Here is a 144,179-nt window from a genome sequence, read left to right on the forward strand (position 1 = left end):
ACACAGACAAGGGAGAGGCATATAGGAGACATAAGGAAGTGGAACACAAAGATTTAACAGGAACAGGAGGGGGAAACTGCAGATCCTAACAGAATTTAACAATTAACAAGTTCCAAGCCACATATACAATCCTTTGTGGCAACTTTAATGAATATCCTGATGATAGGATGGACAGATACCCTCCAAGGCTAATCCAAGAATAGAGTAATAAACTTGTTTCATTTTTTCTGTGAAATATCCTGTTAATTCTGGACAGAGTCTCATTTTCTTAAGAGTACATGCTCTGTCAATTCTTTTAACCTTAAAGATACTGTGTGTTACTATGATAATCCAGATGACACCACCAGGGTTCTAAATTAACACCCGCCAACCCGCCAAATGCGGGTTAAAATTCATATTGGCGGGTGTAAATAAAAACTTACTAGCCAATTTGGCCGGTAATGCATTAGGCAATCATGTCAGTCAGAGCCGCTCTACAGTTCTCGGTCATTTGTCCCCCTGACAGTCCGTCCTACATTTCCCATGAACACTGTCGTAATGCTACGTGATGACATACAAGACGCCCATTGGCTGTGCGCAGGCACACTACAGTCTGTAGTGCAACCGGCGCGAGAAACCACGGAAACGCAAACACAAAGAAGAAGAAGAAGAATGAACGGCGGCGTATAAACTGTAAAAAAGGAGACTGAGCTAGCTAAAAGTAAAAAGTAAAGTTAAACTAAATGCGTGGTTGGGACAGACGTCTGGGGGCGAGAAGAGGAAGGAGGCAGGGGATGAGAATGTCGACAAAGCGTGCGAAACGAAGAAAAGAAAGTTTAACGCTAAATGGCTGACAGGTCGTGAATGGCTTGTGTTTGATCACGAAAATGCCGTCATGTTTTGTAAGGACTGCCGCATGTTCATGAAAGAAAAAAACAAGACGAATAATTTTGTGGTGGGGACTAATACTTTTAAAGTCGAGGCAGTAAAGGACCATGAGAGTGCCCGAAGTCATCAGGAGAGCCTAAGGAGTCTGCAATACTGACTGCTGCACTATTTGTGTTTTCTAGTTGTACATACATAATTCAATTTATTACCAATGCAATTTTTTGCAAGTGTTTAAGTCATGGCTGTTACTTATATATATTTCTTATTAAAGAAGGAAAGCAGAAACACTTTAAGTTGAAAGGAAAAATACATTTTATTAGGAATGTAATGATACTAAATACTTACTAGAAAAATGTCTTCTATAAAATAATTAATCTGACAGCATTTTTTGTTTGTATAAATTAAATGTTTGCACTTTCTGTGTATATTTTGTTTCATGTGTTGTACTTTCTGTGCATTTTTCATGCCAACAATGTAAATAAAATGATCAAATGTATTCAGTGGCACTCATAATCTCTTATTTTCACCGGGAAAAAATTTGGCTAGTGGACATTCTGATTGGCTGGTAACTTTAGAAGGTCACCAGCCACACTGGCTGGTGATCAAAAAAGTTAATTTAGAACCCTGCATGCAATATGAGTGTAAAGGGTGATCCTACCTTTGCAAGCCTTTTCCCTCAGTCTTTGTAACACATTGAAGCAGCAGTTATGGATTATGTAACCAGGGCTATTGAGCCATTAATTGAAACCAGTCTCTCCTTGTGTCTTGTAGGTACCTGGTGGGTGAATGAAATGCTTGGTTTTCATGAGTTAACACCACAATTAAATGTTACAATTTGAAGAGGTGACGACAATTATTGAATAGTTGCTGATGCAGTGATTAACTGATGTAAAAAGTTCATTTGACAATCCCAAAAATTCTAAAACTGGTCACATTTGATTGGTAAGCTGCTATTCATCTGGAAAGAACAATACTGTCAACTTACCTGTTGTCCTATTATCTGCTGCTAAATGTGCTCCCTGAGGTGTAACAGCCATCCCACATTATTGCATGTAAAGGAGCCCATACAATTGCTAATGTTACTTCTCTGCTGGAGTAGGCAACCAAGGGACCAAAAACACTGATTTAATACAGGTTGAAACGGGCTGTGTGATCTCAGCAATCAACCTGTGTGATGTTTGTGTGTTTGTCAAACTCTCCTAATGTTATCTCTAAGTCCTGGACATGAAAAAGAAGGGCACAGAGCAGAGATCAGCCCTGGTTCATCTCCATGTCGCAGGGGGGCATAGTTCCCTCACCCTAAGCGCCCAGCCTTAGCTCACCTGAGTTGGACTTATTTAATGAAAGTGTACATTTTATCATCCTGGAGGTTGAAGTGTGCAGTATTTTGTTTGTCTTGTTTAGTGTTGAGTTTGTTGCCAGTCTTATTTGGGTAAGTGATCTCTTTCAGTTATGGCTGAAGTTTCCTAATAATTTAATTCACTTGCTTTCAGATACACTGAATGTTGTGGACATTTCTGCAGTTGTGTTTTCTTGCTGAGTGAAAGAAAATTGTGTTTCTGTGACTGAATGCTGAAACTACAAATAGAAATTAAAGCATTTTTTTATACTCTCGCTCAGTTGCACTCTCACTCTTTCCTGCCTTGAATAAAATCAAGTGTCACAAAGATCAGTCTCAGGATTTGCATGTGAAACGTTTTGAAGAAGAAGAATCAGGGGGAGACATTCCCCTTTATTATCACACAACATGCACTGGACACTGCACACGAAGGTGAAATTTGTCTTCCGCATTTCTCCCATCCTGGTCGTCCTGATGCAACTGATGAACAGTTGCAGTGTTTAACACCCCCTAACAGTAACTGTGCAACTTTATCACATTAGAAACCAAACTTACTTAAACTGTAAACATAGTTAAACACTGGAAATCATGTCATGTGAGAGCCAACTGATAATTGGTACTATCATCTGATAACCTAAACAACAGATATGGATGACTAACATGTGATATGGACTTCTGCATGTAGTTATTTCAGTTAAAGTGTGTCTTAAAACATCACCAACATGCCCATATATAAACTGAAAGAGTTATTGATTTTTGTAATCATTCCTCCAGTCCTTACTAGCAAAGAGGAGATCCTTTTCTAAAGGGATTCAAATGTACGTGATGGGGATGGGCCAACATTTGCAGCCCAGTTCTATGAAAAAATACATTCTGAAACACAGCTGAGGTGGAAATGGAGCCTCAAATGGCTGAATTTGTCAAATTTGCCAGTGGGTGTTCTTAGTGTGGAATTTGTATTTCATCTGATAGTTCATGAGCTGTGACAAAGCCTTCACCCGAACTTTGAAACTGGTATTTACACAGAACAGAAAATTAAAACCAGCCCATTCCTTGTATGTCTACACATACTAGATGAATGATAAGTATGGGTTGGGGAAGGGATCTGTTCAGGCAGTACAGTCAGCAATGGTTACAGTCAACAGTAATGTTTTCATCATATCATGTGGACATTATGAGCATGGTTGTAAGGTGGACTTGAAAAAATGTGAACCAATCCTTTAATGTACTGAAACTTCTCAGGAAATATTAGACTTTGATAGATTTGTTTGTCTTTACGTTGCTGCCGCAGAGGAGTTTAATATTGTTTTGATTGTTGCTATGGAAATTAAGAAAATAAATAATAACCACGCTGAGCAGTGACGTCATTTGCGACGAACAATTCACATTTATGGAACGTAGAACATAGTGACGTTCAAAGGACTGGAACACTGGCTTTGATCGCTAGACCATAAAAGGGTTGTCTTCGAGGGTTTAACGGATTCACTTTTAGGTTATGGTGGATTCACGGGAACCGACCGACGCCGCAATTTCAGTCGACCGCCGGACGAGAGATAGGCGTCATCCGCACCCATGGAGGAGGAATTTAAAACAACGACGAAGTTAATTTATGGGATATGTTCCTGCCAATCATCCAAAATACTAAGCTACGAGAAACTACAAGATAAGTTAGGACAAACTTTGCCACAAAGGAGATCTGTGCTGAACTGATTTGGTCTGCTTGTTTTGATCAGCGATTGGGCGCAGACACTTTTATTTACGCTTTTTTTTTTTTTCTTTTTTTTTTTTTTTACGTTTTTTACGACGTCATGTATGGCAAGCCGTTCCTGCCAGAAATACGCCACATTCAGTCCCGTTTCAACTTCATTACGGCGTAAAAAACGGCGTTTTTTCAGGTTTTACGCCGTTTTTTTTTTACACCGTAATGCGCAAAAAGAACGCCGCTTTTTACGCCGTAATGAAGTCCTCCAAGAATTCTCAGTTACAATGGATTTCACCCTAAAAACTTCCCCCTTCGTCTTCTTTCCCTCATTGAATGCTCTTCTCACCTTAGTGATAAAAGGCCATAAAGACAATTTTTTACAATTTAGGCTGCTGTAATCGGCTGGCGACCGGTTCAGGTGTACCCCGCCTCTCGCCCATTGCTAGCTGGGATAGGCTCCAGCCCCCTTAGTGATAAAAGGCCATAAAGACAATTTAACAATTTTTTACAATTTAGGCTGCTGTAATCGGCTGGCGACCGGTTCAGGTGTACCCCGCCTCTCGCCCATTGCTAGCTGGGATAGGCTCCAGCCCCCTTAGTGATAAAAGGCCATAAAGACAATTTTACAATTTTTTACAATTTAGACTGCTGCAATCGGCTGGCGACTGGTTCAGGTGTACCCTGCCTCTCGCCCATTGCTAGCTGGGATAGGCTCCAGCCCCCTTAGTGATAAAAGGCCATAAAGACAATTTTACAATTTTTTACAATTTAGACTGCTGCAATCGGCTGGCGACCGGTTCAGGTGTACCCCGCCTCTCGCCCATTGCTAGCTGGAATAGGCTCCAGCCCCCCGCAACCCCGAAAGGGATATGCGGGTATAGAAGATGAATGAATGAATGAATCAAAGCTTCTCAGTTACAATGGATTGCACCCTAAAAACTTCCCCCTTCGTCCTGTTTCCCTCATTGAATGCTCTTCTCACCTTAGTGATAAAAGGCCATAAAGACAATTTTACAATTTTTTACAATTTAGGCTGCTGTAATCGGCTGGCGACCGGTTCAGGTGTACCCCGCCTCTCGCCCATTGCTAGCTGGGATAGGCTCCAGCCCCCTTAGTGATAAAAGGCCATAAAGACAATTTAACAATTTTTTACAATTTAGGCTGCTGTAATCGGCTGGCGACCGGTTCAGGTGTACCCCGCCTCTCGCCCATTGCTAGCTGGGATAGGCTCCAGCCCCCTTAGTGATAAAAGGCCATAAAGACAATTTAACAATTTTTTACAATTTAGGCTGCTGTAATCGGCTGGCGACCGGTTCAGGTGTACCCCGCCTCTCGCCCATTGCTAGCTGGGATAGGCTCCAGCCCCCTTAGTGATAAAAGGCCATAAAGACAATTTAACAATTTTTTACAATTTAGGCTGCTGTAATCGGCTGGCGACCGGTTCAGGTGTACCCCGCCTCTCGCCCATTGCTAGCTGGGATAGGCTCCAGCCCCCTTAGTGATAAAAGGCCATAAAGACAATTTAACAATTTTTTACAATTTAGGCTGCTGTAATCGGCTGGCGACCGGTTCAGGTGTACCCCGCCTCTCGCCCATTGCTAGCTGGGATAGGCTCCAGCCCCCTTAGTGATAAAAGGCCATAAAAACAATTTTACAATTTTTTACAATTTAGACTGCTGCAATCGGCTGGCGACCGGTTCAGGTGTACCCCGCCTCTCGCCCATTGCTAGCTGGGATAGGCTCCAGCCCCCCGCAACCCCGAAAGGGATATGCGGGTATAGAAGATGAATGAATGAAAGCTTCTCAGTTACAATGGATTGCACCCTAAAAACTTCCCCCTTCGTCCTGTTTCCCTCATTGAATGCTCTACTCACCTTAGTGATAAAAGGCCATAAAGACAATTTTACAATTTTTTACAATTTAGGCTGCTGTAATCGGCTGGCGACCGGTTCAGGTGTACCCCGCCTCTCGCCCATTGCTAGCTGGGATAGGCTCCAGCCCCCTTAGTGATAAAAGGCCATAAAGACAATTTAACAATTTTTTACAATTTAGGCTGCTGTAATCGGCTGGCGACCGGTTCAGGTGTACCCCGCCTCTCGCCCATTGCTAGCTGGGATAGGCTCCAGCCCCCTTAGTGATAAAAGGCCATAAAGACAATTTTACAATTTTTTACAATTTAGACTGCTGCAATCGGCTGGCGACCGGTTCAGGTGTACCCCGCCTCTCGCCCATTGCTAGCTGGGATAGGCTCCAGACCCCTGCAACCCCGAAAGGGATATGCGGGTATAGAAGATGAATGAATTTGACAGGCTGCACGGGTCCATTTTTTGACGGGCGGGGCAGGGCTGGTTTGACATTTGATGTAATCACGGGTAACGGGTCGGTTCACGGGTCTGATGATTGACGGGCGGGGCGGGCACGGGTTTTGAAAATTGGACCCGTGCAGGACTCTGGTCTGTAGTGCAACCGGCGCGAGAAACCACGGAAACGCAAACACAAAGAAGAAGAAGAAGAATGAACGGCGGCGTATAAACTGTAAAAAAGGAGACTGAGCTAGCTAAAAGTAAAAAGTAAAGTTAAACTAAATGCTGCGGTGGTTGGGACAGACGTCTGGGGGCGAGAAGAGGAAGGAGGCAGGGGATGAGAATGTCGACAAAGCGTGCGAAACGAAGAAAAGAAAGTTTAACGCTAAATGGCTGACAGGTCGTGAATGGCTTGTGTTTGATCACGAAAATGCCGTCATGTTTTGTAAGGATTGCCGCATGTACACGAAAGAAAAAAACAAGACGAATAATTTTGTGGTGGGGACTAATAATTTTAAAGTCGAGGCAGTAAAGGACCATGAGAGTGCCCGAAGTCATCAGGAAAGCCTAAGGAGTCTGCAGTACTGACTGCTGCAGTATTTGTGTTTTCTAGTTGTACATACATAATTCAATTTATTACCAATGCAATTTTTTGCAAGTGTTTAAGTCATGGCTGTTACTTATATATATTTCTTATTAAAGAAGGAAAGCAGAAACACTTTAAGTTGAAAGGAAAAATACATTTTATTAGGAATGTAATGATACTAAATACTTACTGGAAAAATGTCTTTTATAAAATAATAAATCTGACAGCATTTTTTGTTTGTATAAATTAAATGTTTGCACTTTCTGTGTATATTTTGTTTCATGTGTTGTACATTCTGTGCATTTTTCATGCCAACAATGTAAATAAAATGATCAAATGTATTCAGTGGCACTCCTAATCTCTTATTTTCACCGGGAAAAAATTTGGCTAGTGGAAATTCTGATTGGCTGGTAACTTTAGAGGGTCACCAGCCACATTGGCTGGTGATCAAAAAAGTTAATTTAGAACCCTGGACACCACCCTTGAATATGTAATTAACTTCATTATTCTGTATGCAAAATTCTTTATTTATAAATACATTTTGTAAAATACTTCCTAAATTTTCACCTTTTTTCAAGGAAACGAGATCTCTGTCCAAGTAATTTTGAATTTATTAAATATTAATTATATAATATTGAACACTACAATAAACTTTTTTATTAATTAAGAGATTTCCCCCCCCTATACCTCTGTTTGATTATATTGAATTAGGTGTGTGTGTGTGTGTGTGTGTGTGTGTGTGTATCTATGTATCTATAGATATAGATATACATAGATATAGATATATATATTTACTTCACCTCGTTTTATACCTGCTGATATTTTTCTGCACCTGACTTTTCCCGTATATTGTTGTTTGTTAATCGACAAAAGGGAAAAAAAAAAAGGGGGAATATGACCTGAACGGTGCTGGCACGACAACCAGATTTGCTACTTACACGGCTCTTTAATGACTTTTGACGATGTACAAAACGGAAAAAATGTTGGCTTTTTTTCACGAATATAATTGTGTGGAAAAATAGCGTGGTAGTGGAAATCGTGCGAAAATAGAGGTGATATTTGGCCATTTCGGCTCGCCATACAGGTCTGATTGTCTCGTCCCACTCTGTAATCCACTGCTTTTCACTGACAGTTAGGCAGACTGTAGTAGTTGCGTACCAGATGCAATCGGGAGTCTGATGTGGGACTTCCTGGTTAGACTGTGTTTTTCACAAGAATCAGAAAACGAAATTTGTTAGACTTCAGTCCGTTAAGCCAATACGTAATCTAACGTTAGTCGTCGATTTTCATCGTTATTTCGACCGTGTTATTTCGCAGGGAGGGGTTTCGCTGACTTTACTCGCCTTTAAAATTTAGCTGGTAACGTGAAGCTAACGTTAACGTTCTGATTCTGCTGTGCTCTAGCCATGTCCGCTTCGGCTGGATGCTCCCCGGCAGGCCACAGCTCGGGCCTTGGCCCTGGTATGTCTATGTTTCGTTGGCTGGAAGTGCTGGAGAAAGAGTTTGACAAGGCCTTCGTGGACGTGGATCTGCTGCTCGGAGAAATAGACCCAGATCAAGTTGATATTACGTATGAGGGTCGGCAGAAGATGACCAGCCTCAGTTCCTGTTTTGCTCAGCTCTGTCACAAAACCCAGACGGTTTTCCAACTTAACCATAAACTAGAGGTTAGTACCTGCTGTAAGATGCACGAAAAATGTTAAACATAAAAGTTTAATCGAAGTGAACGTAGTTATCATTAAAACCCTGCCGAGATCGAAAAGTGAACGGCTGCGTTTCAGCTGGTACATAACTTTGACACATAACGTTAGCACTCACCGACATGTCGATTTTTACTGCCATGTTTCTACTGATTATGATGTATCGTTACTGTGTGTGACTTGAATTTGTGTTATGCCTCTCTTGTTACTCAGGCAGATGCTGTTACTGTCCACCGGCATATACCGGTGGTGCACCACTGTCACTAAGGAATCATATGCCCATCCATTATGGCACTTTGACGAGTGCTACATTGTCACTTTGACGGACGTGAAAACGTTCTTATAGTTGTTGCACCGCCTCATGCCACTATCCACCTGCTCATTACGATTCTTTAGTGGCACGTCTGCTGGTATGTCCGTGCTATGCGCCACATACTGTGTAAACCGTGCCATCGACAGATGCTTGTTTCATCGGCAGATAGCTGTTAAACTAGTAACCGGCATAACATTATACTTGAAGGTAACGCCACACTTTTGGCAGCTGTCCTTGGTGTGGTAAACATATTTGACTACTCTAGCTAGCTGCTGTTGGACTAGCCTCTCATGAAGCCCTATAACGTTCCGAGTCACAGCTCCACTACAGAGCTGGTTTTTGTCCAATATTTGGAAAACCCAGACGGTTATTTAACAACACTTACTGCTATTCCGAAGGTATTTATAGAATCCTCAGAAACTCTTCTAACCATCTGGAAGGATGAAATATCTGTCACTTTGAAAATAAAGTTTCCACGAGAGAGAGACTTAGGCCAAAAAAATCACCACAAATGTGGCCCTGTTCAGGGCTGTACAGTGGGACATACACAGTATGTCAATATATCAACAATATATAGATAATATATGATGATATAAATGTACTGAGATTTGTACTGCTTGTTTGAAGCATAATATACAGATGTATAGCAAGAGGAGTTATGTCCCTGCAATTTACCCTTATTGGCCAATAAAATGTTTGAAGAAAATGTCTGAAAATGTTTTGGCAGTGCGTTGGTCAGGAGGTGGCCTAGCCATAGTGTGGATGCAGAACTGTGTTGTAAAAGTGTGCTTTGGATGCCAGGTTTTGTATGCAGTGTTAATGTTACATGTCTGTTTAAAGGTTTAAATTACTGTTAAATTGGTTTTGTGTGTAAGTGACCAATGTGGACACTCATTTTTGAAACTGGTGCCATATTGAATGAAAGCGCTGCAATGTAATCCCTCTGGATATTTGCCCAGTGTCCGTACTCCCAAATTGCTTGTTGATTAAAGTACAAGACTTCATTTACATAAAGAGTAATTTTAACATCATAAGTCACGCTTCATTCAAACTAGGGATGCCAGTTTCAGTTATTTTTTGTGTGAGTGAGAGCACTGTGGCAGAGAAAGGCTGCGATGTAATCCGTCTGTGCATTCACACACTGTCAGTGTATTCCTCTGAAAGTGTTTGTTTTTGCCTCTGACAGGCTCAGATTCTTATTCCAAAGATCTGACAACATTATGAAAAGGATCTGTACAGATATAGACTTTTTTTGTAACAGAGTAAACCTTTTTGTTTAAGTAGAAACAGCCACGGTATCCATTTACAGAAACAGTAATTTTATCATTGTAAAACACACTTCATTCAAACTCGACAGAAACAAAGTATTATCATCAGAGACATCAGAGAAGCAGTGTGGGAAAAAGGTGTTTAGAGCTACAATGTTTACAAATATAACTTGGCAGTTATTTTCACCTGACATCATGACTGGAGAGGCTTAAGTATGTTGAACTTCAACACATTTTCCTGTAAAAACGGTAATTAGATACCAGAACCCGGCTCCCAGTCAGCACTGATAAAGTGGCTTTTGTTTGTTAGAGCTGTCCAGCAGTCAGTGGTCAGAGCTAGCTTGACTTTTTGCTCATCCGTCTCCTCAAAGTGCTTTTCAGTACATTCAGCCACAGTAGCTCTCAATGGGAAAACATACACAGGCTCAAGGTACCGAACCAGCTCTTTGAATTGCTCAACCTCTACCACCATTGACTGGCAGCATATGGGTCTCAGTCATACGCCCTGGACCTGCGTGCATCACTCCGTGTGTGTTATTTACATCTTATTTACCTAATTCATGTGCACTTATTTAATTTCAGCTTAGTGTGAGAGTCTTTACTGTGTTTTGCTGTCATTTATGATTGCAGTAGTTTCCTTCTGCCCTTTTAGGAAGCTTGTCCTGGCCAGAACTCTAGCAGCTCTCCTACATCTGGAAGCTGGAGTGCCTGTAGATGTGTAGAGTTCTCACACAGGCACAGTGAGAACTCCACACAGAAAGACCCCCAGCCAACCTTGTTTAAACCCAGAACCCTCTTGCTGTGAGGCAACAGTGCTAACAGTACTAACAACTGCCCCTTGCCTCCGTACTCAGCTTTAATGCACAGCAGAAATCATGACAGGGAAGCTGCTGAACTGAATGTGCTGGCTGGAGGAATGCTCATTAGACAGCCGTTGAGAATCCCAGATCTGACCCCAAATCCACACACAATAATTACACATACTGTAGGTGTACAAGACACATGAAAGCAGCCTGTGAGCCATGATGAAAAAAAAATATGTATTTATTATAATCCAATTCAATTCAGATTTATTTGTATAGCGCCAAATCACAACAGGAGTTGTCTCAGGACACTTTCCATGTAGAGCTGGTTCAGACCAAACTCTTAATCTACACAGACCCAACAATTCCTTAATGAGCAAGCACTTGGCGACAGTGGCGAGGGAAAAACTTCCTTTTAACAGACCAGAACCAGGCTCTGGGATCATTCATTGCAGCATTACAAATACTAATGATCAGTTTTTCCATGTATGTGCAATATTGCAGTAGTGCAGATAATATTTAAAATATTGGGGTTCTGAGGTTGGTGGATTAACTGTTTAAGTTGCTGTTGTACAGTGAGATGGCTTGAGGCAGGAATGATTTCCTGAAGCAGTCCTTGTGACAGTGGAGCTGGAGCAGTCTATAGGAGAAGGAGCTCCGCTGTCTGTCCACGAGGTGGTGAAGAGGATGTCCAGGGTTATCCATGATGGATAACAGTCTGTACAGCAAAGAAGAGTGCAAAAATATGGTTGAAATTGATCATGCATACTTATTTGTCTCTTTGCCTCATTTCATCCACTCCAGGCTCAGCTGGTGGACCTGCGTTCTGAGCTGACGGAGGCGAAGGCTGAGCGGGCCGTGGTAGAAAGAGAGGTCCATGACCAGCTCCTGCAGCTTCATGCCCTCCAGCTGCAGCTTCATGCCAAGCAAGGCCAGGCTGAGGACTCTGACTCTATCAAAGACAGATTGGTAGGTAGGAGGAGAAGCTGCTCACAACCTTCAGTATAATTTAAAATTTTGCATTTGGAGAAACTATTTAGATTTATTTCATTTAATAGGATTTTGCTTTTATTTGATAGAGACAGTATAGATACAGAAAGAAAGTGCAGTCAGAGAGAGGGGGATGTGACATTATAGAAAGGTCAGTGCTATATAGTATGCATCTTAATCACATGTTTACTGGATGACCCAGGGCAAACTAAGTTAAACAACATATGAGCACAATATATTTGACTCAACAAGGTGTAATGTTGGAAAATGGGAAAAAGGTCTGCAATTTCAGGACATTTCTTTGGAGGTCCAATCTGGACCAACTAGACACCTCCTCGTCCCATCATGGTGCATTGTTCTATTCATAAACAGTAGAAATGTTCCCTTTTTAAGATATACTTTCTGGTGTATTTTACACCGTTTTCATGAAAAAAGAAAAAAAAAGCAAGACGTTTAATCTCATCCAGAGGATGAAGAAAACCTGCGCACTGAACAGTTTTTCGCACTGAATTTTGTGATACTATGGTGGGTGGATCTCAGACACATCTGAGACGAAAAAAGTCACACCCAAGAAGCATGATAAACAAAACGAGTTGAACATAATTCACAAATGATCAACACAAAATTGACCAGAGCATACATTTGTGCCATCAAACATAATAATCACTTGTCACTTAAATGCATGAAAATGAATTACATTTTACTTACCAGAAACAACAAAATGTATGCTGGAGCATGCATTATTAGATGGACTTAACACATACAATAACTTATTTACTTAAGCTGGTACTAATGCATTTAGTGGGATATTGCAGGGTGTCCATGGAAGATTATTGAAAATAATGTAAAGAGTTTATCTTTAGTCATTAAAATGAGAAATACACAAATATAATTCCTTTTATTTTTGAAATTGTCATTATTAGATTACAAAAGGCATTCAATGATAAAAACTGTTTGACCATTCTTAAAACCCTGCTCCGTTTACATGCACACAGTACATAGTAGCAAGTGTAGTAAAAGTACCGCTATGCACTTGAAGCGTTTTGGACAGCGCACACAGCCCAAAATACAGTCAATGAAGTAATACCCGGAAGTCAGAGGAAAATGCACTAAAAAACTGAAACTAACATGCATAACGTGGCCGTTTTGGCGCTTGTCTAGGCTTATCTTGCTTTGGTACTTCCTACTCTTGCTTTCCTATTGTTTCCACTGCTTTCAGTTACAACCCTGATTCCAAAAGTGCTGCGTCAAAAGTAAATAAAAACAGAATGCAATGATTTATAAATCCTGTTTGTCCCATGTTTAGTTGAATATGGGACATAGACATGTATCTGGTTTCTCTGATCTCTGAAAGAAGTTTGGTAAAATGTAAACACTGATGTAAAGTGTCTATAATGTAAACTCCAAACTACAGGCACCTTTACCTCCAAACTGTACTCACCTGAAGTGAGTGAGTGAGTTTACTGTGTCCTTTTGTATTTTAATGTGTCCTTAAGCCATTTTGCCACAGCTTTGAAAGTACATTTGGTGTCATTGTCCATTTGGGAGCCCCATTTGTAACCAAGATTTGACTTCCCGGCTCATGTTTTGAGATCTTGTTTCTTCTTCATGATGCCATCTATTTTCTGAAGTGCACCAGTCCCTTCTGCAGCAAAGCACCCCACAATATGATGCTGCCATGCCCATACTTCACAGCTGGGATGGTGTTCTTCGGCATACACCTCCCCTTTTTCCTCAAAGCGTAATTTTGTTCATACCTTTTTTTCTGAGGTCGTGGCATTTATTTTCCCATGATGTTGAGCAAAGAGGCACTGAATCTGAAGGTATGCCTTAAAATACATCCACAGCTACACCTCCAATTGACTCAAATGATGAGTTCCTGCTCATGGGTTATATGCACATCTGTGAAGGCACCATCAATGCTGAAAGGTACATGCAGGTTTTAGAGCAACATATGCTGCAATCCAGATGTTTTTCTCAGGGACATCCCTGCATATTCCACACCACATTCTGCAGGTGTTACAGCGGCATGGTTTTGTAGTAAGAGTGTGGGTACTAGAACAGCCTGCCTGCAGTCCAGACCTGTCTCCCATTGAAAATGAGTGGCACTTCATGAAGAACAAAATACGACAATGGAGAGTGTTGAGCAACTGAAGTTGTATGTCAAGCTTGAAGATTGTCACTTTCATAACTTCAACAATTAGTTTCAGCAGTTTCCAAACAAACTTAATGTTGTAAAAAAGAAAAGGTGACATAAAAGTGGTAAACATGTTCTTTTCCCAACTTTTTTCAATCTCTGCAACAGATTCATCACATTCAGAATGAGCACGTACTAAAAAAAAACAATAAAGTTAATCAGTTTGAACATTAAATATTTTGTCTTTGTACTGTGTTAATGTAGGTAGAAAAGGATTTGAAAGTCATTGCATTCTGCTTTTATTTACAGTTTACACAGCGTCCCAACTTTTTTTTGAATTGGAGATGTACCTTTTACAATGGGTGTTGTTTTTGAACATATCTACCATTTTGTATCAACTGGTTTACTCACTCATGACCTCTGTTGCCTGAAATTAGAATTTCTCTAATTTACTTCTTTCTGTTCTTCCTCTGCCCCTTTTCCCCTAAAGCCTGCACCAACATTTGAAGAGATGGTAAGTGTGTTTTGCAGAAAATAAGATTTTTAAAATCAATTGTTTGAATTGAATATAGATTGTGTAGCTATGGTGGACTACGGTGAACAACTAATGATTCAGTGATTAAGTTTAACTGAATACAGGACCAGAGAGCGGGAAAGGTTCAATGTCTTTTAATCTTCCTTACTGTCAACGATAGACTGAGGCAGTCAAGAGATTTCAGTGTTTGGGTTGACCTTGAGAAGGAGGAGGCTAGAAGGGTATTTATCCAGTTTCCTTCCAGGATGTGGACTGACAGGGCAAGGACGGGGACAGGTGAGGGCAAGGCACCTGAGCACATACAAAAAAGCAGAGTCGGGAAGGCAGGCAAGCTAGGAAACTGATCAAAAGGTACTGAGCAGATTCTGCTTTGTCTCTGTCGTTATGGCAGAGATGAACAGATGATTCGACGAATACTGAATGGAGAGCCAGGGCTTATACACTGTGACAGCAGGTGAGCCTTGATTGAGGGGATTGAGCCCGACCTGTCAGCCACACCCCTGCAGGGAGACACACGAACATTAGACACAAAGGAGAGACAGACAAGAGGGAGAGGGAGAGAGGAAACACAAGACACAACGGGAAAAAAGGGGGGAAACTGGGGCTGTTAACAGAGATGCTTAAAGGCAGGAGTAGACAGGACTGGGACATGAATTCTAGCTGTCTTCCTCCTCAACAAGTCCAAGAACTCAGTTGTCCATGGCCACCTGTTGTGTATGCCAGTACTCTTAAGTGTCTACGTATACAGTACCTTGCAAAAGCATTAATCCCCTTGGCATTTTTCAAGTTTTGTTGCCTCACAACCTGGAATTAAAATGGATTGTTTGAGGGTTTGCGTCATTTCATTTACAGAACATGCCTACAACTTCGAAGATGTGATTTTTTTTTTTACTGTGAAGCAAACGGCAAATAGGACAAAATAACAGGAATCTTCAGCGTGCATAATTATTCATCTCCCTAAAACCAATACTTTGTAGAGCCACCTTTTGCAGCAATTACAACTGCAAGTCACTTTGGATAAGTCTCTATGAGCTTGCCATATTGTGCCACTGGGATTTTGCCCATTCCTCAAGGCAAACTGCTCCAGCTCCCTCATGTTGGATGGTTTTCACCTGTGAACAGCAATTTTCAAGTCTGACCACAGATTCTCAATTGGTTTGAGGTCTTGATATTGACTAGGCCATCCCAACACATTTAAATGTGTCCCCTTAAACCACTTGAGTGTTGCTTTAGCAGTATGCTTCGGGTCATTGTCCTGCTGGAAGGTGAACCTCCGTCCCAGTCTCGAATCATAGGCAGACCGAAACCGGTTTTGCTCAAGAATATCTCTGTATTTAGCACCATCCATCTTTCCCTCCACTTGGACCAGTTTCCCAGTCCCTGCTGCTGAAGAACATCCCCACAGCATGATGTTGCCACCACCATGTTTCACTGTGGGGATGGTGTTCTTGGGGTGATGGGATGTGTTGGGTTTGCATCAGACAGCGTTTTCCTTGGTGGCTGAAAAGTTCAATTTTAGTCTCATCAGACAGAGCGCCTTCCTCCATACATTTGGGGAGTCGCCCACACACCTTTTGACAAACTCAAAATGTGCCTCCTTATTTGTAACACTAAGTAATGGCTTTTTTCTGGCCACTCTTCCATAAAGCCCAGCTCTATGGAGTGTACGGCTTATTGTGGTCCTATGGACAGATACTCCACTCTCTGCTGTGAAACTCTGCAACTTCTTCAGGGTTACCTTTGGTCTCTGTGTTGCCTCTCTGATTAATGCCCTCTTTGCCTGGTCTGTCAGTTTTGGTGGATGGCCCTCTCTTGGCAGGTTTGTTGTGGTACCATGTTCTTTCCATTTGAAGATGCCGGATTTGATGGTGCTCTGGGGGATCATCAAAGATGTGGATATGTTTTTATAACCCAACCCTGACTTGTACTTCTCAACAACTTTGTCCCTGACTTGTTTAGAGAGCTCCTTGGTCTTCATGGTGTGACGCCTCTTGCTTAGTGGTGCAGCCTCTGGGGCCTTTCAGAAAAGGTGTGTTTATACTGACAGATCATGTGGCACTTAGATTGCACACAGGTGGACTTTATTTCACTAATTAGGTGACTTCTGAAGGTAATTGGTTGCTCCAGAACTTTTTAGGGGCTTCATAGCATTAGGGCCTTTAAGAGCACACTGAGACACACTTGGTTAGTGAGGCCGCTAAGACCAAACACAAACAATGATGCCGGCTTGCCTTTCATCCAGATATTCCTTTTGCTGCCTCTGTTATTTTGCCATGCAGTTATAAAGCAAGATTAGAGTTATTTCATGCCATTAGGGTCTTCTGTATCAGAATCACATACATAGGGGGAGCCTGGTGTCATCTGCTTGGCATGCTACAGCCATGTGACAGCTACTTAGCTCTTTTCATTTAGAGCTGATTTACAATCACAAAGTTGTCAACTTTTTGTGGGTAGTCACAGATGCTGGCATTGAGCTGATCAACATCTCTAATTTAGTCAAGTGGGTATGAATTTTTTTTAAATTAAGAGTATCACGGAACACTGAGTCTGAGGGCACATACTGCTCCAGACTTTTTCTGCAGCAAAGGGACAGTCCACTCTCCCACATCATTCTGTTGAGCCAGCCAAGGCTAGTTTTGAATTTGGTTGTTGGAGTATTCAGCTGCTTGGCAATTTCTGATGCTTTCAGCTGAATAACAGTTCTGATAATAGACATTACAGTGTTCCCTCTAGGATGTTTTCAGCAGTGGGGGCAGGCTCTCCAGTGAGCCGTGTTGGTGTAAACAAATGACATTTGACTGCAGATTTTACTTTTACAACCTATTTATTGAGTGGGCAGTTGAAAATTTATTTTTAAAGGCTGAATTTAAAAATAAAAAATAAAAAATAAAAAATAAAAATAAAACAATAAAATTAAATAAATAAAAATAAAAACAATAAATAATAATTTCTTGATGGGGCTGTAGAATTAGTGGCAAAGTTTGCACCCAGGCTCAGAACAATTCATTTTTCTGGATTTTTTATAGAAGAGCTCTCAGGCTCAGAGGCTGCACCAATGCTGTCCTGCTCCTTCCTTCCTGCTCTTCCTCCTCGGCTCTCCCCTTGCTGTACTCTGCTCTCCTCTACTCCTCTTCCTAAAACATACACATATACACTTACAGATAAAATACACTGTGTTTTGGTGTTGTGGTGTGAGATGAACTTTATTCTGTGACTCCAGTTCTGTCATCTTGAAAACCTTCTCCCAAAACCATGTTGCATATATGGAAATCTTGGTGTCTTATTGGTCATGACTCTTTCGACAAGCTTCACATGTAGTGAAAAGTAGGCAGCCAGACAAGGTTGTGCAGTTGACGATGTGTGGAAGGTAAAGTGTGACCGCTAAGGCGTTTAATATTGTAACGGTTAATAAAAAACAGCTACTGAGTGCTCATCATCCTGGTATTCACTGGGAATTGTTGCCAAATGTATCCTTTCCCGGTAAAAATGTCTGGTACCCCAGGATTTGTGTGTCTGTGTGCCATGTGTGGTCATGTTTTGAAACCAATTGTATGAACTGAAGCAAAATCACATTCTCTAGCCCTTATTAACGCTACCAAACAACTTTTCAAGCCAAATTCTGACCTTGAAAATTCAGTTATTATTGGATCAGCTTTTCAGCTGCAGCTTTTTCTTCCCATTACTTTTCCTAGTTCAATCACTGGAAATCATTCAACCCTAAAGTGATTATGAATGATTAATCTTTTCATTTGATTTTCACTTATCCTGCTAGAACTAATAATTGATGAATTGAAATTTCTCAACGTAGATATTAGTAAGATTAAAATGCACACTTCTTTGCAATATACTATATATTCATAAAGTGGTACTGTATTTGGCTGCCACAGATTATTAAGAGTTTTGTTTATCGTGCTTATAGTGCTTGTTGTGTTGTTTGTTTGATGTTCACCTTTGATGTGTTTGTTCTAGGAACAGGAGCTTGAGGCCAGCAAGAAGGAGAAATTAGCAGAGTCAAGACTGGAGGCAGAAGTGAGACTATTTAAGAAAGAAAACGAGGCCCTTCGTAGGCACATGGCAGTACTGCAGGCCGAAGTATACGGAGCCAGACTTGCTGCCAAATACTTGGACAAGGAACTGGCTGGCAGGTAAGGAATTGGAGCTCACAACACCTTTTAGATTAAAGTTGAGGGTGTGCAAAGAAAACATTTTTATGTTGCAACTGATGATACTATTGGCAAGCAATATAGTAACCAGGGGTGGGATCATGTACACAAATGAAAGTGTACTCACTTTCAGAAAAAAAATCAAACATGTAAGTCAAGTTCAGTAAAGGGTTGGTAATAGCAGGCTTCCATTTCATGACAGTTTGTTGGAAAGTATAGTCCACCTGTCGAGTGCTAATTACCCCTTTCACAACCTAAACACAGTGCACACACAGATCAGGCCAGGCCGCTTTATCAGAGAGGATACAGTGTCGAGCATTGTACCTATTACCAGTAATAAACCTCAGGACTGAGTGGTAGAATGTAAGGGCCTTAGTGTGGATGCAGCAAGTCTATAAATTACTATAATGAAATAAATAAAATAAATTTGGAAAATTCATTCAGCAATTCTCTTCCTGCAAATCAAAAGAAAGATGGTTTTATTTCTGTGTAAAAAGCCAATATCTTGTCATAATTTGGTTGCTGGAGACAAATAAATTTGTCATCAAGCCAGATGCCAAGATTGTTGTTTTCCGTGACCTTTTCAATATTCAAACTATTAACAGTGGAACTATGCAGAAAACTGAGAAAACCAAGGATTTCGTTTTATTTTCATTACTTTGCATTAATGTTGCAATGCATGAAAGGAGAGTTGCAGTTTCTCAATGGCTAATTGGACAGAATCAGCAATACAGTACAAAATAGTATCATCCATTTGTGAGAGACAGGACAAGTTTGAAATTGGACGATATTAAGATTGTTGTTTAGATTGTTACTCTCAGCAGCTTTGTGCATAGGGACCACCTGGGTTTGTAAACACTGAGGACTATGCCTGATCAGATAGAAAGTTAGGATATATGTGTGATGTGTTCCTTAATAAGAGGTGCAGACAAAAAAGGGATCCAAGTTGTCCTCACTGACCAACTACTTCTTTTTTCTTTTGTTTTTTATACTTTATTGTGTCAGTAGTACAGTATACGACATTCCTACAATACACATCCTGTTATTTAAATAACTTGACACAATATTTAGTTTTTTGTTATCTTTCACCCATGTGGCACAGTCAAAGATAACCTTTCATAACTTAAAATACATATACACAAATACCCCGAAAGTAAGCAAAAAAAATAAATACAATAAAATAAAATAACATTACCCAACAAAAAATACACACGCAATTACAACAAATACAACAATAAAATAAATGCGCACATAAAAGGTAAGTAGTTTTTTCCTTTTTTTTGTTTTTTTTTTAGGCTTCATCTCTACTGTATACAGAGGATATATCTAGTTACTTTAATTTAAAACGAGCCTATTTTTTTTCCAACAACTTTTCTTTCTTATTAATTCTATGTTACCCTCTCCATCCTATAAATATTCTCTACAGTCTCTAGCCATTTATTTACTTTGGGGGCTTCCAACTTTTTCCAGTTTCTTGTTATTTGTTTGAGTGCTGGAATTCTCAGAATCCAAAATAAATATTCTTCATCCTTGCGAAGGCCATTAAAACCTATTCCCAACCATAAAGTGTGTTTATTAAATTGGCCCAATTTCCCAAACATCTGTTCTATTATGTGTATGATTTCTGACTAGGGATGGGTACCTTTCACATCTGAATCAATACGATACCGATACCCGGTACCTGCGAATCGATACCGGTATTTTTCGGTACCTGTTTTCGATACTTTTTTTGGGGGGGATATGTGTTTGGTAATTAAAGTTATTTTGTATATTTAAAAAATAGTCAAAACTTCGGAATTTTGAACATTTATTCTTCAATAACATCAAGTTAAATAACTCCAACATAGAACTTGAGAAAAATGTGTGTGGGGATAAAGTAAATAACTTAAAAATAAATAGATTCAAAATAAATAACTGTATAAAATTATGCTAATAGGCTCTGTGCACAAGCCTCGTGACGTACTTCCGATTCCGCCTGAAATCGGCAAACCAGTTTCCGGTTTACTTCCCTCTCCAGTCAAAACAGCGCTAAAATAAATACAAGGAATGAAAAATGAATCAACATCCACGAAAGAAGACGAATTATAATGTGAGAGGGACTTTTAAGTTCCAGAAGACGGTGGGTGGCTCTAATGAGCACTGTTGTGTGCCACTTTGTGCCAGCTCAAGTCGCTATAACAGCGAGCTTAGCTTCCACTGCTTCCCGAAGGACACCGAACTTCGTGCACAGTGGCTGCAGAAAATATGCAGGACGGGATTTTCGGTAACTCAGCATACGAAGGTATGCAGCCGACATTTCGAAAATGCCCAAATTCGAAATACCCCCAAAGGTAGACGGGTTTTAGCAGCAAACGCAGTGCCAACGCTGTTTGAATGGAACAGTTACACAGCAACCAAGACAAGAGCCGGTGTTTGGGATCGCCGCCCTCGACTGACATCAAGCCCAGAAACATCACCTGTGCCCTGATCTTTGTCTGACACTGAAATGGACATAAAGTCAACACAGTTAGCACAACAAGTAACAGTAAAGAACATACGAAGCAAACACAAAACTAAAAAATTAGCACGTTGCTAACATCACCAATAAATCACTTATCCTCGTACTGGTGAACGTAACTAGAGATGTAGAGACGAAACCCTTTTTCCCGTTTGCTCTTCGGAGCGGGGGAGTGGGCATCCACGATACGATGAACATCGTTGATAGATATCTTTGACAGATTTTGCAGGCATCTTGTGAAGTTCATTGTGTTAGTAACAGTAACAGTAAAGTAACAACAAGTAACAGTAAAGAACATACGTTGCTAACGTCAGCTAGTCATCACAATGAACTTCACAAGATGCCTGCAAAATCTGTCAAAGATATCTATCAACGATGTTCATCGTATCGTGGATGCCCACTCCCCTGCTCCGAAGAGCAAACGGGAAAAAGGGTTTCGTCTCTACATCTCTAGTTACGTTCACCAGTACGAGGATAAGTGATTTATTGGTGACGTTAGCAACGTGCTAATTTTTTAGTTTTGTGTTTGCTTCGTATGTTCTTTACTGTTACTTGTTGTGCTAACTGTGTTGACTTTATGTCCATTTCAGTGTCAGACAAAGATCAGGGCACAGGTGATGTTTCTGGGCTTGATGTCAGTCGAGGGCGGCGATCCCAAACACCGGCTCTTGTCTTGGTTGCTGTGTAACTGTTCCATTCAAACAGCGTTGGCACTGCGTTTGCTGCTAAAACCCGTCTACCTTTGGGGGTATTTCGAATTTGGGCATTTTCGAAATGTCGGCTGCATACCTTCGTATGCTGAGTTACCGAAAATCCCGTCCTGCATATTTTCTGCAGCCACTGTGCACGAAGTTCGGTGTCCTTCGGGAAGCAGTGGAAGCTAAGCTCGCTGTTATAGCGACTTGAGCTGGCACAAAGTGGCACACAACAGTGCTCATTAGAGCCACCCACCGTCTTCTGGAACTTAAAAGTCCCTCTCACATTATACTTCGTCTTCTTTCGTGGATGTTGATTCATTTTTCATTCCTTGTATTTATTTTAGCGCTGTTTTGACTGGAGAGGGAAGTAAACCGGAAACTGGTTTGCCGATTTCAGGCGGAATCGGAAGTACGTCACGAGGCTTGTGCACAGAGCCTATTGAAGCTGCGTCGTCGTCGTCATCGTCGTCGTCGTCTACCTTTTTAAAAGGGGCCGGTTGTTCTCCTTCCTCGAAGCTGGCTGCAAGTGTCGAGCCGCTGGCTGCAGCAGGCTTGCTGGCGGTAACGTTTAATGCTGGCGCCGGGCGAGTAGCTGTGGTAACGTTAGCCTGTGTTTTTAAACTGTCAAAAATCGTGCACTCCTCCGCCTTGAGGAATATTTGGTGTTTAACCAAGTGCTTCCTCAAGTTGGACGTGTTTCCCTTGCTGGCTTTGCACTTCGCATCACAAATGTTGCACCGCGCGTTGTCGGCATCCAGCTTGATAAAATGAAGCCAGACTATGGAGCGCTTGCGGTTCGCCTTTGAAGATAAAGCAACCACGGACGTAACCGCGTCACCGCGTCCTCCGCTCTCGCCGACGCATAACGTCAAGGTGCGTACAGGGTAAAAAAAAAAAAAAAAAAGTGCGTTCAGGTACCGAAATGTGGTACCGACGGATTTCCCGTGAATCGATACTCGCTACTTCAGCGGGAATTCGGTCGGTACCAAAAAAGTACCGAAATTCGGTACCCATCCCTATTTCTGACCAATAAATTTCTATTTTTTTACATGTAAAGAATATGTGAGTGTGGTCCGCTTTGTCTTCCCCGCATTCCCTCCAGCAACTAGAATTATTCTGTGTATATTTGCTTAACATCACTGGTGTTCTAAAATACCGTATATTTATCTTCCAAGCATATTCTTGCCAGAAGGGCGATTTTATGTTTGAGAAATTATCTTTAAGACTCTGATTCCACTCGTCATCTGATATAGATGTTTTCAGTTCTATCTGCCATTTATCCTTAATGTTATTTATGTCTTCGGTTCTGTAATCCTGAAATATTTGATACATTTGTCCAGTTATATTTTTCGAATTATGGTTTTGATTGGCTTTTATCATATATCTCAGAAGGGGGTGGAGATCTCCAAGAGATGCAATTTGGACTTTTTCCTTCAAATAGTTTCTCACTTGCAAATATCTGTAAAAGTGATTCTTGTTTAAACTACATCTATTTACTATATTTTCGAAAGAATCCATTGCTTCTTCCTTGTACATTTGATAAAATCTTGTGAGGCCCTTACTCTCCCATTTTTTAAAAACATTATCAATACTATTTGGAATAAAATCTGGATCCCAGGCTATCTCTCTTAAACAAGTGATTTCCTGTTCCTTAACTTTGGTTATTTTACATGTTCTTCTCCAGATTTTAAATGTGTTATGTACAGAGTAACTTTGTGTTTTAATCTGTGCTTTTTTAGAAACTGAGAAAATCAAAGTACTGAGTGATACAGCCAAATTAAACTCGTTGAGTTTCCATTTGGGTCTCATCTCATTATTCATCCATATTAAAATTGGTTTCACCTGTGCTAAGTAATAGTAGTTAATTAAATTTGGTAATGCAAGTCCCCCTCTTTCTTTTTTTGTTGCAAAATTTTAAGTTTCACTCTTGGCTTCTTTTCGTCCCATAAAAATTTTCTTAGCAGCCCATCCCAAACATTGTAGTTATGTAGGCAGATTCTGAAATCGAAACAAAAAGCGTGGCAAAACATTCATTTTAATGATATTTATCTTTTCAAATAATGTGAGAGGTAAGATTTTCCACCTATTCAGATCTTGCTTTACTAAATTCTCCAGATTCCCGAAATTACAATGATATATTAGGTCTAAATTATTGGATATGATAACGCCTAGATATCTCACTTTATTCTGGTCCCATTTAAAGTCAAACTGTTTTTTTAAGTTTCTCTCCAAATGGGTACCAATTTCCATAGCTTCAGTTTTATTTAAGTTAAACTTATAACCAGACAGTATTCCATAGTTTCCAACTTCATCTAGTAACACAGGCAATGAATTATGTATATCTGTGAGGTACACCATAATATCATCCGCGTACATTGCTAATTTCTGTTCATCTTCCTTAATTTTGAGACCCTTTATCTTCTCACTTGCCCGAATCCTCTCCACTAATGGTTCTATGTATAAAGCAAACAGTGGTGGGGATAATGGGTCTCCCTGTCTTGTTCCTCTTTTTAAATTAAAAGTCTTAGAAAGGATCCCTCTACTCTACTCTAACTCTTGCTTTTGGTTCTTTATACATATTCTTCATCAAATCAATTAAAGTTTGGTGGAAGCCAAACGTTTCGCACACTCCAAATAAAAAGGACCATGTCACCCGATCAAAGGCCTTTTCAGCGTCTAGCATCAATTCATTTGTTGTTTTGTTTTTATTGTATAGTCAATTACATTAAAAGTACGCCGAACATTGTCACTTAAAAGACGGTCTTTGACAAATCCTGTTTGGTCTAAATTAATAGTTTTAGGTAGTATGTATGAAAGTCTATTTGCTATAATTGATGTGAAAAGCGTTTGATCTACATTTAGGAGGGACACGGGTCTATAAGATGAACAGTGTTTTAAATCTTTTCCTTCTTTAGGTATTACAGTAATAATTGCTGAATTCCATGAGTCAGTTTCCTGTTTGTAGAATTTCATTAAAAACTCTGCATAGAATGCGAGAAAATAAGTACCCGAATTCCTTATAGAATTCACAAGTGAAACCGTCACTCCCAGGACTTTTTCCAGTTTTGCTTTTCTGAATTACCATTAGAATTTCTGTTTCTCCTATTGACTGTACTAAATCATCATTCAGTTTATCCGTCACTGTTGGGAGGTTTAAGAGTTCCAAGTTCTTTTTCATTTCCTGCTTGTCTTGTCTAGAGGTTTTGATAGTAATCCCTAAAACATGAAGCTATTTCTAACTTGCCCCTCTTGCTTATGAAGTTTTAATCTATAATGGTGGTTACTGTAGTTTTTTCTCTCCGTTTCTTTAATTTAGCCGCTACTATATTCAGTGCTTTTGGACTGTTATCATAGTATGTTTGTCTACAGAGCATGAGTTTCTTTTCAATTTCTTGTATTTCTATTGTTTCCGAAGCTTTTTTTTGCTACAATTAATTGTGTTTGTATATCTTTATTCATCCATTATTCATGCTCTTCTTGTAATTTCTTTACTTTATTTTCCAACGCCCTCTTTTCTTTTTCTCTTTGCCTCTTTTTCCAGCAAGAATACGCTATTATTTCTCCTCTTAATGTTGCTTTAGCAGCTTCCCACAGTATTATAGATGTTACTCCCCCATTATCATTTATCTCCAAATAGGACTTCATACTATTTTTTATTTTTTCCTTAAAACGTTCATCCCCAAGTAAGGAGTTATTTAACCTCCATACCGTTTCTCCTCGTTCCCTCTTCAAATTTAATTCCATTAAAACTGGTGCATGGTCAGCTATAGTTATAGGTAATATTTCGCATTTTGTGACATTTGAAATTTCATCTTTGAACATAAAAAATTAATCTAATCTAGAATAAACCTTATGTGCATCAGAGTAAAAGGTGAAGGCCTTTTCCTGTGGATGTAAACAACACCAGACGTCTAATAGCCCCAACTCTATTTGAGCTTTTCTCATTAAACTTGCTGCTTGTTGTGATTTATGTTTTATTCTACTTTGAGTGTCAACCTTCTGATTCATCAGTAGGTTGAAATCTCCCCCATTATAGTTATTCCCTTCACTTCAGTCATTAGCAAATTTAGAATCCTTTTCAGGAGGTCAACTTCTTTTCCAGGTCGATTGTATACATTAATAAGCATTATGTGTTGTTCTTCTATTTCCCCTATTACAAATACATAGCTTCCTTCCTTATCTCTGATACATTTTTCTTTTTTAAACATGAGATTATCTTTAATGAGAACTGCTACTCCTTGTTTAGCTGTTGTGTGACCAACTTCTTGATGTTGGTGGCCTGCAGTGCTTCCAAAGCAAGATCAAAGGGAAAAGCTGAACAGACAACTGGGACTCTGGGTTGGTAGTATCCACATAATCATTCATTGGAAGTGGTCCCAATATGTCTGTCTTCAAGTGAGTGAGCAGTGGCAGTAAAATGTTAATTAGCAGCTGAAAATACATGATTGGGTTCTGACACGAAGTTACCATGAAGTTTGAGACTTGAGGGAAGAGGAGTAATGGCTTCATTGTTTTTGACTTCCTTCCAGAATTTGGCCAGGTCCAAATAAGAATCTGTAATGAAGTCCATTGAGTATGTTGACTTGGCAGCATTAACTAAAGCTGTACACTTGTTTCTTAGGTGTCTAAATGATGTCCAATGGCTTGTCACTTGTGTGTCTGGCGGATGACCAGGATTCATTCCTTTTCTTAAAGACAGCTGATAAGTTAGGGGAATTCCAAGAATTTACTCTAATTTCATTCTTAGTTTTTAAAAGGTGCATGTTTCTTTACAATTAACTCGGAAGGACTTCCTGAGGAAATCTAGAGCTAGTTCGGCATCTGGAATGAGAGAGGTGTGGCAAATTTAACTATGAAATAAGTCACGTAAGTAGGATTGTTAAAAGCTTTAAAATGTCTTTTGGTGACACTCAAGACAAGGGTTCCTTTCAGTTTTATGTTTTTAACACAGGCTATCGGGCAATAATCACTGGTACCCAGGTCAAGTACACCAGAGGCAACAATTTTATCATCTCTATTCGAGAGGATTAAATCTATTAGGGTTGTTTTTGTGTGATCTTTCAGATTTGGCCTTAAGGATCAATTATTAATTAAGATTATTGCGCACATCTTTCAGTTGTTCAGACTCAGTAGTCAGCCAGTCTAAGTTGAGGTCACCCAAAATTAGCAGTTCTGAGCTACAGAATGAGAAATTAGTTGAGCCAGTTTATATATGTCAGAAGGATGTGTGGGTGGGGGGTCTATGCACACCCACTACAGTGATTGACTTGTTGGACCTTGTATTGTTTTTCAGAGCTAAGAATTCTAAACATTTTGGAACAGTAGTAGCATGTAATGCTATGACTGAGAACCAGAATTAGACATAAATCTCTACCCCACCTTCCCCTCTAGATTTGTCCATCCTGTACAAATTGAAACCATTCAGAGATACATCAGAGTCATTGATCGTTTTATGTAGCCAGGTTTCAGTTTACAGTGAAATATCAGAGTTGGCTTGTGAAACTAGTTTGTTCAGATGATCCAGTTTTTGTGGCTGGTGTATGCTTCTAATATTTGATGATGACGGAATGCCAAACCATTCCTGGGTTTAAGCAGTGGTGGTTAGTGGATGGACTATGGGTGTTTGCATGGATGAACTTATTAATGGACAGGGATGGTTTGTCTTCCAGGGTGCAACAGATCCAGTTACTGGGCCGTGACATGAAAGGACCAGCACATGACAAGCTGTGGAACCAGCTGGAGGCAGAGATTCACCTTCACCGCCATAAGACTGTCATCAGGGCATGTCGAGGTCGTAATGATTCTAAGAAGCCTCTTCCCTCTCCTGTGGGGCATGTGAGTGTAAAACTATAAAGCAGTTGAAACTGTTCATACCTTTTATTTGTGCTTCCAAAGTTCAATGTTTTAATGTTATTACAGGACCCAGATATGTTGAAGAAAACCCAGGGAGTGGGTCCTATCAGGAAGGTGGTACTAGTCAAAGATGATCATGAAGGGCTGGGAATCTCCATTACAGTAAGAAGTCACAGTTGTTTTTTGTTTTGTGTTGTTTTTTCCTGGCCTTTCTAAAAGTGGCTGTGAGAGCCTTTTTAAACTTTGTCCTGATCCAGTTAAAGCAGCCAACAAATCCATGTCCTTGAATGCAAACCTGCCTACTGCAAGTAAAAATATGGCAGCAGTAAACTAAGCCTCTGGCTTATCTTTGTACTGTGTTGCATATTTTGTGTGTAGGTCGCACGGAAGGCGTTCTAATAACTGGTTGTATAAGCTTTCATATGTAGTGCCGGCTAAACCTTAGTGACCTTTCTACTGTTTCAAGGTATGCTTGAAAATCTGTAAATTGAGAGAATTGACTCTTGTGATGCAGGGAAATACTTTAAAGTGCATATAGCATACAATTTCCACAAGACAAAGCATTAAAGATGCTTACAGACAGCAGTCCTTTGCCGCTGCTGCCTCCATTGTTTGTAATGTGCACATGGCAGCCACATGGAGAAGGAGGATGGATCCCACTCTTGTGAATGCACACGGCTCTTTGCTGCTTTCTGATACAGGAGTTAATTTTGTCTTTGTCTTTATCTTCATTTATCTCTGAAGATAAATCACTGAATTATGAATAATGAATAATGAAGAGAAATGATCTTAAATCAACATCAGTTTCAAAGTTTGATTATCTGATCTTGACCAATTAGAAAGCACTGATATTATTTGGCAACACTTGCTGTAATTGTGTCATATTGCGAATAATTTCCTCTATTTAGCTGCATAATGAGATTACAGGAGGTGGATAGCATCAGCCTGTCGTGTGGGGTCCAGGTCATTAGTGGGATTGGAGATAACTAGCTCGGCTAGCTGTGTTACTCTGCTGCTCACCACATAAGTCATCTCTTGTGTGTCTGTTCTCATCAGGGTGGGAAAGAGCACGGTGTCCCCATTCTAATTTCAGAGATCCATCCAAGTCAGCCTGCAGACAGATGTGGAGGTCTGCATGTTGGAGATGCCATCCTTGCCGTCAACAGCATCAATTTGCGAGATGCCAAACACAAGGAGGCTGTCACAATTTTGTCCCAACAGGTAACACAGACTTGCACATACACACACACACACACACACACACACGAGCACACCACACCGCACTGTTTCTCCAAAAGTGCTCATTCAAGGTGTCTGTGTCAGCGAGGACAGATAGAGTTTGAGGTGGTCTATGTGGCCCCAGAGGTGGACAGCGACGATGAGAATGTGGAGTATGAAGACGACAGCGGTCATCACTACAGACTCTACCTGGATGAACTGGATGACAGCAGCACAGCGCCACCAATCAACAGCTCGGCATCATTGCAAGGTGAGTTTTCCAAACTTGCTTTGACCGCTAACATAATGCTCAGAGATCCATAAAAGGTCATCCAGAATTAAATATGAAAAACAAATGTTCTTCTCTTTTTTGGAAAGCTTAAGAGAGCTTGTGTTGCTTCCAATATACATTGTTTTTTCAGAGTTTGTATTTGTCAAATCCTTACAACAGAGGTGGCAGCCACAAAGTTAGTATGACCTATAGTCAGAATGGCCTCATATGAGAAGAGGACCCAGGCTGAAAAATCCTGCAATCTTCCATAAAGACAGAAACTGCACAGTTCACTTTCTCCTTCTCACTGAATGTTTTGCACAGTTGTTTTTGTTGTTTCCTGCTGCTTTTCTTCCTTGTCTTCCTTTACGACTTGCTTCCATGCAAGTCACATATGGTAATTGTGCTGAACATATCCTACTCTACATGTAGGCAAAATTTTATTTACACCTGCTGTAATGTGTATCTGTGCTATAAAGTCAGGTTACATTCTCTTACCTCCTGCTTGTTGGAATTGTTACTTCACTCTTCATCTGGATAGTGTGAATTAGGAACTCCAAGTTAATGGTTTACTTTCAGTGAAAATTTGAGGGGACTTTTAGTAGTATGGACTTATTTGGTCAGTATTTGATGAGATTAACATGTCAGTTGCCTTTGAAATGAACCAATTAGTAAACATGAAATCATACAGACTGGCAGGATGAAAGGGCAGTTTTGGTGATTGTCATCCTATATCATGAGTGCTATGGAGCTATGTAAGAAAATCTAAATTCAGTGACTGTGCCTTAAAGGTACAGTACCAGCATTTATTATCATTCAGTGCCATGGACCCCCCCCCCCACACACACACACTTTTTGCTTGCTATAGAACAGCATATCACTTATTATGCATCTGAATCTGTGTCCCCTCTGCAGCACTTGAGAAGATGTCCCTGAGTAATGGACCAGAGAATGGAGGAGATACTGGGATCTCCAGTGAGACACCTTCAGATGAAAACCTTTCAAAGCCTCATGAGACTGACTGCTCCTAGAGGCTCAGCCAAACCATTGGTATTTGAAGAAATAACAGGAGGATTGGTGGGGAAATCCCTCTCAAAGAACTCAATCAAAGAATTCTATGATAAGCCTAGGGACAAGGGAAAATTAACAGAAACAGTCTGTTTTCCCTTTTTCCTCTTGTTGTTCTGGGGTGGTGGGATTCAGGGGTTTAGCCTGGGCATGTGGCAATTATTTGGGCTAAAAGTGCACACAGAGGAGGGAGTGATACTGAACAATGTGTAACTTTTTTGGGATATATTACTAAAATTGTAATGGGAATTGACAGCTGTATGTGAGAAAATAGCAAAAGGAAGTAGATGCTACCAAGCTGTCATGGAGGCACAGTGACGTGATGGAGGAAGAGGTTTCTCAGTTTTGAAAATGTCTGTCAGGGGCTGCTGTTGGAGGGAGTGTTTTGCTTCTGTTTGTATAGTTATTTTTCTGGTTTTGACAGCACTATAACAAGACTATATTGTCCTACAGGGACCCCTGGAGAGGCCAGGAAAATATCACAAAAAGGAAACGAATGAAAAAAATAAATAATTATTGTTTTACAAAAAGAGAACAAATTGGTTAACAACCTTCTCAGAAGTAAATGATCATTGTAGTGAGCAAGAGCAAGGCCATTCATACATTCATGTTCATGACAGTATCAAATTCAGAAACCCTTTGAAATAAACATCAAATGGAAAAATGCTGTTAAATCTTGCTTGTTGTCGTAATACACTTCAAACATTTCTGAAATGCATTTAAAAGCTAAAGAGGGCAGATAGGAACTGTGTATAATCAGTTGAATTATGTATCCAGGGTCTAAAGAGGAACAGCAGGCAACATTTCTTTGGAGATGTACTTGCTGAATAGTGTAAAAGTACTTGAAAAGTTGCCTTTGGGTCTGAAGATTAAACTTTTGAATCTGTCTCTGTAGTTACAGTATCCATAACATGTAGTGCATTTTGACACTTAATAAACCAACAGTCTTATTAGTATTGCAGTTTTCTGATATCCAGCATAGAAATGTGTAAAGAGGGCTTTCAGGTGATGTCATTTACCCTCTGGTGACTGCTCTTGCTCTTTGACAAGAGAAGCTGTGAAACAGATAACTATAGCTGCATCCCACTCCAGGGGTTTCCTTCTTTGAAGCCAGTCTTTCAAGGCAGCATAAAGGTTTGTCAAGTACTGTTCCAAAGGCACCTCCCAATCCCATCCAGAACTGCGGCCTTCTTTTCTCCAACTTTTTAGGGCATGAGCAGTGTCCTTTCACACCCTAGTAGTATCCCGAATCCCAGTTATTAATGGTATGGTCACGGTGTCCTTGTCGAGTCAACAATCAAACCATGATTATACCACATGTCCATTTTAGGCTGAAGGAAATACATTTTTCCTCCAGATATTTTTAAAGTGTAAATACTAAATGCATGTTATAACTTCTAATGACTAACATTGCAAATCCTTTCCCAAGTCTGTGAGGACATTTCCGTGACTTTACTTGTAATACCAGTGTATGACCTCAAAGCTCTGTCCTGATATCATATCCTATTTATAAGGTGGTGACTGTAGGGTAGATGTTCCATTGACCTGTTATCCTGCCATAGATTTTTAACCTTGTTCCATCACTAACATATTTTGGCATGCCACTGTATGTTTAAAATATACAGGGGTGGGCACAATAACACTTTTTTGATGTAATGTCATTGAATACAATCATTCATAATACTGGGGTCCTTCTTAACTCTGTATTGCTGTATACTGTATTTTGTCATTTTTTGTCACTCGTCATCACATTCTGCTGTGTCACATATTTTGTCAGGAACACCACTCAGTATAATGCAGTAAAATACAAAAGCCACAAACTACAAACTGGGTAGAGAGTTGAATAAACTGCTCCCTGACACAGGCCTCACCAATGTGCTGTTTGATGCAGAGATATTCAGGTGAATACATTATTGCGCCCAACTCTTGTATCTGTTGTCACCACTGCTACAGTACCTGCTAGTGTTCTGGCCTAAAGGAACACCAGTTAGGATAACCCTTATTACGCCATGACTCCATAACCTTGCAGTGTTCACATGGCAATTTCTTTACTTACTGTTTGTTATTCTTTTTCCTTGCCGCTTGTTTGTGTCTTTAAACTCTTTACACACAATATGATGTGCATCTTTATAGGTAATGTATTGAAGTTAAACAGTTTATTTAGCCTTTAAATAAAGATTGGTTCCAATTTGATTTATTTACAATACATTTTCAACACTTTTTCCTTTTTTAAATGTCTTCAGAGCCTTAGAACTCACCTCTTTTTAGGAAATAAATTCTAGCTTGACTTGCAATAAAGTATGGTAGAGGTGGGGTCTGAGCTCCCCCATGGAATTTGGATCTGAAGGCTAATTGACCCAAAGTGATCTATAAACTATCAGCATCACTGAAAGGGCTTTGACAGGGAGTTTAACCAACATTTGTACTAATGGGCAGAATTGGATGCCCTCAGAAATCCATCCAGGATGTGATCCAGCCAGGAAAAATATTTAATGAGCTCCTTATATCTACAAAGGGAGCGGTCCCTCTTCCACAGAGTCTGCCACGTTGCACCGCCATGGTCATTACAGTTTACTGTAATCCAGAATGGGTAAACCGAACACTGGCTCTATAGAGGGCCTTTTGTGTTTCCAGCAGCCACCATAGGTTCTTCTACACACTTGGAAGAAGAGTATGAGATGAGGTTTATTCAAGTGGTTGCAATCTGCAATCTCACCACTAGATGCCACAAAATCCTACACACTGGACCTTAAGATGAAGTTCATAATGAACACAGCTAATTCCAGATCCTCCTGGCAAGGCGCAAGACTCCCTCCTGCAAAATGTACACCTCCATGTGCGGTAGTCTTGAAGTGCCAACCCAGTAAGACTGCTTATTGCTTATTGTCACGGTGCTCATTCAGACATGAATGCAACATGTCAAATTGCTTTCAGATGAATGTAAGGGGTGCATGTCTGAAAGGGGCTATAATGACCACTTCCTGTCCATTTTAGAAGTGGCTGTGAAGGACAGACAGTAACAGAAGCTCTGTGCTGCTCCCTCTGTTTCGACAGGAGCTGGTGTCTGAGCTGGAGCAGAACCAGAGGGAGCAGCAGACTTCATACAGACTCATCCTGAAAAGCAAACTTAGCCTGATTAAGACTCAGAAACAGCACCACAGCTAGGTCGGGAGGCTGAACTGCAGTACACAATCCATGTTTCCTCTGCCCCTCTTTCTCTAAGGATAAGAGGAATTGACCATACAGTAGAGAAGCCCATTATCCTGGGAAAAGAAGATGTTTAACTCACCAAAAAAAAAAAAAAAAAAAGAGAAAAGGATCAAGATAACATTGGAATTCAGTTGTTAGTTTGCGAATACAGGCTTTAAAGCCCAACTGAAATTTAAATTATCCTTTCTTCTGTCATGAAATGTAAACTATAATGATAAAGCAGCTATACAGCCCTGGTTTTGGGACTTATATGGAAAAAGTGTTTAAGCCCTGAGCAGTGGTGTTGCTAGGGTCTCTTGGGGCTCCAAGTAGGAAATCCCTGGGGCCCTCACCCCACCCATGCATGCTGCAAAAAATTTGTTTTTTTTGCACGTGTAAATGCACAATTTCTGGGACATTTGAGATGAATACTGAAAAAATAGATTAGTGGTTCTCAAAGTGAGGTCCAGGAACCAACAGAGGTCCCTGAAAGCCCAGGTCTATCAGAAATCGTTGTTGTAAATAAGTGGCCGGGGCCCCCCTAGTGGCCGGAGGCTCCAAGCAACTGCCTGTCCGCAAGCCCCACCCCTGGCCCTGAGCCTCTGAGTGGGTGTCTCCCCTGACATTGGCTGAGTGGCAAGTGAGAATTGATGTTGAAGATGTTAAATGAAAATTCTATTATAAATATCTGATTAAAAAAAATCAGTTTGACTTATAAGTATGAGCACAGTTTGTAGTCTTGAGGTAAATGAGATAATAGTCCTATCACGTCTTCTCTGAGTGTCTGTACATTTGATGATAAGTCTTTCATGACTATGATATGGTGGGGCCACAGAGATTCATTTGGCCTGGTATTGAGATAAATTTCTATTCTGAAAAACCTGAAGCTTCAGGTGTTTCCTTGTGAGGTTAGAACATGACTTGCCCATTCGCAAGTGAGTTCTGTTGTTTTGTATTCACTTTTTTAAATTGTGAAAAGCAACCACAATTATGCTTTGTAAATTCTTACAAGTATGTATTGTCTTTATCACACCATTCTATTGTGTTTTATGAAAAGAAGAAAGGGCACTTTCAATGTGGGCAGTGTCATTTTAAATCAGTTTGGCTGTGAATAAATTCTGCTTCAGAGAAATTCTGAAGTCTTCAAACTACCCCAGCATATCAGAAGTGAACGAGTCATCACCAACAAGTCAGTCAGCAAGTTTCAGCCTCAGCAGACTGAAGAATTTAGTGTTGAATTTGGTGATAAAAGAGGCTGTCAGCTTTCAGAGCTTGTTTGTGCAAATATGAAAGCTTGTGGATTTGACAGACAAATCATCAGTACTAGGCACAGTGAAACCCTGCACTCTCACCAATATCTGCATATCAATTCAAACTTTGGAAAATAGTGATTTCATGTCTGTGTACCAATCAGGATTTAGCAACATGTCAATCAGAATGTGATAACAGGTGGAGGGTTGATGTTTTTTTCTATTTAAAATGGCTCTGGCATTGTGGATTTTGAGGAAGGCTTATGATCATTATTCTGTTGTAGAAGCCACCTTCTTTTTATCTTAAGCTGATGTTTGCCTCCAGAATTTGATGCTATTTAATGGAATCCATTCTTCCCTCTACCAGTGAGATGTTCCCTGACTGCAACACAAGCCCAAAGCATGATCAATCCACCCCTGTGCATGACAATTGGAGAGGTGTTCTGACCATGAAATTCTGCACTGTTTTCTCCAAATAAACCTTTGCTCATTTTGGACACAAAGTTCTATTGATGGGAAAGGTTTTCCTCTGATGACTCTTGAAGGTCATATTTGTGTAGGTGTTGCTGCACAGTGGAACAGTGCACCACCACTCCAAAGTCTGCTAACCTTCCTTTCGTAGTCAAACGGGGGTTTTGAGTTACCTTTCTATAAAGTTTTCTTGGTCTTCCAGACCTCAACTTGATGTCCGCTTTTCCTGCTAACTGACATTTCTAACTGACATTACAAACTGAGGAAACAACTACCTGAAAATACTGTGCTATGCCTTCCTCTGCTTTGTGGGCATCAGTTATTTTCATTTTCAAACAGTTAGACAGCTGCTCAGAGGAGCCCATGGCTGCTGATTGTTGGGACAACATATGAGGAGTCAGACTATTCATAAAGCTTTGAAATTTGTATCACTTGGCCTTTCCTAACAATGACTGTGAACAAGCCATAGCACTATCAAGCTAAAGAAGAGAATCTGAGTGCTCAAACTTTTGTGTGGTGCTCCTTTCCCATTTTCTCTAAATTTGAGCAAAACTGAATTAATGCCCTTATCTCACTTAAAATGTTGGAGAGGATGTTTCATCTTTAACTTTATGACTTTTGGAGATCAGTCCATCTTCTACTTACTTAACTATTCACAATAACCAAATTTTTGACCAGGGGTGCTCAAGCTTTTGCACTGTATTTAGAGTTAATATAAATTGTACAAAATATGCATCTGAATGCAGAGAAAGTCTGTGACAGAGTCGAACGGTATCTTTTTCGCTATATTTTAGCTGCTTGCTGTTTATCTTCTGCATCTTAACATCTCCTTTAGTTTTTGTATACAGTAATCAAACTCATTCTGATTGTATTACAATCATCAAAAACACATCTTAGTTAGGCTATACATTGACATGCCCTTGTAGATAAAATCATCATCTAAGTCCTCAGTTTACACTGGATGCAGCTACTCAGACCCTGCAACACCCACTCTATGTTATCAACAATTGGTAGCTCTAACAACCAGGACAAGGTCACAGTCAACTGTTAATCAAGCACGCTCAGATGACTTTCTTGCTACATTTTGAAATTCTAGGGTTAGGGTTAGCATCTTTAAAAACAGTGTCTGAAATAAGCTGAAAATGAAATAAGCAAGAGAAAGCAAGAGAACAAGAAGAGGGAGCCAGCAGGGTGTGGCAAAAAAAGAGAAAGAAAATAGGAAGGAAAAGGGAAATTACTGTGACATGAATATCACTTGCAATTACTTTTGAGTTACTACATGTTTTTCTTCCTCTTCCTCTTCATTTTACTTTAAATCCAGAGAAATGGACTCCAGGGTCTTCCCTGGTTTACTTCTGCTTCACATTCATGCAGGGAAAGTGGAATAACTTCTTGGTATGTTTGATTTTCTTCAGTGAATGTCAAATATTGTGCATTCTTGAACTGCAGGTAATCTGTATTTGTGGGCAAGCAAAAAAGCATTTAAAACTTTCTGGAGCCAGCGCTTTGCTGTTGACTGACATTATTTCACATTGCACACACAATATACTGCATTCTGACACCAGCCCATAAGAAATCATACCACTTCTTTACAAAAATAATTTTATTTACCATCTGAAGAAACGAGATCAAACCTTCATATGACAAAAAAAGACAGAAAACATTAGGAACATCACTGCATATAAACATATACCTTCAGCATTAATCATTAAGAATGTCAAACAAAGGATAATTTCTTATACAGAGGAACAAGCCATCCAGTGACTCTTTAAATCATCCACAGATGGACTGAACACACCAACTACAACAACCAAAACACATTTGGTTGTGGTTGTCATGGCTGGATTAGAGCACATAAAAGTTACAAATCCACTAAATCATGCAGACAAAAAAAAACAAAAAAAAAAAACGGTTTGATTGTTTGTTTGATAGATCATGTTTGATAATTCATGTATTCTCTAACCTGTCTGGTCTCACATGTGGTGGAGAATATTTCCCATAGTGCAGGTGAATACTGCATCAGGTGCAGTGTTAGTAAGGGAGGACCCAGGACAGACTCTGGGTCAGGAGTTAGACAGTGCTAGAAGTTCAAAAATTGGAGGTGGATGACAAGGGCAAAAACCCTGAGGTTACAAAATTTCGGATTATGGTTTGATGAGAAATCTATATGGAGGAATCAAGTTAAACAAAGTGAAAGAAAATGTAAAAGTGCTCAATTTCATGAGATTGGTTTGTGGTTATGAATGGGGAGCAGTTAACAGCCAAAGCTGGATATTTATAGGGCCTTAATCCGATCATATAGTGCTTAGCGGTGTATGGTATATGGAGCAGCAGCCAATGATTTATTTCAATACAACTGTTGGTTTATTGTGAAACATCTGTCTTGTCAGTAACAGGTCTAACCCTGTCTTAACAATTTCCAAAACTATATTCGAAGTTCTTGGGACAGTACTTCCTCGATCCCGCAGGTGGCACTGTCATTCTTTTCTCCATTCTCCCCTGATTGCCCTCACCACACACAGAAGACAATATCTACCAAAAAGTGCATGTGCTGTTTCAGTTCGCTCTTTCAGCGTCTTTGGCTGCAAGACTCACTTTACCCCAGTGTAAATGGAAACAATAAGCATTTTAAGTGACAAACTGATACTATCATGCCAAATACATTTTCTGCCTGTTCAAATAACCCTCTTAGAGCAGTTCCTGAATTGCTGCTCTTTTGTTTTGGTGTGACAAGCAGCTCTGTATCACCTGAAGGGTCATTACTGAATTATTTATCTGGCTATTAATTACCGAAGAGTCCTATAGTTGACACAGCACAAAGGGCCACTTGATATTGCTTATTAAGACATTTTCATTCATTTCTAACAGTTATCTGTTGTCTAGAAGTCTGATAGGCACGCTTTGGGTGATCTCTGGTGTAGTCCACAACAGATGTGAAGACCAATCACTCCATATGGGGATGGGCTGAACACCATGATTAGTCTACATGTTACACTGTCATCAATCATGTACAAAGCACAGCATGAAAATGACACAAAACACTTCTCTGGGTAAAGCCTGAACTGTTATGGACCTTTCAATTCCTGTTATAATTCTTTATATGGTTATCTATGAAGTATTAAAAAGAGTGAAAGGACACACTGGGTTAGAACAGTGCCTTTAGAGTTGGCCGGTGCTGAATGTTACTGGGAGACACAGCTGTCACCCACATACTGAGCATAGCGATCTGAGACGCTTTTCCTCAGCTCATCGACATCTCTCCTCAGCTGGCTGACCTCCAGAAGCTTGAACCTCAGTTCTTCTTCCACCACCACTCTGCAGTCACTCTCCTCCACTGAAACACTCAACGCTGGACAGAGACAGCAGAGGAGAAAAGTTAGCAGGAGGTCAGGGTTAATATATAGTAAGCCAAGCTATCACTACATACTGCACATTCAGGAAGGGTGAATCAAGCCCCTTACGTAAACATCGGTAAAGTTACTAGTTACTGACACACACCTGCGGTTATTTGTTTTCTTTCAAAGAGTAAGATGAGAATATTGATAGCACTGTGTGTTGTCCAGTGCTGCACTGGGGTCGGAATGTCGGTTTTAAAAAAAAGACATATGTAGATTATATCTGTAGTAAGGCGCAACAATACATTTCTTTTCTTGAGAGGCTGATGTCATTCAGAGCAAACAGACACAAATCCTGTTATTATTTATAACAACAAATAATAAAGATAACAGTAAAAGTGAGCAAGTCAATTGATGGCACTGCAGCTACCTATTTATGATGTCTGGTGAAATATATGTAGTATTTATTTTTGTTTGGTTATCTATTGTATTTTGTTTTTATGTGCAATAACTTACATCTTGGGACACAACACAAATTTAATCAAAACGATGAGATGTAACTTTAAGATGTAAGTGTTGCATAAAGACTGTAATGTGTGTAAGTGTGTGTTATCCACATACATTTCATGCCCAGAAGCAGAGACAGGTTGGGCTCCTTCCCCTGCGCTCTCTGAGCCAGGATGCTACAGAGAGCCTGGAGGTCCAGCAGACACAAGGACATCTCTTTCAGCAGCCGACCCACTTCTGGTATCTTTACGTGGGATAGAGGATGCACCAACAGCCCTTCATCCACCTGCCGCTGCTTCTCAGAGGGAAACAAAGGCACATATTTTAGTTTGCAGTGACTTGGCAAACAGCAAACTACAGCAAACATTACTCAAAGCAGTTTGTCCGATAGCTAAGCTGCTAATGAGGTTTGTGTGTCCGATGAGCAGAGTTAGGTGCAGCCGAGTGGTGGAGGGGTGTGTGGAGATGGAAGTGGGGACTACTTAGATCTGTGCAAACTACATAAAGGCAAAGGTATGGAGCTACATCTAAGCCAATGTAAGGCATGAAGGGATTTCATGGAAAAAACTTGTAAATTGTAACTTTGATGAAGAGACAAGAGTTTTTAGGGGTTTAATCAATGCCTGGACAGGAAATTTAAGAGCTTTATAAATGACTTTATGGCGGCACAACCCAAACATAAAGAGATTTTTTGAATGGCAATATGGTGGCAGCCTGTTGCAGTAGCTCCATCGTTTTCATTTGTTCTTGTTAATTTAGTGTGTTTTTTCCATTTCTTTTACTTCTCTTTCTTAACTACGTTTTTAGTAACTGTGTCGCAATGTTCGTGTGCAGTTTTACAACTTTTTTGGTGGCCTTTCTGTTACTTTTTACACTCATTGTAACGGAGGGCCGTACAGACGGGGGTGGGGGCATTGTCTACACACACGAGCATCTGATCGCGCTTTGTAAACCCACGCTGCTGCCCGGAGAGAGGATTGCAATCTCTGATGAGCTGAAGAGACGACGTCGGGGAGAGCCAGAGCCAAATGGAGGGTGAAGGCACGGAGATACAGACCATCCATTCCGATGATCATCACGGGGAACATGAGGTCCTTAACAAATTAGACGGACAAGCTCGTCGCGCTGGTCAGGACTGGGAATACTGACAGTGCAGCCTAACGACTTTCACAGAGTCGTGGTTGCATCCGGACGTCCCGGACCAGAGCGTTCAGGTACACGGTTTCAGCTGTGTGTGGGCGGACAGAGACGTGGCTCAGAGCGGTAAAAAGGAGGGAGGAGGGATTGCGCTGTTTGTGAATGAGAAGTGGTGTAATCCCGGACTGTACGCTGCTTTCCCAACAACAACCCCTGGACCAGAGAATTGAAAAGTCTCCTGAACAAGAAGAAACAAGCTTTCAGGTCAGAGGACAAAAAAGAATTGAGGAGTGTGCAACATGAGCTGATGGAGAAGCTGAGGCAGAACAGAGATGCCTACAGGAGGAAGCTGGAGGCCAAACTCCAGCAGAACAGAGTGAAGGATGTGTGGACAGGAATGAAGGAGATCACGGTGCTCAAGGCAAAAGAGAGACCAGCAGCCGGCAGCTTTGAGAAGGCCAATGAGCTAAACTGCTTTTCCAACAGATTTAGCTCACAGCCAAGAGTGGCCCTACATGCCCCTGCCCCTGCACACCTCCCCTCTATCCACAACCCCCATCTACCTAAGCTTTCTCCCTCCAACCCTCAACCCCCACCATCCTCCACAGCATCCCCTCCACTAGCACCATCCCCTACCTGACTACGGGCCAGGTAAGAAGACAGCTGGAGAAGCTGCACCTGGGCAAAGCTGCTTCCAGAGTATTGAGGACTTGTGCCAGCCAGCTGTCCATGATCCTGGGCCACCTCTTCAACCTGAGCCTGAGCCTGCAGAGAGTCCCAGTGCTGTGGAAGATGTCCTGCATGGTTCCTGTTCCAAAGAAGAAATCTCCATCTGGCCCCAACGACTATGACCCGTCACCCCTACGTTGCTCATGATGAAGGTGCTGGAGAGGCTGGTCCTGGCCCACCTCCGACCACAGATGAAATCATCACTGGATCCTCTACAGTTTGCCTACCAACCCCATCTGGGTGTGGACAACGCCATCATACACCTGCTGCAGCGTGCTCACGCCCACCTCGATTGTAGCGGCGGCACTGTGAGGATCACTTTCTTTGATTTCTCCAGTGCATTTAATACCATCCAGCCACTGCTCCTGGGTGAGAAGCTGCGAGTGATGGGAGTCGATGTGCCCACAATCTCCTGGATTACTGATTTCCTGACAGACAGACCACAGTTTGTCCGACTGGGCAATGTTCTGTCTGAGACTGTGGAAAGCAGTACACGAGCACCACAGGGGACTCTCCTGTCTCCTTTTCTCTTCACCTTGTACACCTCAGACTTTCAGTACAACTCTTCATCGTGCCACCTACAGAAGTTTTTGGATGACTCAACGGTGGTGGGGTGTATAAAGGACGGACGAGAGGAGGAGAGCAGTGGTGGATGATTTTGTGGAATGGTCTGGTAGAAATCACCTGCTACTTAAAGTGGCCAAGACCGAGGAGATGGTTATCGATTTCAAAAGGAACAGGACGACCACACAACTACTGTGTATTCTGGATTCCGGATTACAAATACCTCGGAGTGCACCTTGACAACAGACTGAACTGGAAAACTAACATCAACGCTGTTTACAAGAAGGGGATAAGCAGACTCTATTTCCTGAGGAGGCTCAGATCATTCAACGTATGCAGCAAGATGTTGGAAATCTTCTACCAGTCTGTTGTTGCCAGTGCACTCTTCTTTGCTGCAGTGTGCTCGGGGAACAGCATCGGAGCCGGCGACGCCAATAGACTGAACAAACTGATCAGGAAGGCCGGCTCCGTTACTTTCTGCAAACTAGACACTGTTAAGGAGGTGGTGGAGAGGAGGACACTGGACAGACTGTTATTCATTATGGAAAACCCTGAACATCCTCTTCACCACCTGGTGGACAGACAGTGGAGCCCCTTCTCCAATAGACTGCTCCAGCTCCGCTGTCACAAAGGCTGCTTCAGGAAATCATTCCTGCCACAAGCCATCACACTGTACAATAGCAACTTAAAAAGTTAATCCACCAACCTCACAACCCCAACACTTTACATTTTATCTGCACTATTGCAACACTGCACAACATTTATTTATATTTATTTATATTTACAGTATATTTACATTTAGATTTAGTTTTATGTTGTATTCATTGCTGCTTTTGCTGTATATATATATTTTTTATCACTTTTTTATTTACTTTTTTAAATTCTTGTATATACTCTATGGTCGTCTGTATGCTTTTTGTTCATTGCTACTGCAACAAAACATTTCCCAGATTGGGATCAATGAAGAAGCAGTCTAAAGTCTAAAGTCAGCATATCAATCCCTATCTCATAATGTGTTCTGCAGCAAGACATACAGAAAAGAGTGAAAGACACTGAAACTATCAACATTGATACCTGTGGGAAGGCTCTGCATAGGGTGGCTAAGCTTTCCTCCTTTTCCAGCAGATAAGACTGTTGTTGATGAGGAAGGCCTCTTGTCTTTTGCAGTTTTGAACTGGTGGCCTAACAAAGCACAGAATGTGACAGGTAAGCCAGAAATATTCTTTAGAGGAAGAATATACAGCAGATGTGTGAGGTCAGGGATGTTTATTTTCTCCATTTCAGTTAAAGAGGTTATTTACTTAGTGACACATATTTAATTCTTAAATAAAGCCAAGCACAATGTGGCTGGATGATGCGTTACAATGAATTAAATGAAAATCTGTCACTGAAGACGACAAGAAATTGTCTTGGATATTTTGTCACAGTTGATGAGGGGCCACAGAGTTCAGCATGAATCTCCAATTAGTCGCTATTTGTATGGCTCTCAAAAAAAGCTGCTGCATTCATGGCTCTCCTGACTGAATTAACATAATACTCCAACTGTCCAAGTGACTTTCTTTCACCAGCTATTCTCATACTTTGTCTGTTTCTTGTTGGTTATTTAAAAACAGTATTTTGGACAGAAGGACCTTTCAAGATACATCAGTTATAAAGTGGTACAGTGCTTTAATACAACCCATAACTGCATGATAATCCATCTTTGATAATCATCTCCAATCTTATCTTAACCAGTAAAGATGAACAGACTGTACAGTTAAATTTCACTTTTTTTTCAATGTCACTTTACATTTTCTAATTATCATTTTACATTTGAAATCTGCTTTTTCAATTTAAATTTTAATTATGACCAAAAATTACCTCCATGTGGTACAAGAAGTGTGAAAACCACTGATGTAAATTTACAAGGTAGTTGACCAGTGGTGTGATACAGTACAGTAAGTACAGTAAATCTACTTTTGGATGACACACCTTCAAGTTGGTTGTCAGGTGAATTTGAGTAAGGCACTTTCTGGCACAATTCTGTTTTCAATAACATGACTCCAAGGTTGAGAACCTCTGAGTGTGTGCATATGCTTAATACCCTACCTTTAGCTGTGATGTCAGTCTCTCAATCTGTTCTTTTTGACGTTCAATCAGCTGGTGGGGAATAAAGGTAACATGTTAATGGCTTTTTGACTTTGTGTATATGTGGATGCTTTAGTGCATTTGTATGTTTAGGATGCTACCCTGCTGCTGTGGTCTTGCTGCTCCAGAAGTTCAGTGTTTTCCACCTCAAGCTGCTTCAGGTCCTGCATTGGCAACCTCACCCCATCATCCAAACACTGCTGCACCTTCTTCTGCAGACTTCAATGCAATAAGATAAATTGCATTAAATAATAAAGAGACAGAGCGACACACAGACATGTACTTACACAGAGCAAGCAGCCGTTTCGTCATCTAATGTAGAAAGAGTTTGTTCAGACTCTGTCATGGTACAGTTTTTGTGTTCTCCCTCTGATATTGTTTTCTTTCCTCCCTCTCTGTCAGCAGGCAGTGCGTGAGAGAGAGGCGGGGGGCCGATCTCCTCAGGACCGAGCCTCACCTGACACCTGCTCGTCATCAGCAATCAGCCGGCTTCTTAAGCCACCTCCAGATTGATTCCTGTGCCAGACTATTTTCTATGCTCTAGCCATACGAGCCACGCTCTCCAAGACGATCTCCTGCCTCTCTCAGCACGCCCTTAGTGCTCATTGTTTTCTGAATTGTTCTCTAGTGAGTTTGCTCCTTGACACTTTGAGTTCTTCTCCTGCTCGAGTGAGTTTTTTGCCGTCGTGGTATTTTGTGTTTTGTCGTTTCCTTTGTCACTTTTCCCGCTACGGTGATTTTTTAGTTGGTTTTACTTTGAAGGAGTTTTTCCATGTTAAGGTGATTTTTCTGTTCAATAAACGTTTTTGTATTCGACTGCAACTGGGCCCTGGCTCTTCCTGTCCACATGCAACAGACTCAATTCAAGGCAGCTCAACTGCATGCATACATGTTTAATTAATTAATGTAAAGACACCAGCCACGCACTCTGGTGATGACCTTGTGTGTGGACTTTTCTTATTTCAAGGACTTCATAACTTCATAAATGTACAGAAATATGATGAAAAGGAGAGAAACCACAGATAAGTAACAAAGAACTGAAGTTCCTGCAAGTTTTGAGATCAGTCAGAGTCAAAGCTATCACACAAGAGCTGAGGTGCACACATAAACATGGCTGGTGTGTACTTTGCTAACTATCCAAAGGAAATATCTGGTTATACATTGGCTGTTTGAGCAGCGCTCCAGCAGTCAAATTAGTGTTAATAACACAAGGTGCAGATTTGCTTTGAATACACCTTAAAACAAGCTAACAGCAGCTATTCATCATGTGCGGCATTAGCTGATTATGTACCTGTGTACAGATGCAATCAACTCCTTCTCTCTCCTGGCCTGCATCTCGATCTTGATGTTTTTCTCCTTCAGCAGGGTATATCCTTCCTCTAGGCTCTTCTGTAACAGACTCAATGTTTTCTCCAGATCCTTGGCTTTCTGCTGTACCTCCTCCTGCTGAGTACACACAATCGTACACACAGTGGTCACTAGAATTATCAGTGTTTTGTTTAAATTGTTCAAAGTAACAACGTGTGACATACATAATTGATTTGTACATTTCAATGTGCAAGACTATTAACAAGGCAAGCATTACAAACAATATATATCCATATTGTTTTTTACATTTTAAACAATAGTAGTAGTAGTGGCCCAGTACAAAAGATAGAGAACAACCAATGAATTCAACATGACCATAAGATAAAGAAATATATGTTCACAGGCAGTTGGCTGTTTTTTTTTCCCAAAGTGACTTTAAAATTATTCCTTTAGCTCTGAACAGTAAAGACTTCATGAGCTTCTTTAATGATAAAATTCTTACTACTAGAGACGGAATGCATCACCTCCTGCCATCAACAGGTACTGTTTTGTCTTCAAACACAGAAACCGTAGAAACTGTTATTAAACCTGTCGCAGTTTTTCACCTGTCGACCTTCACCAACTAATTTCAATAATTTTGTCATCAAAATCATCAACCTGTATTCTAGACCTGTAGCAGGGCAGGACACAGAATAGGAAGTGACATCACACACAAAGAGGGGGAGGAGAGTTTACAAATTAGAGACACCTGAGAGGGAAGTTCGACCAAAGGAGAACAAAGGAGGCTGAAGGAGAATCAGTTTGAGAAGTGAGACAAGGAAAGGAAGGAAAAGAAACCGGAACTGGGATCCAAAACTAAACAATCTGAGTGATCTGGAGGTGGCACGATAAAGGATCGGTTAAAGGAGAGGAGGATTGAGCTCCCTGGAACAGGCCGACACCCTTAGGCCAGTTTGGAATCAGCAAAACCACACTCCAGCCGGGTCAAATGCCACACTCCCTCAGACAAGTCCCTTCCTCTCCCTCATTCTCCAGGCTTCTCCACCTGGCTGCCTATTCACCTGCTCTCTCTCTCCCTCTCTAAATTCTCCACGTACTCACCCCCAAACTCTCCCCCCTTGGACTCTACTGCATTCATTCACCCATATACACACACACACACACACACACACACACACCCTTATGAACTGAACTGAACTGGACTCTTCATACCAAACAATCCCAAACAACCTCACACACACCTCCATCAGGAGTGAAGGAACTAAACTGAACGGCCACCTGAACACACACACTCACCCACCCACACACACTGATCACTATAGGACTTACTGACTTGTTGTTTATGATTTTTTCTTGAAATCAACCTTTGTTTCTTCCTTTAGGGAAGGAACATTATCAGGAAGCACTCAATAAATATTCATTGCTGTGCAGATGATACCCAGCTATATTTATCAATGAAGCCAGAAGAAACCAGTCAGTTAACTAGACTACAAGCGTCTCTTCAGGACATAAAGACCCTGATGACCTGCAATTTTCTGATGCTGAACTCGGACAAAACTGAAGTTATAGTACTAGGCCCTAAACACCTTAGAAACTCACTTTCTGATGACATAGCAGTTATGGATGGCATTGCACTGACCTGAGCACCACCCATGTAAAACAAATTTCAAGAACTGCCTTTTTTCACCTACGTAACATTGCAAAAATCAGACGCAACTTGTCCATGCATTTGTAACTTCCAATTTGGATTAATGCAATTCCTTACTATCACGCTGCCCAAATTCGCTGCTGAATATTCTCCAGTTGCTCCAGAATGCTTCAGCACGTGTTCTGACAAAAACGAGGAAGAGAGATCATATTTCGCCGATATTAGCCACTCTGCACTGACTCCCTGTAAAGTTTAGAATAGAATTTAAAATCCTCCTCCTTACTTACAAAGCCATAAATGGTCAGGCACCATCTAATCTTAAAGAGCTCATAGTAGCTTATCACCCCACTAGAACACTGCATTCCCAGAATGCAGGCTTACTTGTGGTTCCTAAAGTCTCCAAAAGCAGAACAGGAGCCAGAGCATTTAGCTATCAAGCTCCTCTCCTGTGGAACCATCTTCCAGTCTTTGTCTGGGAGACAGACACTTTCCTTTTGATAAATCTTATAGTTAGGGCTGGCTTAGGCTTGCCATGGACCATGGAAGTTTTTCCTCATCACTGTCACCAAGTGCTTGCTCATGAGGGAATTGTTGGGTCTATGTAGATAAAAGAGCTAGGCCTGTACCAGCTCTACATGGACAGTGTCCTGAGACAACTTCTGTGTGATTTGGCTCTATACAAATAAAATTTAATTGCAAAACTTAAATTGAAAACAGCTGATTTCATAGACTTGTTTACTAAAAGAAAATAATAACTCATGACTAAGTCTAGGCACTGTGTGTCTGATATTGACGGTCTTCAAGTAAATCACCTTAAATGTATGTGCTAAAAGACTATGAATTTGGATGTATCTCCACATGATTAACACTGTATGTTCTTGACAAAGGTTCTCAGAGGACTTCGTTACTGCCATACACATCTCTCACCATCTTAATACCATATGCATGGAGAGTTGGATTTGACCAACTTGATGAGGTGTTGATGAGGCATTTTTAACAAGTTACAGTAAACAGGCTGGAGAAAAGAAGAATCGCCTGACAGTTACATCATGTGTTGCAGCTGTTTCAGCACTGCGTTTGAGAATTCACTTTATATGAATTGGGCTTGTTTTCAGAAAGTGGATCCAGAAAAGCAGACCTAAAGCTGAGAGGTTCAACATTTAAAAACTGCTGTGTTTAGTCCTTCCTTGGTGCTTTGTCAGGATGACACAGAGATAGCAACAAAAAGTGACAGGGCTGACAGTGTCAGGAAGTGACACAAGATTGGAATACTCCAATCATCCACCAATACCTCTGAACTACTGGAACCTTTCCAAACATATGCATAAATACCCTCAGACCTCTGACACTTGAAATAATTTACATTAACTGTGATCTTAAAGGAAAGTAATGGTTTGAGAATCTTTTCAAGTACTTTGTTTCATTACCCAATTCATGACAAATGAAAGAAAATTAATGAAAATTTGTTTCATGAAACTGCTTAATCCAGCTACAGCCCACCTCGGCTGCACTCAGCAGTCAGAATCCCATGTTTTTTCTTCAGCCTCACAGCAGGGGATACTTCACAGAGCCGTGTTGTTGTGGTCCTGCTCTGTAGCAGGGCTGACCAGGGCCAATCTGTGACCACCTCCTCCCTCTACCACAGCCATTTCTTGCAAAAACTGATCTAGAGTTCAGGTCTCAGTACTTTTGCATCTTCTAACTTAATCTCTGTGGTTTACTTTAACTTCTATGTTCTTGTCCCACCATGTTATGAGCCTCATTACTATTTCATGCGCTATAGTGAATTTGTCGGTTTGAGCACTTTGCAGTGTTTTGTTAGTGGTCTTTTACATGTAAATTCGGTCTACACGTCATGTGGACATATTCTGGACAATTTGGTCAGCAGATTACTTCTGCTACAAAGAGGACCGGATGACGAAGGAACAAGCCACAGTGAGCTGTTAGATGAAGATTTACAGGTGACAAATTCTTACTGTCATTTGATCAAACCTGTGAACCTCAAACAAACCTTGTCATGTTGTCCTGTAGAGTAACATTAGCATCATGGCATCACAGTATGAATGGTTGAATATCCCTGTTTCTATAGAAAAGCAACTCACTCAAGCCACAGTAAGTGCTGCTTTTCTAAACCTTTGTTATAAAACACCTCTTTGGCTGTACTGGCAGACAACATAGTTACCATCTATGTATGTCTGTGTTTCGTATATGTGTACCTGCTGGGACTGGGCCTGGACCTCGTCCAGCGTTGGCAGGTCAGAAAGGTATTTCTCTAGTGTCTCTATGCGTTGCTGTTTTTCCTGGTTCTGTTCGCTCTCTCTCTGACACTTCTTTTTCAGACTAGTGATGTAGCGATCCCTTGTCTTTATCTGTTGACAAAAAACAATTAATGCACCCATTTCATATAACAATGCTGAATGTAATTACCTTTTTTCAGTATATTACAAGCACATTCAAATATTATAAAATAAAACACAATGAATTTGTTCACATCGGTTGTTATGTTGTGTACACAAAATCATTTAAAAGCAATGAATGAAAGAAAGCCGATCCATTGTCATTCAAATGATACAAGTGGCCTATACTTTTGCTCCTCTGGTCATTTGTAGGATCAGATTCAACTGTCACTATTTTTCTTCCACTTTCTTTGTATTAATAACTTTGAATTCTGTCTGTAATTTGCTGTACCTTTTCCTCTAGTTTTCTGATGTCATCTGTATATTTCTGTGTGACTTGCTTGAAGAACTCATTCAGATGAAGTACTTCCAGTTCAGCCACTGCTAGCTTCCTACCAAGTTCTTCATCAGATGGCTGTTTGCTCGGTGTTCTCATCGTCAACTCCTTTTGGACAATCAGAAGTTGTGCTGTGACTTTTATTATGAAAATATTTAACATGATTATCAAATTATGAATTTGGATCCTCATTCATCACAGGAATGTGTCACCTTGGTTTTTAGAATGTGGGGGGTGTCAAACCATCCTCTCTGGCTCTGCAGGACCTGCTGTGCTCTGAGCTCATTCTCTCTGATCCGGGTATGGAGCTGCAAAATCTGCTGCTTTTGTCTGAAACACAGATTCCCTCCTGCTTAGAAATATTGACATCTGCAAATATGCAGTCGTTTAGACACAAAATTTTATGAAGCTCAACAATAGGTTAGTTTTTCCTAATTATTGTGAAATGATATCTATTTACATATTTGTTACCTGCATAATACACTCAGTTGCAACTTTATTAGCTACAGCAGCTAAAACTTGTACAGCCCAACATAACAGTCCTGCAATAAATCCTACCTTCGTTTAGGTTATAATTTCCAGTCTTTGTTAAAATTGGTTTAGAAAAGTGTTGATTCAACTCTGTGGGATGTAGTTGCACTATGGAAGTGTAATAACCAGATAAGAGATATCTGTTTTTTAACCTTCCATGAATAATATACACTATTAATGGGGTGGACATGCAACTAAAAAGGAGACACTTTGGTCTGCACAGAATTACGTGACAAAGACTACTGTTGGAGGAAGTGTCAGGGAAGCTAAAAGTGTCTGTGAGTGTGTCCTGTAGTACCTATCTATCTCTAGTTCTCTCTGTCGAAGCAGCCCCTCTTTAACCTTAACCAGAGTGTTGAGAGGAAGCGAGGTCCCCATCAGCATCTGGAAACAAGCAAAAACACAGATAATTGAACACATACAGTGCACAAATACATCAAGACGTGATGTAATGGCATCAGTAACATAATCTTCTGATTTTCATAATTCATAGTAGTCATGCTAATGATCACTAATTCAATAATGATTATTGTATAACATTAAAGTAATATTAAAATTCTATGTAGTCAGTGTTTTTGCACTTTGCTCTACAAAACTTTTTAAAACCACTTCCATGGGGTCTTTTCGTATCACAAAACAAACAAATTATGTGTTTGAATCATACAAATCACACACACAATTTGTGAGGTAAGGTGTGATCATTTCTACATGTCATTACAACTAGCAGTCTGCACACAGGGTGGACTAGAAGTGAGAATCTTTTTTAGACTCTAAATCCAGTTCACTGTGTGCATGACCCTTCACAGGGTTTGGACACTGAGATTACAAGAGTACAAATACCTGGGTGTTCACATCAACAGCAAGCTGGACTGGACAAACAACACAGATGTGCTGTACAAGAAGGACTTAAGTCATCTCCATCTGCTAAGAAGACTGAGGTCCTTTGCAGTATCTCGTTAAAAACATTTTTTAACTCTGCAATTTTCAACACAGCAGTCTGCTGGGGCTGTGGGAGCTCTGAGAGGGACAGAAAAAGACTGAACAAACTGGTCAGGACAGCTGGCTCTGTCCGGGACTGCCCTCTGCACACCATGGCTGTCAGACTATTGAACTGTAGCATTATTTAACATAGCACTGTGTTGATGTTTCCCAGTACAACATCACAAACCTACTGGTTTACACTACTGTTATTTATGCTAAAATATGACCATTTTTTGTTACTGTGTTGTACATCTTTTTCTACTGTGAAATAATGCAAACACTGTATTTATTATCCATATAGGACTCATGTGCAATTCAATATGGCAACTGTATTTTTCTCATGTGTAATTCAATATCGCAATGGTAATTTTCATGGCAACAGTATTCTTATAGGCTTGTGTATAATGTAAATATATATAGTTGATTTACATTTTTTATTCTTTATCCTTTTTTATTGTCTTTTTGATCTTTCTATGTCTATCATTTTATTCTTTGCTGGCTGTAACAATTCAATTTCCCCAACATGAGATTAATAAAGTTTTATCTTATCAGTCCTTACTTCATGGAAATGCAATACAAAACATAACTGGCATTTAAGGTACATAGTCTTGATGAAGGTCACTGTCTGACAAACAGACAAAAGTGTGTGAGAATATGCAGCTTTTCTATGTGAAAAACATACGCATGACTTTGTTGAACTCCAAATAATTACAATGTAGTGTATAATCGCTGCACTCTGTCTTTTTCTTCCATCAACAAAAAGTTAACTTGTGTTATTACAAAAACAGATTTTTGACATTTGTAATAGATTTAGAATAATAGAATATAAGAACTGCAATTCTCATGTGAATCAATTGTATGGATGGAGCATTGTCAATGCTGGTTGTTCAAGGATGGTAATGAGATTGGATACATCTACACTTAAGATAACCTTAACGGTAAATTCACTTTTTTAATTAGCAAAAAGACTCCAAAGGACACTTAATATGGCACTCAGTCATTATTCAGTCATATTAAAGTCTAGTGAACTGTGCATGTTAAAAATGGATATTTGAGGAAATACCTTATTCCTCCATCTGCCCTTTACCCCATTCTTACTGTCCAACCTTTGATCACTACTCCATCCCTTTGTTCTTTTTCCTATCTTTCTCTCTTTTCCTACTCCTTCCTCTACTTCCTCATTTCATTACTATAATACTCCTCTCACCTGGTTAAGTCCTGGTTCCTGTTGGTGTCCCTGTTGCCATGGCGACATCTGTGTGCCACAGGTCTCTGTTCCAGTTCCAGTGGTGATCTGACCAAGTTTACCTCCATGCTCTACTTTCGGCATGTATTCCATCTGCTCAGTGAGCCACATCTGGGTGCGAACTGCAGTCTGAATTGGGGAGCCTCTATCAGTTTGATGAACCAGTGGTGAGTCTGCTTGTTTGGGTAAACTGAGGCTATGAACCTGTCCACCTCCCTGAGCCAGTTTAGTTTCTGTTAAAGCACTGTATTTCATTTCCAAACTGTTGTGTTTTACTGGTGAAGACAGAGTTGAGGAAAGGGACAGGTCTGTTTCCAAACCAGTGGTTCTACTGCTGTGGTTGTACCGGTAGCAGGGGCCAGCACCTGGTGAACGCTGCAGCAAGCTGTGGCAGACCATGGAGGAAGATAATGGTAGATAAAGGTCCATGTTTGAACCAAGGGGTTCCTTTCTGTACCCACATAGCAGACCTCTGTCCAGCGAGCCTTGTGAACCTGGGTTGTATTGACTGCCTGATGTCCTTGTGGAGCTCTTATCAGCACCAGATGATAACTTGGTGAGAGAGGACCACCTCCTGATGGGCTGATGGTCCTTCATATCTAGACAACTTGGTGCACCCAGGGGAGACATGGCTGGTGTAAGCAGCTGGCAAGACCTGCTCCAGCGGCTTGTACTGCTGGGTGAGGCTGGCATTCTAAAACTGGTGTGGGGTGAGGAAGATGGGGATGACATGACATGGACAATGGGGATGCCATCATCATCCTGGCCCAAGTGGGGCTGGGTCAGCTGCTGGAAAGACAAAGGTGTGGTACTGGAATTGGAGTCATCTGTAGGAAGACATACAGGCAAAAGAGACTGTTAATGTACTGTTAAAGAATGTTAATTTGAAAGAAATCATGTCACACACCATCATCATTAGATTAGATTGCATTCAACTTTATTGTCATCGTGAGAGTGCAACACAACGAAATGCAGAATCATCATCATCATCATCATCAACAACAGCAACAACAACACCGGCATATATACCCTGTCAACCTTTAACAACTAATTTCAATCTAATTTCTTCACAAAAATTGTCAACCTGTATTTTAGACCCCATCCCGACGAAGCTACTTAAAGAAGTTTTACCCTTAATTGGCTCTTCTTTATCAGACATGATCAACCTGTCTTTATCAACAAGCTGCATACTGCAGTCCTTTAAAGTAGCTGTAATAAAACCTCTTCTTAAAAAGCCTTCTCTTGATCCAGGTGTTTTAGACAACTTTCGAACTACAGTACATTTAACCTCCCGTTTCTCTCTAGAATTCTTGAGAAAGCAGTTGCTAATCAGTTGTGTGACTTTCTACACAACAATAGTTTGTTTGAGGATTTAGAGTTTATTTGGGGATTTAGAGGGCATCATAGCACAGAGACAGCACTGGTTAAAGTTACAAATGACCTTCTAATTGCATCAGACAAATGACTTGTCTCTGTTCTAGTCGTGTTAGATCTTTGTGCTGCATTCAACACCATTTAGCATGGTATCCTACTGTAGAGACTGGAATACTTCATTGGCACTAAGGGCTGGTTCAAATCCTACTTTTCAGATTGATGTCAATTTGTACACATTAATGATGACACCTTTGTGTCACCTTTTGTGCTCGCTAAAGCCAGTCATGGAGTTCTGCAGGGTTCTGTGCTTGGACCAGTTCTATTCACCTTATATATGCTTCCTTTAGGGAACATTATCAGGAAGCACTCAATAAATTTTCATTGCTATGCAGATGATACCCAGTTATATCTATCAGTGAAGTCAGAGGAAACCAATCAGTTAACTAAATTCCAAGTCTGTCTTATGGACAGAAAGACCTGGATGACCTGCAATTTTTTGTTGCTAAATTTGGACAAAATTGTTGTAGTATTTAGGTCCTAAACACCCTAGAAATTCACCATATGTTGATATAGAAATTATGGATGGCATTGCGCTGGCCTCAGCCCAGCACCACTGTAAAGAAAAAGGGAGTTATTTTTGATCAGAAAATGTCCTTTCACTACCATGTAAAACAAATTTCAAGGACTGCCTTTTTTCCACCTATGTAACACTGCAAAAATCAGGCACATCCTGCCTCAAAATGATACATAAAAACTAGTCCGTGCATTTGCTACTTTTGGGCTGGATTATTGCAATTCCTTAATATCAGGCTGCCCAATTTTGTTGCTAAATACTCTCCAGCTGATCCAGAACGCTGCAGCACGTGTTGTGACAAAAACACGTACTATTTCTCCTATATTAGCCACTCTGCACTGGGTCCCTGTAAAATCCAGAATGGAATTTAAAATCCTCGGTCCGGCACCATCTTATCTTAAAGAGCGAGAGTACTTTATTACTCCACTAGAATGCTGCGTTTCCAAAATGCAGTTCCAGTCTTTGTCTGGGAGGCAGACACTGTCTCTATATTTAAGAGTAGGCTTAAAGCTTTCCCTTTTGATAAATCTTATCATTAAGACTGGATCAGACTTGCCTTAGACCAGCCCTTATACTGCTATAAGATTAGAGTCAGGGGACTTCCAATAATACAGAGCTCCTCTATCTTTCTCTCCCTCTCTACCTGCACGCTTTCATGTCCTAACAAGGCGTGTTACTAACTTAGCTTCTTCCCTGGAGTCTTTGTGCTTTGTCATCTCGCAGGTTCCCATGGATAGTAGCTGAACCTGGATTGTGGATTATAGCTACGTTTCCTGCCATGGCCCTGCCTGACATCTACTGCTGCTACTATTAGTCCATAGTGCTGTGTTAGGTACATATACTATCTTTTACTTATACATACATATATCACATACATATATCATGTATGCATATGCTATGCTATACATACTACATATGGTTTAGAGTCTATTACTAGAGCTGTCACTGTTACTGTGATTGCATTTCTGTCTCTGTCCCTCTCTCTCTCTCTCTCTCTCTCTCTCTCTCTCTCTCTCTCTCGCTCTCTTTAACCCAACTGGTCGAGGCAGATGGCTGCCCACCCAGAGCCTGGTCCTGCCTGAGGTTTCTGCCTGTTAAAAGGAAGTTTTTTCCTTGCCACTGTCACCAAGTGCTTGCTCATGAATGATTGTTGGGTCTCTGTGGATAAAGAGTATGGTCTGTACCAGCTCTATATGGAAGGTGTCCTGAGACAAGTTCTGTTGTGATTTGGTACTACATAAATAAAATGAATCAAACTGAATTGAATAACTTACATTACTGTTTAGTATCAAAATCAATGATTTTGTTAGTCCCCATAAAACTAGCAAAGTGGGAATGATTTTCATTTTATTCTAAATGCAGAAACTCAGTTTACTGAAGAACAAGAAACATGACAAGAATGCAACTGCCTGAAGGTGCATTAAGTGATTTCTAGACTGCTGAAGGGGGAGTCCACTGTCCAACACTCAGATCAGCTCTGCACTGACATAGTGGCTTTTCTTAGGGTGCAGCTGGAGATTCACCCAGATTTTCCAAAACCACAAAACCTCCCTTTATTAAAAATTATTATATATTCTTTTAAAAGGCACAGGAAACTCAACATCATGCACTTGTTTCTTTTAAGTATATGTAGTTCAACAGGACCCAAAAGCAGGACACTCGGGCAGGCAGGCTGACATAGCACAAAGTAAGGTTTTAATAACACAAAAGCTAATTCCAGAGACAGAAAGCAGGCAGCAACAAAAACTGCAGGACAGAAGCAGACAGGGTGACAACAAAGAGAAGGTTACTAAGGTTAACTAGGAGTAAAGCTGGAACACAGGAAGAAACACAGAGACCCTGGAAAAACACAGGATGAGGGGACAGATACAGACAATCTGTCAGGTGAAAAAGAGAAAACACACAGACTAAACACACAAGAAAGTGAAGACTAATGGGAGACAGGTGAAACTAATCCACAATCACAAGGATGGGAGAGAGACACAGGCAGGAAGTAAAACCAAACATGTCACATGGGGATTAACTCAGATCGACTTTAAACTTACTGCAAACATGGTTTAAGAGAGGCCTAAGGGAAGGTTTGTATCACTCCAATCTTTAGTATGCCAGAACATGGCGTTACAGAACCAGCTATGAGGGTGAGTCAACTTTTTCATGCGTCCAAAAATCAAACCTGAAAATAATCAAAGCCACGCAGTTTGGACAATGACTCATTTACATCTGTCAATTATTCACTCCACCAACAAAATGACAAAACAAATGACAAATGGTTTGTACAACACAACATAAAAATCTATATAATAAAAATGGCTGGTTATGGAACTTTTAGCATTTGACAGACATGAGGGGATTCTGGCTTTGAATAAGGTGTTAAAATATCACAAACTCTAACAGAGAAAATCTATTTAGGGGGGTAAGTTACAGAAAAGCTAAAATATTCCAGTCTATTGATTTCTGCTACTAGTATTGGAGACAAAATTTAGGATAAAATTTTGCGCAAATCAATGTCGAAAAAGTTTGATGTCCAAAATCTTGTTTGTAGGTGTGCACATGATTAATCTAATTGTGAATAAAAAAGAAAAAGTTTTTTATAACCAGTGACAGAAATCAGACAATTACACAAACCATTATAATTCTGCATTCCTCTGAAGCACCTCTGAGTGTGGGGCACCCCATAAAAGGTCAAAATACTAAACACCAGTCTCACCTGGGGGTCACATTGATATGCAGTCTGTGAACTGTTGAACAGTACAGGACTTTAAGAAGAGAAATGTACATCTGGCAGAATCTCTCACCATAAAACCCCCACGCAAGTAAGCAAGTAATTTCAAGTAACAAGAAAAAGGAGATTATGCAGTGCAAATTTTAGCAGGACTTGATACAAGAAACTAAGCTGGTAAAAAAAATAAATGCAACAGGTTATTTCATGGAATAAGGCAAAATGGGAGTTCTTGTCAAACTAACAGTGTGGTGGTAGCAATACTATATTTGTTAACCACACACATATGGCTATACTGTTACAGGTGTGGGCGAACATGAAACATTAAACAGCTTGTGGGCATCATTAATTTCACACATCCACTCACCCACTCTCTACCTCAAGTACATACACAGCAAAATGCAGAGTTCACTGTGCAATTTATGTCTTGGGTTTTTCTTGAGCATGTGATGCATAAGCTTCGTATGTCATGGGTACTGACTCTCCATCACTGTTCAGCAAAAGCTTTCAGTTTGTTTTTTTGCTGGGTTGAATGTGGTGAAGCTGCACTGTAGTGTTTTCAGTTCAAATAAGTTTACTTGAGGTGTTGTGTTGATTGGGATTGTTGAATGATGAACTGTAAAACACATGCCAAAAACAACTCCCAACACTGCACCACTTTTGACAGTTGATGCCACTACACTCTCATCTTTAAGTGATAAAACTTGCTGGTTGAACCTTTCTGAAAGAGGCATACAATGCAAATAGACAGGATACCCTACCTTCCACACTGTCAGAGCAGTAAGTGCCAATGCCAGTGTCACCACTGTCAGACACTGTGCTGTGTCGGCGTCCACTACAGATACTGTTGCCAGAGCCAGTAGGGTTGCTATGCCAAGCAGATTCTTGGCCAGGGACCCATCCTGGAGATCCACCAATATTGGAGCCTTAAAAAAAAACAAAGACGCGTTTTTCAGGTGGGCCAAGTAATAGTCACAGATAGCAAGAAACAGTTTATAGTAGTCTAGTGTCATGCAACACTGGAAACAATGTTGTAGCAACTAGGCCTAGCCTACTGGAAACAAAGAAGTAAAAGTTGCTGAGAGGCTGAGGTAGGACCTTGCTCTGTGGTTGTATGATACGCATCTAAAAGAAAGATTCACTGAGATCAAAGATACGTTTACAACTTTTATAAAAGAAAACAATACACTCAGAATAACATGCTGAAAATATACTCAAAATAATTCACGGAGATCGAAAGACCGTTCAACAAAAAATACGGCGACCCACTCACCCTCTCTCTCTCTCTCTCTCTCCCCCTCTAGCCGCCACACAGCTAAAGGTGCTTATCTAACTTTCCACATATCACCGCCAACATCCATGCGACCTCTCACGATCACCATAATCATTAAATAACAAATAAACAATCAAAAATAACCCAAATAGCAAATACACAAACCATAACAAAATTATCTATTTATACTACATCCATTCATGGCTCCTACAGATGTCATAAAAACCAACAGGCTCTTTAACACAAAACTATGAATGCAGGGTATTCTCAGTCAAAATGGATTTATTATGCAAGAGGAGGTATAAATCAGCACAGAACAACATAGGTGGGTAGGATGACATTAATTAAGGACTCGCTTCTCTAGTCTACTGACCATTCAAAGTGCTTTACAACACACACACACACACACACACACACACACACACACACAAACACACACCGACGGCACAGCATTGGGAGCAGGGCTGCTCTTAGTCCGTTCTGGGCCTTGGTCTTGATAGTGGCCACAGTCGATTGAGAATCGTGATTCACAAATGTATGTAGCTGTGAATGAGAGAAGGAACCACAGACCTCTCAATGGAGGCGAGGGCAATCCAGGCCAGGAGGCCCAGAAAGACGTTTTGGAAAGTCTCTGAGCGTTCAGCTCTCAGTGCTTTTGTGGCTTCAAACTGTTTGCTTTCTCTCCTGTGTCCCTGTTTGTACTTTCAGATATCTGCTTTACTTTACTGTTTCATGTTCGCCCTCAGCTGTATAGAAGTCATGACGTTAAAAACAAGCCTACTAATACTGCAGGGAGGAAGAGTACAAGCAGAAAGAGCTACAGTGGGATGTTTGATGAAGATCTGCAGACAACAGGCTTTTACTGTACCTCCGCAAACTGCTACAACTTCTTTTATCTGACATGTTGCGTGATACAAAAACATTCAAAACAAAAATAACAGCAGGCTTTTCTTGGGTAGAAATTATAGGAAATGAAATATGTTTATCCACTGTCATACAGTCATTCCTTTGACCACTCAGCCTGCTGCTTTTAAATATTATCAACTCAAGACACGCAAGTCTGCAGTTAAAGTAGGGCTGAGAGATGCAGCAAAAATATGATGGCAATAATTTTCTCCATATTGATCAATATCAATATCAATCAGAGGGCTACCACCATATTTCTTAACACTTATATTACATGTTCAGTACTGTGTGAGCATCACTTCCAAACAACAGAAGCCTTTTTGTGTCTGTGACTGGAAACCAGGGATCAAGAGGGAAACAAGATGGCAAAATCTGTGTCCTGCACTGACAGACTGAGAGAATTGCAGAGAGAGAGAATCAATCCCTGGCCCAGTGCACATGCCAAAGTATCCTTGGGCAAGACACTGAACCCCCAAACTGTCCCTGATGCTGTGCCATCGATGTGTGAATTCATATGTACGTTGCTTTGGATAAAAGCGTCTGCCAAATGACTAATTGTACTTGTAATATTCCTGTTACTATTGCTGCCGCCTGTAACACCCTAAGTTCACCTACAGGGGATTAATAAAGCTGTATCTTAGCTCATCTTATCTTGCTGTCTTAAATATTCTGAGCTGGGGAAAGTCTCACCTCACCCAAGAGGAGGAGTCGTCCTCAAACGTTCTTATTGAAAAAAGAGGCATGGATGTAAGTTATTTTCCTCTGTAGAATTTCACATGTCTTCATTCAGTGAGTCATAAAATGAATCATGTTGGCATTTTCTGATGCAGTATTCAGCTGAGCACTAACTGGTGTATATCTGAAAATCAAACGTGATTACAGTAATCCGTTACAATGTAGTACATTATTCCACCGTGAATCACTTCACAAAATTCTGTCCTCCAAATGAATGATACACGGCAGTGGAAAATAACAGTGTAATAACTATTTACATTATATATCAATTTGATTATTTTCTGGTTTTACATACATTTGCTGTACTGTGCTATATGTTTATTAAAATAATCAGAAACACTATTTTCTATTGATTTCAACCACACCACAGCCCTGGCTGATCATTAACTCGTTAATAAATCCGTTTCTTATCTGCGGTCATTTCAATTGTTTCATCTGCTCTGTTCAGTTTAACTGCATCGTGACAAACGTGCTGCATAACACCTCAGAACAAGGGAAACAGCTCATGAACTACACTTCTTCCTCATGTCGTCAGATTGTTGATACGTCGTATCATACGTCGTATCAACAATCTGACGATGATCTGTCTATCGTCTATCTATCGTATTAATGTAGACTTGTAGCACAGTATCACACAAGCATCATGTCCTCGTTGATCGTCTGTGCTAGCTGCGGTGCTGTAGCTGCTCCTGGCCTTTAACAACACAATCACGGGATGTTACTCGCATCTTTGCCCTCTTCTATTCCCACACCGTTAATTTAATCGGAGCGTCTCACCTGCTTTATTGGATTCGTATCCATCCTCAAAGTCACTTCTGTACCACATTCTCTATGATTGCGGACTTTATGTAACAGCAGGAATAGCAATCCGATCAGAGGACAAAAGAGAAAAAAACAAGGCCAAAGTCTGTAAACACGCGTGTTGTTTCATGTTACATGTTCATGACATTTTAGTAGAGAAAATCGCAAACTCTGCGTGGAAAGCCTTCGGTCTGAAAAACATTCTCTGTCCGGTAACGGTATCCTTCCTATAAATTAAAGCTGCACGTCCTGGGTCGAACGTCCTCTGGGTGGAAGTGATCGTAACAAACTCCTCCTCCGCAGCTCAGCCGCCGGACTGCCAGCACGGCACAGCATCACCCACGCAAGATGATCCACAGATGGACTGTTAACGTCGTTGGAGCAGTGGGAGTTGCTTCCCATTGCGAAATAAACGAGGCTCTATGAGATTGTTGCAGGAGTAGACGGCGTATACTCCTGCAATTACGGTACAGGCTTTGTGCGAATGAAGTTCCTCCAGAGGAAACCTCCAGGACTCAAACCAATAGGCCCCTGCTGCGGCACGCGGAATGGGGCGGGGACAGACATCTGTGTCCCAATGACACAAACTGCACCATCTGATGGACGTTTGCAAGAAGTACACGTGCAAATCTGGAAAATGGAAAAAAAGGAAGCTACAGAAATTTCTTTATTAAAAATGTATTCAGGCAACTTCTAATGTCAACTAAACAAGACATCCTCCAATTGAATATTTCAGCCTGGTGATGTAAAGAGGAGAACTGTGAGCACTTGTCTATACACAAAATTCAACCTCTCAATTCAACTGCACTCCTTAGAACAAGCACTGATTTTGAGGTTGTTTTTTTCTACATGCTCCCCAAAACACACAACATAAACAGATTGAAATGTGAATTTGAAAATAAGTGCTTCCACAGTGTCTTCCTAACCTTCTTGGTCCATTGTGTTGCTGGCTTTGCTGAGGTTCCGGACAGCTACTTCTCTGTCCCATGGGCTCTTGGAAAGAATCTGAGGTAAGACAGTTATCTCCGAGGCACCACCAAGAGGCTGCCATAGCACTGACAAAAAAGGGGTGCTTCTCCTACAGGACGAATAGAAGTAACTCATGTATTGCTACTAGACTGTGCACTGGTCTGGAGGAATATTTTATTATTGTTATCATGCTTCTTTAACAAGACACTTTGAATGTGTAATTATGACAAACTTTTCAATACAAAACACAGGTACACAAGTTTGCATATCACATACCAAATCCTGATTCATGTCGGGAGTAGAGGCAACAAACCATACGGCTTTGGAGTGCATCCTCTGAGATTCTGAGTAGTGTGTGAAATTCCATCTTACATATCCATCCTGAATCCTCCACGGCTTTACTTTTTTCCATGGGGGATCCTGCAATCTCAAATTCATGTAAGAGTAGTTGATCTTTGTGCATGAGAGGTACTTTATATTGAACCCAGTCAGGTACAGTTTGCTTTAGAAAGTGCAATATAGATGCTTTGGGTGCCCCAAAGTCTTCACTGTCTTTTAGTTGATCTGTTGCCTTACAATCTACCAGTAACAACAAGTGATATGAGAATTACTGGCAACTGGTTCATTTCAAATTTGCTCTAATAAGACATTAAAAAACAATTAAATTGAAGATACACGATGACATGCACAAAATTTGTCATGGTAAGAATACTTGCGGCATGGGGAAGTTGTCAACGAGAAGCGTGCACCATCTCCTTAAAGATTCAATGTGTTAATTCATGCTTGAAGTAATTTTTTTTAAATGTAAAACTGATGTTACGTTTTTGTACAGGAGCAAACAGACCCAAATGCTGAAACTCAGACATGGAGGTAGTGATATGTGAAGAAAGACAGAAGTTTAATTAACGGCTCAACAATGTTCAACAGCATGAAATGCTAAGTAGATTCATATCACCGACACATATTGTCCAGTACCCTGGGTGCCACACAGAAACTAGAATCCACTTGAAGTCTTGTTCATCCTTGTGAGAAATTGTCAAATTAATAGTCTATACCCAGTGATTCCTATGATTTCAGAAGATATGATATGCACAAGTAGTGGGAGGTGGTTTAGAGGATTTTTGACAAGGGTGAAACCCAACTGTGAGCAATGTAGCTGCTTGCCGAGAATACTTTGATGCCCTGTAAGATGTATGTTATTTGAGAAAAGATTATAAACAGCAGAGTATACATTTCCACTTCACCACCTGGTCATTGGCCAGCTTTTCTATGACTTTAAAACACAATGAAATTAGTTTTAACATCTATTATGTTGTTTTGTGCTATTTTCAATTAAATATGGGGTTTCAGAGTTATGCAAATCTTCACATCTTCACATTATGTTTGCAATGCTCTGAAAAATGTCACCCCAAAGACTCTTTCTTGAAAAACGTGGCAAGAGTGTCCTTTCTCTGTTTACCTATTCCGTTTTGTTGCACAGACTTTTTTGAAGAAATATTAAAATACATACCGATTTAGCCCAAATGTTTAAAACTACCTGACTAAACTTTAAAATACCTGGTACGTCGATCTACTTCAGCATTGACTATCAGCTGCCTTCAACCCAGCAGGGATCGAAGCAGGTCTGAAATACATGAGAACAATAAATGTGACACATATTCAAACCAGACAATATAAACACCTTAAACACAGAAAAGGCCTATCAGTTATTCCTGCACTCCAGTCTTCCCTGCATGCCAGTGTGGAATGAGGTGTTCACCTGCCTCACTCCACCGACCTGTACCAAGCATTGCAACCTGCATTCCTCCTGCAGGTAGCCCTATGTCTCACTAATTGGTGCACCTCCCCTTTTCCTACTCGGTGCCACCCACCACACAGACATCCCTGTTAATACAAAAATTGAGAAAAGACAGATTCAGCCTGATGATTGAAAAAAGTTAAAAATCAATTCAGGTTGTGGCTTAAAAGAGATCCATCATTGACTGGTTGTGCACTACTGTCCACAGCTGGAGAAATGGCCTGTCTTATGTAACTGTATCAACAGTTCATGTAAATACAAACACTGTTAAAACTGTAGACCAACTGTCACTTAACTGTCTGTGGAAAAATGGGACACAGTATATTAGGAAATCTGTAGCATCCAATTTATGCAAAAATGATGGTTTGGATTCCTTGGATTTTCCTACATTGACTAACACATTTAAGATGAATTGGATAAAACAGTTCTCAATTCATCTTATGGAACTTCAGTTCTAACTTGTTTTTGACCAATTTGGTGGACTCCCCTTCTTACTGATGTGTTATTACAAATATGGCAAAATTCCATTGGAATTATCAGGACGTCACAAACAAGCTTTATCATCATGGAAAATGACACACAGCACAGTTTCCCCCCTCAGTGTTATTATATTTGGAACAGTGGTGATATTTTATACAAAAACTGATCTAACTTTTCAAAGAACTGACTTGAAATGAGCATTGTTTGGATGGGTCAGCTGCTCAACTCACATTTTCATTGCATGATAGTTAATTTTTGGTAGGCGGTTCAGGAGCATCTCTTCCCACACCAGCAGGCACAGGAACAGCTTCTTCCCCAGAGCTGTTACCCTGCTGAACTCCGTCCCTCTGTGGGTCCTATTAATTCTGTCTCTATATAAAGCTTTTCCTTATCCTTCTGAAATCTCATTACATCACCCTGTTGATGTAATGACACACACTCTTGTGTGTTAAATATGTTTAGTACCATCTAAAAATAATGACAGAGCTGTAAGTTTGCTGTTTCAGCTGGAGTATTTCTATTCCTTATGTCACCAGCCATTGGAAAAAGTTTGAAGTGATATTCAATGGCAGAAGGTTTGGCTGTTGCCTGACAAATATCTCGTCACCAACAAGGTAAGGAGTTTAATTTAAGCTTATATGCAAATTCTATCCTGTAGATAATTTGCATTTTCTTAAAAAAAAAACAAAAAAAACCCAAAAGAATTATATTAATGCATCATGTTGACTGTGGCAAGAGGTTTCTAAGTTTTCTAATGTTGCATTTATGACTGTTATTATTATATTATTATGACTTAATTGCATAAATATGTTCTGTTTGGGTTCTTAAGTTGTAAGTGGAGAAAGCTTACATCATTAATTTTACATACTATTTTAGCTAAGGATTATATTCATAAATGTAATTTTGCAAACAACAAACCTATCTTCTTAGTTTTTCATAAAGAATGTCACCTATACTTACAAACCATTAAACAAATCCTGCATTGAGAGGGCCACATAAACTGTTAACAAGCTTATTTTATAGTCTTTAAGTAACATAGCACTATTACTTATTTTATTGAATTTACTTTTATCCTTACTCTAATTACATTTAAATTTCCTTTGTGTTTTTTATGTGTTGTTTGTGAGCCACTCTAACATTTTGTTCATGTGATTGTTTCTGCTTCTGTCTTATATTCAATAAAGTTCAACAAAAAAAAAAAAAAAAAAGGAAGAAAGAGGAACAATGTCTTGAGTGAGTTCAGGACAGTAATATGGAGAAACCCTACAGAGAGTTGAAAGTTTTTGTTTTCTGGGAGTGTTTATTGATCAGAGATTAACATGGAGAGAACACATTAGATATGTAGCTAATAAATGTAAAAAAGTAATAAATGTCATGAGAAGTCTGGCAGGATTGGAATGGGGAGCTAACTTTGCATCGCTGAAACACATATATGTAGCCCTAGTGCAATCACGATTAGATTACGGAAGCATTGTATATGGTTCAGCAGCAAAATCTGTATTGGCAGACCTGAATACCATACAAGCTTGGGCCTTAAGATCATGCATAGGAGCAGTTAGATCTTCACCAGTATGTGCAATTCAAGTTGAAGCAGGTGAGATGTCATTAGGGATACGTAGGAAGCAACTGATGGACAACTACTGGAAAATATAAGGGGACATGAAGACAGCCATCCTGCAAAAAGGGTGCTGCAGATTGAGAAGGATAGGCCATACAAAGAAAGTTTGGGCTGGATGGGAAATCAAGTTGCAAGAGATGGAGGAGTATACCATAAGAAGATTGAGGATACTGGTGTGTGGCAATTTAGACCTGTATGGATATTAGAAAACCCTTGTGTTGACCTAGAACTACTCAGAATTAAGTTCTGTAATAAGAATACTGATTTAATTAATAAATATTATAGTTATAAAGACTGGAAATATAAAGAATGGATTCAGATTTTTACAGATGCATCAAAGGATCCTCAAACAAATGCAACAGGGTCTGCAGTTGTAACCAGTTACAGTAGGATTCAACAAGAGAACATTGGACTATTTGAATATATATACAGTTGAGCTATATGCTATACTAATGGCATTAGAGTGGAGTGAGCAGATTAACTGCAGTCATTTATTAATGTGCAGCGATTCAGTGTCAACCCTTGTAAGCATTTCTTTAGGCCAGCCAGAAGTCACAAGAGTCTGCTCTACAAAGTCTTGAGCACCAACTCACGAATAGTAAGAAAAGGCATAAATGTAACATTCATGTGGGTTCCAGCATACTCAGGTGTCCCAGGGAACAAGAGAGCAGACAAACAATTCAAGTTCAAGTCAATATTAAATTGTCAAAACTAGAAGGGAAAGGCGTAGTATGGAGGAAGACAACACAACAGTGGCAACAGTTTTGGGACAATGCAGCAACAGGGAGACATCTACATGCAATACAAAATAGAATGGGTATTACGAGAAATAGGGGACACAAGAGGAAGCAACAAGTCACACTAAGCAGACTGAGAATTGCCAATAGCGACCTTAACAGCACACTCTTCATCATGGGAAAACATCCAACAGGCAATTGCAATCAGTGTCATGAGGCTGAGACTGTAGAGCATATTTTCATGTCATACAGGAAATGTACACACAGAGATGAGTTATAATGACACAGCTACAGAAAATAGGGCAGGTGGAGGACAACATTAAAAATATATTAGAGTACGGGGATAATGAGTAAGGGAGGAAATGGAATTTCCGTTTTCTAAGAACGACTGGACTGGACAGGGAGATGCTACAGTATCCCCTTAATGAAATAAGATGGAAAGTGATGAATAAGAATAAGATGAAAAGCAGTAATGCAATGTTGTGGATGCCAGCTGCTGTAAAACCTCAGAAAAGAAGAAGAAGAAGAAGAAGAAGAAGAAGAAGAAGAAGAAGAAAAAGAAAAAGAAAAAGTTCAGGACAGACCGGCTTTAGGACACTTCCTGGTTGAGCTGATTGTCGACTTTGGATATGGAGAGGCAGTTTGTTTGAAATCCAGTGATTTCTAAATTTTCATTAAATCACTATTTGCGATATATTGGCATAATCTGATTTGTGACTGGGTCTGGATTTTAGAATGGATTCTGATGAGGATGGGGAGGAGTGGAGTAGTATGGAATACAGCAATCCTGACCTTAGAAGTAGTCAGAGATTCTGTGGGCAAGGGTTCGGGAGAGGGAGAGGGAGAATAAGTAGTAATGATGATAATAAAAGAAATTTTGAAGAAGAGCCAGGTGTAGCAAACAGAGAGGTTCGTAGGAGAGTAGAGGAAGGGGCAGATTTAAAGGTGGTCATAAAATTCAAGGAAGGTAAAGACATTGCTACAGTCGGTTTGGTTGCATTGACGACAGGATTAAAGAAAGCGTTTGGGCATGTAGAAATGGCTAGGGTACTGCAGGATGGGAGATTGTTGGTAAAATGAAAAATGAAAAGCAAAGGGGTTAGGTTATGAAGGCTCAATCTGTGTGCAAGATATAAGCGAAGTTACAATGTTTGAAGAGCAGGGAGCAAGAGGAGTCATTTCTGGTGTTCCAATTAAAGAAAATCTGGAGGACATGAAAAAGAATATAAAAGGAGGTACAGTGATGAACATAAAAAGATTGATGACAACAAGAGAAGGGGAAAGGGTGGAGAGTACATCAGTGCTATTAGACTTTAAAGAGAAGGTCTTACCAGAGAAAGTAAAGATAGGGTATTTGAATCCCAGTCAGGTGTTACAAATGCCAAAGATATGGACACATAGCAAAAGTTTGTAGAGGAAGACAGAGGTGTGGGAAATGCGGAGGGGAGCATGAGTATGGAGAGTGTGAGGAGGAGGGGAGGAAATGTTGTAACTGTGGTGGAGATCATACAGCGGCATATGGCGGCTGCCCAGTTAGAAAGCAGGTGGTAATAGTACAGCAAGTATGAGCAAATAGGAATTTATCCTATGCTGAGGCGGTCCAAGTAGTGAATGAGGAGAGTAAACCTAGGTCTAAAAGAGTGGGAGCACAAGTGTTAAATAAAAGTCAGAGTGATGCACCTAGGGAGAACATAGTTGGTGTAGAAAATTTTGTATTATTTATTGCTTATGTAGTAAATTGTGCAGACCAAGTGAAAACGAAAACGGAGAAAATAAAAATGATTGTGAAAGCAGCAGTAAAATTTCTGAATATGGGGAATCTGTCTTGGGAAAAAATCCAGACAGATCTTATGCAGAGGGAGTCAGCTGAGCCTGTATCACCATCACCTTCACCATCGATAAATCATTCTTAACAATAGTGCAATGGAATGCTAGAAGCCTTATTGCTAATGGGCAAGAATTTAAAGGGTTTGTACAGGACTTGGAAAGCAAGCCAGATGTAATTTGTGTTCAGGAATCTTGGCTAAAGCAGTCTTTAGAATTTGTTATTAAAGGGTATTCAAGCCTTAGAAGGGACAGGGGAGAGGGAAATGGTGGAGGATGTGTTACATTTATTAAAAGAGGTTTGCAGTATAGGGAATTAAAGAGAGATAAAGAAATGGAATACATAGTTACAGAGGTGTGGACAAAAGAGGGAAGTGTGAGTGTCATCAGTTTTTACAATCCGTGTAAACCATTAGACCAGGGGCAATTAGATGAGATCTGGGAAAATTTAAGTGGGAAGGTAATTTGGTGTGGGGATTTTAATGCGAACAGTTCTCTTTGGGGAGATAAGGACGATGTCAATGGTGGTGTGATCGAAGAGTTTTTGGATGAACATGAATTAGTGTGCTTGAACGATGGAATGTACACAAGAATTGATGTGACAAAAGGTAGTGAATCTGCAATAGATATTACCATTGCCGCTAAAGAAATAGCTGATAGGTGTAGTTGGGAAGTATTAAGGGAAAGTAATAGGCAGTGATCACTATCCTGTAGTCACTCAAATAGAATTGGACCTGGTTAGAGAACATAATGTGAGGGATGGTAGGTGGATTCTGGGGAGGGCTGATTGGGAGACATTTTCAGAGATAAGTGAGAATGAGCTACTGAGGGTTAACAATAATCAAAGTATTGAGTTGTTGTGTAGAGACATTACTAATGGTATAGTTACTGCTGCAGATGCTGCCATTCCTAAGGCCGAGCCAAAAGAAAGGAGTAGAGTTGTTCCTTGGTGGTCTAAGGAATGTAGGGAAGTTATTAGAGACCGGAATAAGGCATTTAGAATTTTAAAAAATTTAATCAAATATAAGAGGTATATAAGAGGCCTATGATATGGTGTGGAGGGAGGGCCTTTTCATCAAACTTCAAATGCTAGGTATTAAAGGAAGGATGTGCCAATGGGTCAGGGATTTTTTTTTTTTTATCAGATAGGAAGATCATAACTAAGATCAATGGGTTTTATAGCAAAGAGTATTCAGTAGAGAATGGTACTCCTCAAGGCAGTATTATTAGTCCAGTATTATTTTTCTTAATGATTGATGATGTGTTTAAGAATATAGAGGGGTCTATTAAGGTGGCTTTATTTGCAGATGATGGTGCAATGTGGAAGAGAGGAAGGAATGTCAACCGTGTTGTAGGTAAGATAGGTAAGATGCAGCAAGCAGTAAATGCTATTCAAAAATGGGCTCTTGAGTGGGGATTCAGAATATCCATAGACAAGACTAAAGCTATATTCTTTACAAGGAAAAATATTAATCTAGAGGTAGTTCTAAAAATTTCAGGTAAAGCTCTAGAAAGAGTTGACAATTTCAAATATCTTGGTTTATGGTTTGATAAGAGGTTAACATGGTCTGTGCATATCCAAAAAATGATAGCCAAATGTAAAAAAGTGTTGAATGTTATGTGTTGAGGAGTGAGGAGCCATGCCATGAGAACTATATACATAGGGCTAATAAGATCAGTGTTTGACTATGGGTGTGTAGTGTATAGGTCTGCAGCCAATACTCTTAAAAAAATTGGATGTCATTCAGAGTCAAGCATTGAGATTGTGTTGTGGAGCTAGGAGGACGACCCCTGTAAATGCATTACAGGTTGAGATGGGGGAGATGCCTCTTTATATGAGAAGGGATCCGTTAAGGCCGGCAAGGAAGGCGAGGACCCAGGATGCAGAGAGGAAGCACGTACACAGTTTATTAAACGAAAAGTTCAACACAAATCTCCAGAACGGGAAAATGCAGCTCAGGCAGATAACAAATCAAAAACCAATGCTGGAGGGAGGAAACTCAACAGCCAAAACAAAAAACTCCACAGGGGGGATAATGCACTCAGGCAGACAGAACAAAAAACCCTAAACTGGAGGAAAACTCAGCTAGTGCTGGGGTTAGCTGGTGTGAGAACAAAAAATCACCATCTAGGGGAAAAAGGGCTCTCAGGCCGGCACAAAAATGAACTTACACAAGAATACAAAGGATGCAGCGAGACAACTAGCAACTGGAGAAGCGTGGCAGGGACGAGGAGATCTTGTCCGTGGCGAGACACTGGCGACAAGTGCTAGAATCATCTGGCACAGGAGTGTGGGAGAAGTCAGCTTAAAAAGGAGTTCTGATGAGCCCAGATTAGCGACAGATGTGTCCAGCCGCCGCTCACCTCAGAGGAGATCAGCCCCGCCCCCGCCACACTCCAGCCCTGGAGAGACACAGAGGCAGATTCAGAGCAGCCGGAACACAGCCATAACAGGATCAGTTAACATTAGTGTACTGGGCAAACCTAAAGGGGCATAAAGAAGATCATATATGCCAATCTGTCCTTCTTAAATGTCAGGAAAGAGACAAAAAACAGACCAGAAGCTTTGGATGGATCATATCTCAAAAAGTTGAAGAAATGCATCTACCTAACATTGAAGTGAGTCCTGCAGTCAACTTCCCAGCTGTCCCGTTGTGGATGATGGAAAGTCCTGTAGTTGATTTAGACCTTATAGAACTTAAAAACACAGGGGAAATCAACAGCTCTGTTGTAGAGCTGTATATCAAAGATAATTATGGTGATAGGGTAATAGTTTATACGGATGCATCAAAAGCAGAAAATAACAAAGTGGGTGCAGCATTTGTTATACCCAGGTATAAGATAAGCAGAAGGGAAAGGCTAAATGACGATCTAGCGGCATATACAGGAGAGTTAGTAGCAATTCTCACTGCACTTTCTTGGGTAGAGAATAATTGGCCTAAGACGGTAGTAGTTGCATCAAATTCCTCCTCTGCACTGCTAAGTATCCAGAATGGGTCCTCAAAGTCCAGACAAGACATTATAGTGGATATTTTGCAGTTGATGAATAGATTGCAATACTCTGGGGTTAATGTTGCCTTTTTTTGTGGGTGCCAGCGCATAGAGGAGTATCAGGAAATGAACTGGCAGACAAGAATGCTAAAGAAGCTACCACTTTGCCTGAGGTCAGTCTAAATATTACCTGTAGTAAATCAGAAATAAAAAGCATAGTTAAGTCCAAGCTGAAGGAAAACTGGCAATCAGAATGGGATAGAGCAAGCACAGGGAGAGACTATTAAAACATCCAAATGTAACCCTTCTAAAGGGAAAGGTGTTAGTAATGGTGATAGTAACTTAATTCTATGGCCAGATGGACAGAAGACCTAGATTCAGCTACGGAGCCCAGGGTAACCAAAGGATGTGCCGGAATGACACTCACACTGATCTTTTTTTTTTTTTTTGAGAAAACAACAGTGCTTCCCAATTTATTATAACGCTGGGAAGATGAATGAAGCATACAAAAAAAACACAAATAAACAATTTATTTCCTGGCCAGGTACTGAAAATAATAAACCAAATGAAAATAAAGAGAAAAGATGTCCTGCAGCTGCGTGTGTCTCTACTTCTCAGTTCACTTCACTTTACTTTGCACCGTTTAGGTGAAACCAGTCAAACCACACTGTAGTGCGGGTGTGTGTGTTTATGTAAAAGTGAAAAATGATTCAATTCCGCAGTATTGTTGGTTTCCTCCAGGGTCCGGCTCGCCATCAACGTCTCTCTGGCTCCGACATCCAGGCAGGTTCCGTTCAAATCCAAGGGTACATCAAAAACCTGACCAATGCAATTTCTCCACTCGAGCGAGTCCTCCAGCTGCACTCCTGCAGGCTCTGGCCGTCCGGGTGATTCCTCGGTGGTGTCCTTCCAAGTTTTTTTTTTATCAGTTTTTTTTCTTCACGTTCATAAGCTACCTCTGCTTCACCGTCCTGTCCAAGCGTGCTCGTTCTCTCTTTTTCTTCTTGAGGCTTCGGAGGAAGTGAACCTGTGCCGGTGGTGTCACAGGCTGTCTGCTCTTAACTCATCCCTTTCAAATTAAAGTTCCCGTGACTCTTTTTAACTGTATATTTTACTTGAACAGTAAAACATGAATTAATCTTTTTTTTTAATCACAAATTTCACATTCAAGTTTTTTAATTAAATAAAATTAACACATTTCCTGTCTTTTCGATCAATTGTCTGTCTTTTTAATACACCTTTTAAATACACATCTTTTTTTCTGGGTTACACAAAGGTATGTGGGCAATGCTAGAAGTACATATAGGACGACACAGGAGGAGGATATGATATCCAGAATGAGATTTGTAGTGATGTGTCGGTCCTTCCACAGAAGCACAGCAGCCACAGAGAAACTCAAATCTACCCAACAACAGATGGGCATACCTGAACTGAGGCTCAAACAGGACTGTATTACAAGGTGGAATTCAACCTTTCAGGTGTTAAAATGGATTCTGGAGTTCAAGGATGTAGTCATCTCTACCCTGGCTGTTATCAATGCACCAGCAAAATGCTGATCCTGTGCAAGGGTCTGCAGAGAGTGACGGCTGAGCACCAGACCAGAGTAACCACAGGGAAAGTGAGTTAGTGGCTGCTCTCCTTGCATCCATGGATAGAAAGTTCCACAGAATAGAACACAACAGTATTCTCTCAGAAACCACCATGCTTGAACCAAGATTCAAAAAGCTGGCCTTTAATGAAAACAGAGCGGCTGATGAAGCTCTTCAGATAATAACTGCAGCAGCACAAAATACAGCCAGCCAACTCCACTGCCAGGGGACCAAGGGGGAGAAGAGGCAACAGAGGATGAGCAAGAGGAGCCACAAGCATCTGCTATTTGGAGCTTCTTTGATGAAGGAGCAACTGGAGACACTACAAGAAGGAATCCTTCTGCAGATGCAATACTGGAAGTGAGATCTTATCTCGAGGAGCCTCTTTTTCAGAGAAGTGCAGACCCACTGAGCTGGTGGGGGACCAAGGCTTCAGTCTACCCACGTCTTACACACGAGATGGTACGGAGACTGTGCATTGTAGCAACATCAGTCCCCTCAGAGAGAATATTCTCCAAAACAGGGCAGATAATAACAGAGAGAAGAAACAGGATCAGCCCCTCAAAGCTGAGGCACTTGGTTTTTCTTAATGCCAATCTTCACTAAAGACTAGCTAAAACTCTTACCTGGATGCTGCTTTTTTCTTTTTGTTTAGCACATTTATGTTTATATTTTGTTGTGTGATTTTCTAAGGTTCTCTATGTTGTTCACTGTAAATAGTTAAAGGTTTATAAATGTTACATACAATTTGGATTGGATCTGTTGTTTTTGTACTTTAAAATTTATTTTTTTGTAACACTCCATGTTCCATGTTGAGTATAATAAGCCATATAAATAATAAACATTTGATATAAAGTAAATTTTGCACATTAGTAATTCATTTTACACATAATTTTGCGTTATGTTTAGTAATAAATTAATTTAAGCAACAAAAAATCTGAGGAGCCGCTTGGGATCTCTTTTAAGAGAGCCGATCCATAAGAACCGGCTCTCTTAAAAGAGCCAGAATTCCCATCACTAGAGAGTTGGTCACAGTGGTCTAAATAATACATTGGTTTTAATTAAAAAACATGATAATGGCTACTGTAGTGAGTGTAGACTTCAGACATTAGAGACCAAAGAGCATATGTTAGAATCATGTATTAAATATAATCAGGCAAGGCAACAATTAATACAGCAACTTCAAGGAGAGGCAGTTCCTTTGAGGACTAGAGAAATACTGCAGAAGAATTCTTGTGAATTATGTTTTAAGTTTTTATTTTTATTTTTTGGGAGAACTGGGTTAAGCAAGAGGCTGTGATGTAGGAGTGTCCAGACCCCTCATCCATTTCAGAAGGTGGCGGTAATGCACCAAACGTTGTTTGCCAAGCGCCAAATACATACAAGAAGAAGAAGAAGAAGAAGAAGAAGAAGAAGAAGAAGAAGAAGAAGAAGAAGAAGAAGAAGAAGAAGAAGAAGAAGAAGAAGAAGAAGAAGAAGAAGAAGAAGAAGAAGGCGGCGCAGTAGCAGCTGACCCGCCCACAATTCTACCCGCGAAACACGAGTCTGTTTACATCAACGAGCAAGGGAGGGTACACGACTGAAAAAGTTTCTGTCCTTATACGATACGGTACGTTAATCTGCTTTGTTTGTATTAGAACAGTGTTGCAGTTAGCTGAGTAAGGTGCCATTATGACCAAGAGTCTGTGTGGTTAAGGGCAGTCAACATTAAATTCTCCATTAGCTAATGTATCGGCGGGTGTCTTAATTGCAAAGGCGAAAACGCTGTTCAGTGTTCAAAGCGGTGTGGCATATCGTCTAATGTCTTTTCGTAAACAAGTTTCCTAGATGCAAAACGTCACTTAGTTAAAGAAAGATGTAAAGGAGAATTCATAAAGACTATGAAACCGCCGTGCAAAGAGAGTCGGACCGCACTTAACGTTACGCGAGGCGACATAATTATGCTACTGCGGATGTTAGTGACTTGTGTCTGCCGTGCTGAAACGGACTGACACATGGAGGGAACTAGGTGAGCTGCCGAAAGTGCATTCGCCCCGTGTGATTTTTTTCCCCCGTATTGTTCCATATAAACGTAATAGGAATTGAAAGGAAAGGGATTGAAATAACGCGATAATATGGACATGGGTGTGTACGCGATGAAACTTTATTTGACCATGAAGCCTAGCAATTGTGTATCTAACAGTGAGAGAAGCATGGATCTTCGTTTAGGCTTCACTCGTCTCGTCTATGAAATCCTCTGTATCCTCAACGCGCTGCGTTATCGTGAACTGTGGTCACATCTGCAGCCCGCGTCCAGGCGCTGTTTCCTCCTCATCTCCTTGCAGTTGTCATGAATTAGTTCCGTGTGATTAACTGCGTTGTTGCTGTTGCTTCGACATACAGTTTGTTGATATTCAGATTCACTGTCTGCTGTGGTAAAACGTTCTCAAATCGGTGTGATTATAAGAAAATAATTGTTTAGTATTATAATAATAGTGTTATTTTTATGCAAGATATGCACAAACAGGTTAGGCATAGAAATCGGCTGCTGTGGGTATCATAAGTCTTAAGTTTCAATCATGTTGAATTAAAAACGTCACGTGGCTTAAAATGTCTCACATAGCTTTTCCTTGAAAGACAGGCATCTGTGTTATGATTAGTATGCTAATTATGATCTGATTATAACCCTACACATAATAGCTTAAGAGCCACCACACAACTCAGTAAATACCTTGAGATGTTGTGATTGTGCTTTAGAGTTCTTATGGCTGATACAGGCTGTGGATGTGTAATGTGACTTGTTTTTCGTTTGTTTCCATGAATGGCCAAATGTTGCCTTGCTTTAATTGTTAAATTTTGTGGATAAATAATTAATTGACTTATAGAAAAAAAGAAAAAAAATCTGAAGATTGATGGATAGTCAAACTTTTGTCACATATCAACAAATAGGCTATGGAAGAGCAAATCCTGTCAAATGATTACAAATGATCTGTTTGATTTCAAGTGAGAATCCATAGCAATTAATGCAGATGGGAAATGGCTTACATTTGAGTGCACATGGACCTTAAATGGTTATTTAACTACAATTAACATGACACTTGTATGATCTCAGACTATGTAAATGTCAAACCCTGACCATTGCATTGTTCTTTTCTATTCATCCAGGGTTCCAGGTCACATCACTTCACTATGTTGATAAGTCCAGAGCAGGAAGCCCTGATTAGCAGAGTGTTTGAAACCTATCTGACAGAGCATCATCATGGGGACATTCTCCATCTTATTGCAGACACTAATGAAGAGACCCATCACCCTGTTGTTGTTAATGCCATGACGTTGTTTGAAGCCAATATGGAGGTAATGTCAACCCAATTCAAAACACAATCTACTGTATTCAAAACGAATAGAGGTAAATTGGTGGACTTGAGATTTGGATTTGAAAAGTGGGTGATGTGGTTAAAATTAGTCTAATGTTAATAGGGCTATTTTTCCTGGATGGATTAATCACAAAATGGCAAATGTAATGACATGTAAAATAATCAAAGCGGTGCTCAGTTCAATGAACTGTGTTCTGCTATCATACATCACATAAGAGAGAACTGTTACTTATTAAATTAAATTACATTTGATTTGTGCTGCTTACTTTGTTGATTTGGACAACTGAAAATACATAGTATTATAATATCACAATGACATGATACCACTATTCAATATTAGCAATAAATGCTGATATTGAATCAATCAACCTTACATTTGCAGTTGTCTGAATATAAAGGCTTGCTGCATTGTACCTCGATGTAGCTTAGCTGTTAAAGTAATGTGATCTTAGAGTGTTTTAATGTGCTGTTACAATGACATGGGCATGTTCAGGGTGCTTCAGCACAACAAACAGTGTTAATGTTTTAGTCACTATACTTTTTTTTTCTTAAAATTTCAAAGGAATATGCTAAAAACGCACCAAGGGAGTTTTTTTTTTTTTTTACTAACACCTGCTCATTAATTCAAACAATTCTGAAAACCAATCTCTTCTGCACAGTTACTCTGTACACTTACACAGCAGCTGGCCTGCACTAAACTCTAAACAGATTTCATGTGTTATACGCTTAACTCATTTAATCTGTATTTGCACTAATTGCATAGTATTTCTACTATCTGTGGCAGGTTGGTGACTATTTCAATGCCTATCCCAATGATGTCCTGGCTATATTTGATAAAGTGTTACATAGAAAAGCCATGGAGTTATCAGAGAATGCCTCTCCCATCCACTGTGGACGCCAAAGGACAAAGGAGCACAGAATGAGACACACTCCTCATGCCCGCATTACAGGTTAGACATGTTACCAGATCAAAACTTGTTTTGACATAAGAATTTTACTCTTTTTTTGGCCTGAAATATCAGTCATTTTTAGGTTAATGTACTGCAGTCTACTATGTTGCCTACTAAAGAAATGATTATCTGGTTTAGCTGTTTTTTTCCAAGGCAGAGGGTCACAGAGTGGACTGTAAAGTCTGGTGTTTGCACACCATAGCACAACACAAATACACAACATTTCTGTTTGGCAGCAATGTTTTAACCCAGGGGTTCTCAACTGGTCTGGCTTCGGGACCCACCATCACCCCTTAATGACAAGCCGCGACCCAAGTAGGCGACACGAAAAATCCTCTTCAAAATAAAAGCACAGGATTTTTTGTCTTAAGTTTTTTATTTTGCCCAAAGGCCTGCGACCCACTGAAATCGGGTCCGTGACCCACTTTCGGGTCGTGACCCACCAGTTGAGAATCACTGGTTTAAACAAAAGCTATTGTTTTTGTCACACTGAAATAGCATTTAGGGGAGTCTATTTGGATTCCAGGAGTCACATTGTTTTATGGAATGTGATGGAAAGTCGTACACAAGACTTACTCTACAAACCGTAGTAACAAAACTACCTGCACTATTGAGTGCTTTCCGTAGTGGAAACTCAAAGCAGATCTAGGGTTTAGTTAAGTGTATGTATGGGTCAGGTACAGGTTTCAAAGGTCCTATGCTGAAAGGGTGTGGTGGAAATGAGGGATTTGTTCTAGCATTTACTGTAGCTGTCCTCCTTCCAAAAGTCCTTCTTTTCATTCAGCAGGCCCTTGATGTCTTTGGTGATGCAGGGTTTGTTGTTGGGAAAACAGCACGCAGTCTCTGTTAGAACAACATTATCCACTCAGGAGTTGATGCACCATGTTCTACAAACAAATAGATTAAATTCATGTACTTTGCAGTTATTTATTGGCTCTCATATGTGTACCCAGGTCTGCCAGTGTGTCCAGAGCTGACTAGAGACACCATTCCCAGATCCAGAGATGTAGGGCACTTTTTGTCTGTCACTGGTACTGTTATACGCACCAGTGTTACCAAGGTAACAGCATGACACATGTTCAGTTTTCACTTGAGTGCTACTTGTCACACCATAGTGCTTCTGTGACATGAGCAGTACATGTGCCAGGGGTTGGAACACACGCATATGCACATACAGACATACTCACTAACACACAGACACACACATCACTTCACATAACTCATTTTTAATCCATCAGTTAATAATGAAGCAATCAGACATAATTTAAACAATTCGTTATTATTATATTTGTTTGATTTATTATGGTGATGAACAGTTGATTACATGTAAATGGCAACCGCTGGACAAAGTGCAGAGGTTATGAACTAAGTAGATATTTAGGATATGATAACTTAAATAATGCATGATAAAATAATGTTGGGTATGCCTTTAGATGTAATTACAACACAGCAAAATCACAAGTTATGGTATATATTTTTTAAAAGTGATATTAGAGGTGCTACAGTCAAGGCTGTGCTTTGAATCAGTGCCTTCTCCATCTCTCATAGGTTCTGGAATACGAACGGGATTACATGTGCACAAAGTGTCGTCATGTTTTCACAGTACGGGCTGATTTTGACCAGTTCTACACCTTTGTCAAACTGGTGGCCTGTCCTAATCCTGATGGCTGTAACTCCTACACATTCAACTGTCTGTCTGAAGGATCTGAGCCTGCTGCCTGCAAGGACTACCAGGAAATCAAGATACAAGAGCAAGTAGGACAATTATACACATGATTCAAATGTTTTAATTAATAAACAAATTAATTTCGCTTATGGTATTATTATTGTTTTCTTCAGATAAAAGAGGTAATTTGCAGAGTGTATGAAATATGGGTTGTATCTCTGGTCATTGTAAATCTTGGCCCCCCTCCTACAGGCACAGAGGCTGTCAGTGGGCAGTATTCCTCGTTCTATGGTTGTGATTCTGGAGGATGACCTGGTTGACCGTTGTAAATCTGGTAAGAACTGTGGATAGCAATAGTAGGCAAGATACACATACTACCAGCTCTGCCTAACAGTTAATGTTCATGCAACTCAATGTGCAAATGGTAGATGGGCTGCATTTACATAGTTTAGTCTAGTCTACCGAGTATTCAAAGCGCTTTACAACATATGCCAACATTCACACATACATTCATACACTGATGGCAGAAACTGCAGTGCAAGATGCCAAACTGCTCATCAAAAGCAAACAGAACTCTGTGTCATTATATTTACTGGCAGTGATGATGCTGTGGAAAGCCACAGTCACATCACCAACTGCCTTTTATACCTCATATTTCTGGTACAAAATACCAGCATAAAATACAAAATACCTTATTGGTCCTGTATACAGAGGCAGTGAGACAACACTGCTACAGCATGAGTGTTGAAATTAAAAACAACAGTCTTCATTTTCATCTAAAGGTGGCAATGTGCAATTGTCGTTGTGCTCATGCTCATCAGGAGATGATGTGACTGTATATGGGGTGGTGTGCCAACGCTGGAAACCCTTTTTTGATGGCAGTTGCTGTGACGTGGAGCTGGTCCTCAAAGCTAACAACATAGAAGTGAGCAACCAGCAGGCTGCTGCTGCTCTGGTCATGAAGGATGTTCAGAAAGAATTTGAGCAGTTCTGGATTAGCCACAGACATGATCCCATGGCTGGTATGTAAGAATTTGCAATTAAAACTCAACAAAATTTTTATTTCTTATTTTTCTTTTTCTTTTAAAATGTTCTCTTCCCCTCTCTCTGTAGGTCGTAACCAGATCTTGTTGAGCCTCTGCCCACAGGTGTTTGGCATGTATTTGGTTAAATTAGCGGTGGCCATGGTGCTAGCTGGCGGGGTGCAAAGGATTGATTGTTCTGGGACCAAAATCAGAGGTACCTTCTTTGTGTGTAAATTGAGCAACTGAAAAGGACATTTGTATCACAATGTTTTGCCATTTTGTAATGATTCAAAATGTCAATAACTTTACTTTTTAAAATAAATCTCAGCACATTTTTAATGACCTCCAAGCCAAAGAGTTTACATCTTCATTATGAAATATATTGCCACACCATGGGCAGTATAGGTAAAATTATTTATTTTTGGTCTGAGGGATTTAGTTGAGCTACTAACTGGCATACCAGAAAGCCTGGGTTTCCACTCAAGAAAATGCCATCTACCTGAATGTGCAGATAGACTGGCCCTGCTCATGTCCCCTTTTGGGTTAACTATTATGCACTAGGCTCTGAGTTAGGTTCAACTCATTCAGGGTAACAGATAGACACAGACAGAATCCAAACCTGAATACTTGGAATACATGGAATGCGGGTTGTGCCTTATTTCTGGAGTTTGCCCTCTGGCAGACTCATAAGGAAACACCCACACTCTTGAAACTGACTACAAATGGAAAAAAAAAAATGACATCTGTGACCATGACAATATGGAAACTGTGACAAGTGTTTCCTGTGTGTTGGTTTTTGTCATTGGAAAAAGTGGTCTGTGGAATGTTGTCTCACTGTGGTGTTGTCCTGTGTAGGTGAGTGTCATATGTTGCTGGTTGGTGACCCTGGCACAGGGAAGTCTCAGTTCCTGAAATATGCTGCTAAGATCATGCCTCGCTCTGTACTCACAGCTGGAATTGGATCAACAAGTGCAGGTATGCCTTGTTCACAGTCAACTCTCAGGTTAAAGGAGTTTGTTTTTACTGCCTCATATTAGCCATTTATCAGGAATTTGTCATTGAGAGATTGATGTTCTTAGATTGAGAATTATACATGCTATACATATGTACTATACACATACAAACATATCCAATCTGTTTTGTGTATTACTGCATTAAGTGTAATTTGTTCTGAAGGACTGACAGTGGCAGCGGTGAAAGACGGAGGTGATTGGCATCTGGAGGCAGGAGCCCTGGTCCTGTCAGATGGTGGTCTGTGCTGTATTGATGAATTCAACAGCATCAAGGAACATGACCGCATCAGCATCCATGAAGCTATGGAGCAACAATCTATTAGTGTGGCCAAAGCTGGGTGAGACAGAATTCTGCTTTAGGCAAAATACCACCATGCATGATAACAGGTCGACAGCATGTTCTGTTTTCACCGTATTCTGAGAATGTAATTGTTCAATCATTGAGTTTTATATTGTCTTACTTAATGGGAGACTCTTCAGCAACCAACATGGCAAGTGCTGTGTGACTGATGGAGGTTGCTTGGACTAGCAATTGGTTTGCATTTTACATGAAAAGTTATACACAACAAGGAGGTAAATAGGTTGTAAAAAATGACATGATTCCTAGAGCTGCCTCAGTTGGGAACCTGGGGATCATCATGCTTCATAGGTCAGTCTTGTGAGTGTCTTCTTATGTCAATTTTGGGTGTGAGTAATGGATTATTTGGTAACTAATCAGATATGTGCCAGGTGGATCCCTTGAGCATCTGTTAAAAAGATTACTGGAGTGCTGCCACCAGCTTGAGGCAAGAGGTGATTGTGGTAACCAGTTATGGTAGTGGTTAGATTCTTCATCCAGTCCCCCACAACATTATTCTATGAAATAATCTGCTAATAGTGAAAAACTGAGTATTGGCCAACTGTTTTCAAAATGGACCTCTGCAGGAACTTGATGCACACAGAATGTTCTAGTTGGTAAGCAAGGTTAAGGTGGTTGTTAACACAAGGATTTCCTTTTCTTTTTATTCTCGTTCTTTACATTCTCTCTTCTCTCTGCAGTATAGTGTGTAAGCTGAACACTCGAACCACCATCCTGGCAGCCACAAACCCTAAAGGACAGTACAATCCCAGCGAGCCACTGTCTGTGAATGTAGCTCTGGCCAGCCCTTTGCTCAGTCGTTTTGACCTTGTTCTAGTTCTCATGGACACCAGAAACACAGAGTGGGACCGCATCATCTCCTCTTTTATTCTGGAGGACAGAGGTAGTGGATGAGCTTTTAAGCTTGGAAATTAAATTATAAAAGCAAAACAATTAGAAAATTCATTTTGGCCGATATTAATATTTTAATGATTGTTTTTGTGATATTTATCGCAACATTGTCGTTAACATTATGTATGTCATTTATACATTGAAATGTTATCAACATCATTCAAGGTAGGCGGTATACACTGAAAATAGATCTTGAATACCTAAGAACATAGATTGAATGAAAATTGCACATGTGTTTTCATCAGAACATGGAGAAAAATCTACTCAATGATGTGGATTAATTAATATTGATTTGTAAAGGTATGATTTAAATACTTTTGTTGTGATTTACTATCATAACATCAGTGATGATGTAATGCTGTGGTAGTTATTGCAGTATTAATTTTGTCACACAGCCCTTGAGGACCTTCAGATGAAAGGGGTAAAATTTCAGTGCTCTTGTTTTTGTTTTCCTCTCAGGACTGTCTGTTGAGTCTTCCAGCCTGTGGTCGATGGAGAAAATGAAGGCTTATTTCAGTGTGATTAAACACTTGCAGCCGCAGGTGTCTGAGGAGGCTGGCAGCATCCTGACACGTTACTACCAGCTGCAGAGACAGAGTGATGGCCGCAACACTGCCCGCACCACCATTCGCATGTTGGAGAGTCTGAGTAGACTGGCTGAAGGTGAGGATGGAATTTTGATGTAATCTTCGTTTGGTCTCTTTGAAATCAATTTAAATCTTAAATTAATCGACCTCTTAAAAGCTCATTCATGGGTTGCGGTCAATTTTACTTTGTATAGGCTTCACCCTTTAAGGCTAACGTTAGTGGTTCATTAGTGCGTGCTTCACATATAAAAGACAGAATGGACATAAAAACTAATAAAAATGTATGTAAAATGAGATTTAAATAAGGATGAAATAAAAATAAAGACAATGTATAAAACCACACAATACAATATTAAAATCTAGGCAAAAAAAAAAGTAGAATGAGGATAAGAAGTCTTTTAGGACAAAGCTCTAAAAGAACTCTTCATCTGGTATCTCTCTCTCTGCTGTCTGTGGTTCTCAGACACAACAGATTCTTTTTACCTCTCTACAGATACTGATAACAACATGGACATAAAAACAGATGAATGTAAAATAAGATGAAATAAAGGCAAAAATAAATAAGGCAAAACACAGCATAAAATTATGGTAAAGGTAGGTTAAAATAAGTTACATAGAGTGCATAAAATCAAGTAAAATACAGCATTTTAAAAGAAATTCAGCAGTGTGTAAGCGTGAGGCAAAGCACAAAGGTTTCAAACCTGTATCAGGAAGTCATAGCGAGCTAGTGAAAGGCTAAAGTAAAGTGATACGTTTTTAAGCTTTCTTTTGAAAATATTCAGCAAGCTGGTTCCCTGATCTCTGTAGGTAGTGTGTTCCAGAGCTTTGGGGCGTAATAGACAAAGGCTGCATCCCCAATTTTCTTTCAATTTTTGCTGGAAACCTCCAATAATCCAGCAGCAGATAATTGCAGTGTTCTTGAAGACAAACAATAAATGAGGGAGTTAGCGATGTTGCTTGGTCCTAGTCCATTAAAAACTATGTATACTAGGAGGAGGACCTTAAAATCAATTCTGAATGTTAGAGGAAGCAAGTGCAGAGCAGCTAAACTGGACTAATGTGATCTCTCCTCTTGGTTCTGTTTAGGACTCGGCATGAATCAGTTTTTCAGCATCTTTTTGGTTTAGAAATGGTCGTACTTAGCTATGTGTCTAAGGTGAAAAAATAAAGTTTTACTTCCTTTGTTGATGTGGGACTTGAAGCTAAGATCTGAGTCTAGGACGAGACCAAAACTTGTAACCTGAGATGTAATCCAGCAAGTTAATTTTGTCATATTATTAAATACCATTTCTCTCTCTGTTTTAGAACTGACTCGTCGGACCAGTTTTGTCCTTGTTAAACTTAAAGAAACGCTCATCCATTTATTTAAAGAGACAGTTTGTAATGGAGTCTATAGCTGCAGCGTAATTTGGTTCAGCACAGATGTACAGTTGTGTGTTATCTACGTAACTATGGAAACATATAGTGTGCTCTCTGATGATGTCATCAAGTGGCAGCATGTACAGTGAGAACAGTAATGGACAGAGGCAGCTCCTTTATGCAATCCCAAAACAGATGTCATGTTTCTCAGACAATTGATCTCCAGACTGATGTAAAACATTCTTCCTTTGATGTTTCTTTTAAACCAGATTCAAGTACTTCATACTTTGTAGAGAACTGTGGATGGGTGCGGGCTGTGCTGAGCAGCTAGTCAATAGTAGAGAATAATATTCTGGAGTTCCCAGCATTCTCTGTAATAATCTTAAGAAAATAATCCTTTTTTGACAGATATATTGCTTTGTTATAGACAGTTATGGCTTCTTTGAATATATTACAGTGAACTGTGAGCCCAGTTTTCCTCAATTTTCTTTCAGCTGCTCGACAAATTCTCTTCCTCTACTGCTGTTGTTTTTTTTAACCTTAAGTGGAGCAACAGCATGAAACTGTTGAAGCTTGAAACAGATGACATGATATTGTTGAAATGTTCAACTGTGTCATTTAAAGAGCAGTCATAGCTGTGTGACTCAAATGATCTCATAACATTACAAAACCTGTCTTCAGCCTTGCCATCAAAGAATCATCTTTGAGCCAGAAAATTCCCCTTTAGTCTTTGTCAAGATTAATTTGGTATCAAAAAACACACAGTGATGGTCAGAAAGAGTCACTCTTTTTGTTGATGTGGATATTCAGGTATTTTGATTGAGGAAGGTGGCCGCCTACAGAAACCCCCACCAAATGAGATATACAGTGATCTGCCCTTGGTTCAGCTGGTCAAGCGCCATTCCGTGTTGCAGCGTTTCCTGGTTTTAAGGAAGTACCAGGAGGGTGCGGCGGGTGAACATCGGACTATTAGGCTCCTGTGTCGACATATGTTCCCATTACCAAGCAGGTGCTGGAATGTGTTTGCTAGGGCGACTGGTTCACTTCCTTAGATCTTAAGGATGCATATTCCCACATCCCCATCATACAGATACAAAGGAGGTTTGTGCGTTTCGTTTTTCAAGGGGTTCGGTGTCAGTACAACTGCCTGCTGTTTGGCTATTCTCTGGCTCCCCGCACGTTTTCCAGATGTGTGGAAACGGCTCTGGAACCATTCTAATTAGGCGATCTGCTGTTGCTGACTCTCTCCAGGGAGGAAACTGCCGTTGTGCTTAATAAAAGCTGGGTTTCACGATAAACTGGGAAAAGAGCTCTTTTCTCTCCCCTCAGTTTTTCATTTATTTGGAAGTGGAGTTGAATTCACTTAGCATAAAAGCACGGCTTTTACAGCAGAGAGTGGAAATGCCAGGGCGGAGTGTGCTAAACGCAGCTCTTGAACATAGCCAGAAATCTGCTGTGCTGGTCACACAAGCGCTTTCTGTCTTTCAGGGCATCTTACATACCCAGAGAGTTGAACATGGAGGCAGATATCATGTCAAGGGACCTCAATGCCTGTTTGGTCCACAAGCCATTGAGCTGTTGGAACAATCTCCACTCAAGTTTTTGTTAGGCAAAACATCTTTGCTCTTAGCTCTGACCTCTGCAGAAAGAGTTGGTGATTTAGCTTCTCTCTCTGAGTTGTAGTGACATCTTTCCGAAATCAAAGATCACAGCCAAAGATGACCAGCTGTCCTTTTAACAAAAATGGCCGTTTGGCTCCTGTAGGGATCACTAGCTCTAAACCTCATGGCTGACAGCTTCCAGTGATTTCAATGTAGAGGCAGCAGCTTTTCTATCCCAATAATCCAAAGCAGATAGAAATATGATTCAACATTTTTTTCTTTGAATAGGCAAACAATTCTTATTTCTTTTCTGTCAGTTAGAGCTGAGGAAGCCCCTTGGATGAGAAGATGAACATTTTCTAAGTTTCAGAGACAATGTCCTCAAAAAATATCTGTGATACTGCTCAGTTAAGAGATCTCAGTGAAGAGGTGCATCCTGCATGGAAGCCACTGCCCCCAGTGTATGAATGTGTGTGTGAATGGGTGAAAGCTGACTTGTGTTTTCGAAACACTAGTGGGTTACAGGTTAACACAGCCATTTCCCCAGCATCATGTGAAAGTTTGATGCCGAGGTATTTCATTCCATTGCTGACTCACTTGAAGTTGAACTTTTCTACCATAATTTGGTGACAAAATTTAGATAGGGACATTGCTTCAAATATATTCCAATTAGTAGTATAACTTGATAGTTTTGAAAATGATTGGATGGTGTCCATCAGATGTAGTAGGGATGCAAAGAAATCAGATATCACTGCTAGACTGTTGTTTAAAATGATAATTTATGTTCCCTCCCTTGACTCCACTAATGGCAACTGCCAGTATCTGTATCAGTACTGCCAGTAACACAAAATTATGCATGATAATGGACTTAACACGTGTAATTGTTGGGTCCCTGTAGATAAAAGAACTTGGCCTGTACCAGCTCTATATGGAAAGTGTCCTGAGACAACTTCTGTTGTGATTTTAAATTATACAAATAAAATGTAATTGAAAGTTAAATTAATAGCAAACTTTGTGGTGCAACCTTTTATTTTTCTACAACCTTGTATGCAAGCCTTTTTCTCTAGTTTGCAATCTTTTGGTTTGCAACCTAGTGGCTCATGATTATCATCCCATTCCCACATATGGAACTGGCTGAAGCCAGTCCTGACTCATTCATATTGCACAAATAGCCTTTTTGGCCTTGAATATTCATACTTGTGGATATTATAATTAATGTGTCTTCAAAGTTTCCCTTTGTCAATGGCAAATAATAGCAAACACTGCTTTTGCTTTGGGCAAAACAAAAATACAAACAAATTGCATTGTGTAGAAATATCTGAAACCAACAGTACCACTCACATAGAATTGTTTTTGACCTTACAGCCCATGCCAGGCTCATGTACAGAGAGACTGTGACCATAGAGGATGCTGTTGTGGCTGTCTCAGTCATGGAGTGCTCCATGCAGGTAGGGAGAAAACAAAAGAGATACTTTGCTCCACAAATAATCATCAGTAATATAATTTTCCCCTCATCTTTTTGTTTGTTTCTTATTTGAAACTGTTGCTTTTACACCTTGCAGTGTAAGTGATGTGTTTTGTCCATTATGGAACAAAAAAGTAAAAGTAAAGAAAAGTATTGAATAAAGCAGGTAACAAGATGGCAATGATTTGATGGCAACAGGGCTACTTACATTTAAGCATCAAATAGACTGGCGATGTATATTGTAAAGTTTGCTGAAAAGTGCTGGCTGTAAACATTTTGCACAGCAGGACTTATGATTTTCATGTTGTTTTTATTATTTAATATCATTTAAGTAGACTTTCCTGTTTAGCAGCCCATTTTTGACATTCTGAATCTACACCAAGTGCAATTAGAGAGAGAATCTTTATGTAATGTAATAGATTCTGATTATATGGCTGGTGACAACATGCTGTTTCCACATCCTGTACAGCAATGATGTAGAGTTATTTTTTAAGCTCAGCAGAAATATTGATTTATATTCAACTAATTATCATGATAATTTCCACATTGACATACTCGTGACCCTTAACATTGTCCGTAATTACTACACTCCTCTTTTAGGGTGATGCGCTGCTGGGAAATGTAAATGCATTACTCACCTCATTCCCTGCTGACCCCTGTCAGCAGTATCAAACTCAGTGTCAGATACTTCTAGAGGCACTCAACCTGCCACTACTCCTTCGGAAGGAGATGGACAGACTGGCCAGGTGAGTAACAGTGCTATTTCCCTTTTTGAGTCCTGTTTTATAGTGCGAGAGTTGGATTACCTCCCACTGTCATGTACATTTCAGTGCTTAAAGGATGTGGCTTTTGTGTTTTGTGTTTTTAGTACTGCCATTAGATCGCAAAGAGACCAAAACCACCAATTAACTTCATAACAGCTTCCTAATCCTACTATGTCTTGTCCATATAGCCTGATCCATGCCATCAAACTCCACTGTTGTACAAAAACTATTAAAACAAAATAAATAAAACATCCATACTGTTACACTGGGTGCCATGTTCCTTTACTACGATGAACATGGCAAGCATAGTTTCTGTCTCATCTTGTAGTTGTATTTAATTTAGTTGTAGTCTTAATACTTCCACAGTAAACTGAGAGAACTATTCATTGTCATGTTGAATAAGTAGTTAATGGATGACCATGGAGAGTTCTCTGGTACATAACTGTACATAGATCAGGGTTCTTATAGCTTTTCACATCATACCATGGTTAGGACTTAATCTGCATTTTCTTTGTTCACTAGGTTAAAGAACAACACCTCAGAGGCCTCCCCACCAACTGATGATCACCAGCATCAACTCAGAGACACAAACTTGATCAACGAAACACACCGCTTTGATATTACCAGTAACTGCAATCGTGATGGCTTGGACTGGTTCCACTCCATCACTCTGCCAGACGGTGTGGCCTCACCCACAATTACTTCAACTCAAGAAAACCTAAATAGAAAACCAAAGTCCTGTTGGTCAGAAATGTCTGCAGTAGCCAATCAGCCAAACTGTCAGATTGACTCGATCTTAAGCAGTGATGTTGTTTCAAGTCATTTTGGAACAATAACCTCTGCTTCAGAAGAAGAAAACCAAAAAAGTGAGATAAATGAAAACATTAAAGGAAAACGCTCTATAAACCAAGAAGAGATTATGCAAAATGACGGACCGAAAGAAAAAAATCACCCAGAGTCATTGGGATGTGTGTTTCAGAAAGTTTCTAAGAATCTGAGAGACAGAAGACTCAGTGAGCTGGAGCTTAATCATCAGCAGTGTGACAAAGAGGGAGGAGGTGGACATGAAGAGAGGGTGGTGTCCGGAAATAGTGCAAGTAAAAATGTGAATGTTTTTGATACTACTGCAGAATCCCACACTAGCAGCACAGTGTCATCCGGTAGGAGCTGCCTTTCAAATAACCTAGGTCAGGATGACCTCTTCTGTGGCAAAGAAAGTAGATTTGGAAAGGAAGACAAGATTGGGATTAAGAACATTAGTGCTGTACAAAGGGAAAAGATAACAGCTGAAGATGAAACAAGTAAAGAATTACATGCAAAGTTGTCAGGCTTTATGTTTAAACCACGGAAGATGAGACCTGTCCACAACCACAACCTTAATGCCAGCTCAGACGTCAGCACAGAGTTCCAAACTGAACGTAACCCAGGCAGCAGAGATCTTCACACCTACACAGAAAACAGAATAAGTAAACAGAAGCCAGTTTGTCATAATGGCTCAGCTGGACCACTTACAGACACACAGATGAAGAAAAGAATGGACCAGTACCAAAGTCTTTCTGACAGTGGAAGCAGGAGAAAACAGGTGAGCTGTGTCAGTGAGGTGGGAAACAGCCGATCTGAAGCTAGTATGTGTTTCACATCAAAAGAGCTTGATGAGGATGCTTTTTCCTTTGGGAAAGATGTGGCATGCAGAAAAACTGTAGGTATAATAAAGGGGAGAGACAGTACAGAAAATCTGTGTCAACAAAGAACCAGAGTCAATACTGGTGATGAGACTAAAGTAGATCACTTTACTTGTATCCCACCTTTAAAACCAAGCACTTCCATCGCTGATACAGCGCCATCCAAATCAGGCCACACCAACTCCACTGTGGCCTCCTCAGCCCTGGCTAAACTCTCAAGATTCGCATTCATCTGTACAACTGAGCCCACGAGCACACCTCCTACTGGAGTGGATAAAAGTTCACTTAAAAGAGATCGTGCGGCATGCCCAAGAGTGAATTCGAAAGACAAGAAATCTCCAAATTCCCCCGACCACAGTCTCTTAGGAAGGAAGTTCAAAACTGTCGTCACGGGCAAAGCAAAGGACATACTGCATCAGCCCTCAGCCACAGAGTTCAGACCAGGACAGAAACATGAACAAGGGACCGAGCCACCAACCAAAGCAGTGTCTGAGTGCACAGAAAATGTGATAAAGCCCACTTATTCTGAAAAGCACAACAGTGTTAAAACAGTGAACTTTGGTTCTGTCTATGAAAACTCTGTCAGTCTGAAGAAGAGAAAGTGTTTTGAGCTGGGCCCTCCAACAATTAATGCTGATTGTTCCAAGGGTCCATTTTCAGGACTGTCTCTGTTTGGCTCTGTTGACATTAGTAGTGATGTTCTTGACACTGACTGGGACCAAGAGGTTTCAAAGAAAGCTAAAATCTGAAATCATAGGCAACTATCACCATGTGTATGTGGATAAAGCACAGTGATATGATCAATTATTTTACATCACATCTTTCTGTGGAGCACAACAGTTGAATTCTTTGCCTGATTTATGATTTTGGCTATCTTCTATAGCCTGAGAATAAATACCTGATTAGACTGGTTCTCAGTTACAGCACTAGAGTTCAGACAAATTAATTAGCTGCATGATGCCGACATGATGAGCAACTTTGTGTTTTGGCGAGTTTTGGCTGTTTTAGTTGCAACGAATAAACCTAAACAAATGAAAATATCAGCTATTATATCTGGTATTTCCCCAAACATCAGTTGCGTTTATTTTTTTAACAGTTTTCATTGTATTTCTTCTGGATTAATAAAAAATGCTGAGGATTTGTGTGACAATTAAACCATTTGATTTCCAGCACATACCTCATTTTCCTTTCTATATGCAGTATACTGGTTTTGAATGCCTGGTATCTCTAGTGGGATGTTCTCAGTACTGTAGGTGTCCTGTCACACAATGTCTCTATGAGTTCTGAATGCACTACATGCATCATGTCCTGCTTCTGCTGAATTAATACTAAAGTTGAAAAATGTTTTTTAACCATAGCACTGTTTTTGCCAGGCTCTTTGAAGCCTGATATTTATATTTATTTATGTTGCTCAACAGCTAATACGAAATTTTGCTTGGCACCTACATGTTAACATTATATACAGTAGGACTTATAGTTTGACCTCTAGGACTTATAGTTTGACCTCTATACAGTATTGCTAAAGACACTACTCAGACAATGCACCCAATGTTAGGGAAATGAGAAAAACACACTTCTTTAAAGTATCAACTAACCGTTAGTATTAAAAAAACAAGACTTCCTACTCAGCCATTGAATTTTAATAGTTTTGAGTCATGCATGTAGTTGTGATTTTATTTTCCAAGTTTTTGAGATCTCTCGTAATACATCAGCCACTTCAAAACAGTCAAAACTAAAGGGGGGAAGTTCAAAGCATTTAAAAACAATAAAGTGATCCTTTTAACAAATAAATATCCTGTAATCTATGGTGAGTGCAGTTTAGTCATCTCAGTTTGTCAAAGCAAATATATAATGTAAATCTAAGAACCCAAACACCTCCATGACTGAATTACAGAGGAAACTACACACCCAATAGAGTGTGTGTCACAAGAAGCAAAAGCGTGGATCTTTTTTGTGTTTTAAATTAAGTTTGATATTAACAGCGACCTCCTTGATCTCCTTCAGAACCTCTTTTTCCATGTCGGGGTGAGTGCAGATCTCCTCCCATGTACCCACTATGCCTCTCTGTTTGGCCAGTTCTGTCAACTTTTTCTGGTTGGGAACCACAAAGCTGATCACGTAGTTCTGTTCACTGTTTGCATACACGCAGATGTTGTCTACAAGAGAGCAGTTTTTCAGCGCAGACTCAACCTTTCCCAGAGACACATACTCCCCGGCCTGCAGCTTCACCAAATCTTTCTTGCGGTCCACTATTTGCAGGCACAAATGTACAAGTGACATCAGTTTTTACTTTAACTCCAAAACGGATTGTTTGTTGAATCAATTTATAGTTGGTTTTAGTCTCTTCAGGGAAATGTTTAATGATGACAAAGCTGGCATTATTTTATCTCTATATTTTATTTTATTTTGCAAGTAAAGAAACAGGACAGCTTTTTTTAATTTACATGATTTTCGCACTGCTTTTCAAATTATTGTAAGCATTGACTTGAGAGGTGTCAAAGGTCATCAGCCAGGAGTCAGTGGAGACCGTTCACATCAGTCACCAGAGACAGACCTGTGATAATGTGACCAAAGTTGTATAGCTGAGACAAGTCCGCCCGTAAATTGACCTTGAGTTGACATAACAGTGTTGCACATTCTGATCCTGGAGATTAAGAATTAATTTCTATGATCAGGTAATTTTTATTTAAATGTATCTAGAAAATTGTATAAATACATGTGTTTTTAAGTATATCTGTATGAATCAAAGTGGTTAACTGTGCGTACTAACAACCTAAATTTGAGTTCACTTTTTGGGAGATGCATGGTTTCAGCATGATGGATGCTATTTAGCAGATCCATACTGTAAGAGAAGGAGTTGCCTGGACAACTTTTTTCACATTATCATGGAAATTAAACTCCTGTCACTTGGGCTAAAGGACAACAGTGAAATTTACCATCAGTGTGCAAAAAAATTTTAAACACTGAAATCCTCACTTTTGCATCAACACACCTCCACCGTAAAATATCTCAATAAAATGACAAAGCAAAGTAAAAACATTAATTAGCCATTAATTTAACCATAGGAAATAAAATCCATCATCACACTCTTGTTGAATACACACTACAAATACAAATAACAAAATACATTTAGGTAACTTCAAATGAAATTAACTGACAGACTTTGCTGAAAACATTCCCAGATTACAGCACACACTTCATCTGCACCGTAACACCTTACTTTAAATAGCCTGTGACTTTCAAATGATATTTGGTTCACTGACTTTCTTCCTTATTGACATTTTAAGATGTTCCAAGATAACAGAGTCCTCCTGATGTGCTTTGTATCTCTGTTACAAGACTTAAACCTGACAGCAGTTCTTCAGTCCAAAGAGTTATATTTTCTGTTCAGTGAATTTTAATAGTGCTAAAATCATCTGACTGGACTTCAGATTGAAGTGTATGGCACAAGGTGTGTCAAACTCATTAGGATTTCTTAAAAGGCTCATGGCCTCGGATACTTTTTCTCCATGTGATACCTGCCATTGAAAGTTGAACAATACAAAATTTGTTGCACTCTATTATGTGAAATATCCATTTGACAGTTTAATGTATATATAAGTCCTAATAAGGTTGAGGCCCTTCTCAACAAATCAGCCGTTGAAATGAGCCAAAGTGACTTAATGTGGTGTATGAATGAAGGTTTTATAATTAGCCCAGTCAAAGTGACCCTGAACTAGAGCCTCTGATTGGATACAATCTTTCCTGCTACTGACCAAAGAGCTGATTCATTTAAAGCTTGAAGTAAAAAGTAAAAGAGACAATGTATTGCTGTAGGTACATAAGATGGATGTCATGCTCAGACAATTCCAAACTCGATACAACTTTTGCAGATATGCACAGGATCAATATAAAGGGGGAAGATCTCTGTTCGCAGGCCTTCAACAAAGTGTAACTCTATCAGCTGAATTGTGGGTTGGTTTGTTGAGTCCATACGTCTCTGGAGGAATTGAGCCACTACTCCTCCTTTTCCTCGTCTTCATTTTTGAGATCATCAGGTGGAACATCTCCACGATGTTGAGGATCACAGAGAGAATGGCCATTGCCAACATAAAGCTAATAAAAATGCTTTTCTCTGTGGGACGACTTATGAAGCAGTCTACAGGTGCTGGACAGGGGTAGTCAGGGAATGAAATCTTTGTAGGCATAAGTATGAAGCCATATAGGTAGTACTGGCCTACAATGAATGCCACTTCAAACAGGATCTTGAACAGCAGCTGCATCATGTAGCTGACCAGCAGGACACCCTTGAGCTGCACTTTACCATGTTCATCTGAATACTTTGGAGCTTTAATCATCCCATTCACTCCAAGTTTGTACTCTACGCGTCTCCTCAGCTTGTTTTCTTTGCGAATCACCAGCAGGACGTGGCCCAGGTAGATGAGTGTCGGTGTGGAAACAAAGAGGATCTGGAGGACCCAGAAGCGTGTGTGAGACATGGGGAAGGATCGATCGTAACAGGCGTTCTTGCAGCCAGGGCTTTTGGTGTTACAGTTCATGTTTGCTTGTTCATCTCCCCATATTTTATCAACGCCAGAAGCCAGAATGAAGATCCTAAAGAGGAAAAGAACACTCATCCAGACTTTGCCCACTACAGTGGAGTGTGACTGCACCTTGTCCAACAAGGCAGCCAGGAAGGACCACTCCCCCATGATAGCAGCCTACAAGAGAGAAGACGAAGACAGCAATGATGAATACACCGATGATAGAATTTCAAGAAAATAATCTAAAGTGAACATAACATACATACTTAAGCATAGTTAAAGTATATTTAAATATTGCAAAGTATGTTTCCAGTACATTAATATATGTGTGTATTTCCTTTAAAGCTGCAGTCGGTAAGGTCGAGAAGAGAGCAGACTTAGCCTGAAAATTTGAACCAACACAAGTTCCATGTCACCCCCCCTCCCTCTCCACTGCACTCATGTCCTGCCTCCAAGCCCCTCCTCCCTGCGGCATCTGCGTGGCTGCCGTGACAACCAGTAACGTTAGCCTTAGTATCGGAAACAAGCTAACTCTGCCCAGCCGCTACATCACAGTCGCTAACATACCGTACGCGCTGCGAAGTGTTGCTGTAACAATCACCATATTAGCTTTCTGGTTATTTGTTGTCTTGTATATGCTGTTGTTGGCAGCGGCGGTATGGGCAGTTTCTCCTTTGCGGGTGGCTGTTGCTCCGCCATAGCTTTCAGTAGCCTCCTGACACTGCTCACAGAGATGTTTGACTGAGCAGCAGCCGGCAGCATGAGGGAGGGGGTGGTTCGCAGCGTGTGTGAGTAGTGATTTACAGATGTCAGACACTCCCTCAGACGCTCTTCTGGCTCTGATTGGTTGTTTTATGTCGGGCACAGTGGATTCTTGCAAATCGCAGTAGGAGCAGTAGGTGGGACCAATGGAGCGTTTTTTTTTTTTTTTTTTCACAGATTACATGTTTCATGTACTGCTGTCTGGGCATAGGGACAGTTTTAGCAAATATGACAAAAAAAATTACTTTTATACGAGTTACCTACTCCAACTTTAAATAGGTTGAAAGCATACTTTAAATAAATATACTTCAGTAAAAAATATTTTGAGTAAAATTTAAGTTCAATATTTAAAGTGCACTTTAAGATAATTAATGTAAAATACTGTGTAGTGTATTTTCAGTAAGTGTGTTAAAAAACTCGCATAATAGTGCACTTAAAATAAGTTTATACAGATTAAAATTCTATCAATTTTATGTTGTCATGACATACTCAAAAGTACATTTTTACTTGCTCAAATATCTATTTGCCATTCAGTGTAGCACATGCAGATGTGCAAAAGCAAATAAACTTATTTCATGCTTGAATTATTGCTTATATTATCATCATTTTAGGATCAAACATCCAGAATGCTGTATCATGTTGACAATGACAGGAAAAATAGGAATAGTGACCAATATTTTCCGAGGATCAAACAATAAGAGGTGTCAGATATTTCAAGGACAGCCATTAATGTGCGTTGAATGCGTAATATACCTGAGGACATATATGTTCAGTGCGTCCTGTTCATCTTTAGTTTTAAAGTATACTTAAAATGTATTGAAAATGCTCAAGAATTACGTAAAAAATACACTAGTCTAAATTTAGGATTATTAAGTAACACTTAAAGTGTGCTGAAAATGCTCAAGTAATATTTTTAAATACAGTAATGTAGACGTATTTGTAATCCATTAGTAATACTTGTCATGTACATTATAAGTACAATATATTGAAGCAAATTGGTAGTACACTTTATATCATCAATTATAATACATTTTTAGGAGTTTTTAATACACTTGAAGTGTATTGATAATGCTCGAGAAGTATGTAAAAATACACTGGTACCCCAGTGTAAATGCATTTCTGATCTATTAATGTTAGATTAAGTGCAAAGATTAGCACTGATACAATAACCAGTCCACATGTACCACCTCTGAGGAGGTAAATTTATGCAACAGAAGTTATAAATTCACATAATTGCTGTCATGCTACATTACTATTCCATCAGCAAAGATGTTTTAAATTGTGAGTGACACCACTTTCTTGCCGCTGGCCATATGGTAGAAACTGTACTGGCAAGGAAGCAATCATGCTAATTGATAAACTGAGTTTAAGGAACATTTGCAAGTAAGGCTTTGGAATATGCACGTGGCATTCAGAATTTAAAAAAAAAATACACTGCAGCTTAATGGTGCAGAGTGCAGTGGTGCATATTACCAAACAATTCATTGCAATTAATTGAATTACCACAAAGTAATTACCAGAGCCATATGCACAGTGAATCAGTGTTTCCATCAGCTGGCTGTGCCCATAATCAAGTTAAAGAAAAGTTACCTTTTCTAGTAAAGTGGGACGTTTGCAACATACTGACCTATGACCTATTGTTTCGGTATGAGGACCTGTTGCTGTAGATTGAATTTTAGGAGCAGCTGCAGAGCAGTGAGACTTCAGAGGTCCATAGAGTTCATATAAAAACATTAAACATAATGTAATTTAGACTGACTGGACAATAAATGCCAGGGATTAAAGAGCTTCAGTGTTACACTCAGCTCTTTAGTCTTACAGCTGCCATGCTTCTGAACAAACTGCATCTGTCTCAGAAAAATACTTTTACAGAATTCTGGCTGGCAAAATGAATAGAAACAAATCAGGACAAGTCAGATATGACAAGTCGGTTACAACAAACCACAAAAGGTTATACAGACTTTATATATGATTCATCATGTGCATTTTTTGCAGATGTATTTTTCCATAGTGCATATTGCCACTATATTTTTTTATTCTGTATTTTGAATATTGAATGATTGGCTGACACTGTTGCCAAGAGTATTAGATTGTAGCTGGCAGATGGATTAGACAGAGTTCAGATATATCTGAAATCACATTTGGACTATCTCAGGCCAGTCAACACAAATCATATTTGTCAGGTGTGTTATTAACATTTTACATTTTAAAGTCTCCATTATTGTTTTCACATTTTAATTGATTAATAATTAATATTGTATATGTACACATTAACTTAGAACTCTTATATTAACTCAATGGTGAGAATTACATACCTTAGTAATGACCACTGCCTTCTTCTGTGAGTCCCTCTACTGTGACTGGAATAATTTCACTTCCCTCTTATAATTCAGGCTAACATTGCAGAATCATCGGATTCCTTCCAGGCCTGATTGACCCACCCAAGCTCCCACACAACATGACTCTCTGTCATGCAGTACTGTTGAAACGGACAGATGTTGAGAAATGAACGCTTAGTTATTCACTGCTAACAATAGCTGACACCAGGCCAGCTGTTACAATATGTATGACTAAACCTCACTCCTTAAAAAGATCCCCATTAGCTACGTGCTGAAGCTTAAGATGCTATAAAAATTTGTGGGTGTGACTGGATTAATCTGTCAGATTAAGTTCCAAATAGCCGGGGGTCCTTTATTTTGGAATTTTTTTTGGGCATACATACAGTACCACTGAAACACACTGTCAGCTGGCCCTGTAAGTGGGTCTTGTGTCATTTCCTGATCTGGATGCCCTGTCTCAAGCATGGTCCTTTTCTTCAGGAATAGTGAGGTATAGTTCTACGACTAAATTAATTTTAATCAAATAACCACAAAGCAGACTTGGGGCCATGTAGCATCCCAGCATAGAAAAAACTGTATACACAGCATAGAAAGTGGGACTGTATCTCATTTTACCAGTTTCTTATATTAATCATTTATCTGGTTCATCTTATTGGCTTTGAGGCTTTGTAATTCAAGAGACACCTGGCCCAAAAAAGAAGACCGTATACATCTCTGAGTTTGTGGTGTGTATTTGTTAGGCATTTTCGACATTTTAAGTAGAGTTAACATCTTTTGGATTATTTATTATACTTAGTTATGAAGTAACCGCTTATCTCCAAGCAGTGACTGTAAACACAATCAAGGAGCTTTTTAACCTCAGAAGACCCTCTCCTCATAACTAATATTGTTTGATACAGTACCTTTCACATAACATAGTATGTGCTTTAATGGAGCCCATCTGTCCTTTTATAACCAAAATATTGGGCAGCATGTTGCCCAATATTATTGCTTCATAGACAAATACACATTTCTGCATGATATTTCACATAAACAGGGTGTGTCTAGTGTGTTGCATGTCTCACAAAATATGATTTACAGCATGAATAAGTGATAGGAAAATGTGTATTAAGGGTTACAAAGTCTTCCTTTACTTCCTTTAACTGAGTCTGACGAAACCTTTTCATCAGACTCATCAAAATTATCACGAGTTTGAGTGAAACAAGAAGCTGTGACAGGGCGGCTGAAGTGTACATGCCTGAGTCAGTAAGACCAAACCCACTGGCCTCAACAGTATTTAAGTATCATTGGTGTATCATGTCTTTTGTTGCCTGCACTCTGGCTCTTCTGCGATGGGCTCATGGCAAAGAATTCCTAATGTCTGAGGCCTGACAGGTGAGTGTGTTATATGTTTCTGCAATCTTGAATTAAAATGTTCATTCATTGACATGTTATTGTGTCACAGCAGGTTTCTGTGATACAAATCGTGATAATTCCAAGTTACCACCTCAACATATCTATGACGTTTTTTGCGGTGGAAACTACAAGACATGTTCTTAATCTTGGCACTGATTTTATGTTGCAGTATCTTTCCACTAGATTCATTCAGACAAATTAATTAGCCTTTAATTAACAGAATTAAAGGCATGAATGAGTTTTTCATCATCTTTTTCATTTATAAATAGTCGTTTTTGTGTAAGATGTAGGTTTTTATAGAAAATGGTGGAAAAATCACATTTCATCACGTTGTTGATGTGAGACTAAATTTAGACATGCAACATGTAACCTCATATTTATCCAGGGAGGTAATTTCCCCAGATTATTAAACAACACTTCTCTCTTTGTTTTAGGGCTGACGAGTAAGATTTAAATTTGTCCTCTAACAGGTGACAGCATTCTCTAAATTTTAGAAATTCATTCACTGAGATGACTTTTCAGAAAATTCATAGTGCTCTTAAAGGTTTGATAAGTAAGACTCAATACAGGTAAATAAGGAAGTGTAAGTGAATAAGTAAAAAAGGTTTAAGTTCAGATTTCTGAATGTTAGAATTTCTAATACCTGTTGCATTTCTGGCCTTTCACACAGAACTGACTTTTATATAACTGGATTTTTTAAAGACTATAATCGTTATAATTGTCATTTACATTTCTTTTCTGCAGACAAATAATATTTCATTTCTTCTGGCTTTAATACGGTTTTGTCTTTGTATGACTTGCAGACACCCTGATTAGTAAAAGAAATAGAGTAGAATAATGTTTTATCTTTGTACTTGTCTCATTTACAGTATTTTTCAACCTACAACTGGAGGTTTGATGTATGTGTGTTTCTCCTCTACTTCAGACATTAGTTTCCAGCCATGGGTGACTGGTCTTACCTGTCCTCACTACTAGACAAAGTCCAGTCTCACTCCACTGTAGTGGGGAAGATCTGGATGAGTGTCCTCTTCCTGTTCAGGATCTTTGTCCTTGGTGCTGCTGCAGACAAAGTCTGGGGAGATGAAGTGTCAGAGTTCTCTTGTGACACTAAGGAACCAGGATGTGAACATGCCTGCTACAACTGGTTGTTCCCAATATCCTACATTCATTACTGGGTCCTGCAGATCACCTTTGTGTCCACACCAACCCTGGTCTACCTGGGCCATGCTGTCCACATTATCCACAAAGAGAAGAGGATGATGGAGCAACTACAGGGCAGCACTAATGGAAATGTACGGAAGAAGCCCAAGTACATAGACAACAGAGGGAAAGTGAAGATAAAAGGCACCCTGCTGTGCACTTACATGACTCAGCTGGTCTTCAAGATCTTCCTGGAGGTGGGATTCTGTGTGGGCCAATTCTACATCTTTGGTTCTGTTTTCATGGTCCCCTATTTCCACTGTACAATGTCTCCACCTTGTGCCCGTTTCAGCGGTGCCCAGTGTTATATTTCTCGTCCCACAGAGAAGACGATCTTCATTATCTTCATGCTTGTAGTTTCAGGCATTTCAGTGATCCTCAGTATCATGGAGATAATCTACCTGCTCTGTATCAGGAGGAGAGACATCAGAAAACAGCTTCTAGCTCAGCAGCATGTGCTCAGTTCACAGCAGTGCCCATCAAATCCAGCCTGGAGGGCCGTGAGCAGCCAGTATGGAGACTTCCCACTGTCACCTCTGCCAGTCCAGGGTCTGACCGGTCTCTGCAATGATGACAAACACAGTGACTCCATCAGTAAAGAAAAGAACTCTTAATACGTGAATTATACATGTCAGTTTTGGATATTAGTTAGTTTAGTACTCTTGAATAACTGCAGTTCTTTTAATATGGATTGTGTTTTTGTGATTTTTGATTGAATTATCAAATATGCTGTGCCTCGGAATAGTAATATGGATACTGAATAATCAAATAGCATTTACTGTGGTTTTCTTTAAAAGCTCAATTACATGAAAAAAAAAAAAAAAAAAATCAATATGCTGAACTCCATAACATCAGCTCCACTGTGTCAGACATGCTAAGTGGAGGCTTCACAGTTCCAGTGATGGATTTGGCTTGGAAGAATTTCAGTCATTCTTCACTGAAGGAAGTTAATCTATTATTTTGTGTCCCATATTTGTAATAATTGTATATTTGTCGTTTTATTGAAAGTATGATTCACATTGTGCTGCAATAAATGTTTATACAACTGATTATAAGCCATGATAAGCCATAAGAAATAATTATTTACAATGTACATAATTAATAATACATTTCTTAATTATTAGCACCCATACCCAGCAATTACACTGTTGGAAGTCATTTATAAACCAGCAGGTCTGATGTGAACCCTCATGTAAATTAATGGCAGTAGCCATTCTCAGCAGTGATCGAGGTTTCCAGTCATAATAAATATAAAACCTGCCATAATCTTGCATTTATCAGTCTTACAACTGAAAATAGCCCAAATTCATTAAAAATTCATTGTTTCAATCTAACTGTACACAGTTTATATTGATGATGCAATATTTAGTAGATTTTAGTGTTAAATGACAAATCCCCATATTGTTTTCTTTTTCCATCAGTCTAAAAACAATCAAATGGTTTTACTTGAATATATTTCTTAAGCTGTGGGTTGGCTATTCTATTTTTAAGTGGATTGACTTGATTGATGACTTGATTTTGATTGCGTAACCCATTTTATCTTGTCCTTATTGTGAAGATTACATTTTGATCAACTGAATTTCTGATGATGCTGATGTTCTCATCTTAAATCATTATTAGTTCCTCAAAGGGAAGGAGTCACTAAAAATGAAAATGACTTCATGTTTGTTATTCCCCTTAAAGACAGTGGTCGCTGTAAAAGAGTTTCCTTTCACCAGATCTGGGCTTGAGGATTTTTTGCTCTGAAAAAAGCTTCAGATAGAGGGACGAGAACTGCAAATTAGTTTTAGATCCTTTAGATGCCGTACACTGTAAATTATCTTTGTTTCATCTATGTTGTCTGTATCGTCCCTGTGACACACACTTGACTTGGTTGATCCCCAGAGGACAATTTGCATTATATCAGCACAAGAAACTATCTAAAAATGAACTAAATGAGAAATGGAGACATTCCATTCAAAAAGTATACATTATATACATTACAATGCTATGGTCAAACATAGTGAGCTTAGCAGTGCAATGCTGGATGCTGTATTGAGGAAGAATAGTAACATATTAAGAGTCAAATTGAAGGATACAGTACATGTAATATACATAATAAAATATAAATATGGTAATAGGTATAATAGTGAATACAAACTACAGCTGGCTTTTGCTGTCATCACAGATCCTGTTGTCCTGTGTCTTGAACTTGACAAAGCCTTGAAGAACAGAAAAATCCAGGCTGTTGTGAAGTCATAGACAATCAAATCAAGTTTCTCAGTTTTCCTTATATGAGGAACGTGGCCCAGTATTGTTTAATCAACTGTATACAGATTTCTTTTTAATTAGTATTTATGATCACATTGTTTCAAAGTAGCCTAGTCTTCATTACAGGAAAATCTCTTCTCCCTGGCTGGCACTCACACCGGTCTGTCAGTAAAAACACCAGGGGTAAAATTCAGCTTTAATCCAGGCAATCAGATTCACACAGTCTTCTGGTCACAGCATGAGTTGCACGCAGTCCCACAATATCCTGCAAATGTGCGTTGTTATCAGTACGTTTACAAGTATACTAAGGAATAAAATTGCATGTTAATTACCTAAAGTAAACACATTGCTCTGCTCCCATTACAAAAAAATTATATAAACAAGCAGTAAATTATAGTCCACAGTATTTGTGAATTCCCAGGCTGTTGCCAAAAAGGATTACAAGATGGTGCATGCAGTGCCTCACTAGGTGCCAGCAGCTACATAATACACATATTAAAAGATAGGCTCACAATTTTTGCAAGATTGTCTTAAAACAATTTTCACCTGTCCACGTATGCACATTAAAATTGTTTTTGCTCTCTCTAATCATCCCTCCTGTCCACATTAGCTGTGGAAAAAAAAAAACTTTTCTAATGTGATTCAATCTAAGTGATGGGGGACAAAATTCACAGTCCTTGTTGTGTGTGAAAATACATACCAAAGTTCTACCAGAGCTAATATAAGGCATACTTAGACAAAGCAAGTGGGTACCATCCAAAGTTACAGTCATTTTGGTACCAAATTGCCACTGTGTGTTACCTCGGCTGTGGCTCAGCAAGGAAACACTGTGAAAGCCCAGAGTGAATTTCATACTAAAAATCTTGTAACTTTGGATGATACTCACATTGTTTGTCTACTCTGAAGTGCTGAAGCCTCACATCATTTTCAGTTGAACTTTTAAATGCATTTTTACACAGAACAAGGACTGTGGATTTGTCGCCCCCCTATTTGCAATGAAACTGCTTGAGGAGTGGGAACTCATTGCTATTATTAAACCACACTCCATGCATCAATTGCACTGTAACAACATCCATAGGTTTAGTCATCATAATTGGTAGAATCAAGGTATATGAAGTTTATTATTGAATGCTACTGTCACATTCTACCAGTTTAATTTAATTAAGAGAACATGAACTGAAATCCTACTCTATAGATAGATATGAACAAGCATAACTGAAATTGACTTAGATGGTATTATTAAACGCACATAGGGAATCTGGGGAACTTCACACACAAAACAGCACTTACTAATCAGGCACAAACAGTCTGTCCCTCACTGCTTACTGTCTTAATGAGGTGCAGGCCTTGATCAAGTGGAGTTAACTATGCTGTCCAGTAACTCTAGCCACTCATTTGCTTTGTCTTCCTAACACTTTGTGTGTGAGAGAGGCCAGTGACTTGTGTTCTTATTCCCCTTGTTAAGCCAATGGCCCTGTTAAACCCTAATATATATATATATATATATATATTCTGTTTCATATCATGTAGTACAACATGCACATAGCAGTGTGTTTCCATACATACACTTGCATTACAATATTTCCATCACTAGGTGGTGCTGTGCACCAGAGAACTGCAATATAGGCAAGCCAAGCAGTTTAATAGAAAGTTACAAAATACAAAAGAACGGTTCAGTATTAACAGGTTTGAGTGTATTTGAAGTCACAATAATAATCATACCATTTCACTTTTTTTTTTTTATCATTATAAAGATGAGATGGCCTTTTAATATTTCAGAACCACTCTAGGCTTTTTTTTTTTTTTTGCCCTAAGACAAGGCAAACAAAAACTGGAAGGCGGAATATTGTGATATGAGACAATGAAGTAGTAAAAGCACATTAAAATTACATTGTGGGTGCATTGTTAATATAAACAGTGTATTGTAATGTATGTAATGCTTCAACACTGCAGAAACATCTGTCTTAATAAGTAACTTTCTTATATGCAGCCCTTAACACTTATTTTTCTTGAAACTGGTGATAAATGTTTTGTTCCAGGTTTTTTGTCACGAAACAAGAAAAAACAAGGCTGCTCACTGCACTGAAATCAAAAGGGTGACACAAAAGTCTTGACATCCTTCGAGGGGAAAAATTCATCATCAACTCTTTTGTCTTATTTCAAGAAAAAAAGTCTCAATGTAATTACATAAATATCTGCCAATTCATTACAATCACTGGTTGGCAAAGTATCCAGTTATTTTACTTCAGTCAGAGTACCAATACCTTTTTTGTAAAAAATACTTCATTACAAGCATTGTCCTGCATTTGAAATTTTACTAAGGCAAATGCGCACAGCTATCATGATGTGCAAACAGTGTACATCAGGAAAAGTAAACATTATGCAGAAAAACATATCTCAGAAGGTTTTGAATGCTTGTGTATTATAACTGATGACTTCATGTGTAAGCTGCACCTTAATGTTTCAGTATTTCTGTCAATGTATCATATTTAAATGTTGTACATAAAAATGAATCTGAACAGTAATGAGTAACTGCAGATGTCAGAAAAATGCAGTGGGAAAACAAAGCAGCGTGAAATACAAATACTCAAGTCAAATTAAAGTACCTCAACTTCTGTGCTTTACTTGAGGAAATATACACACATCCCCCCTCCTGTCACAAACCACTTGATACTTAATACCAGCCTTATTCAAAAAAGGTTGGGCAGCTGTGTAAAACATAAATAAAAGAGTGGGATAATTTGCTGATCCTTTCTGACACATACTCAACTGTCAAACAGTGCAAAGATAATATATTCAACGCTAAACCTCGTCAGCTTCATTGATTTTTGTAAATATGTGGTTATTTTGTATTTGATGCAGTAACGCATTTCAAACAAGTTGGGACAGGAGGAACTAAAGACTGGAAAAGTTCTGCAATGTTCCAAAAACACCTGTTTGCAACATTCCATAGGTAAACAGATTCATTGGTAACAGCTGGTAGTATCAAGGTTGGGTATGAAAGGAGCGAGGATGGAGCGAGGGTCACCACTTTGTGAATACATGATTTTATTAAGGACAGTACTACATGTTCTCAGGAACACTGTTCGTTTGGAAATGGTTTCATTCTGTTTTTATTTGCGTTTTACGCAGCGTACCAACTTTGTCAGAGTCGGGTTTGTACATCTCGTGTGAAGTTAATCGTAGTTTCCGTCTGAATCTCTGTAGTTTTCAGAAAGACACAAATCTCTCTTTTAATTCGCACACTTCGACTTGCTGTCTCATCACAGAGGATCTGTTCTATGTGAAACAATAAAGCTCAAAGTGAACACCTTGGCCGTTTCAGTAGGAGGCTTTTTCTCTTGATGTGCCCTCCCAGCGGACAGGGCTTCGGTCTTGACGTAGAGATCAGGTGACTGCAGCTCCTTTAACGGGACTGCTATAAGAGGGGTTTGACAAGTTTGACTCAGTTTCCCTCCTGATCCCAAACTTGGATTTCGTCCTCGTCAGAGAGTGACTTTAACAAGCGGCGGAGAAAGTCCCCCTGGGCCCTCTTCTTTCTCACTGTAACTTTCCAGGTAAGTTCAAGCCCTAGTCTCTTGAACTTTAAACGGACTGGTGGGAAAAAACTTTCCCCCTGTCAGTACCCCCTGTGGAAAGAGCTGGAAAAGCTCCGGTGCGCTCAAAACTTCAGCAATGCAACTTAGAAAGTTTTAGAGTTGTCCTCCTCAGTTCGTTTGCTTTATTCGTACTTCAGTAATGAGACAGAAAACTCGAGGCTCCCATCTACATGTGATAAATGATATACTGAAAGAGTTTTTTCATTTATTGGATGTATTTTTTGCTTTATTTATTCTATGAGGCGCGTTGAAGTCCTGTACGCATTAAGTTTGTTCTTTTTCCATCCAAACTTCCTGTTCTGTTGTGCTGGCTTTAACTTATGCTTCAGAGCCACTGATCCGTCCTCTGAACTGGATGAAAGTTCTGTTTTGTATTTTAAGTTTCCTACTTCTCCCATAACCCAGTGACTACTTTCTTCAAAAAGAAAAAAAAAAAAAGCCATTTCATTTCCTGAAGTTTCCTGTTGTCAACCCCGTGACAACAGGAAACTTCAAATCTGGAATGCTCAATAATTTAGACGGTTTTCACTGAAAACTACTTCACAGAGTTTTCAGCAAGATTTTCGGGGCCTGCTCAAGGAGTCATTGTGTTGGAGTCTATTGTTCTGCTATTGTTTCTTTGTCATTTCACCAGACAAACTCAATCATGTAGAAAGTGGCGGGATATTCTCTGTCTAATAACAACAAGATTTTTACTAAGTCCCTTTTTTTCTGTTTGACACTGGAGATTGACATTCTGAAGGCGATTTCTTCAGAATGATGGTGTGGTCTGTGTTTTTTCCAGGTCATAGGATACAGTGTATGTGGTATATTATAAGTGACAGCACATGTTTGGCACCATTTGGACAACACTTGAGGTTCCTATTTATCCTCATTAAATTTCTTCTGAAGGCATGGTCAAGATTCTCCCCGCTCTCTTAGTAAGATGTCTTTTTTTTCTGTTGGGGGCTTTTCTTCTTCACCTCATAAGATCTGCTGTAACCTTTTAACAACTCATCTTGATTTTTTTACATGTCAGAAAGGGGAAAGAGATCCACTTCGGAGTGTACAAACCTCCATCAGAATCTTGATAAGGTTATACATTTCATATGAAATGGCTGAGCTGTGAAGGTGATAGTGAAACCTGGATTAATCTACAGTTTATCAATTAAATTATGATAAAAATCCCACTGTGCAATGTCATTGTTGCTGAGGAATCCACTGGTGAACACTTAAAAACTCCCAGAAAGTCCCAAAAGACACCTAGTGCCCCTTTGAGGACTTCTTCTTTGATATTTGTCCTGAATATAACCAGTTTATTTAACTGAGGATTAGTTGTACGATGTGTTTTGCTAATTCACAATAATAACCACCTGGCCCTAGTAGATCAGCAGTAATTCTCTATTGTTCTGCAATTTTGAGACTCTCCTTTACACTGCTTCTACAGTAGACATGGTTGATTTTGACCAAGGGGGGCGCTAGTTTCCAGCGGATGAATTCAGACAAGCCTAGTGCTGTAGTGTAAGCTAGTCAGTGTTTTCCATCTTCTAACTGACTCTACTTTAACCATAGTGAGTTTTTTCAGCACAACAGCCTGGAAAGCTAGTGTGTTGAAGCTTTGGACTGAACTGTGTCACAATGGTCAGGAGTAAACTGTCAACTAGCTAATACCATACTTTTATAATGGGCAAATATCCCCACAGGAAGTGTCCTGTGTGTCTGCAGGACTTCACTGTAAGCACTGACGAGAGAAGCTCACCGCAGGCCTTACTGAGAAGATTTAGCCACAGCGTCAGTTCTGCTACACACATTTATCAGCAGCATAGTGGCTTTTTTCCAGCAACCTCATTCTGAACAGCTTGGCTTAGACATCAGCATTCAGATTTTCTGCTGTTTTCTGAATCCTTTTTGCATTTCTGTCCAGAACACTAGCTCAGTCTGCAGATGATCCAGCTTTCTGCGTTATAGTTTTCATTTATTCTGTCCTCCTCACTCTGTGGTGGTTTGGTTTGGGTGGTTGAGGTACCGTAGATTTTTTGATACCACACAATAAGAGTAGGAGAGTTAAAGACTAATTCAAGTCTTTCACATATATAACCTTTGTTTATAGTTTTTAAAACTGTACTGAAAGTTGTATAAGTCAATAGATAACAGGTGTTCTAACTCAACATAGTTTGAAGACCTGAGAAAGAAGAGCAGTAGGTAGAATCCTCTCATGTGACTGAAATATGGGTTTTTCCAGGAGCATTGGCCAGGTTGATGTGCTTGAGACTAAGAGAAGTCTGTTTTTCCCCAGCTAAGCTTATTATGTTATTTTAAGATGTTTAGTGTTGCACAAGGTAGTTAAATATCCACACCAGCCGCATTTGACTGTTAATCTCTCCCCCACATCTTTATTGTCCCAATCGTTCTTTATGGGATGGGTTAACAAGGAATTGGGTCAATGATTAGATTAATTTGATGGGTGTTAGGATTTCTTAAACTTGCTTAATCAATTTCATTTAAAGCACTTTTACATTTGATGAATACTTAAAGTTTGCGAAGCTTTTCTTTACTTAATAAGTCAAATTTTCTTTCATATTTTCACATCCTTTCCTTGAATTAAGGGGCAGTGTGGTATAAACCAAAACGTGCCTTCTGCCTCTGCTTCCAGTAATTAGATTAGCTTGTGTTTTACATCATGAAACATCTAGTTTTGTATTGTTCAATAACGATGCTGTTTAATCACATAAGTCTGCCAAAACGCTGAATGTCAAGACTGCTGAGGACATTAGAAACAACACTACTGTTTGGAGCATGCATATGTTACACTCTATGTGTGTAAGCCTGAACTGATGCTGTTTGTATTTTATTGCCAGTTCAACATTACCCTTTCTTTTCACCAGCTACCGCTCCCTGAAAATGGGTGACTGGAGTGCTTTGGGTCGTCTGCTGGACAAGGTTCAGGCCTACTCTACTGCTGGGGGGAAGGTCTGGCTGTCCGTCCTCTTCATATTCAGGATCCTGGTCCTGGGTACTGCAGTGGAATCAGCCTGGGGAGATGAGCAGTCTGCCTTCAAATGTAACACCCAGCAGCCTGGTTGTGAGAATGTCTGCTATGACAAATCTTTCCCCATTTCCCATGTTCGTTTCTGGGTCCTCCAGATCATCTTTGTGTCAACACCCACACTCCTCTACCTGGCTCATGTCTTCTATCTGAACAGGAAGGAACAGAAATTCAACAGGAAGGAGGAGGAGCTTAAAGCAGTGCAAAATGATGGAGGTGATGTTGACATTCCACTGAAGAAAATTGAGATGAAAAAGTTAAAGTATGGGATTGAGGAACATGGCAAAGTGAAGATGAAGGGAGCCCTGCTCAGAACTTATATAGTCAGCATTTTCTTCAAGTCTATGTTTGAGGTGGGGTTCCTGGTTATTCAGTGGTACATGTATGGCTTCAGCCTGTCTGCAGTTTACACCTGTGAGAGGTCCCCATGCCCACACAGGGTAGACTGTTTCCTGTCCCGTCCCACAGAGAAGACCGTCTTCATCATCTTCATGCTGGTGGTCTCACTGGTGTCCCTGCTGCTCAACGTTATTGAACTTTTCTATGTGTTTTTTAAGAGGATCAAAGATCGTGTCAAGGGCAAACAGCAGCCCACACTCTACCCTAGTGGAGGCACCTTGGGCCCCACCCCAAAAGAACTGTCCACAGCCAAGTATGCCTACTATAATGGCTGCTCCTCCCCGACGGCCCCGCTCTCACCCATGTCCCCCCCAGGCTACAAGCTAGCCACAGGGGAGCGGGGAACTGGCTCGTGTCGTAATTATAATAAGCAGGCCAATGAACAGAACTGGGCCAACTACTCCACAGAGCAGAACCGGCTCGGTCAGAATGGTGGAGGAAGCACTATTTCAAACTCCCATGCACAAGCCTTCGACTTCCCTGATGATACCCACGAGCACAAGAAACTGTCCTCATCAGCAGGACATGAGCTGCAGCCACTGGCACTGATGGACGCCAGGCCCTGTAGCCGGGCCAGCAGCCGGATGAGCAGCCGAGCCAGGCCAGACGACCTGGATGTGTAAGCCCTGTTTCCTCCTCCCACCTCTGCCTGACTGACGGGATGTGTGGCTGCAGCCAGAGAATCAGGAAACACTCAATCATATAGATTCATATAAGAGGTGGGGCTAACTTTGATCACTGTCTTCAACATAGAGATCTTAGTCAATCAAAGAGACATTAAAACCTGTTATGTAACACTGTCAAAGGTACAAGTTGCAAATATTTTTTCAATGGCGTTTACCATAACTTTTTAGTGGAGCTAATCCAGCTTTAAGACAACAGAACAGCCACAGGAATGATGCAAGAGTCGCTCCTTAGAACCAGTCACTGAGGATGACACTGGTCCAAGTGACTGATTTGGTTTTAATTTGCCCAGCTTACATTAAATGAAAATTCATTTTTTTTTTTTATTATTATTTTCATAGTTTTTACTCGTCTTCCAATTGGTGACAGCATTTTACTTGCCACAGTCATAGCTGAAATCTGAAGGTATGATGACAGCTTTCGAATAGGTTTACTTCTTAGCTGCATCTTTTTGACATCTGACCAGATAAAAAAAAAAGATTTCTAGGCTATCTGTGGTTCATTGGCAGTGCTTTTTTCATTAATCAGCTAGCATTGTCCCTGTCAGATAAACTAAAAAAATAAAAGTAGAGTCCAGTAGGACAATAAATAATCTCCATACTTACATATCCCAGATGCTTAATTTAGCAAGATGATGTAAACCATAGAATTTGTAATTGAAAGAGTTGAGGGTGAACACATCCAGATAATTCAGACTGTAGGCAATAATTATAACTGCAACCATGCATAGTATGGTATAAAAAGCCCACACAAACAACACAGTTCCCTGTGATTAAAGTAACTAAAACTATTAGGTTTTAAGATTAAGGTTAAGGTCTCCTAAGGTCTCCTAAAGATCTCCTTTATGGTTAAAAAACCAACACTGAATTTCTCAGTAGGATGTAAATTCTATTCTGTTGAAGTCACTCACTTTCTTCATCCCTAAGAGGCATTACTGCAGAATGATGACACATTACTTCCACCTTAGCAGCTGAGAGAGGACACAGTCATATATGTACAGTCCTGCTCACCATTATTGGCACCCTTTCATTTTTTGCATAACCTCTACAATATCTTCAGAAATAAATGGAAATGTACCAAATTTATATCATCAGGATCTTTTAATTGGAGTTCCAACGTAATTTAACAAAGAAAATTGTTTTTTCAAATTACATGTTGTAATTTCAAAGAAGAAACAGAATAAAACAGCATGTGCAGTAATAATGGCACCCCTCTTTAATATTTGGTTGCACACCCTTTGGCAGTGATGACAGCCTCCAAACATTTCTTGCAGCCATCTATAAGCCTCTTGCACTTCTCAGCTGGTATTTTCTCCCACTCTTTCTTTGCAAATTGTTCAAGCTCTTGAACGTTTGCAGGTGTCTTTTTCCCAATGGCAGATTTCAGCTCATACCAAAGATTTTCCATCGGATTGAGATCAGGACTCATTGCTGGCCATTTTGAAACAGTCCATTTTTTCTTTGGGTCTTTGTCTTGCTGGAGGACCCATGATCTTCGACTCAAACCAAGTTTTCTTACACTAGGTAGGACATTTCGCTCTAAAATGTCTTGATAATTCTCTGATTTCATGATTCCTGTGATACGGTCAAGGCCTCCAGTTACAGATGCAGCAAAGCAGCCCCACAGCATTATGGATCCTCCACCATGCTTAACTGTTGGTATGGTGTTCTTTTCCTTGTGGGCTTCATTGCACCGTCTGTAAACAAATTGTTGGTGTGCATTGCCAAAAAGCTCCATTTTCATTTCATGTGTTCACAGAACATTTTCCCAGAAGGATTGTGGTTTGTCCAGGTACTCTTTGGCAAAGATTAGTCGTTCCTTTTTATGTCTTTGCCTCAGCAATGGTGTCTTCCTTGGCCTTTGCCCATAAAGCCCTGTTTGGTTTAGTGTGCGGCGTATGGTACTTGTTGAAACCATGACCCCAGACTGTTCCAGGTTGGCCTTAAGGTCTTTGTTTTTTCCACCATTCGCACCAACCTTCGAAGACTTCTCTTATCAATTTTCCCTTCCCCCCACGTCCAGGGAGGTTCTTGACAGCTCCATGCTTGTGAAACTTCTTAATAACATTACGCTCTGTTGAAACAGGGATACCAAGGTCTTTGGAGATGGCCTTATACCTTTTGGAGGTCTTGTGTTTACTAATTTTCACACTTCTGATGTCCTCAGACAGCTCCTTTGTCTTCACCATTGTGACAAAGGAACAGGGGATAACAGATGGCTTTATAAAACATGGAAGTCATCATTCATTGGCTAATTCATGTCACATGGGCACAGAGAATTTATCACAGGTGATTCTCATTTGTGATTTACCAAAGGTGAGTTACAATGTGTTTCCATAGTGATTTACAGCAAAGGGTGCCAATACCAGTGACACAGCAAGCTTAAAGTTTTTCTATTTTTTCCTCCCATTGTTTATTGTTTTAAATTGTTGTTTATCATTTGCTCTTTTGTATCAAACATGAGTTCTCTGTAGAAAACAAATGTTTCACTTGATTCATTTTTTTCAGAAGATATTCCACATTATGTACTTAAGCTTCATGGGTGCCAATAATGGTGAGCAGGACTGTGTGACTGGAACAGATCTCTTGTTGGGAGCACATAAACGCAGGTCATATTAGTGGTTTGAACAACCAATACTGTTGTTTGAGGACAGTCCCTTGCTTTAATACTGTATAAACCTGTGTGATATCTTGCGTGCGGACTCGATGCACTCTGTTATACAACTGTGTGTATCAATGCACCTGGTGAATAAGACGTCATCATAACCAACAGGAATGATGGCCAAAAGTATGAAAAAGGAAAATCAAAACCAGGCCATATTAAAACAGAATTTTTCTTCATTGAGACAGGTGAGGTCACTGACACACACACACACACACACACACACACACACACACACTGCCCTTGAGTTAGTCAGACATGTTTGTATTGAAAGATAATGGACTCATAGCCACACTTGAATCGAGTTTCTCATATAGTTTGCTTGTGTAATAAAGCTTAATATACGTGTGAATCAATATTATTATTGTTTTCACCTACATCATTAATATCTTATCCCAGTTTCAATAAAAATCTCATTTTTGTCTCTCAGCCACAACAGACAGGAGATATTGTCCAGTGCCTTCGCATAGACAGAGAACAACTACATGTAGCATATCAACCACTTGCCTCATCCTTTACATGTGAGTCACAGTAAGGGTTTTGGGGAGAGTGGTTGATATCAGTTGTAGTGAATATTTATTGCTTTATATCTGCAGAACACTTACCACAAAAAGGAAAAATTGACTACTAAACACTATCTCTTAACGTAAACATTAACTCCCACAAACTGCATATTTATTGACAGTAAAAACATTTGTTTTTCTTAAATAACATTGTCAGTCAGTGTGGACTGTTGTTTCCTGATAAACTTTGAATTTATGTGGTGTTATGTTTCATTTTGTGGTTTTATTTGTCTTTTTTGGGGTGTCTGTGAGAATGGCAGGGCTGAGGGTTCAGGCTGCTGTGACAGCAAACTCTGATCTGCTTTTTTGGGGGGTTCCTTGAAGAAAGGCTTTATCACTGTCATTGATTCGACAAGTGTGTTCTTTTGTTCAGCTTTTGTGGGCGGTAGAGAAATATAGTAGAATGATTATCTGTGTTTTACATATTTGAGTGAAAGATTTTTTCGTTCTGTAGGTATTGTTTTGTTTTTCAGACTTGATGTAACTTGTTGCTGCTTGAGAAATAGATGTTTAGTACTGTAAATCAAGCGATGTCAAAAAAAAAATATGTGAGTTTTTAGAAGACTGCTTATAGATCTGGACTAATATTTAGTCAGTTATATTAAAATGTATGCCATTGTAGCTCCACAACTATCAAACACTAGAATAAATCTCAATTTGGGCTTTTTTTCTTATTATTGTAATTTTTTAAATTGCCATTTGTGCGTCATTTAGTCGGTACTTACATGTGTCATGGATCTTTCAGCTTCAATAGTGTTTGCACTGAGATCTTGGTGATAGAGATATGATGCACACAGTAAGTGGTAAAAGTTTTCACACATGTTACTAATTTATTTTATAACACAAAAATCACTACAGTGCATAATATCAGACATCTGACCACTGATTTCATTGACTGGTTCTGTGAGAAATATCTTTTATTGACAGAACAGGAGCAATAGTCCTTCATTGCAGTAATTTAGACAATGCTAATCCATGGGGATCCACTGTTGTACAGTTTAAGTGCATGATAGCAAAACAAAAACTCATTAATTGTATCTGTGAAAAGCTATTTTAACCAATAAATATTTTTTCTGTCTTAAACACTGCTTTATTGGTTTTATTTCAGGCCATTTTCTTTGTCATCTCTGTGGTTTGAATGGAACACCGTCAAGAAAGTGTTAATTTTTCTTTTCAGTGTTAATATTGGCACCTCATGATTTAGATTGAGTCTAAAAAAAAAAAAAAAAAAAGCTTCAGCTTCAGCTCATTTGCCATTTCAGTTCACGTTATGCATTTTAAATTTTTATGTCTTCTAATCATTCAGGTTACTGATGTTTGTTTCTGTCCATTGTCTGGGTTTAACTTGAGCAACTGAAGCACCACATAGCATTAATACTGTATTCCTTTAGTAAACATTTACCAGAAGACTTAGATGGTTTACAGCAATATAAAATTGGCAAAATATTGGCATGCTGGCCTCTATGTTTTCATGGGTCAAAATTCATATTTACTTCATGAATCTGTTAATTTTTCTCCAAGAATAAGTAATGTTAGCTAAAAGCTAAAAAGGAAACCTTCTATTTCTTTCAGTCTCATTTTCATTGTGGAAAAAGGTAATCAATGAATCTTTTTTGTTATAGTTTTTGTTGATTAAAACTGCAGTAAAAATTGGCAACTATGGCTTCATCTTTTTTGACATCACATGAATAATTAAAAGAAAATGTGTAACTAAGCATTATTCTGGTCTTTTGCACATTATATTGTGTTCCAGTGTCTCATAAAATACTAACAAAGAATTTCTGATCAGGAAAGAGAAAGCAGAACAACCCGTTTGCAGTATTACAAGTGAGAAAGGAGAAAACCCCCTTTCACTTTCGATGCCTAAATGTATAATGTACAGTCTGATCCAGCTCATATTCAGTTGAGCAGTGCTGTAGTGTAATTCTCACTCAAGTGAATAAAATATGTTAGTTTTGGCAGGACACTGAGGTCAGCTGATCTAAACTATCTCCAACCACATTTGACTTCTCAATGTTTGACGTTGTTTTTAGGCTGTGAGCACCACATTCTAGGCGTGTTAGCTGCCATACGCCACTGCTGACTGCTGTGCTGGTTACCTGCCACACACTGCTGAAGAACACTCTAACCTCTTATAATGCCATTTCAAGACCTGTTGATTCCAGTAATGCATTTTCCTCAAACTTAAAACAAGACTGAAGCTGGACATATGAGGTTCACAGCCGTCAGCATGACATTGTTTACTCTAACTGCCACATGTTGCTGTTACAAGTTGTGTTAGCTTCTCCGTCCATCCTGTTAGCCTTCTCTTACTTTGGTTTTTATAATTAATCAAATCTGGCGTGCTATGCATTTTCCATTCAAATATGGAAAAAGGGCCTATTATATACATAACATCCTTTGTGCTGAGGCCTTACTGTGTGCTTGGATACATACTGTATGTAGAGCACCCTGCAGAGCTACACCTCTACTGCCAAATATAACCATATTGGCATTCATTCATAATCTTTTAACTTAATGATCACAGTTTTTCTGACTTAACTATTGTAACATTTTTAGCGGATTGCATCATGTGCTTAAAACAGAGGAAAACTCTGGGCCCTCTGAACACCACATAAACCAAGTCATGATCCAGATAAAGGAGGATAATTGTGCTCAGGAGGTTCTCTGTCCTAAAGTGTACTGTAGCTTTGATAAAACCTTCCGAGATATGCAATTAAATTTCAGCATATGAAAAGACACAGCTCTTTTTCGCTTCTCTGGGTTCCCTATTTAATCTTTCCACAGCACTAAATCAAACCACATGTGTGCACAGAACAGAGCTGCAGCTTGAAGACCACATGTGGCTCAGAGTTAGAGAAGGAGAGGAGCAAGGGGGAATGTCAAACTTTCATTTATGACTTATTCATTATAATTTCAGTAAGCTGATGGTATAGTTTACAGACCAGCACTAGCATTGTCAAATAATTGCTTTGTTGTAGATCGAAAAGCTCTCTTTAATTCCATTGTGATGGTGAAAGTGCGGACAAGGGACAGTAGTGAATGTGTTTGGTTTGGCTTGGTTTATTGATAATATTCAAATACATTTCTAAAATACATTTCTGACTTTGTCAGGAATAGAACAATGAAGTCCGAGATGTATTTCCATCATTGTCCCTGGTACTTCCACAGTCCATAATCCTTTATCAGACTGAAGACAGAAATTCTAATTTTAACCAGACATATTCTAAACTTAAAATACTACAAATTGGGAAGCAGAATCATATATATATTATTTTTCAAATAACAAAAAACAGAGTCACATGACATTGTACAAGAAACAAACATTAATGAGAATAAACATGAAACAGTGTATTAAGGTATCAACATTCTATCGCGAATATTATCTAGGAGCCTTTGCCTTGAAGGTAGGGTTCGACACTTCCCTAAAAGAATAGTTTGATATCTTGCAAAATACGTTTACTTGCTTTTTTTTTTGCAGTTAGATGATACTCTCACATCTATACAGTATATATGTAATTGAACCAGTAACTTTAGCTTTGCCAGCTTGCATGGCTCTGGTAAAAAAAAAAAAAATGTCTTGTTCAGTTAATTGTCATCACTCGGAGGTTAAAACAACATTGTGCCATTTTTATTGTTCTGCAGACCAGAACACGTCACTGCAACTCTGATGTCCTTGGACCTGGTTTCATATCCAGCTTTCAGCTGGTGATGGCATGATATACAGTTTTGAATAGTTACTGTATTAAGATGCTAGATTTTGAAGATAATACAACATCTTGCACAGGCCATTTGCAGCCCAAAACTTTAGGTTTACGTGACCAGTTAGTGATTTTAAAATTAAACAATTAATTGATTCTCTGAAATTAAACGTTTTCTTAATGGAAAAACTCAAAGCCATGATGAACTGAGCTACCCTGAGTGGTTGTCAGTCCTTGTTTTTCGTTGATCTCACTGGCTGCTTGAACATGTTGTACAAAAACTTGAAAAGAAAAGATGGGTGTCGCAAATGTATGAACACATGAAATCATTTCTTGTGGAATGTTTGACTTTTTGACAAGCAAATCAGTTGCAGCAATGTAGCACACACCCAACTCTGCTGGAAATTATCTGCAATTTCCCAACATTACCAACATATGGGACAATAGGGAAATATGTGACTGATCATTGATTCCAAAATCTAGCCAGCACTTTAAAAATTTCACTGCCACTGAGAAGGACATTAACTTGTTCTCAAATACTTTCTCTGTTGATGTGGAATAAGTACAGGCGGATGTTCAGTTGGCGTTGTGATTATACTCGGATGTCGCCACCAGCAGCTCCAACTATCAGAGTTCTACACAGGTTTAGAAAAGTCCATATTTCCCTAAATGAGACACTGTGTCTAAAGGCTGCTCAGGTTATTATATATATAGTATATATACTATATATACACATATAGTATGTGATCAAACATTGCCTCTTTATGACAAGGAACAGGAGCAAACTGAGGTCCAACATGACTGACAATCACTTTTGTGATCTACTTTCTGATCTGCGTTTGACCTGACAGCAATTCTTCAGTCCAAGGCCCAGCAACACTGTTCACATGAGAAGATTCTGGTAAGTGAGAATTTAGAGTGAGAACTTACTATACTTACTTACTTATACTACTGATTCTGATATACTACTGATATACTACTGATTCAAGTGTCTAGCACTTGATTGCTTGTGCTTAAAACTCACTCATTAAGCTTAAATTAAAAAGCTAATGCCCAAGGACCATATATTTTTTTCTCCATGTGGCTTGTGGCATGAAAAATCTGCATACCCTGCAGTACATATACATATGTTACATAGTAACATATATATATACATAACATAAGTTTCTTTGGCTGTCCACTCCTAGCTGATGATCCCTGACCCCTTCTCAGTTGATGCTGTGAATGGTTTTGGTCTTGGGTCTTCTAGAAATTGCATATAAATTCTTCGTGACTGTGTTGCCAGTTATGTTGTAATGGGAAATGTAATTACATGGATTATGTTCACAGAGTGTTTCTTCAAGGGTGAACATTCATGCACAGAACATAACTCCATAGTATACAGGATGCCCAAGTTTCATAGTCGCATATGTTAAAAAGTCAAAGGAGCCAGACAAATTTTTCCAAGGACATGTTATGATATTATACACTGACCATGTATGCTCTTGTGATTCAGCTTATTTTAGCGTGTAAATGAACATTAATGGTGGCAGTGGTTGTACTGCAGCTGGTTTGCTGCTCTCAGGCATCCAAAGATGTCACAGAGTGACTTATAACCACACACCACAGAGCTGGTGTGGAAACTTTGGCTTACTTGGCCAAAATGCATAGATAGTATGTGTTTTTGAGTGTGCTCTCCAAAAATGGCCCTTCAACTAGCTGTTTAATTGTAATGTCATGTTTAAAACAGAACCAGCTGGCAGCAAGGACAGGCCACATGCCTTTGATGTCATATAATATGCTGAGTAAAGGAAGTAATTCATCTGAGACATATTTCAGGCCAAGTTTTCCTTTAAAAGAAAAAAAGTTAGTGATGAAACCGCTTCACCTCAGCTCTATGAAGAACCGGCCTTCCCGCTACTGCTTACTTTCTGCTTCACTATGTTTCCCAGAATGCCATTCAACAACTACCAGAGGGGGAGTGCCATGGATGGTGGAGCCATGGATAAAATCACAACAGCTACTGAGCTCTCATAACAGCAGATCCATCTCCAAGACATGAATGTGCAAACTGCATATGCTCATAAAAGACCATGTGATATGACTGAAAAGCTAGTAAAGAGACCATGATGTGTAGATCCAAACAGGGTGTGTAGAGGTGAGTCATCATCTATTCAATTCAGGACACTACTGCTGTTTAGATACTAAGAATGAATATCCATTGTCAGACAAACACATTACAATTTTACTAAAGCATGTGCAGAAGCAAATATCAGGACAGGCTACTGACAGGATGCAGTGTTTTCAGTGCAGTACAAGCATGTTTCCACATAAAGCCAATGCCATTGTATGAGTGTGTGTGTATGTCTGTCCTAAAGTGATGAACTACAGTATGTTTTTTTTCTTCCTTTTCCCCTAAATTGCCCTAAATTAGATATGGGGCATTTTTCTTTTTCTTGTTCAGCTGCAAGCTCTTGTATAATTCTACAGTTTACCAGTTATGTGCATCAATGTACAGTCCTAACTAGGAATTAACCAATGCCAGCAGTCTGGTATGAATGGGTCAAACACAGGTTGAACAGTGTAATCCTGTGTGAGAACTTTGTATCACAGTCTTTGTTATAGTCTCACAGTGCTACATATCAGTGTGTATCACCGGTCATTGTAGCTTGAAGAATGAATAGGGACTGATTACCTGGCTGTCAGCTTAAGCTCCTTATCATGTTCACCTGGTCAGCCACTGAAGGGTTGCATTTCTGCATGTCTGACAAACACACAACCACAATAGTCACTGCATGTAACATTTTTATATGCAAAGACCATACACTGACCATGTTGTGTGCAGTTGTGCACGTAAAATAATGAACACGACTATATTAGCATTGCTCATAAGTGACCATCATTGCAGCACCTTTCAGCCAATGTAGTAATTTCTCTCCGTGGAAGTTTGCAAGAAAAGAATGCAAATTGTTTCTGATCAGTGGGGGAACATTGAGAAAGCACAGCACCAACCTCAGTGCTGGAAACATCCACTTCCACAATGAACTGGAGTTAGGACTTGTGCTTAGGTATAGCAGTGCTTGAGCTCTAGAAATGCTGATTCCGCCTTGGGGGTTTAGGGAGGGATGAGGAGGATGGGGAGGTGGGTGGCTTCAGTTGCAGATGAAATGCCTGTAAAAATGAGCAAACCCAATAAAGGTCTGTAGTTGCTTCAGGATGGGAGCTTCTGGCCACTCAGTTACTGCTAAGACCCCCCGCAAAGGACACAGATGAAGCATGAAATTCATATTTTTCTGCTTTGACAAACAGCATATTCTCTAACATCCATTAGAGAGCTTGACGCACATTGTATGTTCCTAGTGCACCTCAGGGTCCTTGGAGAAGATAAAGATATTATCCAAATAGACGACAAATAGACACATAACATCTAGTCATATCCCTGAAGAAATCATTCATTTTATTTTGGTTTTGGACAACAGCAGGGTCATTAGTAGGACCAAATGACATTACCAGATACTAAAAAGTGGCCTAATGGTGTGTTCTATGCTGTTTATCACTCGTCCACATCAGAGAGGGGGACAAGATGATAGGTGTTCCAAAGGTCTGGTTTAGTGAAGATTGTGGCTCCATAGACAGAGACAAAAGTAGACCTGATGAGTGGAAAGGGATATTAATTTTTCACCTTTGTGTTATTGGGTCCATTGAAATCAATGTATGGTCTCAAAGTTCCATCTCTCTTCACAACAAAGGGAAAAAGTTCATTCACTGGAGAAGAAGGTTTTATGATACCTACAGCCAGAGTCCTGAATGTACTTGAGAGATTTCACAACCTGTTGTGAGCTTAGCTTACAAGCCATTGGGTTTTGCTTTGTGTTGTATTAGTTTTCTGCCACTACAGCAAAATCAAAATAAAGCTGCTCTCTCTCTCTCTCTCTCTCTCTCTCTCTCTCTCTCTCTCTCTCTCTCTCTCTCTCACACACACACACACACACACACACACACACACACACACACACACACGTGCATTCACATGTGCAACATGCTTGCTTGTTGCCTTAATGCTCATAAGTGTAGTTGCTTGTCTTATAGCTGCTTGTGTTGTAGTTGTAGTTGGACAATAAGATGTTTGTTAATTGAAAGGATTATGGATTGTTCACCTGTATTGCTAAAGTTAAATAAATACTATTGTTCAGTTAAAAAAAAAGTTGTTTGTGATTACTTGTGCATATGTGTTGTGGTAAGAGCTGTTTCTGAGGGTCAACCTTTCACTGTTCACCTGATAAATGTAAAATGGTATTTTCACTGACAAAGACCACACTGATAAGGTACAATGGTTTAATGCGTATTATGGATGGAGAGGAGCATAGCTGATGAATTACATTAGATTAACTTTATAGTCCATCTTAGTGGAAATTTGCCTTCTCTAATACATTAAATTACAAACGAAAAATCCATTAGATTTCCCTGGTGCAGTCATTTTTTCGTTCAGGGCTTGCATAGCATACGTTAATTTCTAAAGAGCATAAGATGGGTGCTGACCACTCTCTCCATACACCATACACTTGGTTAAGCATGGAGTGAGTGCTAATGGTCTAAGATCTCCAAGAGCCAAGGCCTTAGAGATAGGCACAGATATTATTGTGGATTTTTTTTTTTCCATAGTTTAGGAAAAATGCGACAATTCAACAGAGTTCGAAACAGCTGAGTGACAACCCCCCTAAGCTGTTGAGAGCATGACTTAAGCACCCTTCCCCTGAGGCCATCAGGCCCAGGAGCTTCGCTGGGTCTGATTTTGGAGAGACACATGGCTACTTCTTCCTCAGAAAGCTGGATGAAGTCATAGCTGCCTATCTGATCACAGATAGAGCTGCAGCCTGCTTTTGGATCTCTCACATCAAACCTTCCATAGAAGACATTTAAATTGTTAACAAATTTGCCACAGTCTGCCATGTTTACACATTGCTTTTTCCTTTCCCTGCCCGTTTTTGCATTTAGTTCCTCCTATGCCTGTTTTGCATTACCTGTACAAAACCTTTGCTCTATCTTATTTTTAAAATCTTTCTTAGCTCTGAAAACTCTACACCTGAACTCCTCTTTCTCCTTTTCTACTTTCACTTCTCCTCTCAAAAATGCAGCCTTTTACTCATTTAAAAACACTTTAGGATCCATTGAGAGTCATGGCTTATTGTTACTCAACATCTTAATTGTCTTAGTTGTGATAACAGCGTCCTCACAGAATCTAATATAGGAAGTAATTGTGTCTGTCAGAGCGATCTGAGCGTGCATCAAAAAACACGTGCCAGTTTGTAGTGTCAAAACAATGTCTGAGCTCCTCCTCCCCCTCATCAGAGCTTTGCTGTAAGTTTTCATGAGTGGTTTTTCAAGTCTGACTTTCTGTCTGTATGTTGGGTGGAGATGCTTCCAAAGCATTGGTCCAGTATGCTAGTGGAGCAAGAGGGCATGGTTACATACTGCTGCAGAGTCAGTAGATGAGGTGACAGCTGACATGTGTTGAAGTCCCCCCCAAAAAAGATCAGCTGATCTGCAGATCAGGAGACTGCAGCATTGAAGCTGTCAGTTATGGCTTCCACAGCTTCTTTATTATCAGGCCGAGGGACATAGACAAGGATAATAGTGATTTGCCCAAACTCCTGTGGTAGGTAGAATGGTCTGATAGAAACAGACAGCAGCACGTAGTCTCTAGTGCACACTCTCTGGAGTGGTTTGAATTGTGTGGCTCAAGTATTGTCAATAAATATACAGAGTCCTCCCCCGATGGATTTATGAGATGACACCTTATCACGGTCAACCCTTACGACTGTATATCCCTCTATGTCCATACTTGTCAATAGATCTTCTATAATATCTGTGTATTTATTTGTTTATTTGTTCAAAATGATGCAAGATAATCATGAATTGAGTGAGTGATTAAAGTCTTCATTGGACAAAACTCAGAAATAGAAACATAGTGAAATATTAATCATAATAGAAGAATCGGGGGGAGACATTCCCCCCCGGTGCCCACAGTGAGAATCAAACCCGGGACCTTCTTGCTGTGAGGCGACAGTGTTGCCACCGTGCCACCGTGCCACCGTGCCAATAATGGTATATGATAGTATATGACTAGCATTATGAATATGAATATCACATTCTAAAATGTCAGTGTAAGTTTTGACTATATGACATAGCTTTTAAGTCTTGAATAAGATTTTCTAAAGATGCAATGACTTACGGCTGCATATACTAAGGCAGTTTTTTTTGATTTTAATGACACATCTGTTTTGCCTTACACTCAGCCATAGACTTATTCTGCAAGCCCAGGTTAAAGGTGATGAAAATTGACACCTGTGTTTTCAAATCCTGGCACTGAAAACTGAAATTCAAGTGATGTCATATCTTTCCAATCTCATTGCCGCTGCCAGCGTGCAACTTGTATCATGCCCATAGGTCCAACTTCCACTGCCTGCTAGCACCAGCATGTTAGCCTCCAGCCAGATTTCCAGCCTGCTAGCATCCAACTTGCCAGTCTCCAACCTTCATGCTTGCCACATGCTACTGGCTTGTTAAATTCCTTCCTGCTCCACCTCCTAACTTGGGGAGCCACCAGCCTGCTAGCCTCCTGTGGAGTCAAGCTCCTGAATCAGCTATACACTGGACCTTTTACATTTGAGGGTGGACCAACAGGCAAGGAATTCAAATGAGTGGGCACAGCCTGGTTTGACCTTCCCCTAATGCCTGGGTTGTCAGGAATAATTAAACATGTTCATAGGAAATGAAAAGGAGAAGAAGTGATATGATAAGACAAATCAAAGACACAAAATACACACAAAGCAGTGCAGCTGGTGGAGGGAGAGCGAGAGAGAGGTCCAGCATCTCAGAGTGCAGCAGGTGAAGATGGAAATTGTGTTGATATGCAGCCCAGTTGGCAGAATAAAATGTTGGCATTGTACTCTTCTGCAAACCATGGATACGACAAATTTATGTTTCATACATATCAAATCAACTTTCTACAAAAACTATCAAAATGATGTCATTCATATATACCAGAACATGTATATGTGCTGAGTTTTCTCATGGGGGGATTGATTTCGTGACAGCCAGGCAAGATGACTGCCAAGCAGCACACCACTGTTGAAGCCATGTTTATGCCTAAAAAACCAGATACTTTTAAGCTGACAGGTTGTCTGCCAAACAGCACACCACTGTTTGAGCCATGCTTGTGGTGACAAAACTGTATTTTTAAGGAGACGCCAGAAGCAGATGTCATGTTCTGGTTCTGGCAGTGGAATCCCTACAGTTACTGTAGCGAACTGGACTTGTGGCATGGAGTTTGAATGCTTTTGCTCTCATTATATGGATAAGCATTTGACTCTGTGATTCTTGCGTGTATGTCAGAAGATTTTTTGATCATCCAGTAGAGTTTACTACATTCTCACAGCCAGCTGCAAAAAGTACAAGTACTAATTATGCAGAACGGCAGAATGTATTCATATATCACTAATGATGCAGCTGGTAAAGGTGGAACTATTTTTCAGGATATACTATACTGCTTGTGAATTTGACCCTGGGGATCATCCAGCTTGGTCTGATTCCCAAGGCATCAATTACTGATGCTTTGTCACCTCAGTGTCTCCTACAGATGCACAAGGTAACCTTAACATCTGTATGTGATGCACATGGCGCTGTAAACTCAAAAAAAGTAAATAAACATAGTATAAAGAGCAAGAAAGTCAGCAAATGGAGGAAGGTGGGGTGGACAGGTAGTCAAACAAACACATGATTTTCATGCAGGAAACTGGAGTTTGTGTCCAGTGAGAAACTAAAAGTGAAACCAGACAAGTAGTTTTGTTGCCAAAACCTAATCAAGTAATTTTGAAATTAAATAATATTAAAAGATTTGATTGAAGGTATACAAGGAATTGATCACATTGCAGGAAATCTAACATAAATCAAGATCATTTTGCCAGTCTTATTGGCTGCCTGATAAAAGTGACTCACTGGCTATTCCTAAAGTCAGTTAATCAAAGCTTTTGTATTTTGCTTTTCGAGACACCATGATTGGGTTCTACCAGCTGTTCATAAAATGCATTCCCCATTGTTGTATTATTTGTCTGTTCTTTTTGATAGTCCAGTTATTTTAATTAACATTTTTATTAAAACATAGCAAAAGTAACCTTGCAATGCAATGACAAAAATATTTTGTTGTCAGTACTATATGTTTTAGACTTTTTTGTTTTTCCAAATCAACTAGTTGCATTTTTCAACTGAAAGAGAGTAAACACTCTGACAGAGCCAAAGTCCATTTTGGCTTTTCTTTTCTTTTCTGGATGCTTTTTTTACAGCATCCAGGCCAGTTTATATTTATGTTATTTATGTTCAGCTCTGTGGTACTTTGTAAAGATTTCAGGGACTGATTGGGAATGAAATGTGGTCCTGGGGCGTTATGTATAACAGAGCAGTTTTCATTCATTCATCTTCTATACCCACCTATCCCTTTTGGGGTTGTGGGGGGCTGGAGCCTATCCCAGCTGTCAGCAGGCGAGAGGCAGGGTACACCCTGAACCGAAATGGAAACAACCATTCACACTCACACCTAAGGACAATTTAGAATCACCAATTAACCTAATGAGCATGTTTTTTGGTCTGTGGGAGGAAGCTAGAGTGTAGAGGGAACCCACGCATGCACAGGAAGAACATGCAAACTTCACACAGAAAAGACCCGGGGATTGAACCACTGACGTTCTTGCTGTGAGGCACACGCACTACCTGCTGCGCCACCGTGCCGCCCAACAGTTTTCATAAAACAAAAAAAAATGTCATACTTACAGAATTTGAACAGTACATAAATCTACATAAAACTGTGCCTGTGCCAGGTCCTGTGCACCTTTCATTTATTCCAATTGACTTGAAATTGAACACATGAGCATAAGCCACTTACCCCACTTTGGCTCCTCCCATAAATGACTATGGAAATGAGTATAAACATGCCACTCCAGTCACCTACTGTCCAAATAAGAACGGCTAATCCTGCTGCAAACCAAAAAGAAAAGGCTCACTAACTGTGGAGCCCATAAAGTATTCCAAGTGCATTTGCCCACCTGGATTTTCTTCCCAGGTGAGATGGATCTGTGTGCATAGCTTTCTGTGTGTTCCGGATGTCTGTGCACCTTGACAACTGTACAGTCCCTGATGTGTCTTCATGTCACATGAATAGAGAAAACTGAAGATTGACCAGTGGCACAGTGAGTAAGACATGTTGTCTGTGGGAACACTTCTCATTAGTTGATACTTGTTCTAGGCTTTTTTTTTTTTTTTTTTTTTGTGATTGACACTGAATAGGGACATTTAGGTCTTTACATTGTTGTAAATCTGAAGTGACAGTGATAATCAATTTATTTTGTCTTTGTTGAGGTCTTTGTTCTATACAGCTATCTGTTCTCAGAAAAATTTGATTGTAGCTGTTGTGGAGTTGCTAGCTGCTGAGGCTGCCAAACACCGCTGCTAGAAAACATGCGGAAATATCTAAATCACTCTAGGGGTGTAAAGAACAGTGAGAGACAGAGAGAGAGAGAGAGAGAGCGAGAGAGAGAGAGAGAGAGAGAGAGAGAGAGAGAGAGAGAGAGAGACGCCTTCAACCTTGTCTTGCGTTTTGAAGCTGAGCTTTATTAAGTCTCTGGTGAAATATTTATGTGGCTTTAAATCAGTAAGTGCTGGCGTTTCAATTAAACAAACTTTCTGATGAAATACAAGGCTGAACTCAGCAAGAGGCTCAAACAATGATCAGAGAAAGAACAGTGGGCAGCAGGAGGCCCAGAGGCCTCCTACATACTGCCTCCTCAGTTACCATCCCCAAACATTCAGTGTCACCAATGCAGCCTTGATACCATTTTCATATGGTCCATTTTTTTGTGTCTGGTCAATTCCTAGCCGCATTGTTATGACATAAGTCACAACCACATAAGTTTAATGTCAAAGGTATATAATGATTCCTTCTTAGATGATTGCCTGTAGCAGGCATGATACCTGCATTTAATTTGCAGACTCTAATTTGAGGAAGGTGTTGTGCATAATTTGCACAACACAGCTTTGGAACCTTCATTAATTATTTTAAATCAACACAGCACTGGGATATAACAAAACAGATGCACTATCTTCTGTACATTATTAAACACCAGACATTTAAGCATGAGCAGGTAGGGTACACCTGTCGACATGTCTGTTTACACTTGGGTGACACATGTAGCCAGAGTGAAAAAGAAAACTAGACCTATTTTTATTTATTTATTTATTTTTAATCTTTCCCTAACATTAATCAGGTGTTTTAAATAGAATCATTTAAAAGGAATCAGGCAGTAGTTGCCACAAGTGGATACTGCAGGTCAAAAAAAGAAAATAGTGAACATTTTGCAACTTTGCATATACTCTCACCAACATTTCCTCACTATGTTGATAATAAATAATGTAATTTTAGTGCTGGGAGGTCGGAACCATATAATTCACTCTCCAGCCATCTGAATTAAATATTCTTCAAGCTTGTAGTAAACCATGTGGGGTTAAAAAAAGTCTCATAAGTTATGTAACTTGTAAAATACAATGCACAAGTATCATACAGAGTGATTTGTATGTAAAGTCACTGTACATCTTTATCTGTGCCTCTAATTCACCACTCGCATTTAGTCATTTGTGTATCAACTTTTTTCAGTGGAAATGTATTTGTAAATTTCAACAGATTTGTATGGATTTTATGCCTTGGTTTTCCGCATGGTTAGGTGTCAGACAAAATTCTGAAATGCAGGTAAGACCAAGACCTTTCCAGCATATGGTAGTAAAGCAACATTTATGGATGCCAACTGCTATTACACTAAATGGAAAAACAAATGTGTGTGAAGTGAAGGGGCAGCAGCAGCAGCATGGCTAGCTCACTCGCTGCAGCCATAGAGGCATATGTTCTCTCATTACTTTTTAAAATGACGATGTTTTTTTCCACACTATCTTTATTATCAAAAGCCTCTCATGGCCCATGTTGGCTAAGATAGCCAAAATTACCTGGCATCTGAGCTACACCTTTGGATCAGGGTCTTTGCGCTGGAACCAACTGCTTAGATCGGAGATGACACAAAATTCAAGACGTAAATATATAACGTCAAGCTAACCTCTCCCTGACTTTATCATATCAGTGTCAGAAAGCTTCCTTCAGATTATGATGAAGCCAGTGTAAAGATAAAAATGTAATTCAAAAACCTTTAAGGGCAATATGAAAAAAAGAGTTGTATGATGGAACCAGTCCCATCTTGGGAAGGATCAGAAACCAACTTCATTTGAGCCTGAGAACACACGACCTCAGAGGGTGACTTGAAAAATATCAGTTAGCTGGGCCACAAACAAGTAATGAAACTAGTGTGCTACAATTTAGTTAATTTTAGTGGTTCAGTAACATCCTCAGCAACTGTGACTTGTTCTTCATACACTGGAGTAGTAACATTTCAAAAGACATTGTTTGTTAGATATTAATGCATGGAAAACATTGACACAGTGTTATGTTGCATCTCAAATGCATATTCACAGTCCCTGCTTTCTGGTGATGTATAACACTTTTGTGTGGTGACTATTGTTTACACAGACATCATCCACCTCAGAAAGAGTTTGGGTCTTTAAAGGTGCACTATGCAGTTATTCATTGGAGGATTTGTTTACATATGCAGATCCTTCTGCTGGTCAACAAAACATATTAATATACAAGATATTTTATGTCATCATGAATCAACATTAAATAATTTTTTGTGGCACTGAATGAAATGTAGGACTACAATATCTTACGTTGTAGTAAACAATATTGCGGGAAAATTTTGTTTATTATATTATGAAATATAATTTGCTTCCCAGTTTCATTGTTGTGACAAGCTCACACCATCGCTTCCATGGTAAATGATGAAGACATTCAGGGCTGCTCTTCCTTGGAGGGATTTGGAGGAAAATGGCAGAAGCCTACGGAAGACTCGTTGCCAGATTATTTCCACCACTCAGTGGTATAGTTGGCAAATTCACTAGTGTTACTAGAGAGACAAATCTAAAAAGTTTATGAGCCTACATTTTGTCTTTCACTTGGTTTTTTCACTTCTGTCCTTTTTTCCTTGTCTCCTCAGAGACAGTCCGCCTGTCATCTTCTCGCCCTACGTGATGCCACCGCCGAACCGCAGCAGCTCTTGGAGACAGGCATCATTGAATGGTTGGACACTTCCCCTTGGATTTCCAACCTGGTGGTGGCAAAAAAGAAGTCCGGGGCCCTGTGACTGTGTCGATCTTAGGTCAGTGAACAAAGCCGTGATTCCTGATAAATATCTGCTGCCCACAGTGGAGGAGCTGTCGGCCAAATTCTACAGCTCCTCCATCTTCTCCAAGCTCAACCTCCGCTAGGGCAACTTGCAGGTCCTGATGCACCCAGACAGCTGATGCCTCACGGTCTTTGTGACTCACATCAGGGTTTTTTGCTGCCCCCCAGACTGTTGACACGGCCGAGCAGAAATACTCGGTTGGGGAACGGGAGGCACTGGCCTGCATCTGGGCATGTGAGCCTTGGCACATGTACCTGTATGGACGCCACTTTACACTGTGGACAGACCATCAGGCCCTCACAGTCTGCTCGCTACGTCAGGGTCGGGGCACAAACCACGGAGGAATTATCACTGGATGGAGAGGCTCCAACCGAACAATTTCATCACAGTGTTTACTCCTGGCAGGGAGAACGTAGTGGCTGACCTGCTCTCCCGAGCTACCCCCAACCCAGCCCCTGACCTGGACCAAGATACTACCAAACCAGAGCTGATCCTTTCACTCCACACCCAACTCCAAGGAACAGTCTCCCTTCGGGAACCCGAAGTGTAAGGATCAGCTCTGGTTTGGTAGTATCTTGGTCCAAGGAACAGTCTCCCTTCGGGAACTCCATGTTGCATTGGAGGAGGACGCCACACTCTTCCAGCTCCGCACTTACATTCGGAAGGGTTGGCCCTCGAAATTCCCAGAGGAGTTGATGCCTTTTCATCGGGTCAAAGATGACCTCTCCTGCTGGAATGACGCCTGCGTGGCCCGGGGACTGTGCACGGTCGTCCCTAGCACCTTGAGAGCATGTGTCTTGTCCATGGCACACGAAGACCACCTAGGCATAGTGAAAGTGAAACAGCGCTGTAGGGATCTGTTTTGGTGGCCGGGCATAGATAGGGATATTGAAGCTATGGTGAAGGACTGCGCAGTCTGCCTGGTCAGTGGTAAGACCGGTCCACCGCCGCTGCCACCACTGCAGTCTTGCAGTGGCCACCCACGCCTTGGGCTCACAACCAGGTGGATATCTGTGGGGAGCTCCGTAGTGTTCCCACCATCAATGCTTCCTGGTGGTGGCCTATGACCTCCATTCAGAATGGCTCGAGGTGCTCGCCACCAGGTCTATTATGACTTAGGTGGTCATGGCCTTTCTCGCCTCCCTGTTTGCCCAATGGGGCGTCCCATACACCATCACTATGGATATTGGCCTGCAGTTTGTTTCAGCTGAGTTTGTTAACTTTGTGGGGAAAAACGAGTCAAACACATATGCACTGCCTTCTATCATCTGGAGGTTAATGGCGGCGTGGAACGATTCAACCAAACACTAAAAAACAGGTTCAGAGAACACCTGGCGGATCGTCTCACTTTCTCGCGTGCATTGCTCGGCACCCTGCTGCACTACCGCTGCACTCCAATACTGGCAGCTCTCCAGCCTTCCCAGGACATGAACTACAGCTCCCTTTGGATTGGCTTTGGGCCCCTACAGGTGTTGCACCGCTAGTGATAGCCCACCAGAATGGTAAAGTTGTGGAAAGCCAGCCTCTTAAGAAACAGAGGTTCGACAAGAAGCGCCGGGTGAGGCCTCCTGCCTTCACTGTGCTGGATTGGGTCAGGATTCACTGACCCAGCTGGGGCCACAAACTGCTCTCCTTTTGGTATACACTGATGCATATCACCAACAGGCTGGGGCCAGCCACTTTCCACCTGGCTGATGGATCGCGGTGGCATGCCAGCCAGCTCCGGAGGGTAGCACCGCCCTCAGCCACACACCCAGGGACTGTTGTGGACTTTAGCTCTACTGTTGGGGACTTTGACTTCCCTGATGAACGACCGCAGGTTCCAGCTGGCCACCCATCTGAGCCAGCAGAGCCCCTGGTTGCACCAGAAGCCTGTCGAGCCCGGGTGAGTCAGGTCACATTACCTCAGGGATTATGTCACAGACTTGACTACTCACACTAATATAGAGCATATTCTGCCTGTCACGTGGCAGAATAATCCACATAGCTATGTAGGTGTAGATCTGTAGATGTAGATCTGTATATATATATCTGTATATGTATATGTATATCTGTGTGTGTGTGTGTGTGTGTGTGTGTGTGTATATATATATATATATACACACACACAGTACTAGTCAAAGTTTGGACACATCTTCTCATTCAATGGTTTTTCTTTATTTATTTATTTATTTATTTTCTAAATTGTGGATTAATACTGAATACATATCAGAATCAGAAAAAGCTTTATTGCCAAGTACGATTTTACATATACGAGGAATTTGTTGTGGTGAAGTTGGTGTATGACACATCTACTAAAAATAAGAGTACAAAATATAACAATGTAAATATATATACACAAGTCTGTTTTTTTGTTTGTTTGTTTGTTTTTTCCGGAAACACAGTCTGTTGGAATTATGCAGTCAACAAAAAAGTGTTAAACAAACCAAACGGTTTTCCAGCAGCCTTGAAGGAATTCCTAGAGGTGCTGAGTCCTTGTTTGCTGCTTTGCCTTCGCTCTGCAGTACAACTCATCCAAAACCATCTCAGTCAGGTTTAGGCCAGGTGATTGTGGAGGCCAGGTCATCTGACGCAGCACTCCATTACTCTCTTTCTTGGTCAAATAGCCCTTACATAGCCTGGAGGTGTGCTTGGGGTCATTATTGTGTTGAAGAACAAATGATAGTCCCACTAAGTGCAAACCAGATGGGATGGCATGTCGCTGCAGAATGCTGTGGTAGCCATGCTGGTTAGGTGTGCCTTGAATTTTAAATAAATCACCAACAGTGTCACCAGCAAAGCACCCCCACACGTCACACCTCCTCCTCTGCTTCACGGTGGGAATCACACATGTAGAAACCATCCGCTCACCTTTTCTGCGTCTCACAAAGACATGGCGGGTGGAGCCACAAATCTCAAAGTTGGATTCATCAGACCAAACGACAGATGTCAACTTGTCTAATGCCCATTCCTTGTGTTTCTTGGCCCAAGCAATTATCTGTTTGTTGTTCTTCCTCAGAAGTGGCTTCTTTGCAGCAATTCGTCCAAGGCCTGATTCACACCTTCTCCTCTGAACGGCTGATGTTGAGACTTGTCTGCTACTTGAACTCTGTGATGCATTTATGAGGGCTCGAATCTGAGGTTAGGTTTAGGTAAAAGCGTAGTGCCCCTGGGGGGAGCACTGCGAAGGGCACGGGCTCTCGGGGGCAATGGGGATCCAAAAGATCTTGGGACCCTTCTTACTTGTAAGATAAAAGTGGATCTTTGATCTTTAAAAAGTACTTAAAAGTGTGGCCGAATTTTAGAAGTGCATGGAGGATTGGGCAACGGTGCAGGCTGGCAGTGGGACTTTGTATATTTATCAAAATGTCCTCTCCCCTTTCAAGGCCCCTGCCTTGATACTTCCGGTGGTCATTACTTAAAAGGAGCAAGTTTTATAGAATAAGAAAATAAATAATAAGTGCTTGATTGAAATTTTTTTTTAAAAAAAGGGTTAGACATAAAACAAGAGGAGTTAATAAAACATAAGTGCTAAAATGATAAAACAAGTGCTCAAATGGTAAAACAAGTGCTCAAATGCTAAAACAAGTGCTTACAAACAAGTGCTGATAAAAAACACACCGTATATGCATGCAATGAATAAGAGGGAACCAGGGTTAGGGTTAGGGTTAGGGTTGTGATTTCTGAGGCTGGTAACTCTGATGAATTTATCCTCTGCAGCAGAGGTAACTTATGGTCGTCCTTTCCTGTGGTGGTCCTCATGAGAGCCACTTTCATCATAGGGGTTGATGAGACCATCAAGTGCGACTGCACTTGAGGATACATTCAAAGTTCTTGAAATTTTCCGGATTGGCTGACCTTCATGTTGTAAAGTAATGATGGACTGTCGCTTCTCTTTACTTAGTTCAGTGGCTCTTGCCATAATATGGATTAGAACAGTAGTCAAATAGGGCTATTCACTGTATAGACCTTTGTACCAACCCGACCTCTGCACAACACAATTGATGGTCTCAAACACATTAAGAAGGCAAGAAATTCCAGAAATTAACTCTTGGCAAGGCACACCTGTTAATTGAAAACCATTCCAAGTGACTACCTCATGAAGCTGATTGAGAGAATGCCAAGATTGTGCAAAGCTGTCATCAAAGCAAAATGTAGAAAATAAAAATAAAAACCATTGAATGAGAAGGTGTGTCCAACCGTTTGACTGGTACTGTATGTTCACTGTTGCGTTGTGGCTCATGTTACAGCAACAGGTGTAGTGGCTTAACGTCACAAACAACGAAGTACGAGCGACAAATTGTGAGTGTTGTTGTTGGGTGTTGATGATAGAGTGAATAAAGCTAACAGTGAGAACTATATTGCAAGCCGCATGTTATTGGACATAACAATAAACATTCATCAGTGCATCTGGAAACTCTTGTTGTCTGCAATAAAAAGTGTAACTTTTCATTCCGCTTCTGAGTCTGCTTTTGAGCCCTAAAACCAGCCGCACAGCTTAACAACTGTGTCTCTATAGAGTGTATTAGTCATGCTGGTTTTGTGTGACCATCAACTTAAAATTGTGTATGAATGAGCATAAATGTCAGTGTATTAAACTAGATGGTAAAGTGCTAAATATCTTTGTTACATGAATTTCTGCTATATTTCTGTTTTCCTGTATCTATTACAATCGAGGGAAGTGCTTATGTTGAGATGTCACATGCCAGAGTACATGTCATGTAAATGAGAATATTTTACGCAATTATATTCATTAAGCATGTATATAGCTTTATTCAATTACTTTATTGCATGAGGCATGTAAATAGCTTTATTCAGTTACTTATATGAAGTTAATGATGTTAAAGCTGAGTTCCACTCTTGGTCTTTTTTGTATTTGAGGAAAATGTGCCTTACTTTAGACTACAATGAGCTCACAGCCAGCTCTGCACACATCCAGAGATATAGCCTTAAACAACTGCACATGCACCGTTGTATCTCATGTCTCGGTCTGGTTAATGAGTTTAACGTTGCTTTGCAGTGGAATTTCCCTTTTAGGCGAATAGTCACATGTAGGACTTCATTGCATGCAGCATGGTCATTGGTAGAGAACCTCTCTCTGTCACAAAGTTGACCATAGGTAACAAGCTCCATCAGGCTGTTGATGAACGAATAGGGCAGGGACTCGCGCTCGCGGGCCATTGATTGAGTGCAATGCACTGGCAGTGCATTGTTGGACTTGTAGTACTAGTGGTGCATGCAATATACCAGTGGGCCAGCTCTAATAATAATTAGATATTATCATGCGGGCCAAAGATAATTCCAAACCTGCCCACGGGCCTTGAGTTTGACATATGTGATGTACAGTGGCACTAGCATGACAGAGTTAAAACTTATTATAAGCTGGAATGTTCTTGGTCTTCTCTGCATTTGTCAATTTTGTGTGACACACATTCCCATTGAAAGACATGAAGGTGATGTTTAATTGATAATATGCAAGTGGTAAATTAGAGGCACAGATACATATTTTCAGATACAGATCACTCTGCATTTATTTGTGCATTGTGTTTTACGACTTGTATAACTTATGGTACTGTTTTGACCATAAAATCATTATATGACAATTTTTAGTAAACATTATGTCTTGTATGTTTACTTCTTTAAAAATTTGCAGCAATGTATATAATTATATTTCCTGTTGCTTACTGCTTAAATTTAATACTAAACAAATGAACCTTTCTGTAATGCTGATTCACTTAGATGGAGAGCAAGATAATGGTAAAACTGATGTGCTGATCAGCTGAATTTTCTCAAAATTATTAGTAAGATCATATCCATGTGTCTGAGACCAGTGAAGACTATCATCTGGTTCCAAAGCCTTTGTATTTTGGTCAACTATGTCACTCCTGTGGAATGAAGTCCACCACTGCCTCTGTCATTTGAAAGCAGATAAGAAAAGACACAAGAACATATGAGACACATAGAACCTTCATGTAACAATCTGCTACAATCAGTCTCTAATTTTACAAGTACAGCTCCTCTTAAAGGCAATCTTTAGGGAATGCTGTGTTTCAACACTGCATAAGGAAAACATGGTCAAAGATGGCACATGAAGCTGCCATGCTCCCATGACAGATTTTATGGAAAAGTGAGACAAAGATAAAGCAAAAATAAAAAATAATAATAATTAAAAAAATAATTAAAAATTGAAAATTAAAAAAGACAAGAGCTGTGGCCATGTGACCAATAAGTTATTTTCATGATGGGTGATTCCAGTTTTTGATGTTAAAATCTGTACTGTCAGGGGATGTTGGCCATCAGTGTTCATGATCCTACAGATGTCAAGTGGAAAATATTCAATCCAAACAGCAATCTGTGGAGACTACATGGGTAAACACACACTACCAGATACACTTTACTGACCATCAGTCCTAAGATATTAGATGGTGTGTCAGGTGTGTCAGTGGCCTCAGTGCTGGGTTATATTAGCTGACAAGAACTCACTGTGTTTTCATTGTAAAATCAGATCAGATCAGATATACTTTATTGATCCACGGGGGAAATTGTTTTTATTACAGGTGCTCCTTAAAAGAATAGAAGAAATAGAAGAGATGAAGAAGAGATAGACGAGATTTAGAAGAGAAAGAAGAGATAAACATGTAGTGCAATTAAAGAGAAATATATATATATGCATATATAAAACAAAATGTATATACAAAATATATATACAGATAACTAAACTAAATACATATACAGATAACTAAACAAATATATATACTGAGACGAGGGCCATTCAGAGGAAGGAGTTGTACAGTTTGATGGCCACATGCAGGAATGATATCCTGTGGCATTCAGTCTTGCATTTTGGTGGGATGAGTCTCTCACTGAAAGTACTCTTGTGCCTGACCAGCACATCATGAAGTGGGTGTGAGACGTTGTCCAAGATAGTCCGTAGCTTAGTCAGCATCCTCCTCTCTGACACCACCGTCCGAGAGTCACACTCCATACCCACAACGTCACTGGCCTTGTGGATCACTTTGTTGAGTCTGTTGGCATCCTCCATCTTCAGCCTGCTACCCCAGCATGCAACAGCATAGAGAATAGCACTAGCAACCACAGACTCATAGAAAATCCTGAACATAGTCCGACAGATGTTGAAGGACCTCAGTCGCCTAAGAAAATAGAAATGACTCTGGCCCTTCCTGTAGAGAGTGTCAGTATTTTTTTCCCTGTCACGTTTATTGTCAATATGTACCCCCAGGTACTTGTAATCCGCCACAATGTCCACACTGACCCACTGGAAGGAATCAGGGGTCACCGGTGCCTTGGTTCTCCTCAGGTCCACTACCAGTTCCTTAATCTTTGCCACGTTTAGTTGCAGATAGTTCTGCTCACACCATGTGACAAAGTTGTCTACAGCAGCCCTTTACTCATCCTCATCACCTTTACTGATACATCCAGCTATCACAGAGTCATCAGAAAACTTCTGAGGATGGCAGGTCTCTGTGCAATAGTTGAAGTCTGTGGTGTAGAGGGTGAAGAGGAAGGGATAGAGGACAGTCTCCTGCGGGGCCCCAGTGTTGCTGACCACTCTCTCTGACACACAGTGTTGCAGGCGCACATACTGTGGTCTGCCAGTCAGGTAGTCCACAATCCAGGACACTGGGGGGGGGGGGGGCGTCCGACATAATAACACCTAAAAGCATATTTGAACCACATTGAAAAAGAAAGAAACAAAGAAAAGAAAGAAAGAAAATGTTTGGGAGGGGAACCAGTCTTTCCTTGTGTCTGTCCTTGTGTGTGTGTGTGTGTGTGTGTGTGTGTGTGTGTGTGTGTGTGCGTGTGTGTGTGTGTGTGTGTACGTGTGTATGTGTGACTGGACTGGGCGGTTCCCTGCAATCATGGCCCACCTACACCTGCTCCCCATGCCAATCAGCCACCACAGCTGCAGAAAATCCATAATCACGAACCACAGGATAAAAACCTGGATCACCAGTCTTTGCCACATTCTTGGACTCCCTACCCTAGTAACATGTCTTGGACACTCAGCTCTCTTTGTGCTTTGCACATGTTCATGTTTTATTTGCCTTGCTTGTGTCTCAGGCTCATCTCCTCTTGTTGCAAGCTGCCAAGTCTGCCCAGTCTGCAGATATGTCCAGAAATCTGATCATGTGTCTGCACACATGCATATTTTTTTTATTTTTTATTTTTTCATCTGACCTTCAGACAAGTACAGACTGCTAGTACTAAATGTATGCTTTGATAAGACTTTTTCCATGAATGTGGAATTTTTTACATAGAATGTCTTGTCATAAAAGATAAACCTGGTACAATGCACAGCAGAGTATACTTACAAAACTCCTTCTTCAAATTAGTCCACAGTGTATTATAATGTGAGGACCTTCCTCACAACATTATCATTTTATCCTATACTGTGATGATTACCATGTAAATAGTAGAAATATCCCATTCATGTCACAAAGTAGCCTACTAGGAATGTATGCTTCATATTTGTTTGCTGAATAACTGAATTGCATTGCAAATGTCAAACCAGGTTAAACTTTTTTTGCCAGTGTTCTCTGCATTGGCAGCACCGAATAAAGAGGTCCCATTGAAATGAATGTGGTGGCTGCACATTTTCATGTAGCACTGGTGTCTAAACACAACCTTAGTTACCACACTGTGAAACACCATGGAGAGGGTCAGCTGTGAGGTCACCACTGGTGACTTGTTTTCAAGTTCTTCAGTTGAACATGCTTAAACAGGTGGTTCCTTGTTTCCATGACTGTAGTTCTTTTGAAATGAGAATCTCTAAATCTCAAAAGCTCTACCCACATCAACAATAGCAGCAGCTAGAAACAGTAGCAGTGATATCAATAGTAGTATAGAGATAAAAAACAATATGTGGATGATAATAATAAAGATGAAATTCACTAAAGAAATTGTGTGTGCTTTGAAAATGTTGAGAGGAGAAGTAATTAGAAAGAGTCTCAAAGTGTTGAAAAGCAAAGGAACTGAGGCAATTTATTTGGTTTTCTAGTTATCATGTTCCTGGGTCTTAAATGCCTTGGGAAATTCTTTGGCGTTTCCAGGCAGTGCAGTCAGCATGAAGCAGAAACAAAGAAATTATCCCTTTTATAGTGTTTTTTTTTTCTTAAGTGTTTCTTGCTGTTGACTGTGTCCCTCCCCCTGAAACACACACACACACACACACACACGCACACGCACACGCACACGCACACACACACACATTTTCTCTTCCTCCCATTTTCTCTCTCTTGTAGCCTCTCTTGCTCAAAGTCCTAAACAAGTCCACAGTCTCAGCAGTTTAAGCATCTTATCGAAATCACTGATTGTGAGGCGAAAACTGAGGCAAACATTAAAATGATTACCCCTGAATATTTGCTCAGTCAATCAACAACATTATTTTTCCCCAGTTATGCTGCAGTGGGATGCAAACATTTAGCACACATAAAGCACAGGGCAAATGAACACAACACAACACAAGACAAAAATAAATAAAAATGCACAGTAAAAATACTCTGTTAACAATCAAGGTGGTGCTGCGAGAGTGGCAGCTTGTTACAGCAGCTCTGGCCACTTCCTCTTCTTTGCATTAGTGTGTTTTTATGTATTTCTCGTGTTTTTTCCATCACTAGTCTTGGTGGATCGTGCATATGTATGAATGTACAACTGGTGAGACTAGGTATTTGCTCCAAGATACTGCAAAGGATCTCCCTGAGAGGTAGGACTCAAACCAGTGGAGAACATATCCTGAGAAGCCGAGCTCAGCGAGTGTGGAGAGGAGGATTTGGTGGTTACCCATGTCAAAGGCAGCTGATAGGTCGAGCAATAGTAGAACAAAGGACTGACCCGTAGCTCTAGTTGATTAGATTAGATTCAACTTTATTGTCATCGTCAGAGTGCAACACAGAGTCAACGGAATGTAGTTTAGCATCTAATCAGAAGTGCAAATAGTCATAATATCCAAAAAAATATGAATACATGTAAGTAGTGCAAGTGGCATGAAGAATAAACAGTATACACAGTATGAGGTAGGTGCAGGTAATGCAAGTAATTTCTATGAAACCATAAAACATGTGCAACACGGTATGTAAACAGGTGATGTGCAACAAGTGGCAGTGCAGTAAAGTAAAAAGTATAAGTGAAAAGATGAGGCGTATATAAAATCTAAAATATAAAGTGATATGTGCAGTGTGCAGTATATGCAGTATGGCATGGGCTTCATGTAATGTTCATCTTGGTGTAGTTTCTTGGAGTGGAAGAGGGGATAACAATGTCAATGGGAGGGTGGTGAGGGGTTGGAGGAGGGTCACAAGGTGGTAAGAGACACCCTCTTACCACCTCGTGACCAGTGTCAATCAATGGGAGGGTGGGGGTGGTAGAGGGGGTGTCAAATCAAATCAATCCAAATCAAATTAAGCTTTATGTATATAGCACTTTTCATACAAATAAAATGCGACACAAAGTGCTTTACAACAGTTAAAACATTGTAAAGGAAAAACAGAAAAACAGAAAACCCTTCCCCCCCACCCTCCATATGTACATGTCTGTACTATGTCTCTGCAGTCCTGAGGCTCTCCGGCAGGCTGTTCCACAGGTGTGAGGCATAGTGGCTAAATGCTGCTGGAGATTTGGAGATTTGAAATACTCTTTTTGGGAAGACCAGAGAGCAGGGCATTACAGTAATCTAAACAACAGGAAATAAAAGTGTGCATTAGCACATCCGTGCTGGCCTGAGAGAGAAACTGGTGGACTTTGGCTATGTTCTTATGATAAAAACCTATTTTTGTTACGTTTTTGATATGTGGGATAAAAGTCAGCTCAGAGTCCCAGGTTTTTAACAGATTGTGTTGGTTTAAACTCTTATAGTTTTGGTAAAAGTTTGTCTCTAGCCTTTAGGACCTATAACTAAAGCCTCTGTTTTGTCCTGGTTGAGCTGTAGGACATTCCCTGCCATCCATGACTTGACATCTAAAATGCAGTTAAAAAGGGTATCTATTGGCCCTGTGTCATCAGGAGACATGGCGATGTACAGCTGTGTATCATCAGCTTAGCTATGGAAATTGATGCCGTGTCTCCTGATGTCGTTCCCAAAAGGAACTGTATCAAAGGTGGCACATAGATCCAGTACAACCATGACTGTGAGTTTCTTGTTATCTAAGTTCCTCCTGAGGTCATTTAAAATCTTTAAAAGTGCTGTTTCCGTACTGTGGTTCATCCTAAAACCAGACTGATGTCTCCCTAAAATGTTGTTTCTGTTTAAAAAGTCACTGACTTCGTTAAAAAACAGTTTTTCCAGAATTTTACTTAAAAAGGGTAACTTGGATACAGGTCGGTAGATATTAAAAATGTTGGGGTCTAAATTGCTCTTCTTCAGAATGGGCTTCACTACAGCCATTTTAAAGGCCATGGGGAAGACACCCATCTCAGGAGAGCAATTCACAATGTTTAAAAACTGTTCCTCAAAGAATCCATAAAATGATTTTAAAAGTGAAGTGGGAATTGGATCTAAAAGGCAGATTATTGGGTTAGAAAACTCGACCAATTGTCCTCACAGCAACCAGGGCAAAACTCTCCAGTGTTTCCTCAGACAAGAACAACATTTACGGTGTGTTAACAGCTAAAACTTGTTGGGATAAAATGCTGGATCTGATTTGTGCTTGTTAAAATATCAAAGCTGGAGAAGAGGACCGGGGGTTGCTTTTATGGTCTATGATGACTTGTGAGAAATTAGAAATTCTTGCCTGTTTAACTACAATATTGTAGGTTTTGAGTTGTTGGTGTAAAATCTCAAGGTGGACTGTTAATTTTGATTACCTCCATCTCCTTATGGCACTTCTGCAATGTCTTTTCAGTTTATGTATTTCATCGTTGTCTCTCCATGGGAGTGAATGTTTTCTTTTTATTGTTTTGGTTAAAAGTGGAGCTACTGATTTGAGGGTAGACTTCAGTTTGCTGTTAAAATTATCAATGATAAAATTACAGGCTGCAGGTAAAATTTCGGCAGGAGAGCTCTGTAAAATCATGATAAAATTTGCAGCCACTTCAGAAATTAGATAGCGCCTTCTTCACTGTTTCACCTGGGCCTCCCGCTGGTTAAAACTGGTGATGTTAAGAAACACACAGCCAGGTCGACAACAGAGGACACACCAATGGACAGGCCAAGGGTTATGACCAGGTCCAGGGTGTGTTGTGAGTTGGCTCCATGTTGTGCTGCTTAAAATCTAGACAATTTTAAAGATATAAAAATTCTCTGCATATTGGATCCGAGGTGTAGATTAAAATCACCAGTTATTAAGGTCCTGTTATAAGAGGAGTGAATGATTGATAAAAGTTCTGAGAATTCACTGATAAAAGAGCTAGAGTGATGGGGTGGTCTATATACAGTAATACAAAGAATCGGAGGGCTGCTAAAAACATAGGCCTGGTGTTCAAATGATGTGTAACTGTTAAAAGACACTCCATTAGAGGTCAGTGTGTTATTTGTGATTGAAGCAGTTCCACCTCCTCTTCTACCCCCTCTTGTAGAAAATAAAAAAATTTAATTCTTGGTGAGAACAACAGGTGTGACAGTGCCAAGCCATGTCTCTGTTAAAAGAGGACAGTCTAACTTATAATCTAAAATCACACTATTCATTAAAAAAGTCTTGTTTAAAAGAGAGCGCACGTTCAGCACTGCCATGTTAATGTTTGTGCTGAACGTGCACTCATCGTAGTGATTCAGTGGAATGACAGTGTGTGTGTGTGTGTGGTCTAAAAACAGTCCTGGGTTTGTGCTATCTATAGGAGATGATGGTTCGAATGGTGTGGATGGTGCTGTCCCGTGCTTCCGTGGGCAGAGAGGGGGTGTAGCGTGTGTGTGACGTGCAGATAGTCAATCACGCGGGTGTGATTGTACCACATGGTGAATGTTACCTAGTAAAACCGAGCTGCCCAGTCCGTCGTGGTGATAAAAGGAAGAGAGATTCCAGAAAAGGTTAAAATTGTCAATAAAAACCAGGTTGCGTGATGTGCAGGTGTGCTGGAGCCAAGTGTTCAAGCTGAGGAGTCTGACGAACTGGTCAGCACTGTGGGAGTGGGTCGGTATGGGCCCGCTGATGGAGACCCTCCTCCTGCATGACTCCAGGAGGCTGAGGAGGTCTTTAAAATCCCTCTTTGTTAACTTGGACTGTCGCTGAGCCATGTTGTTTGTGCCAATGTGAATGATAATCTGGGTTATGGAGGATGGCATGGACTGGAGCAGTTCAGTGAGTTTGCTGGGGGACAGAATTCAGCAGGATAACTCTTCTGGGGAAGAAGCTATTCCTGTGCCTGCTGATGTGGGAACGGAGGCTCCTGAACCTCCTACCAGATGGTAGGGAGGCAAATAGTCCATGGTTGAGGTGGGAGCTGTCGCAGCTGATGCTGCGTGCCCTTCTTAGACACCGCTTGCGCTGGAGGTCCTCAATGACAGTTAGCTGGGCACCAGTGACGTAATGGGTGGTTTTCACCACCCATTGCAGGGCCTTCTGCTCGGACACAGGATTTCGCCAACAAGCGGCAGATAGAGGGCATAACCCACGTCAGCTGACCCTATTATCGAAACTCAGAGAGTGAGAGCAAGTGCTCCGTGACAACTGACTGAGTCTGTGTAGCTGAAGCCTGATAGCGGCCTGCTGGAACCTCCCGTCACTTCGGCTCCGGTAACCACTATTTTTAACACAGTTCCTCGTTTTTATATCTCGGATCACTTGTGCCCAGCTTTTATTGTGTTTATTTTTTAAAACATTGACTAAAGCTTCTAACCATCGGGCTAGTGGTCGCCTCAGACTACACCGAAGAAGCCAATACGGAAGTAGTGACGCCGAAATCGCATTAGCGAGGTGCCAGTTTTTTTTTTTTAAAAAAAAAACATTTTTAAAAAACCTTTTTAACTCAGTGGGATCTAACTCACCTCCTCCCTGTGGTGGTTCTGTGTTCCGGGGTGACGGATCCCCGGCACAGGCGGCATGATGGCGGTCTGTGAGTCCTGTCTCCCTACCCTCTCAAAACTGAGGGACAGCGTCTGTAACCTGAAGGCTGACCTCAAGGAGAGGGACAAAATCATCATGGATTTCTCCACCGTCGCCTCGACCCAGTCTAAGCTCATCGCTCACATGAGAGCATCCGGAGCTGGTAACCGGAGCATGACGGCCGCGGACAACACCACCCTGCCATGGACCGGCTCCATTACCACCGGATCTCCGGCACCAGCACACGCCGAGCTCCGCTGGCTCCACCAGGGCGCCAAGCCCAAGCCATCGGCACCCTCCACCTCCTGTCTTCGCCCCCCGGCAGTGCTCCATCAGGGAGGATGGAGCGGCGGCTCCAGCACCGGTGAGCTCAACGCCACTCAAGCCGAGGGAATCCTGGTCAGTGGTGACCAGAGGCGCCGGGGCTCGTCCATCTCCCCCTCCTCCGCCTCCGGATCTACCGCTGGAGAACAGGTACGACATCCTGAGCCTGCAGGATTTCCCTCCCATGGGAGCGTGTTCCAGCTCGCCTCCAGGACCTGTCCACCCAGCTGGTCGTGGCTCTCGCCAGCCCAGCAGCCGGGATCCACGCGTCCAGCCTGGCCCCTCTTCTCCATCTCGGCCAGGAGAAACTGCGGGCCGGCGCCACCAACCCCAGGTCACGCCCCGCCAATGGCGCACCTCCAGGCAGCCAGTGGAGCAGCGCACCCCCTCCGTGCTAGTCGTCGGGACCTCGATGGTCAGACACGTGACGGTGCATGGTGGCTGGACCTTCTGCCGCTCCGGAGCCCGCGTCAAGGAGGTTGAGTCCTCCGCCCTCCAGCTGTGTGCTCAGCACAGCTCAGCCTCCACACTGGTCCTGGAGGCCGGCATCAATGATCTCAGAGACCAGCAATCCGAGATCCTCAAGCGGGATTTCAGGTCCATGGTGGACCGCATGCTGGACATGGGGAAGCGACTGGTTATTTCCGGCCCGCTTCCCCCACCGCGCTATGGTGACGTCACCACCAGTCGCCTCCGCCAGCTGCACCTGTGGCTGAAGGGATACTGCCTGGGAAAAAGTATTCCATATGTGGACAATTTTATCGCTTTTTTAAACAGACCCCACCTTTTTAAACCGGACGGCCTACACCCAAACCAGGAGGGGTCACGGCTTTTATCAGTAAACATTGACCTGACAGTCCGGTCCTGCACCACAATCACCTCCTGACTCACTACACCCATACACACGCCCTCTGCACCTCACCTACACTCACCTTCACCCACCCCCACCTACATCATACACGCCCCTCCCCCAGTGACCCCAGTGGCACAGGACAATATTTACACCACTACCTCTCCCTACAGTACATCTCATACAGCAGGAATCACAGTCAGAATCACAAACAGAATTCATAGACCAGTTTCATCATGGACCAGTAACAAGCGAAATAACTTAGTTCCGGTCACACCTGCTTCAACCTCCTCACATTGTGATGAAGAGCGCACGTTCAGCACGAACATTAAGCTGGCCGTGCTGAACGTGCGCTCCCTTTTAAATAAAACTTTTATCATAAACGACCTGATTTTAGATAACAAGGTAGACAGCATTTTTTTAACAGAGACATGGCTTGGCACTGACGCAC

At 40.3% G+C, this 144,179-nt stretch overlaps 6 protein-coding genes across 8 annotated transcripts; 4 read left to right on the top strand and 2 right to left on the bottom strand.

Annotated features, from left to right (window-relative positions):
* The first annotated feature begins 7,921 nt into the window (after nucleotides 1-7,921).
* Nucleotides 7,922-32,517, top strand: gopc (golgi-associated PDZ and coiled-coil motif containing). Of its 2 annotated transcripts, XM_076756435.1 has the most exons (9): nucleotides 7,922-8,464; nucleotides 11,686-11,850; nucleotides 14,499-14,522; nucleotides 18,513-18,688; nucleotides 27,571-27,736; nucleotides 27,821-27,916; nucleotides 28,811-28,975; nucleotides 29,078-29,243; nucleotides 30,159-32,517. In XM_076756435.1, exons 1-9 carry the CDS (start codon nucleotides 8,204-8,206, stop codon nucleotides 30,272-30,274), a joined length of 1,335 nt encoding a protein of 444 aa, XP_076612550.1. In that variant the 5' UTR covers nucleotides 7,922-8,203; the 3' UTR covers nucleotides 30,275-32,517. The 2 variants fall into 2 exon arrangements, with proteins under 2 accessions (XP_076612550.1, XP_076612551.1); XM_076756436.1 differs by lacking the exon at nucleotides 14,499-14,522.
* A 4,295-nt stretch (nucleotides 32,518-36,812) lies between these two features.
* On the bottom strand, nucleotides 36,813-61,010 carry cep85l (centrosomal protein 85L). 2 transcript variants are annotated; one of them, XM_076756112.1, is made up of 14 exons: nucleotides 60,620-60,738; nucleotides 60,426-60,490; nucleotides 57,496-57,660; nucleotides 52,029-52,894; nucleotides 50,139-50,224; nucleotides 49,522-49,639; nucleotides 49,265-49,417; nucleotides 48,793-48,945; nucleotides 44,912-45,066; nucleotides 43,722-43,839; nucleotides 43,582-43,632; nucleotides 42,568-42,675; nucleotides 39,178-39,358; nucleotides 36,813-38,570 (listed from the first exon to the last, which is right to left on the bottom strand). In XM_076756112.1, exons 2-14 carry the CDS (start codon nucleotides 60,472-60,474, stop codon nucleotides 38,404-38,406), a joined length of 2,370 nt encoding a protein of 789 aa, XP_076612227.1. In that variant the 5' UTR covers nucleotides 60,475-60,490; nucleotides 60,620-60,738; the 3' UTR covers nucleotides 36,813-38,403. The 2 variants fall into 2 exon arrangements, with proteins under 2 accessions (XP_076612227.1, XP_076612228.1); XM_076756113.1 differs by having other exon boundaries at nucleotides 44,912-45,063; nucleotides 60,426-61,010.
* A 12,834-nt stretch (nucleotides 61,011-73,844) lies between these two features.
* On the top strand, nucleotides 73,845-91,274 carry mcm9 (minichromosome maintenance 9 homologous recombination repair factor). Its single transcript, XM_076756695.1, has 15 exons — nucleotides 73,845-74,064; nucleotides 75,600-75,788; nucleotides 76,593-76,758; nucleotides 77,712-77,818; nucleotides 78,307-78,513; nucleotides 78,677-78,758; nucleotides 79,246-79,446; nucleotides 79,538-79,663; nucleotides 80,305-80,424; nucleotides 80,626-80,800; nucleotides 81,501-81,703; nucleotides 82,171-82,374; nucleotides 86,624-86,706; nucleotides 87,324-87,469; nucleotides 88,010-91,274. The coding sequence occupies exons 2-15, from the start codon at nucleotides 75,624-75,626 to the stop codon at nucleotides 89,916-89,918; spliced, it is 3,894 nt and encodes a 1,297-aa protein (XP_076612810.1). The 5' UTR covers nucleotides 73,845-74,064; nucleotides 75,600-75,623; the 3' UTR covers nucleotides 89,919-91,274.
* Nucleotides 91,275-91,601: 327 nt separating this feature from the next.
* LOC143336276 (gap junction Cx32.2 protein-like) lies at nucleotides 91,602-96,826 on the bottom strand. The gene is made up of 2 exons (XM_076756332.1): nucleotides 96,770-96,826; nucleotides 91,602-93,869 (listed from the first exon to the last, which is right to left on the bottom strand). Exon 2 carries the CDS (start codon nucleotides 93,858-93,860, stop codon nucleotides 93,090-93,092), a length of 771 nt encoding a protein of 256 aa, XP_076612447.1. The 5' UTR covers nucleotides 93,861-93,869; nucleotides 96,770-96,826; the 3' UTR covers nucleotides 91,602-93,089.
* A 1,266-nt stretch (nucleotides 96,827-98,092) lies between these two features.
* LOC143336281 (gap junction Cx32.2 protein-like) lies at nucleotides 98,093-100,406 on the top strand. The gene is made up of 2 exons (XM_076756342.1): nucleotides 98,093-98,167; nucleotides 99,114-100,406. The coding sequence occupies exon 2, from the start codon at nucleotides 99,130-99,132 to the stop codon at nucleotides 100,000-100,002; it is 873 nt and encodes a 290-aa protein (XP_076612457.1). The 5' UTR covers nucleotides 98,093-98,167; nucleotides 99,114-99,129; the 3' UTR covers nucleotides 100,003-100,406.
* A 4,679-nt stretch (nucleotides 100,407-105,085) lies between these two features.
* Nucleotides 105,086-113,652, top strand: gja1b (gap junction protein alpha 1b). The gene is made up of 2 exons (XM_076755719.1): nucleotides 105,086-105,195; nucleotides 108,102-113,652. Exon 2 carries the CDS (start codon nucleotides 108,118-108,120, stop codon nucleotides 109,282-109,284), a length of 1,167 nt encoding a protein of 388 aa, XP_076611834.1. The 5' UTR covers nucleotides 105,086-105,195; nucleotides 108,102-108,117; the 3' UTR covers nucleotides 109,285-113,652.
* Nucleotides 113,653-144,179: the final 30,527 nt, after the last annotated feature.

The sequence above is a fragment of the Chaetodon auriga genome, chromosome 18 (genome assembly GCF_051107435.1).
Source record: "Chaetodon auriga isolate fChaAug3 chromosome 18, fChaAug3.hap1, whole genome shotgun sequence".
In the NCBI taxonomy this organism is placed as follows: Eukaryota; Metazoa; Chordata; class Actinopteri; order Chaetodontiformes; family Chaetodontidae; genus Chaetodon; species Chaetodon auriga.

Excerpts from the sequence above, each read along its gene's own strand:
- gopc (XM_076756435.1), top strand. The coding sequence starts at position 8,204 with ATGTCCGCTTCGGCTGGATGCTCCCCGGCAGGCCACAGCTCGGGCCTT. Across the intron at positions 18,689-27,570 it reads GACAAGGAACTGGCTGGCAG|GGTGCAACAGATCCAGTTAC; the intron begins GTAAGGAATTGG and ends TTTGTCTTCCAG. Across the intron at positions 28,976-29,077 it reads TCACAATTTTGTCCCAACAG|CGAGGACAGATAGAGTTTGA; the intron begins GTAACACAGACT and ends TGTCTGTGTCAG.
- cep85l (XM_076756112.1), bottom strand. The coding sequence starts at position 60,474 with ATGTGGTACAGAAGTGACTTTGAGGATGGATACGAATCCAATAAAGCA. Across the intron at positions 50,225-52,028 it reads AGGAACCAGGACTTAACCAG|ATGCTGATGGGGACCTCGCT; the intron begins GTGAGAGGAGTA and ends GCTTGTTTCCAG. Across the intron at positions 48,946-49,264 it reads TCAGAAAACTAGAGGAAAAG|ATAAAGACAAGGGATCGCTA; the intron begins GTACAGCAAATT and ends TTTTGTCAACAG.
- mcm9 (XM_076756695.1), top strand. The coding sequence starts at position 75,624 with ATGTTGATAAGTCCAGAGCAGGAAGCCCTGATTAGCAGAGTGTTTGAA. Across the intron at positions 78,514-78,676 it reads AAATCAAGATACAAGAGCAA|GCACAGAGGCTGTCAGTGGG; the intron begins GTAGGACAATTA and ends CCCCTCCTACAG. Across the intron at positions 86,707-87,323 it reads TCATGGAGTGCTCCATGCAG|GGTGATGCGCTGCTGGGAAA; the intron begins GTAGGGAGAAAA and ends CTCCTCTTTTAG.
- LOC143336276 (XM_076756332.1), bottom strand. The coding sequence starts at position 93,860 with ATGGGGGAGTGGTCCTTCCTGGCTGCCTTGTTGGACAAGGTGCAGTCA.
- LOC143336281 (XM_076756342.1), top strand. The coding sequence starts at position 99,130 with ATGGGTGACTGGTCTTACCTGTCCTCACTACTAGACAAAGTCCAGTCT.
- gja1b (XM_076755719.1), top strand. The coding sequence starts at position 108,118 with ATGGGTGACTGGAGTGCTTTGGGTCGTCTGCTGGACAAGGTTCAGGCC.